Source organism: Leptodactylus fuscus, chromosome 3, assembly GCF_031893055.1.
Source record: "Leptodactylus fuscus isolate aLepFus1 chromosome 3, aLepFus1.hap2, whole genome shotgun sequence".
Lineage (NCBI taxonomy): Eukaryota > Metazoa > Chordata > Amphibia > Anura > Leptodactylidae > Leptodactylus > Leptodactylus fuscus.
Window position 1 is genome coordinate 84,742,410 of NC_134267.1, and position 113,129 is coordinate 84,855,538.

General features: G+C 41.6%; 1 protein-coding gene across 4 annotated transcripts; it reads left to right on the plus strand.

Annotated features, from left to right (window-relative positions):
* The first annotated feature begins 12,484 nt into the window (after positions 1–12,484).
* Positions 12,485–81,983, plus strand: PHACTR2 (phosphatase and actin regulator 2). 4 transcript variants are annotated; one of them, XM_075267873.1, is made up of 14 exons: positions 12,485–12,756; positions 43,629–43,796; positions 47,173–47,253; positions 48,513–48,662; positions 50,489–50,698; positions 50,870–51,052; positions 53,360–53,858; positions 57,745–57,935; positions 61,581–61,737; positions 62,728–62,783; positions 66,583–66,644; positions 68,452–68,589; positions 73,571–73,647; positions 73,745–81,983. In XM_075267873.1, the coding sequence occupies exons 1-14, from the start codon at positions 12,711–12,713 to the stop codon at positions 73,758–73,760; spliced, it is 2,034 nt and encodes a 677-aa protein (XP_075123974.1). In that variant the 5' UTR covers positions 12,485–12,710; the 3' UTR covers positions 73,761–81,983. The 4 variants fall into 4 exon arrangements, with proteins under 4 accessions (XP_075123974.1, XP_075123976.1, XP_075123977.1 ...); XM_075267875.1 differs by having other exon boundaries at positions 50,489–50,602; XM_075267876.1 differs by lacking the exon at positions 50,489–50,698 and having other exon boundaries at positions 48,513–48,676; positions 50,875–51,052.
* Positions 81,984–113,129: the final 31,146 nt, after the last annotated feature.

A 113,129-nucleotide genomic window follows, 5' to 3' on the forward strand; every position in this document is an offset into this window, starting at 1 on the left:
CATGAATCTGAGGGCAGAGATGGGTTCACATGAATCTGGGGGCAGATGAAGGGTGTATATGTAACTGGGGGAAAGATGGAGGGGGGACATATAGTTTACGGGTGACTGTAGGAGGATTATACAGTGTGGGGGCACATGAAAAATGAATGGGCGGAGTCAACATAAAAGTGGGTGGAGCCGCGGTGCGGCCCGCCGACTGGCTGGGATCTTGCTCTGCAGCCCACATGCTGAGTTGAGTTTGAGACCCCTGCTGTAGATAATAGTGAAAGTACTCAGTCCCCCCAGAGAGCAGTGAAGCACCATGGAAACACTGTGTAAACAATGGGAGAAATAACCTAACATAGCAGGCAAACAAAACAGCATTGCAAAAGCTATGTATTTAGGAAAACTCTTGAATGTACATTAGCTAGCAGTATAAATAGGACCTTTAAGATGAGAATACTCCTTTACATGGTGTTTTGCACCAGAGCTACATAGTCACTGACCTTTGATGTTTTATACAGCAGGGACCTGGCAGCAGTGTCAATGATTGGAGACAGCTCCAGTCATGGACAATTATCCCTTTATATGCTGTGGTCAAATGCGATGAATGTTAATTTCACTTTTATCTGCCAATGCTATATTACTTGTCAGACCTGGCTGTGGCAGGGCTCAGTAACAGAAGCATTTTACTATAGACTGCTATACTATTGTGAGATTCATCTTGTGAGGTCGCTTGGTGGTTTCATTCAGACTGAACAAATCTGAACCAAAACTGCTATTATTATGCTCTGGGGTCTCTTCAGACCCCAGAATATAATAATAGGAGGCTCTCTCCCCTGGGCCTCTGGGCTCTCTTTCCTCCCCTGGGTCTGAAGAAACCCCAGAGTACAATAATAGTTTATGAGTGGTGAACCCACTGTGGGAAATTATATTGCAATGATACATTATACTGTATGGAGGGGATACTTGGGGGCGTTATACTGTGTGAAGGAGCCACTATGTGACATCATTCTGTGTGGAGGGATCGTTATGGAACATTATACTGTGTGGATGGACCACTATGGGACATTATGCTATGTAGAAGCCACTATAGGACATCTTACTCTGTGAAGGGGCTGCCATGGCATTATACCTTGTGAAAGCACCACTATGAGACACTATCCTGTGTGGAGGGGCGTCTATAGGACATTATACCTTGTGAAGGGGCCACTATGGGACATTATACTGTGTAGAGAGGCTGCTATGGGACATTATACCTTGTGAAGGGGCCACTATGAGACACTATCCTGTGTGGAGGGGGCTATATAGAATATTATACCATGTGAAGGGGCACTATGAGACATTATACTGTGTAGAGAGGCTGCTATGGGACATTATACTATGTGGAATGATATATGGAACATTATTCTTTGTGGAGGGACCACTATGGAACATTATAATGTGTGGAAGGACCACTATGGGACATTATACAATATAGAAGTCATTATGGAAAATCTTATTCTGTGAAGTGGCTGCTATGGGGCATTTTACCATGTGAAGGAGCCACTATGAGACATTATCCTGTGTGGAGGGGCCGCTATAAGACATTACACTGTGTGAAGGGGCTACTATGGAACATTATATTGTGTAGAGGGGCCGCTATGGGGCTTTATACTGTGTGGAGGAGCCACTGTGGGACATTATACTGTGTGGATACCACTAGGAGACATTATAATGTATAAAAAAAACAAAAAACTTGAGAGTCTTCAGTAGTTGATACCTTTTTTTAATGGCTCACTAATAATGATGACAGATTACAAACTTTCAGGATAACTTTGATCCCTTCCTCAGAGTTATCCCGAAAGCTTCTAATCTGTCATCATTATTAGTTAGCCATTAAAAAAGGTATCAACTACTGAAGACTCTCACATTTTTGGCTTTTTATATTTCATACCCACTGACTAACACAGTACAAAAACATACTTTTTCCTTATGCATTATAATGTATGAAGGAGCCACACTGGAACATTATACTGTGTGGAGAAGACACTGTGGGATATTGTACTGTGTGGAGGGGCTACTGTGGGATATTGTACTGTACGGATACCACTATGAGACATTATAATGTGGAGGGGCTGCTATGGGACATTATACTGTGTGGAGGGGCTGCTATGGGACATTATACTGCGTAGAGGGGCCACTATGGGACATGACGTGTTTTTTTTCCAAAAACTTGGAGTTCTCAAAGATAATTGGGCATTCACACTGTTCTTCGAAACCAGTGACCTTTAAGGGCTTGGCTGTGACGTGAGCCATCGCACCACAGCCGCTCGACCAATTACAGAGAACATGGAACGCTACCTCACTTAATCAAAGAGAGAGCAGTATTACACCCATAGTTAAACCCCTCCAGAGCATCAGCCAATCATCTCTAACTTCAGGTGCAGTCTCTGGCACTGTCTTTTTGGCACCCATTGTACATATATAGTAGAGCCAGTGCATGCACAAACAAACAAAAACAACAAGATTTAGTAAAGAAAATTTCATCTAGATTTATCACGAAAGGAAACCTCTTGGAAGTATCTTCGTTTGTATGAGGCCTAACAATCAGCGCCTACAAGAGATCTGATGGCTAGGATAATTAAATTCGTAAACCAAAGTACTGTTCGGAAAAAAATCAATGATAAGAGGCAAATATATCTATGTGTACACACACATACCAAGAGAATACTGTATATTGCTATTATATATATAAGCATACAGGGCCACTGCATCATCATGGAGTTTAAAGGGGCTGAAGAGCAAAGCATATAAATAATGATATAGCACAAAAATATCTAGTAATCAACTGAAGTAATTGGCAGAGGAAAGAGATGATAGAATCAGTCCCACAGACAAAGGATAAGGAGGCCCAAAAGGAAAAGTCCTCATTGACGCCATGGGGACTGAAGCTACTAATTCTCTCTATCCACCTCACTCTGTGGCAGCTTTTTATTGAGATTATTTTTCCTGGGTTTAATGTGGCAGATACCCCAGAATTTTAAATTACCGTGGTGAACAATACAGACCTACCTAGATAAGGGGGATCAATATTGTTGTTTGCAGTACTTATATGTTGAGAGATATGTCTACACAGCTGTTGAATTGTCTTTCCCATGTAAATTTTTTGACAAGTACACTGTGGTGCATAAATATCACCTGATGTCCGGCATGTGAGGAATTACCAGATAGCATATCCCATCCCATCTAGAGGGTTAGTAAAGGATTGCAACCGAGATCCTATAGGTGACTGATTTGAAGACAGATAATGTCATGGTCCATTTTTTGAATGTTAAAAAAAAAAAAAAAAAAAAAAAAAAAAAGCAAAACGAATGATACTTGGCCATCAAAAACTCAGAATGGAACCGAACAGATACAAAACAGCCATCAAAAACGGATAATCATTCCCTTTTTTTTTTTTTTACAGACATTAGATACGTCAAACACAGCATTGTATGAATAAGGGGGGTAGATCATGAAGATAACAAAAGTATAGAGAACGGGTGCTAACTTCTACAGCATCTGCATTGAGTTTTATATGTGCTCTCCAGGTTTGCGTGGGTTTCCGCTATATACTCAGGTTTCTTTCTTTCTGCAACAAAAAAAGCTGCATTTCCTCAATGTGGGGCTTTAGCCTAAACCTGAACATGCAAACACACCCTGCAGTTATGACTGTAAGGCAGGGTTTTGCTCAGTACTTTGTATCGTTATTTGTTAACCAATACCAGAAGTGGGTCTATATAAATAAATAAATAAAAATACAACTAATATAAATACTGATGCAAGAGAGTCACCAATACTGCCATGTGAACATACAGTACCCCAACAAGGTTGTGACTGTGGGTCAAGAATTGGGAGCGGATGTTAGCTGTAACTGACTGCTAACACTTTGCTCTACTCAGCTCGCCTCCGATTGGGTGTTTTAACCCCATGGATGTCGCAGTCAAACATGCTTATTTCTGAGGTATTGCAGTCTACTTGTCATAGACCAGCCTCAATTCCTATGACAAGCCTGGGAACCTTTATAAGGCTCGTGGCTGTCAAAGGAACAAGAACAGCTCCTGGTCTGCAATGAGAAAGGACAGTTGTGCTAAGGAAGGGGGTCACACTCAACAATGCCAGCGATCAGAGTGGACATTACAGTGGAGACCCAGAACAGTAGTTATGGCAGTGGGGACGGCCAGGGCAGTTTTAATACTTAGGGGGGGCGAGGGGTCACACTCAGCAATGCCCGCAATCAGAGTGGACTCTGATTGTGGGCATTAGCGCCGAGTCTCTGCTGTGCAATACAGCATAAATCTGGTATAATAGCTATGGTGGCTGCTCTACAGCAGAGTGGCCACCTTCTTTTAGGTACCTTAAGGACCTTTAAGGACCATCTTTAAAAACCCAACTGTAGCTAGGGCTTATTTTTGAGTAGGGCTTATATTTTAAGGCTTTTAAAAAAAAAAATAAAATTCTAGCTAACATGGTAATATATAGGCCTTTATAATCCCCTTCAGAACTGAAGTGGTCCCTAAAAAATTAGTTTGGGAAATTTTCTTGTAAATTTGGAAAATCCCTGTAAGCCCAAAATAAATTATATAATAATAATAATACTACATTTTATTTATACAGCGCCAACATATTCCGCAGCTCTGTACAATTTGTAGGCTTCAAATACAGACAGAAAGATGCATTACAAAGAAAGTCATTTCACACAATGGGACTGAGGACCCTGCTCGCAAGAGCTTACAATCTATGAGGTAGAGGGGGTGACACGAGGTAGCAGGGGCGGCATTGCTTATACAGTGGTCAGACAATTTTGAAGTAGAGGTTACTGTCATTACACAAACATAAAACTTTATGAGCCATCACCAGTCATGTCCTTTAACATGTGGATGGAGCTTGGACATATAGAGTTAGCCTGATATGGCATCATATTATGTGGGGTAATGTGGAAGCGGGGACAGAGGAGGGTTAAATTTTGGGGATTATAATTATAGTATGGAAGGGTTTACATTAGGAATTGTGATAGGCCTGTCTGAAATTGGGAGTTAATCTGCAACTCGGGAGAAGTCTTGTATATGAGCGTGGGAAGTTCTGATAATAGAGGATGTAAGTGTTAGGTCATTGAGTGAACGGAGAGTACGGGTTAAAGGGTAATTAAAAGATGATGCCAGTATAAAGCAAAACTATGATAGATGATATTTATTAATTAATTTGGATGGTATGACTGTCTGAAAAGCAGAGCATTTCACTTTCTGAAAATTGTGATTTCCCCCCCCCCCCCCAATTTCCATCAAGTTTTCTATTTATTTTATAAATAAATACAAAAATATTGAACAACGTTTACCACTAACATGAAGTACAATGTGTCATGAAAAAACGATGCGGTTGTTGCCGCAGCGCTTTAGCACTGTGTTTCCAGCCTTTGGGGCCTTAGCCTCAAAGTATTTTTGGACTGCGTTTCCAAAGGGTTAAATACCAGCATCTACCAAGACTAATACAAGACTAAGCTGCGTTCACACAGGTTTTTTTGGTCAGGAATTTGGTCAGGAAACTGGCTCAAATTCCTCCTCCTAAAAACGCCTCACCATATGACTGACCAAAAAACTCTGTGTGAACGCAGCCTAAAGCACTGTGTTCACACAGACTGTGTGTCCTAAAGGACTGTGAAGAAGCAAAGAGTAATTTTATGACAGTTGCTCTTTAAAAGCATTGCATAAAAAAGACATTAGGTAATCCCTTTTCTCTTGGGCACAAATAAGTCATTAGGTAGACACTGTAGTCATGTTCTGGGAGAAAGATTTAATTAAGGAAGGAACAGCATGTGGGCTTAAATGTACTGAAAATCGGCACCTGAGCCAAAGGACCATCTGTTTTAAAAGAAATGTAATGCAGTCTGTTCTAAGCAGAGTCCTTGTGTAGGTTCTCCACATTTAGGCTCCAGACTCCATGTACACGACCGTGTGATTTTTCATTGTGCTAGCCATGATTTTCACAGCTAGAACACTGACCCATTATTTTCTAAGGATCACTGAAAGAAATCAATGGGTCCATTGAGGCACGGGCAGTACACGGATATCATCCATGTGCCATCCCTTCCATTTTTCCAAGGGCACATTGCTGCACAAAATCATATATTTATTTTTCTTTGAAAAGATCCTTTTAATGTTTGCACACTGCATTAAGCCGCTAAATATACGCTCCTCAACATTGAAATTGCAACTCCAAAAAAGGTAAAGTCTTGTAATTATGGAAATCATGTGACTGATAGACATATTAACGATATGCAAATCATAAAAAAACTGAATCAAAATATTCAAAATATCTCTATTCAGTATTGAGTATAAGCATAGAAATACACACACACTTACATGTCTAGACATTAGAGATGAGCGAACAGCGTTCGATCGAGTACATGTTTGATCGGATATCAGGCTGTTCGAGATGTTTGATTCGAGTCGAACGCCAGGTGGCAAACTCGCTAAAAATTTGATTCCCCTCCCACCTTCCCTGGCACTTTTTTTGCACCAATAACTGCGCAGGGGAGGTGGGACAGGAACTACGACAACGGACACATCGAAAAAAAAAATCTGAAAAAGTAATTGGCTGGCTAATTTAGGTGATCTTCAATTTATGCGAACAGTGGATTTAACATCCAGTTCATATGAGACTGTGAACTATGTGACTATGAGACAGGGATAGATGTGCAAGCAGGGTTAGCTAGGGATTACCTTTATTTAGGTGGGAATGTCACTCACACAGCTCTTTGGGGCTCTATCTGGTCGGGTCCCTGTCAGCTTGCGATATGTACGAGCTGACTTTTTCCCATAGGAATGCATTGACCAGCGTTGATTGGCCAAATGCCATACAGAGTACAGTATTCAGCCAATCAACGCTGAACGCATGTACAATAACTTCATATGTAATATTAATTGAATTAATAAATCTATAATTTTTATAATCATGTTTTTCATACAGAGTACTTGACTTTATGTCCATTTATTCTTTTTTGTTAACAGTGTGGAAATAAATATTAATTTAATTATTATTTTTGGGATTTTCTTTTTATGACATTAATTTAGCTGCATAAATGAAAAATGTAATTTTTTGTTTCTGCAGTTTAGTACGAATACTGCAATACAACTTTATCGTTTACTAGTTTTTATTACTTTTACAAAATAACAAAATTATAAGCGAGCTTATATTTTGACATCAATAACTGTAAAGGGGCTCTATCAGCAAAATCATGCTGATAGAGCCCCACATATGCGTGAATAGCCTTTAAAAAGGCTATTCAGGCACCGTAAAAGTTATATTAAACTACCCCCCCCCCCCCCTGTTTTAAAATAAAACCCTAAAAAAGAATGTGATAAACTTACCGAATGTGCACGCTGGGTGGGCATTCAGGGTGCGCCGTCTTCTTCATCCACGCCTCCTCTTCCTCCGATGTCCTCGGGCCATACTTTGCTGATAGAGCCCCTTTAATTTTTGCTGATGAAACTCTGTATGGGCTTGATGTTAATGTTGTGAGCTGCATTTTTTGAGAGTTCAGATTGTTACACGGTAATTAGTTTATTTATATAGTGAAAGGAGGACTTTATTTTTTAACTTTAATTGTTTATTTTTAACTTTTGTTTTTAGTCCCATAATGGGACTGAAGCATGCTACCATGCTTCTGTATGGCAGTATACTGTACATTTTACTAGATACCTGGCCTGGTCTCTGGCTGGATGTATGAAACTGGGTTCAGGTGGGGATTTTTGGACCGGATTTTGGTGAAGAGGCCGCCTCAGAATCCGGTCCATAAAACGGCTACCTGCGGCTGAATGCCGATGCAGTACATGCAGTGCACCGGCATCCAGTCGCGGCATTCCGCTCCGGATTAGGCCCAAATGAATGGGCCTAGTCGGGAGGGAGTGTCGCGCCGTGGACATGAATCCACATGAAGAAAGGGCAGCTTTCTTCTACTGTTCACGGAAAAAGGTACCTATTCAATGAGAGGCGTTATTTTGAGCCGGATTTTGACGTGGATTCCGCGTCAAAATCTGGACCAAAAATCCCCGTGTGAACCCAGCTTTAGGCATATGTACATGGCAGCATTAAAGCTGTTAGCAGAGCTCTTGGTTAATATGGCCCCCTTTGACTCAAGGGGTGAGAGAAAAATCTCTAACTAACTAGATCACAGCATTTATCTGCCCAAATCAGAGTTGTAGTACAGCTGGAACCTGGCAGTGATGTAGCAGGTTTGTGCTTGTGGCATCTTGGTGCTCTATTTATGAGATGCTAATAGTACAGCATAGAGCATTTAAGAGTTACACCACTTAAAGCTGCTGAGTTTTTAAGATTTCTCTCATTGGTACTGTAATTTTCCATGCATATACCAACATTTATTTATTTTTGTGGAGTGTTAGTGTAGTGTCAGAGTTGTGCACTGTGGCATGACAGATGGTAAGTAATGTATGTGTTTAGAGCACCAGTGTTTTCAAACTGATTTGTATAGGATGTGAGAAAGGTAGTTTAGTAGCAGCAATGGTGCAGACCCAACCAGTCAGAGACAGGGACACAAAATCTGGTGCAAACGGGTTTGTTTAAAAAAAACAAAAAAAAACTCTACAAAATAAATAACCCTTCACTTCAGGCAAAAATAAATAAATAAATAAACAAAATAAAATACAGCCTTAACTTCAGGCAAAAAAATGAGCAACAAAACCCTGCTCATCTGAGCACTAATTAAACAATAAGTACTAACTGTATGGGTGGCTTACTACCAGCCACACGAATCAACAAAAAGAGTGCAATACAGTCTTAGGGTGGGTTCACTTCTGCGCCCCGAGTTGTGAGCGCCTGTGAGTGTTTTGTGGTCTCCTGCATGTCCGACTTTGTGTCCAGTTAAAAAAAAAACCGTTTTGCCTCGGAGACCATAAAACGCTCACAGGCGCACATTTTACAAACCCATTCAAATGAATGGGTTTGAAAAATGACTGCCGGTTTCGGTCTCCTGGCCTGTTTCTTGGGCAGAAGACGGAAACTGAAAGCGGAGACCCAGGGCGCAGATGTGAGCCCGCCCTTACCAGACTCACAGTGTCAGGACAGACTCCTCTCACTCCCAGGATCTGCCCTGAAGTGCAGGCTCTGCAGCCTTTTATGGCCCAGTAACGAGCCTGAGACCCACACCACACATGTCAGAAATCTGGGGGAGATATGCCCTGATTCCAGTACTCTGCCTGTCACCTTCTCACAAGGGGCATATTATGTTTTTCAGTTTTTCAACTAAATTGTGCAAATAGTATAAATGTATTATACACAAGGTAAAACATCAGAAATTATCAAGATTAAGTGTATTGTTGGCACTATTGCTACACCCTAGAGGGATCCATGCTGGAAAGTGATTTTACAATATGTCAGTCTTTGCCTACTCTATTCTTGCTGAGAAATCTCTAAAGAAACCTGAAGCATGAATATTTTATACAGCAAGTAAACCCAATGCACTTGCTGCTCTTGGACATTAAAATCAACTTAATATACAGAAGCTCCTCTGACTATTAGTCTAACCACTTCTATATACAATATGCTGAAACAATTATTCAACATTTGGCTTACTGGAATATCTAGTTATTACTGCAGTGTTAGTGCTATTACTAGATTCACATTCTGGCTAACATTAGTGTTGTGTGGAGTTCCAAGATCCTTCTGCCATTTCAGGTGGAAACTGGGCAGAAACCCTGTTGACCTCATTATAGCCTACAAGCAGACCCAAAGAATGGAAACCCGAACGCATATGTGAACCTAGCGTCACATGTAAAACTAAATGGAGGCAGCCCCACTATGGAGAGCTGAGTTTAGCTGCTAGGGGAATGTAATAATGCATTGCACTCACTGAAATGAGCATACAATTAGAATAGTAAAATACTTACTAAAAACACACATTCCCTCATTGTCTCATAATACAAATATGCAACATATTCTACATATATATTAAAATGCCTCAGTCAATTTTTATCTAAGTAGCTTTTTACTTATAGTTCACAATAATGGATATATATCTTACATAATTGGCTGCTGCAAACAAGTGCACCCTTTCCCATTCCAAAACACATACATATTCATGACTGCAATGAAAGCAGTTGTCATCTAAAATGTAGCTGTCATTGGATTCAGTTTTACAGCCTTGGCATTGAGGTGAGGAACTACAAACTGCAGGATCTCATCTAGTTTGATCTTGCCCTTTGTTTTAAACCCTGTGATCTGGATAAATGTATTATTCAAGACAAAGCATGTAAATTGCATACAAAGCATGGTACACATATTTCCCAATCTACTTTGCTCAAGCTTTCCCAAAACATAATCAGGAGTGGCATATTCATATGCTGCTGCTGCTCCCAATCCTGGCTGTGTTTTCAGTGGTGACATCTCTGGTTAATACAGGTAGGACTTCGAGATGAGAATCTTGACTTTCGTATGACACCAAAAACACAGGTCCAAGTTCTAATATTTGAAATATAACTGTATGAAGCGACCCTCCGCCTTCACCCTCAAGCTCAGCTTTACTGTATTATACAAATAATAGCTCGTCCATCCACACTCCACTGAGAAGTGGTGTCCAGATTTTGTTGCTAGAAAATCAGAAGTAGTATGAAACTTTAGTTAAACATCCAAATATTTTCATGTATCTAATACAATAACAGAAATTCTTAACTATTTCCTTGTCACTAAAAATAAAAACTAGTCAAAACAGTCATGTCATGTGTTCATGCATTTCCGTGTGCTCATAACACAAAGGTTTTCAAGTGTCAAAAATATTAGCATATCAACAAGCTCATCTTGGCAGGCAGACTGTTGTGTTCTTGCATCTAACACTTACACTGCTCACAGAAGCCTCTTTGTTTTGAGCTGTTGGTAAGAGAACAGGGGAATGTGGAAAAGGAAAGTGCTTGCTAAGTACTAGGGATAAAGTGATCCATATCAGGGTGTGCATGACCACATGACTGTTCTTGTTATGACCATGGCCAAAACGTGTTTAGACTGTGACGAAGTGTAAAAATGTTTTCTTTGTTAGAAATTATGTGCAATATTATTATCTTTTAGATAACAGCAGACATAGGCCCGGTTCACATGTGTGTTCGGGCCACTCCGTTCTTCTCTCCGCATGAAAAATGCGGAGAGAAAAGTTTTCTCGCCACATTTTTCGTGCATTAACCGAGCGGAAACCACATGGACCCCATTATAGTCTTATAGGGTCTGCGGATTTCCTGAGGTAAATGCTTTTTTATGTGCATTAGGTTTGCGTTTTGGGGGTTCCCCGCAGTATCAGGGACGATTTCAGTGCAGAAAACACAACAATGTAAAGAAACTCTGTGTTGTCCAGGATCTGAATATTTTTCATACTAATCATCATTTATAAGATAGGTTGGGGTCCGACACCCGAACTGAAGGAAGCAATATACTAGTATACAGTATGAGCAGAAGTAGTCCTGCTCCTAGCTAGGTGAATAAAAGTGGGGCTGCAGTTCCAGGTGCTACACTGTACAGAGTACAGAGCTCCATGCACTGTAGCGCTTGCGCCTGGAATAACAGCCCCGCTCCCATTCACTTGGAAAGAACAGAACTGCTTCCAGCCATACACTACTATAAGGCTTTAAGCAGCTGTATCAGTTGATCAGTTCAGGATCTGGGTGTTGGTCCAAGGCCGATCTGATACGGTCATGAATATAAAAATGTTTATGTCCTCGACAAGCCCTTTTAGCTGGGCCATACACATCAGTCTTTTGTCAGTGCTTGATACAATTGGTCAGAGGCAACCCATTACTAGCCAATTTCTGCAGACTTGCTGCACTTTTTTGGAACAGAACTGTGATCAATCCCATCATCTATTGGCCACTAGCAGGACGGATGGGTATGACCAGCTATAGGGTCCCCGGCCTTCACTGCAGGCAGGATTTTGACAAATGTAAAGTAGATCTCTGTGTTCCTTAGGGGAAGAGGGAGGCACTTGCACATTTTACTTCAAGTTGTGAAAAACTAGAAGCACCATAAGTGTAACTAAGGAGAAAGCCCATTAGTATCCTGAAACATTACATACTGACACATTATATACGGACACATTATATACGGACACATTACATACTGACACATTATATACGGACACATTATATACGGACACATTACATACTGACACATTATATACGGACACATTATATACTGTCCTGACACAGACACATTACGTACTGACACATTATGAGCCCCTGACGTGTGTGGAGAGAAGAAGCTTGTGAGATGTGAAGGAGGATAACATGAGGGGAGGTGGAGGCGGCAGCAGCAGCACAAGAGTGGAGGGAGGATGGAACAAGTAGTGTAACACTAAATAGAGAACCCGAGAGAAGCGGAAAGAGAGGGGAAGAGACCATGGTGCTGATAGGACACACGGCTGAGGTAACCAGAACTAGAGAAGGGGCAGTGGGCGGGAGAGCAGAGGAGGAGGAGGAGGGAGGGGGAGCGTGTCTGTGTGTGACCTGTGACCCGCAGTAATCTGCTGCAGGAATGACAGGCATTCACACTGGAGTCCGCGCTGCATCAGGCTGTGGTGGACACGGAGCAGGGCACAGCTAACTACAGCCGAGGGGAGGACATGACACCCTGGGATTACTTCTGCTGGATATGCACGGCCAACGGAGCCTGAGAGCTGCCTGAGTGCTGGACAAAGGGCCCCTCCTGGGAGTGCAGCGATGGGCCAGACCTCCGTATCCACTCTGTCTGAGCAGACGAGCAGCGGTGAGTGGGCGCCTCTCCCCGTGTGTGTGTGCTCGGTGGTACTTGTACATAGATCAATGAGTAGCGCCCGGCTGGGCATCTCTATGTGCCGTATGATGACAAATCTCTGCCACTCTTTATGCCCAGTGTACGGTGCCAGGGGGGCAAACAGACTAAAGTGTGGTAAATGTCAGGTATCAGACTTGGGCATAGCACGTCTCATGTCTGAGAGACCCTACAAGAAGAGCTGGACTCTTGTGGCACTGTTCTTACCTGCCACATGATACCAGTGCCCGCATCTCTGTCATTGGAAGGTGCCATAGCTAGATGATGGCATGTGATCCGGCAACTATTTTACAATAATGTGCCAATTAATAAAAGCAGAAGCCGGAGTGGGGACCGATTTTGGGTGGGGTTGGGAAAAAAGTTACTGACCTTGATTTCAGAATGAAATGATTAATATTGTGTAATTAGTTAGATGTATATTTCATTGCATATACACGTTCATATGAATTCAGTCACTGGCTTTATAGTGTCTTAGAGGAGCTTTACTTCTGTCTGACCATGGCTGTCCATCATTTAGCAAGGAGTCAGAGTTGGTGTTTTGGCCTACTCAGCGCTCTTGGTTTATAGGACAGTTCCTATCATTTCTTAGACTAGGTTCACATATCTGTATTTAAGGTCTGTCCGTCATAGGATGAGGGCAACGGACTAAAATGGGGACAGAATGACAGGCAGACAAACCGTCCATCTGCGTTCAGACTAATATAAAAAACATCAGGCTGTGTTTGTTTACTTTGTGAGCAAAATATAAAGTCCTGTATAATAGGGCTGGGCGATTATGTCCCAAATCAAAATCTTGATTATTGAACAATTATTTTAAGTCACTCCACTTCTTACATGCCACACCCCTTGTTTATATGCCATGCCACTGCACTTAGGTTTTGGTAATTCACATATTAGCCATCTTGGTTGGATAGTACAGTATATTGGATAGTGTACAGTTAGGCCTCCTTCACAATTGCAGATCAAAGTACAGGCACAGGTATTTCTAGGGGCTCATACACACAGCCACATCCGTATTTTCTGCGTAGTAAAGAGCCGCAAAATATGGAGCAGGTTTTATCCCTGTCTGTATTTGTGGCTCTTTGCATTCACTTCAATGTAGGGGTCAGTGACATGCATGAATGACATACGACTACCAATCCATGTGTCATCTATGCTGTTTTCACTGACCCATACACTGAACACGGTCATGTGAAGGAGGCCTTAGTGACATATTCTTTAACTAGTGACAGTGTAAGTCAGGATGGCCTTGATGCAACTAACCGAAATAATTGATGTCAGCAAGGTCACAATGATTAATTGATCTGTCTTTCAATTTCAGTTATTTTTTCGATTAGTTGCCCAGCCCTTCTCTATAGCATAATTTGGATGCTGAAATACATAAGACAGTAAGTTCCCTTGTCTCCTAATGAGAAAAAAAACTAGAACAAATCACGTTAGGGCCCTGCCCCCTTTTTCTTGTAGTGTTGGCTTTATGAGGCTACATACATGGAACCATTGTCATGTACTGATAGATGAAAAATGGATGCAAAGTGTCTATGTTTCCCATGGATGGATGAGCATCGACCACAAAATTGCCAGGAATAGGACTTCTGCTGGGTTTTGTGGTCCAAGTCCATGGTTCCCCACGTGGATTTGTGAAAATCCTGATTATATGCATGGGGCCATAGTAATGACTGGGTAAGCACAGTAATGAAAAATATGGTTGGGTGCATGGGGCCTAAGAGAGACTTAGGAACTCCATGACGGGGCCTAAGAGAGACTTAGAAACTCCATGAGGGGGTCTAAGAGAGACTTAGAAACTCCATGAGGGGGCCTAAGAGAGACTTAGAAACTCCATGAGGGGGCCTAGAGAGACTTAGAAACTCCATGAGGGGGCCTAGAGAGACTTAGAAACTCCATGAGGGGGCCTAAGAGAGACTTAGAAACTCCATGAGGGGGCCTAAGAGAGAATTAGAAACTCCATGAGGGGGCCTAAGAGAGAATTAGAAACTCCATGAGGGGGCCTAAGAAAGACTTAGAAACTCCATGAGGGGGCCTAAGAAATACTTAGAAACTCCATGAGGGGGCCTAAGAGAGACTTAGAAACTCCATGAGGGGGCCTAAGAGAGACTTAGAAACTCCATGAGGGGGCCTAAGAGAGACTTAGAAACTCCATGAGGGGGCCTAAGAAATACTTAGAAACTCCATGAGGGGGCCTAAGAGAGACTTAGAAACTCCATGAGGAGGGCCTAAGAGAGACTTAGAAACTCCATGACGGAGTCCTCATGAATAATCACAATTCTAAGTTTTATTAAGGGGTCTGCGGGGAGTATTACTTTACTGATCTGGTCCTGGGGATGCTGATGATGGATCTGAGGTTTTCAGCGATGTCACGACCCCCAGGTTATGTGATCCAAGGCAGCATTTAGGATGGCATTGATTAGGGTGCCAAGCCACTGTAGGAACCCAGATTTCCATGTCAAAAATGCACGTTGGATTTTTCTGTCTTTTCTGTGTTTCCCTTGGGTTGAGAAAATGCTGCATTTTTTTGTGACAATTTTTCGTGTCGTTTTCTTGTCCTGAAGTTAAAAGAGGGTTCAAAAGCAATGGGAATTATAAAGAAAGGCCTTGTACTTTTTCTCCTGGTTCCACTCCGGCATAAAAAAAAAGAACTGCATCAAAAACATCAGTGTGGGCAACCACCCTATGGTAGCACTTCCTGTAATATTTTATGCTCTTCCTTACCATAATGTATCATTGTAGGTTTACTACAGTGTCAGCACGTTATGGGGTAAGTAAAATTATAAATGGGGTGGAGAACCTGCAAATAGCCAATTGTATTTTATATTGTATTTTGGCCTAGACATCCATTATGCAGAGTGCTTATCTGTCCTATGCTGTGGTTTGAGAATGGCAATGGTTGAAGGATAAATCTGGGCATTAGATAAGTGCATTCCATCCCACCAAAGCATAGACATTATTTTCTCTGTTCAGTTCTTTTGGGTTATTGCTTGTGTTATTGCAGTAAATATTGTCCTCAGTGAAAACAATAGACTGGACTATAAAACTGCACTTCCCAGTCATTTAGATAAATGGTGATAAGGTGTCATTAATAAAGCTGCCATACACAGGCTCTTCTGTACATCTACTAGGTTTACTTTGCATAGCCATTGTAAATCATATCATCGATATGAAGTAGATGTATTTCTGTGACCACTCTGGGCATTCTTATAGTCTCAGGACACAACATTTTGTTTTGGGGATTTTTTTTTTGTACATTAAAGGAAGGAAGTGGCGTTTTGGCACCGAGATGAATAGCAACAGCTGCTTTGTTTCCCTTTCTTGTGCTAGAAGAACTTTAAGGCTCTTTCTTAAAGTCACCAATCTTATTTTCTGTTCATCTTAGTCAAAGCTTTTGTCAAACCAAATAAAAAGGTAAAAAAAAAGCTTAATAATCATCAATATATGTAAAGCTGTATAATAACATGGCTATGCAGATTTTAATCTTATGCAGGATTTATTTGTTTTAGGCTCGGTTCACATCCGTGCATGAGTTTCCGTTCGGGGAGTCCGCTTGACCCCTCCGAACAGAAACCTAATCTGCATAAAAAAGCGGTTTCCTCAGCAAACCTGCAGACCCCGTAGACTATAATGGGGTCCATGTGGTTTTCTCACGAAAAATGCGGAGAAAAATGTGCTGCTTATGTGAACCGGGCCTTACAGTCATAATATATTTTGTACTAGATTGAAAGTGAATACAGAAATATGTTTAGAAAAGGCTTCCTTGCTTTCTCTTGTTGGGATTGGATCTAATTTTCCTTATGACTGTAACGCATGGAAATTCGCAGTGTATGATAATTGGTCACCCTATAAGACTAAGGCTCTGTTCACATTATAATTATGTCCTACATTTGATGGACAGATTGTCAGAAAGGTCACAGTACCAGAATTTGGAATCCAGCCTGCACAATAGATGGTGTTTCATGAAGTTAGTGACTAAGGACTTATTTACTTATCTACTACCTGCCTAGAGCTGTCACTGGCTGTACATGCAGGCACATGTTCCTGACTCCTAGTCCTAATGTTTCTTATGACACGCTGCTTGTGCCACTTGGGACATTCTCTACCCTACTGTCAAACACTCCTACTGCTTCCAGTGCTTGACACAACATTGTTAGCAGTGAGGAAAGGAAGGAAGAGCGTTCCTCTCTCCTCCTGAAATACACAGGTAAAGAAGATTGTTAAAAAAAAACAAAACACCGTTCTCCTAGATGACAAATATAAACCAAAAACAAATCCCAAATATTGAACTTGGGCCCAAATATGCCCGAGCTATAAAACTATTTATCCTATATGGGAAACACCATTGCAGTTAAAATACAATCAAAATGGCCAAATAGCAGGTTTTTTTTCACTATTTCGCTACCCCCCCCCCCCCAATAAAAAATAAAAATAAATAAATAAATAAAAATGAGTAAAACGTGATCTTACTGGACATTCCTCAGAATGGTATAAATAAAAACTAAATTTTGGGCTGCAAGAAAGGAAGCTAAAAAGTTACGGGTGTCAGAATATGGCAAAATAATTGTTTCCATTTTTAAAAGTTTCAGATTTTAGCAAATGTATCAAAACATAACAGAAACTATATTGTTTTTTGCTGAGATCATGCTGACCTTAAGAAAATAAGGAATATGTCATTTTTATCACTCAGTGAGTGTTGCAGAAACAAAACTCGTAAGAAGATGGCACAGATTCAGCTTTTCTTTAATTTTGCCCCATTTTGATTTTTTTTCCCAGTTTCCTAGTAGATTATATGGAATATTAAAGGGGCTCTATCAGCAAAATCATGCTGATAGAGCCCCACATATGCGTGAATAGCCTTTAAAAAGGCCATTCAGAGGGGCAACATGGTGGCTCAGTGGTTAGCACTGCAGCCTTGCAGCGCTGGAGTCCTGGGTTTGAATCCTGCCAGGAACAACATCTGCAAGGAGTTTGTATGTTCTCCCCGTGTTTGCATGGATTTCCTCCCATTCTACAAAGACATACTGATAGGAAAAATGGGGCTATATGGGGCTCACAATCTACATTTAAAAAAAATGAAAAAAATAAATAAATAAAAAAATGGCCATTCAGGCACCGTAAATGTTATATTAAACTACCCCCCCCCCCCCCGTTTTAAAATAAAACCCTAAAAAAGAATATGATCTACTTACGCATCATGTACTGTGGGCGGGCATTCAGGGTGTGTCTTCTTCTTCATCCACGCCTCTTCTTCCTCCGATGTCCTCCGGTCCCGTCCTCCTCCGGCGCTCGCGAACTGACCCTGATAAAAAAAAAAAATGGCCTGGGCGCCTGTGCAGTAGCCGCAGTAGAAGCCGCATGCTACTGCGCATGCGCCCGGGCCATTTTTTTATATCAGTGTCCGTTCGCGAGCGCCGGAGGAGGACGGGACCGGAGGACATTGGATGAAGAAGACGGCGCACCCTGAATGCCCGCCCAGCGTGTACGATGCGTAAGTAGATCATATTCTTTTTTTAGCGTTTTATTTTAAAACGGGGGGGGGGGGGGGGGGGGGTAGTTTAATATAACATTTACGGTGCCTGAATAGCCTTCAGCAGAATCAGCATAATTTTGCTGATAGAGCCCCTTTAAATAGCAGCAGTACGAAGTTCAATTTACCCTGCAAAACATTGTGACTTTTTGTGATTTTCAGTGCCCAAGTCAGAATCCAGGAAAGAGGATTTAGACCAGTTCTGTGAAGGATACATGATTGTACCCCAATTCACTTATATTCGTGCACTACTGATGTAAGCCATACATTACACTACTGATGTAAGCCAGCAGCATTACTGATGCATCGGGAGATTTATTAATATTAGTTCAATATGAAGTCAGCTTCTATTGTTTTCAATGGGAGGCAGAATGAGGGAGGAATCTGCTACTGATTTATAAGCGAAATCTGTTCCAAAATCGATGCCAGATTCCACCGTGTGAACAGGGCCTGATATTGTTAAAAGTGCAATGAAAGCTTTCATTTGTATACTTGTATTAATGAAAATGCTGATTTTTTGAATGAGTTGTGAAGACCTTCATCATGGAAGTCAGATTTGCATATTCTTCCCATGTTCCTTTGCACAGTGCAGAGCTCATGGCTTAATAAGACTCCACACACCTAAATGGTGGTTCTCTCCCTATGGAGTGACGATATCCCCTCAACTCTGTCTTTTTTAGTGAATATTAGTTGCAAGTATCAAAAAAAAAATGAGCAGGGTCTTTATAAATATACTGTAACTTGTTGCTAAAGAAAACCACTTACAAACATACACATGCACATACGTGTCCTATTTATTTCTTTTGGTTATCTGATGTGCAGTTTATCATCTAAAACCCAGTGAACTACTTGAATCTTCGATGTTGGGCCTTTCATGCTGAAAACTGATATATTTGACTATAAGTTGATGCTTGTGCTGAGTTCAGACTTCATTTTCACTCTGTCTTTTCTACATTTATGACTTCCTGAGCCTCTGGGTCCTGTCTAGGGCTTGCGTTCACTCTGTACAGCAGAGACATGTCATTTATGTACACTGCGTTGTGTTTCATGTCTACCCGTAGCGGTCAGCTAAGGTGAGAGTATACTACCATGTGGAGAAAGTGTAGTAAGTGTACACTGCCTATAATTGTTCATTGATACTTGGAATACAGAAGTGCTAATGTTTCTCTATTTACATAAAAATTCATTATTTTGTCATAAGTACCTAGAGGTAAGTTAGAGATCTTCTAAGCTGACCATTTCGAAGAGTTCAAATGTTTAATATAAAATGTGCAGAGCTTCTTAAGGCTAGGGTCACATCTGCATTCTCCATAGGAGACTCCTCTGTAGATTTCGTCTAAAATCTGAGGAGAGAAAAGTCCTGCAAGGAGGAAACCAGTATAACCTGATGGATACTTGGTGGACCCCATTATAGTCTGCTTTTTTGGCAGACAGGCTGTCCATCCTTCGGGTCCCAAATGACAGAGATCCGAATACTAGTGTGAACCTAGCATAACATTGCTTATGCATATATTGTAAACTGGATTACAGTATTAGCAGAGAGAAATAGGAAATAATCTTGTCTCCATTGTTTAGGCTGGCCACGCACATTAAATATCTGTTGGCCAAACCCTTATTCAGCTGATAGCCCAACTCTCCCATACACTCACTCATCCGAGCAGTACATGTGTATTGTGTATTGGATAGAAAGAGGGGACAAAGCTGTTCTTTCCAAAAATTAAAAGATCAAGAGTTGAAATCCAACTGCCTGATCCTTATCTTCTCTGACACCTCGGTGGAGGATCAAAAGAGGCCCTCATACACATTAAAAGGTTGGCAGAACCTGCTGAAATCTGGTTTATCACCACACATATAATGTGTATGGCTGTCTTCAGTCTGCAGCATTTATTATATATTACAGAAACTCTTTGTAGACATCTTGAAGAAGAAACTGGGATTAATTTCCTATTGATCTGTTTCCGGTTGCAGCTGGCTGGAGGGGACAGAACTTTAACCATTTTTGGGCCTGTTGCAGATAAGGCAGATAGGGGGAGGCAGCTGTTACAGCCAGTTGTCTTGCAGCCAGACACAGGATAGTTGAAGAGGAATAAGGGAACATTGCTGAGCTCCTGGACACACAGAGTAGGTTTCATTAAACATTTCAAGCTTTTAAGGGGTTGTTCACATGGTGGAAAATGAAGAGGAATTCCTCTTCTTTTTCCGGCTGTGGGCTCTCCATGGTGGAATGGCGATGCAGGGCATTTAGCATCCCTCCCTGCTTTTTTTTTTTTTTACAGCTGATTAGCCCTAGATGAATGGGCCTAAACATGGGGAGTTTTGAGCAGTGGGTCTGTGGCTAAATCAGAAACCACCGTCAAATTCCTACATGTGAATACCCCCTTACTGTAATATCAAGGAAAATAGGATCAAGGAAAAAGAGGAGATGGAGGGAGGATGAATTTTTTTTTTTTTTATAAATATTCTGTGTTTAGTGCTTCTTTAATGTAACAGCTTTTTATATACCGGTTGCCGTTAGAAGCTGTACGTGGAACATTTCCTGCAATAGTTTCATTTATGGAAGTGAACAAAATAGTCAGTCGCTGGAAAACAGCACAGTGTGATTTAGCCCCAGTCTTTTCACTGCTCTTTACCACACCACAATGAAATGAAAAGCTTTGCCTTCCAGAACTTCTGTCCAGCTGTTCTTATCCCACTTTGAAATGGGTGCTTTCAGTCTGAACATTGACTGTATTCTACTTGTTCACCAATGCCTTAACTTAGCACTGTTCATATACACTACATATCACGTATGACAGGAGTTGTATGCATAGAAAGTAATATTCCTTTATAAAAAGAACCCAGTAATATGATATTTGTATTTTACTGGGTACAATGGCAGTGTAGTTGGTCAGGGCCTGTTTTGGGTAGAACCGAAGTCTGTAAAAGGTTGCCAATTCCGACTGCAGCATCAAAATAATATGATTTAAAATTATTAATCATTTTATTCAATTGTCAATATTGCATATCTACTTTTCTATCTAGACCATCACTAGCTTTTTCTTGAACTAGAGCAAATTTAATGAGTCTGTCTTCCCATGGCTCCATTTTTGAAGGAGTTGTAAAATGAGTTGGAGCTGTAGAGGAATAGAGGGGTCATGGTTTGGCCTACCAACTGTCCAGTCCTGTGGTTTCTATCCTTAGTAAGCATTATATATTTTCCCGTACCCATCCAAGTAATCTGCACACTTAACATTAATTACATTGATTGGTGTTGGAAATCCCAACAGGGACACTGCTGTTTGACTTTGTATGAAAATGGAGACATATGGATGTACAGTAGAGGCCACATGCACCTCCATGAAATCCACGTCACAGCTCTGTACCAAACAAAGCCCCAATATTGTGATGTGTAGCAGCTTTACGGTGATCCTCCTCAGCCAATGAGAGGGACGTAGAGGCCTTAACTGGAGTGGCGCAGAAACAGTAAGATGAGGATTGCTTCTTTTATTTACATTATTGAACTCTGCTTTTTCTCCCAAATAAAGAAACGGAAAGCCAACAGAAGGAACCTTCCATCTTTTTGATGACTGATCCATCTTGATGACTGATACAAATGAAAAGTGTTCTTTTTGTAGCCTTCGTTCTTGCAGTTTTGCTGATCTTTGTTCTGAAACTCTGACTAGTAAGACTATTAAAACAACAGAAAGTATGACCAGCATACAAACCTATTTTAATGGGTGCATGCAGACATGTGTAGAACAGGTGTAAGCATACCATTACAGCGTATGGTCCTAAAATGGACTACAGGTTACCAGAGACTTTGGGGGAAAAAAAAAAGTAAAAAAATGATCAACCACAGATAGTACAAGACCTGAATATGAGCAGGATCTCATGATGTGTAAGGCAGATCTGTGAGTACGTCCTTCTTATGATTGCCTGTAAATATTAACATTTGATAAAAAGTTATGCTTTTTTTGTCATTGCCAGACATATAAGTTTGACTATTTGTGCATAATACTTTATGTGTTGTGAACTGATTCACCTAGGTTTTCTGTTTGTAAGCATGGCAGATGCAAAGTACATACAAGACCTAGCAGTCTAGAGTTTGTTAGGCTTAGCCAAAGGCAGGGTGTAGTAGTATTCTCTCGATGGGAGACTCAGAGATTGTCAAGCCTCCAAGTGCAATCTCGTAACACTCCAGACTGGTGGCAATGACAGCTCAACTGGTTACACCTTTTCAATGCTGTTGTCAGTAGCTATTGACAGATAAGATAATCCTTTAATAGTCCCACAATGGGGAACTTTCATTGATACAGTATCATGGATGGTACAGTAGTATATAGCAAGAAAGAAACACATACAAGCTGATAGAGAAATGCTAAGAATCATAGCAACTAAAAAGAAAGAAACAAAGACACACTGCAGGATCATTTAGTTCTCTGTGCGAAGTGATGTTGATAATACAGCCGACTGCGGTTGGAGAACACGAGGAGGGGGTCACAGCGTGTAGACATAACAGGCAGAAACAGTTTTTTCCAGGGGTGGGGGACATATGCAGCTATGACGGTAATATGTGGTAGTTCCTTTGGTAGGTAGTGAGATCTCATGCTCAGCTGATTTGAAAATCTTGTATCAGCACTATTGTTCCTTAACCACAAAAAATGTCCCAAAAGAGTATCCTTCATCGCAAGCCCTCCTCCTTTCTTCTTACCATTGTGTTCTACCGGCCAAAGAAGTCTGAAGCCATCCAGGGAGACAGGGTGCTGCTCTCTTGCCAAGCTTCCATAACTTCGTGGGGGGTGATGGTAGGTTCCCAGGCTGTAACAGAGTCCCACGCGTCCACAGTAAAAGAAAGGATATTGGTGCGCAGGATTGTGGACTATTTCCATAGGCACAGTTTAACGCAGGGGTAGGGAACCTACGGCTCTCTAGCTGTTGAAAAACTACAACTCCCAGCATGCATACTTCCTCTGCTGTTCTTGGAACTCCCATGGAAGTGAATGGAGCATGTTGGGGGTTGTAGTTTCACAGCAGCTGGAGAGCCGAAGGTTCCCTACCCCTGATCTAAGGGTAAGTTCACACGGGGTTTTTTTGTTCAGGAACCTGAGCCCGGGACCACCTCAGGTTCCGGACCAAAATACGGGTAGCTACGATTGAATGCCGATGCAGCACACTCCGCTCCGGATTAGGCGCAAATGAATTGGCCTAGTCAGAAGGGAGTGTCTTCAGGCTGAATCGCGAGGCGAATCCGCTTCAAAGAATGAGCATCTCGCTTCTTTTTCCGGGAGCTGGAACAAACGGCTCCCGGAAAAAATAACTGATCGGCTCCCATTGATTTCAATGGGAGCTGTCTTTTTGGTCAGGATTTTGACGCGGATACGGCCTCAAAATTCTGACCAAAAAAACCCGTGTGAACTTACCCTTACACCTGCTCTGACACGGACTCCTTCATAAATGTCTGACAGCCATTGTCACACAGAAACGGTAACATTACTCTTATTCAGGAAAAAAATTGTGATTGAATACTTAAGAAATGAAACATGCAACAAGATATATTGGTAATTAATTATACAATATCAATAACTATATAGTATCATTTTAAAAAAATATTCATTTTATTTTGTAACAGATTTGGTAACTTTTTTTTTTCAGACTCTAACTCCACTAAAATGAACCCTGACTCCACAGCTTGTGATGAGGATGCAAAAAGGCAGTGCAATGATGAGGAGCAGTTAGGCAAACTTGGTTTACTGAATAGGGAAATTCCTGAGCCATGCAGGGAGCAATGCCACAGGCAGTATGGCTAAATGTAGGACGTTCCAAGTAGTAGAGCTTTTTATCTAAGCTTTAGTCACGTTTCATTTTTCCTGGTAGCTATAAATAATAGCATGTGAAGAGAGTGTGGAATAGTGTGATGAATGAGAAAACAAAACTAGAAATAATTACTTACAGTCTAGGTCTTGGATACTCGATGACACGGCTGTGAGACCTGTTTTGGAGCATAGTTCTATGAGCTTTTCTTACTTTAGTGACAGATCGCATGTATTTCAATGGGGCTGAGTTTAGACTGGTGTTTGTATGTCATTCTTAACACTTGAGAGACCTACTCCTCAGTTCATCTCGGGTGGTTTGTGCTTCAGATTTAGGAGCTGGTGAAAATATCAGCCATTATTTCTCCTAGTTTTCTGGCACAAATAATGGTAAATTTTCTGTGCCACAAAGTGCCTTCCCTTCCAAAGTGGTGACTACATTGTAAACTGGCTTAAAAGTCACAAACTGTTGCAGAAATGGGGCTCAAAAAGAGACTTTTCTACTCTAGAAAGCTGACACTTCTACATTAATATGTCCCCTCCAATATTTCTATAGACTAACATCTATTAAGCTGCAACACAATGAAATTATTAATCGAAAGGAAAATATGATTATCCTAGCAAACACATCTGAACGCTTGTCATGCTGCACATGTACATTTTTATTCTTATTTAAAGTAGGTTTTTGCTGCCGTAATAAATCCAGAAATCACATTTGCATGGGACTGCTTTTATGTCATTTTCAAAGCTTCATTTGCAGATTAATTTGCATGTAAAGTACAGCAAGAATATTAATGACTATAATAAAATGTCCCTTAAAGCACTGGCAGCTGCTTAGTGGAGTCTTGCAAAAGCTGGGCAACTTCCCATCAAAGGAGGGTGACCAGAAAACAGGGATATTAGTAAAACTGACAGAAAGTCAATACAGTGTTAAAATTGCCATAATTGTACTGACCCTCAGATGAATGTCGACATAGCATTTTTACTACACAGTGAACACTGTAAAATGAAAACCCAAGAAACAATAGTGATATTGAGATTTTTTTCCATTCAGCTACAAAAATAAGTCTTTGTTTTTATCGCTAGGTTCACACTAGCGTTCGGGCGAATCCAACCGAAATTCCACTTGAATTGGCGGAGAGAAAAGTCCTGCAAGCATAAAATCACCAAAAAACTGCCTGTTCCCATTATAGTCTATGGGGTCTATGGGTTTCCACTGGTAACAACTTTTTTACTAACACAGGTGTTAGGGAATTGCTTAGATGACAATTCCCCAGTAGCTGCTGAAGAACCCTGGAGGAAGGGGCACAAGAGACAGTGAGCTCTAAGCTGAAGCCCCCCACTGTCCCTTCCTATTGCCAGGCCCTATCCTATGTAATAGGCGGCAACTTGGAGACGATCCCTTCCTATATATGTGACACACAAAACGCAGACAAGACAAACAACAACAAAGAGAGGTCAGCTAGCCAGGGTTCGGTAACAGTCGAGCAATGCAGTGCCAAATCGAAGTCCAAAAGAATAGTCAATAGGGAAAGCCAGAGGTCAAGGATTAGAATACAAGAAAATTAACAGCAAGAAAAACACCAGCAAGCATGAGGCAATAACAGGCATCAGTGTGAATGTGAGCCAAGACTAAATAGGGGAGGATGAACCCGCCCTGGACCTGACAGGAAGGCAGGCTGTCAATCACAGGGCAAGACCAAATTTAACTACTTCATGGACAGAGGCAGACAAGGGCAGAAGACGGGTGTGGTGAAAATTCAATTATAGAACTAGAGCCGTGTTCACACAGTGCAACCAAAAACTCTAAGCAAGGAATTAAACTGCACACGCCTGCTGCACCGCTGCATGCGAGCCGAGGGTGGCGCAGTGACCCGAACAGACAGAGATGTTACAACAGGGTTTCCATCCTACGGGATGGAACTGAGTGCTAGTGTGAAGTAACCTATAAACTATACGGAAAAATAGTGTAGTACCGTGTTAGCCAGAAAACAAATCATGCAAGATTTGATAGTTTTGTGCTGAAAAAGCAAAAATATTGTAGGTATGATATCTTTATTGGCTGACCAGAGAAATGACATTTGCAAGCTTTCAAAGCACAGAGACACCTTCTTCAGGCATATTCAAATGAATGACTACAAATGTAATTTTTTTTATTAGTCAATAAAGGTATCACATCTACAAAACACTTGCATTTTGGACATAACCCTATCAAATATTGCATAATTTGTAGATGTAACCCCAAATAATGGCATTAAAAATAGAACTCATCCTCCAAAAACAGGCCTGACACGGCTATTGTAAAAAATACATATATAGAGAGAGACGGCAATCTGATAAACCATCATATGCCAAAAATACATTATGTTGAGGTTAATTTTTGGACAGTTTCTAAATCTGGGCCCATGTGTGTCAATCTGCTTATAGTTCAAACAATGTATAACCATATCATATTTTCTTGCATTTTTTTATGGATCAGGTTGTAATTGTACAATTGTCACTTCTATTGGTCTACCCATAGTTGTATCTATGGTAATGACATTTTTGGAGTTACCTGTGCAAATATTGTTATGGTAATGATCATTTTGCAGGTTCTTAAAGAGGTCCTTTCACGTCCTCATAGATGTGCAGCATTACATACTGCTAGAAAGCGCTGTCAGCTTTCCTGGTATGCACCCCGTGCCCTGGTGCTGGATATATTCCCCACTGTCCTTACAGCCTAGCATCGTCACTGGGCTGTTAGGAGCAACCCCCCCCCCCCCCCCCATTACTCTTCCATAGGCTTGTACTGACAGGGGAGGCGTTCTTCACAGCCCAGCAATAACACTGAGCAGTAAGGCCCATCCTTCTGACAGTAGGGAGATATCCAGAACCAGGGCACATACAGGGAAAGCCAACAATCCACTGTATTTATTTGGTATATAATACTGCATATCTATGAGGGCATGAAAGGTCCTCTTTAAATCTTATTAATGCTCTTCTATTGGTATCTGAGCTACAAACTTGTATCTTTTATCTACCATATTTACTAGATTCCCCATATTCCTTGTCATTCTATACTAAACCGATAAAAGTTTGCTTGACACGTTCTGAACGTTTCTTCACCAGTGAGCTTAATATTGAGGGGATATTGCATCATTTGGGTGTGGGAAACAGTTTAGTGTGCTTGACACAACGCTGCACTTTGGTAAGTGGGAACTTTTGCTTCTAATGGCATTATAAGGAGCTGCAATGTGATTTGGGTGTAAATGTGCACGATATAGAAAATGTTTGTATTGTATTGCTGGTGATCTTATTTTCTGGACTGAAGCACTAGGTATTATTTGCAGTCATTTTCCTTTTTGCTTCTATTGTTTCTTCGTCCTTTTTGGAACATGATGTTGGCTGCGTGTGCCCGGGGCTGGGCAGTGACTAGTACTTGGAGCTTCCTGTCTCACACACTGTGCTTTTTCCCAGTGGTCCATCTGGGAGGGGTAAAGGAAGTCCTCTTGGATTGACATTGATAAGCTCAGAAGCTTTGTTTCATGACCTGCGTCCTGCCAGAATTTCTAAACATTTTCATTGAGGAGAGATTCTTGGTGTTTTAAGATGGACTTAGATTTGTGAGTCTTTCAAAGATCACTTAAATGTCTATGCAATAACCAAAAGCTGGTTACTTAATAGTAATCTTTCTGAAATGTGTAATGATGCATCTCCTTCAGCTCAGTATCACATTATCCCCAAGTTTGTGTGCAATCTGTATGCCCTGTTATATGCTGTTATTGATTTGCTTCTTGCCAGATCCATATTGTACGGATATTGATTGATATTGTTGCCTTTATTACCATTATCTGGTTATTCTGTTGGCTGCAACGATTCATAGACTATTTGTTGACCTGTTCCATAGTGTAGGAATTTTTAGGCTATTGGTTTGTGTCATAACATGAACTTTCACATAAGCTGCTGTCTCATCCTGGTGTATGAAAGGTTCTTATGAAACTAAGAGTAATATATTACAGAGAATATCCAAGACATATGTGCATGGGGCTCACATCAAATATCTCCCCAATAATTTTACAACTATTGGGGAGATATTTGATGTGACTTTTCTTAACATAAATAGTCATTTCATATAGCCCTGTGCGTATACCATAAAGTCCTGTATTGTGTGTATCATTTTAAAGTTGCTATATGTAATAGTGCTAATTATTTATAAATACATTTATATATTTTTATAGATATCGGCAGTACCGTATATGTTTTTTCGTGGGCCACAGTTTTTTCATTGTATTGCCTTGTGTATTGAATTATTGCTGTGGCCTAGCTTATTTAAAGGAGGTTATGTTTTGGTAATATATTACACCAACATGTATATGTATTGGACACTAATATGCCAAGAACAATGTGGCATACATCTATTGTCACCTGATATCGTGAAACATAGAACTGTACATTACAACTAATAAGTGTCGGAGGATTGCTCTTAACATGTGGGATTAATGTCCTTAGGAATTTGCTGAATGTGCTATAGCAGCTCGTATATAGGGCTGTGCATGTGAGAAATCACATGAATGTACTTGGTAAAAAACACTTGTCCAGTTCCTTTTTAGAAATGACTTGTGATGACTTTACTACCCCAGAAGTATTTCATGACTTGTAAGCAAATGAAGATTCACCAACTGGCCTAATTTAAAGGGGATCTGATACGTCATAGATATATGTGAGACAGGCACATTAAAGGGTTATTTCTAGAAACATGAAAGTAGGCTACAGGGCGATAACCCACAGAGCAACAGTATAATATTACATCCTAAACATTTATACTTTGTCACATTTTTCTTCCTAAATGTTCTGTTTCGGCTCAACATTGGGCTTGGCTTCAGCAGCATCTCATGTGTGTAGCAAACTACAGGAACCATCTTGTATTACTGACGTCTATTCCAAGATGTTCTCTTCCTTCTGTATTTCCCTGAATGCTGAAGAGAAAGTCTACACTAGTAAGGTCTGGCATTAGTTCCCAGCTTCAGCCCCTCCCATCATCTACTGTTAACTCCTGCTGTAGCTCCTAGTGTTGGATATGAGCATGCTTGACCGGCAAGCTAAAGTTAACCTACCAGTTTTATTGAAGATTTTTAATTTGTACCACTTTTTTTTTTTTTATTAACCAATTAGTGACTGGTTTTTACTTTGCAAAACTAGTAAAACTTAAACTATACAAATCTGGTATCAATTTAATCTTACAGTCCTAGTGAATAAATTTATCAGGCTATTTAAGCTACATAGTGAATAGCAAATACTATAAGAAGGCAATGGGGTTTTTTTTCTATTTGCTCCCAGAAAAAGTTAATAAATGTTAGTCATTGAGGTATATTGGCCCCAGACTAGTGCCACTAAAAAAACTTGTCCCTTAAAAAAACATCCCCTCATGCAGTTACATTGAAAGAAAAAAAAAAAGCCTCAAGACTTGGTATGTGAGACTGGTTAAAAACATGCAAAATGGTTTGGTCTTCAAGGCCTAAAATAGGCTAAAGGATTAATTTCAGAACAATCTTTCTCCACTGTCAGGAGGACATTCCTGACAGTCTAGCGTCATCTCTGGGCTGTGAGGAATGGCCCCCACTGACAGTACTCTAAAATAGCCTTGTACTGTCAGAGGGGGGATTCCATTTTGCCTGCGATGACACTGAACTCTGAGGAACACCCCTCCCAGTACAAGTCTATGGGCTAGTACTGCCAGGATGGGGGCATTCCTCACAGCCCAGCGATGACGAAACTGAAGGCACTCATATCTTCAACACTGGGGCACATATCGGGGAAGCCGACAGTGTGCTGAATTCAGTGCACTTTCGGCTTTCTAGTGGTATATAAAACCACATATGCATGAGGACATGAAAGGTCCTCTTTTAAGCTTTGCAATCGTGTAAACAAATAAGGCATGAAACCAGCAACCCCAATAACCATACCAGGGAAAGAAGGTGACATTATACAACAAAGGTGCAGGACAGAACCCTAGTAAGACACCAACAAAGTGTCAGTCAGCAAACAGGAAAAAGAAGAGTAAGAAAAGTAGGTAAAAAATAGGACACAGAGACCAGAGCGAGGGGAAGGGGGGGGGGAAGGGTTAGTATGAGGTAGGGCCTGCAGGTATCCCCAACCAAAAAAGGGAAATGGAGAAAGAAAAAAAGGGGGGATCAGGAAACAAGAGGAGGAGGTGCTGGTGATATACAGTGCTGTAAAAAAAGCTTTGCCCCCCCCCCCCCTACAGATTTCTTTTATTTTTGCATATATGCCAAACTTAAATGTTTCAGATTATCAAGTAAATCTGAATATCAAAGTTTTTAAATTATTTATTAAGGGAAAAAGCTATCCCAAGCAACCTGGCCTTATGTGAAAAAAAAAAAATTGCGCCCCCGCCCAATTAAGTGTGATTAACCACATTTTTTGGAAAGTTGAGTTCAGTTTCACTGGACACACAGGACTTAGTATTGCCATACCTGTAGAACCTGACTGACAACATAAAGTGGGTTAAAAGATCTCAAAAAAACAACACATTATGTTCTGATCTGAAGAAGTTCAAGAACAGATGAGAATTCATTGACTGCTATTAGTTTGGAATAGTTTATAAAGCCATTTCTAAGGCTTTGGGACTCTAGCAAACCACTTTGTAATGGAAAAAACATGGAAAAATGATGAACCTTCCCTGGAGTAGCTGGCCGAAACGAATCCAATTGTGCATTAACAACTCTTCTAGGTGGTCACAAAAGAACCCACAACAACATCTAAAGTACTGCAGGACTCACTTGCCTCGGTTAAGGTGAGTGTTCATTATTCAACAATAAGAAGGAAATCTAAGGTGAAAACCACTTATGACTCAGAAGAACATACAGGCCCATTTCACATTTGCTAATCTCCAAGACTTTTGGGAAAACATTCTGTGGAATGATGAGACAAAGGTGGAACTTTTTGGAAGGTGTGCGTCCTAAAACTAACACAGGATTTTAGGAAAAAACACCATAATGTAGTCAGATGTGGTGTTGGCAATATGGTGGTCTGGGGCTGCTTTGCTGCTTCAGGACCTGGATGACTTGCTGTGATTGATGGAACCACAAATTCTGCTGTCTACTAGAAAGTCCTGCTGGAGAATGTCCAGCCATCAGTTTGTGGCCTTAAGCTCAAGCGTACTTGGATTCTGCAGCTTGACAAAAAAAAAAAAAGCAAAAATAGAAGAAATCAATATGTGGGCAAATACTTTTATGCAGCACTGTCATTGTCTTCTATTTTGCTTCCCTCACTCCATTACACAGAGCAAGCCTTCAAACACCTGGGATAAAGGAGAATCCCAATAAGTAGATTGTAGCAAATATAGAGCAGGCAAACTGTGCAAACTGCTTGCCTGCAGCTCCATTTTTGGTTACAGAATGAATACAAGCATGGGAATGACATGACAGGAAGCTTGAGATAGGCAGAGCTTGTCGCTTAGGGGTCAGGACTTAGCTTGTATTGGCTTTAATGCTGTAATAGAGTGCCATTCACTGTAATGGAAACAGTGCAGCACCTGGGAATGAGTTCCACCATAGAGAGGTGAGGATGATATGTGCTATCTCCAGTGCTCCCATACAAAGTGAATGGAGAGGCATCAGGACAGGAGAATCGGAGCCCCGTTCTATAGGGGATACATTTCTAACTTGGTACAATCCCTATAAGATGTTTTATACACCCACACCATTTTTTTTTTTTTTTTTGCACCATAAATGGTTGGGTGCAGGAGTTAATGTATTTTCTTCTCCTTTTGCACACCAGGATGGGAGGTAGCTCCATGTGCAGCCAGTTGTCTTACAGACACAAAGCTCGTGAGAAGTAGTTGGGGTGTTGTCTGTTTTATTGTTGTAAGTATTCTTCCATATAACCATCAGTACTAAAAGCGCAGTATGTAGACAGTGAAGTGTGGGGAGCTGCAGGCTGTTCTTCAGGTGTCCAAGCATTCAGATCCCTGCCAATCTAAAATTGATGTCCTGGCAGTCCTCCTTGCCGTTACAGACTACCGACTGACAGTAAGCAAAGCATAGTGCAAAATAAAATCATAGTGATTGATCTATATGAAGACAAAGGTAAATGAAAATAGTAATAAGCTGAATATTTTCTTTTAAATATTATATACGTGGGACTGAACATGTTTTTCCTATCTTTGGGATGGGAAGACCTATCTCAGACTTTTTTCTAGAAAGCTTTCCAGCATGGACATAATAGGATCCAGTCCTATTTTTTGGTACTATATATGCACCATCCACACTGAGCCATAATATGATGCATTTTAAGGCATGCACAGACATGGCTCTGTTATCTTTTCCAATCCTAGGAGAAACCCTTGGAGCTAAAAAGGAAATTGCAGTTGTAGGTGAATTAAAGGACTTTAGTCATCCAAACAAGCATCTTTTTTGCTCTTTTTTTCCGATTTTGTCAGATTTTACAGTTCACTAGTGACATCTAATAAGCAATATTACAGAGTTTATATAATGCGCTAGGCTATATTACATAAAGGAGGTTTAGCATGTTAAATGAAAATGGACAATGTTATGTGGTGTGATGTTAAGACAGTAGTTCTAAATAGTGTGCAAAGTATTATTTCTAGAGTTATTCATATTCAGCAGCCACATACAGACTGACTTTCAGTCACTGTTCCACATAGGGCTTACAATCTAAATTCCCTATCCAGTGTACCCAGAAGAAACCCATGCAAACATGAGGACTTTGTGCTGATGTACATACAGAGTGCAAGCATTGAGGAGTTCTTATTTTATAAAGGAGGCTGATGGGCATTTCATTTTTATTTTTGACTTGTTTGTGCAGAAATTCTTCAGTCATGGCGTCATACTTGATCTGCCTTCTTACCTTTCAACACCTATTGTATACAATTGCCTGGTATTCCTATACACACTAGATAATTTTCTCCTCTAGTGAATGTAGTAAAATCTATGCAGTTTTCTGCATTTATTACAAAATGTGTTTTGGATATAGTAGGATTACAGCTGATAAAACAGATCTGTTGCTTCTTCATGTTTCTGTAAATATGTGCGTATTCAGTTCTCAGTATGTATAAATTGTCCAGTTGCTGAATTTGCTAATCTTGTAAAAACCTGCTAATGGCCTTTGATCATATTACCCCTGGCTATGGTTGTAGGACTGTCTATCAGAGGATTCATACATCTAAAGGGCTTTTAGCAGCATGAGTTCCTGAAGGCAGAGTTGTCATCAAAGGGAAACCGATCAAGCTGTGTTATAATCCTGAGCTTTCATCCCGAAAAGTGCCCTAAACACATTGTACTGCTACTTAACGTGTTGTACATGTAACGTACTACTCGCCATTCACACTTCTTCATGATGTACTAAAATAATAGACCTTGTGCCGTATTAAATTATAAGTATCCACCTAGTTGATAGGCTGCAAGCATCACTTATAGCATTTACGCAACCTTCTGTAGCACTGCTTTTATGATTTTAAAGGGGTTCTCTAAGTTTTATAATTGATGATCTATCCTTAGGATAGGTTATCAACTAAACGTCAGTGGGTGTCCGAAACCCAGGCCCACAGGCTGTTTGAAGAGTCTGCAATCTCCTATGTAACTTTGCAACCTATCCAGTACTTACTGAGCACCATGCTGTACATTTGTTCAGTGGCTGTGCTTGGTATCACCCATGGCTCAACCCATTCACTTGAATGGGACTGAGGTGTGATCGGGCCATATGATCGATTAACGTGATGTTGCATGGCCTATAAAGCAGAAGCAGCACACATGGACCACTACTGCCACTTCAACCAACTGATTCACAGTGTACTTGGCGTTTGACCCAGTTTAAAAGTCCCAGACAACCCCTTTTAATAGCATTGTGCTGGTTGGATATCTACCCTACCTTGTGACCAGTCTTCATGTGTCTACAATATTGTATACTTTTCCTTCCTATTGCATTGTGTGTCTCTGACGTATACTACTCTTCTACAATGGAATTGTTATATTGTATGATGTGTGATGCTTCAAGTTGCTTTTTGAGTCAAAATCTTATGTGTAATAAAAATTGTACCAAAAATAAATAAATTGAGATTTCTACCAAGCTGAAGAGAAGGACCTCCAAGGTTGTATGCGGTTGTAATTGGATTGAAAGTTAGAGGATTGTATTCAGAGAGTTGTAGTCAATCAGTGCTTCTCACCCCTCGTTCACATCTACGTTTGGTATTCCGATCGGGGGGTGTCCGCATGCGGATCCCCCCAAACGGAATACCAAACGCATTTGCAAGTGGTGTGCAGTGAAAGCACATGGATCCCTAAAGACTATAATGGGGTCTGCGTGCATGCCGCGAGATCTCCGCAGGGAACATGCGGAGAGGAAAGGACTTCACAATCTACTTTCCTCTCCGCATGACTCGCGTGGAGATCTCGCGGCATGCACACGGACCCCAGAGGAGCCCTCTGACAAATTGGCCCTGCTGCTCTTTACGAGGTTATGGCGTGTCCATGACCTGACAAGGTGCGAACCTCTCCTTTTGCGCACATTATTTACCTCCATTATTTACACTGTTGGCCACTCGGCATTGTTGTTTGTTTTCTTTGAGCTAAATTATATCAGGCACCAAAACTAACAGCATTGACTGCTTCACAACTAGAGAGAAAATTCCCAACCTTGCTGGGATCATTGGAGCAACAGATATTAACTGATATATAGTGCTTGTTGGAGGGGGTGAAAGGTCTTCTTTAATGGTAGATATTTTTCTTTACATAGTGTTACGCTGTACAATATGTGACATTTACACCAAAATAAAAACAATGAGTTGTGTGGTTCGTAATATAAAAAAAATAAATAAACAGTCTTCATCCTAGCCTGTGCACTTAAGAATTTGTGGAATGCAGCTATACATTTTCCCGTGATGGATAGAACTTTAGGAGCCGCTATTCAGCAGCAAACCAACCTGTTGAAGGTATTTGCTTAGACATTCCAGCATTCTTGGAGCTGGCTCAGGGGATTTGATATGGTCAGAGATGTGCACTTTAACATTTGCACTGTGGAATTCTAGACAGCCCAGCATATAGACATCATGTACATATCTAACCAGATCAGAAAACCTGAAATTTCAGTTCAAGCTGTACCTGCTAAAGTAGTTCAGTTTATGACATTGTAAAATAAATACATAGGAATGTTCTGACAGAGAATACTGTGAACCATGTTCAATCTTCTGCTTCTTATAACGTGTGCTGGGAAAGCTCTTTGGTTTCTTTACCTTTGTTATATAGTGTCATTAGATTCTGCAGCATTTTATAATGATTTTGTAAACTCTATCCAAGTAGGGCGCACAGTCTAAATTCCCTATATGTATGTCTCTGGAGTGTGGGAGGAAACAGGAGTGCAGGAGGAGAAAACCCACGAAAACTTGGGTAGAACATAAAAACTCCATGCAAATGTTATCCTTAGCTGGATTTGAACCTAGGACTCCAGGTGTTGGGAGCAGTGATTATGTGAGAGAGTGCATACAGTGTGAAAAGGCTCCAGATGGCAGAGACAGACCAGCAGTAAAGACGATTGTTTGATCTGCCGACAAGTATGAAAAGCTCCCACAATTTCCTAAACCCAACATCTGCTGTGACGATCTGGGGAGCCATTGCATAAGTCACCTCTATTAGTGATAAAAAGAGACATTAACAGTCAGTGATATGCGCAGGACATCCTGTGGTCACGTGTTACTTTTCATGGTAGGACTTTCAATTGGCATTTTTCAGCAGATACTGCTCACCCATTCACTATAAGGGTTTCTCAGGAATGTCTCTGCAAGATTGCAAAACTTCCTTGGCCTGCTTGGTACTGCAACATCTATGGGCAAAAGTGCCACGGCATATCATGTGGAACCTTTTTGCCTCTACATATCGGCTATAGTCTCCGTACTGTAAGTCTCTGTACTGCCTGTGTAGGCACACATTCTCCTTGATGTGTACGATTATCCCCTGACCCTGGTCTATAGTCTCTCACTCTGCCAAATCAGTATCCCTGCGCTATGTTGAGGAGGCCCAATAGGCCGAAACAGTGCTGTCCATAGCTGGGAATCTGTTCCTTTTGGAATAGAAATACAAATTTGGCAATTAAATCTGCATCATGACAGTAGACTTTTTGCATGATGTTAAGGATACTGCCCTCTAGAGGGCGGCATACAGAGTGCACTGTTCTCCTAATTACATCCTGGAGAATAGATTTGCATATTTTTTACCCAGAATCTTGTAAGTCTCCGTACTGTCTATGTAGGCACACACTCTCCCTGATATGTACGATTATCCCCTGACCCTGGTGTTTTACAGGCAGGGCAAAGTGGATGCAATTCTAGTGAATCCCATGTCCACTTGGCAGTAAAAAAAAAACACGGTACCGACACGCTGTGATTTCCAAAGTTTGGCTTTGGAAATCGCAGCATGTCAATTATACCTATGGAAATGCCGGTGGTTTCCCCATAGGTTTAATTGAAACAGAAATTCTGCAAAGGAAAGGTCTGTGAACTTTCTATCTAAAGCGCTGCATTTTTCCTGCAGCCCTTTTTTGCTGGGCCGGAAACGCCGCACTAAAGCGCTGCGGGAACAATCACAGCGTGAACGCATTGCGGTTCTTCCCACAACGCTTTGAACAGAAAGTTCAGAGTTTTCCTCCACGGACTTTCTGTTACAATTATATCTATGGGAAAAGCCGCCGCAACGGTTATGGAAATCGCAGCGTGTCTATTCTGTGATTTTTTTATTTTTTTTTTCTGTAAAGTGGGCATGGGATTCGTATCAATCACATCCACTTTGCAAGTACTGTAAAACGCTACGATTTTCTCCGTGGCGTTTCCAGCCCGTGGGGCCCCGGCCTCAGTCAGTATTTACATAATAACAAATACCTTACCCGTATGTAAAATGGTTCAGTAGTACAGTATTTATGTGACATCTTCATATGTGTGTGTGTGCGTGTATGTGCGTGTGTACAGGAAGCGGACAGCTGGCATTCAGTGCATTGATAACAAGAGTATTTAGGAACAGGTGTAAAGCTTATGGCTGTCATACTTTCCAAGAAAGAAAAAAAAAACTTGTCTGGATAAAGTAACGAAAGGCCGTCAGCTTTCCAAGAAGTCTAAAGACTACTAGCATCTTTAAATCTATAGCTCGGGTGAAAATTACTTTGTAATAGATCTACTTTGTTTAAGAAAAGTACCTGTTTCTTTACTTATTTGACTGCTACAACAGTGTTCACATACAAAACCCGATGGCCTTTTAAACAGAAACCACTGGACGAAAAAATTGTACTTTTTTTTTTACACACACTGTGACGGAGACTCCAATACAGATGTGAACCTACCATAAGGTGTGCTGTATTATATACTGCTCGAAAGCTGACAGTGTGCTGAATTTAAAGGGATTCTACCATTAAAACCTCTTTTTTGTGGATAAGATGTTGGAATAGCCTTTAGAAAGGATATTCGTCTCTTACCTTTAGATTTGATCTCCGCCGCGCCGTTCCTTAGAAATACGGGTTTTTACCGGTATGCAAATTAGTTCTCTCACAGCGATGGTGGTGGGCCCCAGCATGGAAAATGCGATGGGGGCGTTCCCACTGCTGCTCGAGAACATGATCCTGCGATGCCTCTGTCTTCGGCTGGATCCTCCCCTTCTCTGTCGTCTTCCTCCTGCGTCACCTCCGACGCCTGCACAGTTGGTTCTGCCAGTGAGACACTAGCAGAGTCGAGTGCGAATGCCAGCTGGCGGCCATTTTTGGGAAGCTGCTCCTGCATTGAACTACAAGAGCAAGAGCGGCCTCCCAAAAATGGCCGCCGGCCAGCATGCGCAGTCGGCTCTACTAGTGTCTCACTTTCTAAAGGCTATTCCGACGTCTTATCCACAAAAAAAGAGGTTTTAATGGTAGAATCCCTTTAATGGTAGAATCCATTTAACGTTTTGTTTTGCAGGTATAGGTGCAGATGCCAAAGATATCACTATCCATATCTCTGCACTGTCAGAGGGGTATTAGGAAAAAAAACTGCTACTGACTACTTTTGAAATGAATGGGAGGCGGTTTTTGAGGCGGATACTGCCTCAATATCAACCTGCAAAAAACTCCATGTGAACATACCTTAAAGCCGCTTGTTGGTATCTACTGTATGTACTGGTGGGGATTTTATGATGCCCACCAATACATTCTTGGTGATTCGCAGCTCACATGTATAAAGTAAACGCTTGTTCTTATTTTTGCTTTAAAGAAATAGCGAACATTTCATGGTATACAAGAAAGTATTAAACTACCTGTGAACTGTGTAATAACTTAGTAAGTATCCACACTGATTCTCTGCTTACACCTGATGTGTACACAGAACTTCAGCATAAACAGAAGCAGTCCAGTGAAAAAGAAAAAGCACAGGAAGCCAGCTGCAGTTAGAGAAACATTTACGTCACTTTACAGTAACTCATTGATGGAAAAAAAGTAACATACTGCACAGGATATTCGTTACACAGTTCAGAAATCATATTGGCAGACACAATGGAAAATATTGGTTTTCTATTGCACTCATGCTGAAGCCACACAGACATTTTACATGCGATTGCATTGAAGTTCTGATGATTTAGTAGAAAAGCGCTTGCACAGAGATGAGGGAGTCCCTGCTAGGAATAATGTGTATGTATTTGCAGCCTTAAAGGGGTATTCCCATTTATATAATTATTTTTAAATTTGCAGATAATTAAAAGTTAAACATTTTTGAAAAAATAAGTAATTCAAAATTCTGCAAAGTTTTAAAGTTTTTCTCTAACTTTCTTAGTGGTGACAGTCTGTTATCTTGATCGGTTGCCATGGATACGACCACTAATGCAGAAACTTTCTAAGGTCAGAAAATCAGCCATGATTTCCTTATTGTGGCCGGGATATCTTCTCATTCATGTAGTATCCCCACCTGATAACCCGGCTACAATAAGAAAGTCATAGCTGGATTCCTGACAAGTCCCAGACCATAGAAAGTTTCTGTATTGGTGGTCGTATCCATTGGCAACCAATCAAGATAACAGATGTCACCACTAAGAAAGTTAGAGAAAATCTTTAAAACTTTGCAGAATGTTTAATTACTTATATTTGCAAAAATGTTTAACTTTTAATTATCTACAAATATAGATCTGATTGTGTATATGGGGATACCCCTTTAACATTGGTTACGGAGGATCTGTCACTTCCTGTATTCTACCTTGTGACGTACCTCTGTTATTCCCCCTAAACATTTATGTATACATAGACAGCTGGGTGTTACCAAACATTCTCTAGTCTGTTCTGTATGGTCCAATTCAATCATGCATTTCCACAAGGAATAACTGAGGAAAAAGCTTCCCATAGAGTTCTAAGAAAAGATGCTCCAGAATTCTTACAAACTTAAAGGGGTTTTCCAGGCAAAAAATATTTTGTTTTTGTTTTTTAAAAAAGTTTGTTAGTGCTATTAAAGGGTGTAGCAGTGTTTTGAGTGATTTCTGGGTGTCTCTGGGAACTCCTGGTATTTTCTGCATTTGTTTACTTGGTTCAGCTCCCCCTCATCTTACTCCCCTGCTTCCTCTCTCCCTCCCTCCCTAACTCTGCCTCCTGTCTCTCTAGCTATCCCATCCACTAGTTGCCATTCCCTACCTACTCGAACCAACCCCGACCCCATTAAATACTTACCTCTCTTCCTTCCAGTCTTCCTCGTGCGGGATGGCCCATCCTTCTTTTCTGATTCTACCGGCACGCGCTGTTGTCCCAGCACTGCTCTGTGCTCTGCAGCAGACAGTCCACCTCTACTGTGCAGGTGCGGCAATTGTCTAAGCCTTACTCTGTTACGAGGCATGACTGGACTTTCATGTGTTATGCCAAAGAGGTCTGAGTGGTTCTTTGGCTATAACTCCTAAGTTGAAAATCACTTCTCAGTGTAGTATCTGTTCTTCTCATTAGTTAGTAGTTACCTCCACCAGGAGTGGCGACCCATTATAAGGAGGTAACAAAATGCCAGTGATGAAAGGCAGAGAACCACATGGTGGTATGAGAGGGGCCACCAATCTACGCAATTTGTTTTGTGAGCTTGAAACTTACTGGCACAGGGATCCCACTGTGTGAAACACATAGCGTGGCACTTCTACTTTCACAGTTTTTGAATACTCGCCCCTTTTTGCTTGGTATCCTGCCTTGCAAAGGGTAACATTTATAGATTTGGCGGGATGACTGGGCCATATTACACGGCACTCTCCCACTTATTTATTTTGTGGTTTTCACTGTTCTTCTCTGATTTTGTGGAGGTGGATGCACCTTGTTGAAGGCTTCTGACAGTACACTGGAGTCCATGTGGAAGCCAGGAGCAAGTTGGGTCTCCCTTGCTCTGATGTAGGGAAACCATAGTCTCTGACACTTCTAAAGCCTTTTGGCTTGGTTGGAGACGTTCAGAGCGCCCTTCTCTTTTCAGAGAGGGTTTGCGATGGACTGTACTCCTGTACATTTTTTTTTAAAAAAAAATTTTTATGTGGCATCTCCCTACTTTTTTGGCGCATGAAAGACTGTACAATCTCAGGATTTTAAAAAGAATTGCTTTAGAAGACGTCTAGCCACATCATAATGCACCTTAGCAAATGGTCAAGAGAGTAAACATTGGTATTTATTTTAATACAGCTGTTTTCCCAGTGTTTTTCTTTTGTTTTAAATGCAGTTATGTTTGGTGAGATAAAATGGATGCTTCCAAAGTGAAACTATTGATAAAGTATTTCTGTATTCTTGTATTGTGTAACCACTTCTGCTTTTGTTTTCACTCATTGCTTGTCTTTATCATTATTGCCCCCCAACCCCGGGGGAATAGTTACCATGGAACCTTTCATTTAGATTTCTGTTTTGGTCTGAAAATGGTCTTGAGCTTTTGAGAAATGTTTATGCAGCTGCATATTGTCCCATGTGACTGACATGAACACATGCTCATTTCAGCTTTTTTCTTCTTTTTTCATTTTTTCCAGAGAGACATTTTTACTCTATTTCAGGAATGCCTTACATAGAAGACCAGTATATTCTGTTTGCCTGAAAATTTCATTGTAGATCATTGAATGTTAGTATTTTCTGTAGTCTAGAGATGGTTTATAGGTGGCTGTATTTTTATCTTGCTTTCTTAGTCTGCAGCAGATACTCTTTCTTCTCATTCCGCGTTCTGATCCTCATTGGAAGGAATGTCATGACGAACATAGCTTAGCAAAAAATCTCATTGCTTGGTATAAATTCACAATGTTAAAAATGGAAAAGTGCACTGAAGTGTAGTATAGTCACATATGAAGCACTTTTATGTACTTGCAATACATACATATATATCAGTACAGACCAAAAGTTTGTATGGGCCAAATCAGAGGATTTTGTGATTTTTGACATGGGGTGTAGCCTACAATTTTAATTAGGGGGGCTTTATCACAGAACAGACGTTGTACAGGAGTGGAGAGCAGCTTGTTATTAACCTATGTTTTATATATACAGTACAGACCTAAAGTTTGGACACACCTTCTCATTCAAAGAGTTTTCTGTATTTTCATGACTATGAAAATTGTAGATTCACACTGAAGGCATCAAAACTATGAATTAACACATGTGGAATAATATACTTAACAAATAAGTGTGAAACAGCTGAAAATATGTCTTATATTCTAGGTTCTTCAAAGTAGCCACCTTTTGCTTTGATCCCTGCTTTCACACTCTTGGCATTCTCTTGATGAGCTTCAAGAGGTAGTCACCTGAAATGGTTTATACTTCACAGGTGTGCCCTGTCAGGTTTAATAAGTGGGATTTCTTGCCTTATAAATGGGGTTGGGACCATCAGTTGTGTTGTGCAGAAGTCAGGTGGATACACAGCTGATAGTCCTACTGAATAGACTGTTAGAATTTGTATTATGGCAAGAAAAAAACAGCTAAGTAAAGAAAAACGAGTGGCCATCATTACTTTAAGAAATGAAGCTCAGTCAGTCCTAAAATTGGGAAAACTTTGAAAGTGTCCCCAAGTGCAGTTGCAAAAACCATCAAGCGCTACCAAGAAACTGGCTCACATGAGGACCGCCCCAGGAAAGGAAGACCAAGAGTCACCTCTGCTGCGGAGGATAAGTTCATCCGAGTCACCAGCCTCAGAAATCGTAGGTTAACAGCAGCTCAGATTAGAGACCAGGTCAATGCCACACAGAGTTCTAGTAGCAGACACATCTCTACAACAACTGTTAAGCGGAGACTTTGTGCAGCAGGCCTTCAGGGTAAAATAGCTGCTAGAAAACCACTGCTAAGGACAGGCAACAAGCAGAAGAGACTTGTTTGGGATAAAGAATACAAGGAATGGACATTAGACCAGTGGAAATCTGTGCTTTGGTCTGATGAGTCCAAATTTGAGATCTTTGGTTCCAACCACTGTATCTTTGTGTGACACAGAAAAGGTGAATGGATGGACTCTACATGCCTGGTTCCCACCGTGGAGGAGGAGGTGTGATGGTGCTTTGCTGGTGACACTGTTGGGGATTTATTCAAAATTGAAGGCATACTGACCCAGCATGGCAACCACAGCATCTTGCAGCGGCATGCTATTCCATCCGGTTTGCATTTAGTTGGACCATCATTTATTTTTCAACAGGACAGTGACCCCAAGCACACCTCCAGGGTGTGTAAGGGCTATTTGACGAAGAAGGAGAGTGATGGGGTGATACGCCAGATGACCTGGCCTCCACAGTCACCAGACATGAACCCAATCGAGATGGTTTGGGGTCAGCTGGACCGCAGAGTGAAGGGCCAATAAGTGCTAAGCATCTCTGGGAACTCCTTCAAGACTGTAAGAAGACCATTTCCGGTGACTACCTATTGAAGCTCATCAACAAAATGCCAAGAGTGTGCAAAGCAGGAATCAAAGCAAAAGGTGGCTACTTTGAAGAACCTAGAATAGAAGACATATTTTCAGTTTTTTCACACTTTTATATAATTCCACATGTTACTTCATAGCTTTGATGCCTCCAGTGTGAATCTACAATTTTCATAGTCATGAAAATATAGAAAACTCTTTGAATGAGAAGGTGTGTCCAAACTTTAGGTCTGTACTGTATATATAAAAGATAGGTTAATAACAAGCCTCTCTCTGCTCCTGTACAATGTCTGTTCTGTGATAAAGCCCCCCCTAATTAAAATTGTAGGCTACACCCCATGTCAAAAATCACAAAATCCTCTGATTTGGCCCATACATATTATAATACCCCATTTACAGGCCCTAAAGAATATTATCCCCTTCACTGAAACTGAACGGAAACTCCAACGCTAGTGTGAACCTAGCATAAAAGAGAAGTTGCAGTAGGACTGTTTACAATGTTTACAATGTCACAGCCAAGCACTATAGTGTACATTTCAAATGACCTTCAGGTGAATGTTACTACTGATATATATCTTTCTTCCTAAAGCCATATTTATATATTGTTATATTGTCTGAATAAAATTCGTTACAAATTTTATTTTTTATTTTTTTTTTACAGTTGATGGATTGGACAAAGCTTCCATTGCTAACTGTGATGCTCCAAACACAGGCAACCAGTCACCTCCTCTGAAGAGGAAAGGAAGGCTTTCATCCATAGGCAAAATTTTTAAGCCTTGGAAATGGAGAAAGAAGAAGGCTAGTGAAAAATTCCGTGAGACCTCAGCAGGTAGGCATTATGGATGTTGTTTGTCTGTCTGCTATCCTTCTTTAGGGTCTATAGTACTGTTCAATAACCAAAATTAATGAACAATATGGTATCCACTGTGAAATCTGGTTTAAAACCTACAACCCCCAGGAGACATGGCAGCAATTTTCTAAGGCTACATAGCTCTACTTCTGTATTACCTTTAGGTAATTGATACATGAAATAAATTACATTTGTATACTGTCACCAGACAACTACATTACAGTACCATAATTCAGTATGTGTTGCATATTAGTCAAGGGTAAAGCTTGTGTATATTCCATTTCCTAATAGAACTTATAAGATATAAATTTTCATTCTGTTAATTTGGACCCACACCATACATCAATAACAGGAAATGTTATGGGATCACTACAACAGAGACAGTTTTTGGCCTGTAACTTCAGGAACTGACAGTTTGGGAGAAGTTTAGGGCATGTACATTGCTCAATAGAGGTAAGCAGCAATGGGGGATGGAATCCCTGAATGATCACCCAATACAGATGTGACCATGGCCTTAGAAAGGCTTCCCAAATCATACCACATGATTTGTAATGTACAATGTCAACTATTTTTGCACTTCACTACTCAGGTAGTCCATTTTTATAAGGTAAAAGTAGAATTACCTGGCTTTACTTTGGGTCTATTTTTTCCTGTTTGTGTGTGGTTAAAAAAAGGCTGTGTGCTACTGATATTATGCCAACATATTTAGTACAAAATGAAAAAAGAAATATTGTAAAAGATTGTATGCCGCCTGTTTTCCTCACTAGGACTGCAGTAGTGCCTCAGTCTGCTGGAAAGGTTCCGCAACACATTGTTGGCTGAGACACATCTTAGGTCTGCTGCGAGATTTAAAGGGGTTGCCCGGGATAACTGGATAACCTCAATTATCAAAATTTAGTAGTTACCCATATCCCCAGGGATATTTGTGAACACAAGGTACAAATTGCGTAGCGTGTGACCTCCTCACACTGAGACAGCATGTAATAGGTCCACTGAACGGGAAGGAAGTAGAAAATACCAGGAACTACCCATAATACATAGAGCTAGAAAAGAGGATACAGTAAATGGCCAGTGGATGGTGCTGTTACCTCACAATATAAACAAATTCGCCTAGGAAGGCAGAACAGAGCTTGTAAACAAAAGCAGAGATACCAGCATCCCCCAGAGACACCCAGAAATCACGCTAAAAAGCATATGGGTGCATTTATTAACCCATTAGTAGCACTAACAGATACATTTTAAAAAACATGTTTTGCCTGGAAAACCCCTTTAAGTAGCTCAGGCAGCAGCCATGTACTTGGCCACAGGAATCTTTCATCCAAGTTGGCATGACTAGTATGAAACGCTTTAAATTTCTGAGAATGTTGAAATGTAATAAAAGTACAGTCCATTCAAGACGCGTAAAGAGTTCTTATTGTCCTGGTATAAAATCAATATTGCTGGGTTCTTATAGATACCTGGGCTAAAACTGGTGCATGTCATTGAGACTAAGAATGAGGATCTACAAGCTTCTATTGGCTCATACGGGTCATCTGATGTTTTGGAAGCCATTGCTGTTATTTTTGCTTTTCTAAATGTCAACAACAATAGGTCCTAATGAGCTGAAAGGTCTTTGGAAGTACCAAATTTGTCACAGATTCATCCAATTCATTTGGTTGTGCATATAGAATAGACATCAGAAATTAATTATCTAATAAGATAATGGTATATCGGCCAAATCTGACAAGCAAACTGTGAATTTCTACTTTATCCATTATAAATAAATTGGCACGTCTAGCCAGTTTGTAAAGAATAATGATGCCCTGAGAGGAGGCATTGATCAATGTACAAGGGAGATATATTTAGCTCAGTTCAATAAAAACTGCAGATGAGCAACAATAAAATCATCAGACATCAGCCCCCTTGTCTACATAGGGTGAGTAAATGATATAACAAAAGGAAAAGAGCCACGTTCTTCAACACCATTTAGTGATTCCAGTATAGTTCATGTACCGCACACCAAATGGCATTTAAGGGGGTATTCCCATCTCAAGGATGCTATCCATACTAGTAGCTTATAGAAATTGAAGACATTTCCTAAATATATTGCTTTTGCAATGCTGCTTTGTTTTCTTGCTATGTGAAATTATTCCTCCCATTGTTTACACAGCGTTAGCATAACACTGGACCTGTGTGATAGGACAAGTGATGTCACGCACTGCTCTCACTGTTATATACAGCTCTGCCAGCAGGACAATCAGTTCAGTTTGCTGATAAAGCCCGGTCTGTTATCTCTCTATGTAAACACACAAAGATAACACTGAGCCCGCTCTCTAGAAGCATGTACATATTATTTTAACTGCATTTATATTAGATTTCTAGTAATCATAAGTATTGTGATACTCCATAGTGTCCTGTTCAGCAAGCTGCATTCAGCAAGCTGGGTGTGGGGTGGGGGGAGTGAAAAATACAAGAAGTGAGAAGAAGAGACAGCAGGTAAAGCTGCTGAAACAAGAAGATGGGAAAACCACTTTAGTAATCAGAGTTGGTTAGCTAAAATATGATACACCACCCTAAGGCTGCATTCACACAGAGTAACGCCAGGTGTCATTTGTGTGTAATTTGTGTGTCTTTTACGGCCGTCATAAAATGTTTACATAGAGTTCTATAGGAAAAGACGGCCGTAATTAACTGCCGTCATTTACGGCAGTCATTACAATGACGGCCGTAAATGACGGCCGTCTTTTCCTATAGAACTCTATGTAAACGTTTTATGACGGCCGTAAAAGACACACAAATTACACACAAATGACGCGTGGCGTTACTCTGTGTGAATGCAGCCTTATGGTGAAAAAAAGGGCAGTATCTCTTTAGTGTGTCAAAAGGGATGAATTATACTACATTAGCTTCACCTGGTGCAGATTATTAATGTCTAGGTTTATCAGAGGAAGAGACTCAATTCCTAGGACAAGTACCACTTCTGTGACTCACACAATCCAGATTTATTGTGCTAGATCTCAGCAGCACATCCTTCACAATAAGAGATGCTTTGAAGACCTTTGTGGTCCAGACAGTACAGGGTATCTTGATTGGTAGACCCCTCCATTACCTGAGTTGGGCATTTTACAAGGGGTCATCTGAACCAGCCAGGTCCTTTTAACTACTTTGAAATCATTAAGGGCGGGTTCACACCTGCGCCCGGTCTCCGCTTTGTGGGTTTCCATCTTCTGCTCAAGAAACCGGACAGGAGACGGAAACCCGGCATTCAGTGTCCGCCCATGAGATTGGGCGCAAGTGTGAACCTGCCCTAACAGGAACTGACACTTTGGATTCCTTTTTTCCATACACCTTCCATAACTTTGACTTTCTTTCACAGTATTAGAACGCAAGATATCTATGAGACAGAGCCGAGAAGAACTTATAAGAAGAGGAGTTCTCAAAGAAATACCAGAGAATGGTGAGATTTGTGACTATTTTATCTGACACTTACCATATGATACATACAGAATTTGTGAACCTCCACTTCAGTTTTCTTTTCTACATGTTAGACAGGTATGTGAGCAGTCGCTCAATAGTGCAGTAGCCTCTGTCTAAAATAAGCAAAGTGGTATCGCTATCAGTTTTATTCCTGTGTAATACATCCATAGGATAACTAAATAGGACTAAACATGGTGTCACTCATTGTGTCATTTTAACCACTATCATTGCATCTAACAGGTAAATGGTAGTTTATTAAGGATTAGCAATATCTCCGGATCATGTATGTGTAGAAGCAGTTCTCACGTTTTTCTGAATCTCCTTTTATGTCTTTGTATGGTGTTGTAATATTACTAACATATAAAGGGATACTATTCTTATCAAAATCAGTATACCCTTTAGCTGCATTGCTTTCTTTACAAAATAGAAGGAACTGGGTGCATGCAACAGTGTCAGGAAATTCAGCTTCCTGTTGCCTTTGGCAGAGCATAGGCATCATCTATGGTGCTTGTATCCTATGAGTGCAGAGCTGAGGGCTTATACCAATGCCTATCAGCACTATGTAACAGCCCTTCTTCAGTCCCGGGCCATTGCAAGTGGTGTGTGTATGCTTCTGGAGAGAAGCCACTGCTATTCAGTCCCCTGCTGCTGTTTGGTTACTCAGGTCATTCCTTTAAGGTAAAGGAGCTAAAATTCTTCACCCTCTGTAGTTCTATTTCCCCTATAAATTGCATTATTTGATGAATCCGGGAGTCACAGAGTACTCTTACAAGAAATTTAGTCTGCAGTAGGAAATACATTGGAAATGGTATATTGTAATCTAGTTTACCCAATGTAGCCCTATCTCCAAAAGTCTAACAGAAACCTACTTGCTTTCATGCCTTGAAAACAATGTTAACCCATGGCTTGGAAATTAATCGCAAAATAACAAACCGTAAATCAGTTCAGTTAATAGACGTGACATTGATTTTTTTTTTAAAATTATTTTACATCCATGCCATCCTGTCTCACAAGATGCTAACTGTGCGCTATCCAATCAGGATTGCTGATATCTGAAAAAACTAAATTCAGCAGCAAGGCGTAACCAGGGGCAGGGCATGTAAAAAGGAGAGTGTTCTAAAATCATAGATTATTCATAATCGAGGTAAAATGTTCAATTAATCGCCAGCCCTATATTAACCTGTATATTAAAGTATAGCAGGTCTTGTTTAACTCCTCCATATGTTTTGGTGTTTATAGACTGTGATGCTCCATTAAATATGGGCACTTCAAATGGTCATACCGTGCCAATCAGTGAGGACACCCCAAATGGGCAGAAACCCACAACTGGAAATGGAGCTATAGCATCAAAAGCGCCTGTGACAGAGGAGCAGAAAGACGATAAGAAAGGTAAATCAATGAATGTATGTAATGGTTAGGATAAGTAGTCACTGCAGAAATGCCATTGTTGCTGTGATATACCTGAGAAGCAGGTACCTAGCTGAATAGACCGAGTTCTAACATTGGCAATGGAGAAGAGCTAGTTGGAAACCCCACCACTTTCCACAATGAGAACTAAACACTGTGGGTGGCCCGGAACCATTCAGACCCTATGCCACATCCCAGCATTATTTTGTCATCTAACCCTTCCTATCTTCAGCACCTGTCCTCCCAGCTTGAGTAAAAGGCCACAGTTTGTTGCTTAGATCTAGTATGCTGTGTGAATAAATGCTGGTGTTGACAGTAATTTTATAATGTATGGACATTGGCAGATAAAAGTCAGACAGCTGGTAAAGAGGTGGCCAATAATACCTGCTGAATGTCAGGCTTCAACAAAATATTGCTGCTGTAAGAGTTGTCTCACAGTTAGCATTCACTAGACATTGATCCATAGAATGGGGCTGTTAGATCCCCGTCCTGGTCCTATGGCCATTTCTGTATCTCTCATAAATTTCCATCTCTACAACAAAAAATGAAGGAGCAGACCTCCCTTTTCTTTTGGATTAGTGTTTGCAGCCTCACCAATAAGTCATTCATAACATGTAAAATTGATATGCCATAAATGCTGTAAAACCACTTTAAAAAATGTGAAGCTGTATAAGACCATGTTCACTTCTGCACATTTGGCGGTTGGCACACAAGGTATACGATGTGGTTATAGCCACATCCAGTCCTCGGTCTGCTAGTGCTATATGTTTTCGGTAAGTGAAATACCCTATAGTTTTAGTTCTTTGTAATGAATGGTTTTGCTGTTACTGTGCAAACAGTAAATACAGCTGAGTGAGAGGTGCCGGCAGACCAGGGACTGAATGAAGCTATAGCAAATCTGGTGCATTGTGTGGCCGCAGCCGAAAAAGACAGGCTCCTCTGTTCTTCCTCCAATAAGCTTAGCCGTTGCTGAGGAGAGGCAGAATAGGAATGAGGTGTTTGTTTTTTAGTCTTTATAGCCTATGGGCAACTATTGAAGCAAAGAGTCTATTTCTGCAGAAGTGCCTGACCATAAATAAGTACTCTTTATTCAGGATAGAATACATAGAGATGCTGTATTATAACAAATAAATATCCTTTAACTAGTGTCTGATCCAATCTGCTCTTAAATTAGAAGCATGCTTTCACTGAACATGGAAATCTGGTGTGCTAACCACCTAATAAAGACCTTTTATCTACATTAATGAGCTTCATGGGTTTCCATTATTGCAAGTGCAGCGGACATATGAGGACCTGTTTCCTCTTCTTTAGCAACTGTTGCACTTTGGAAGGAAGTGTGTTCTGATTTCACACTCCACCTCTATATGACGAGAACTTTTGATGTTGATAGAAGCTCTAGAAAATAAATGCCACGGTAATAATTGAATTATTTTATTTGGCCTGAATACATCCTCTCTTAACTATATAGCTAAAAGTAATGTCTTTTGTATGACCCTTTGCTTTGGGCATGTCCACATGCTCCACAAATGTGTGCAACAAAATTCCCAACCATAGTGACAACACTTGAGGCATTACCGCAAACTTGTGCAGTCATTGGTCACTACAGGTGATCTGGGATTTCTCTGCATGTGGTTGTTGGAGCACGTGCCTTTACCCTTTCAATGAAAAAAATAAAAGGAGATTTGATTCATATGTAGATGGTAAATTATAAACTCTGTATATTTAATGGCTCCCTCTGATCACTTGTACACCTATTTAATGTCTGAAATTCTTCATAGAAGGACTTTGTCAACTTTTCTTCTTTGTAGAAAGGGGTCGTATGTGTCCAGAGTTGCCACCACCTCCTGCTCCACCTCCTCCCAAACCAAAAAAAAATAATGTCCCTCACAAAAATGTAGGCCCTGCTGGCAACCATAAGAAAGGTGAGGCAACTACAAAACAGACTGCAGGTGGTACTAGTAAGCAGCCACCTGCCACCCTTCCAAAGCTGACAAACCGAGCAGCCTCCCGCAGCACTGGTAAGTGTGAGTAGGGGTGCTGGACACCTTGCATGACCGTGCTGTGCATTCCTGGATCCCTAGGCATGAGTTCCCACAATCCTTATTACCTTTTTTCCATCTTGTAATGTTATGTGTAACTGCTTTGGTTTTTAAGATGTTTCTTTCACTGAACAATTTCTACTCTTCTAGAGAAGACAACGGGACCACCTGAGACCAAACCAAAAAGAACAGCCCCACCTTCAAAAAGTTCTGCTGCTTCGGCAAGCCATAAGAAAGATGAGGCTACCAACAAGAAAACAGCCAAAAGTATTTCTAAACAGCTGTCTGCTCCTACACTTAAAATTACAAGTAGAGTTGCGACACAGGAGAGTGGTGAGTTATAAGACCTTGATATTGACTACTGAAGGTGTTAAAGGGGTTGGCCACTTTGGGCTCGTTCACAGGGGGCCGAATCCACCTTAAAATCCGCTCCCTCACAATTGAGGTCTATGTAGACTGAAAGCGTTCTTTTTTTGCGCTAGCGATGTGTTCCCGCTCGCGCAAAAAAGAAGCGAGCTGCCCTTTCTTCAGGCACAGCGTCCGCCTCGTGACAACACCCTCCGGACTAGGCCCATTCACGCCCAAAATCCAGATCAAAATACATGGTCACTAGCCCCCTGTGAACTAGCCCTTTCAGACAATATTGAGAGACAAATAAAAAGTTTTTTGTATAATAAAAAGTTATACAATTTCTGTATCAATTCCTCACAGTTTTCTAGATTTCGGCTTGCTGTCATTCATTCTGTTACTTCTAGTGGCTAAAACTCTGACCATGGTCATGTGATTTACAGTCCATGGTCATGTGATGAGTACACAGGTGAACAGCTCGTTAGTCACAGCACAGTAATCAGACAGCTACCTGATAATCATCTGTTCACCTGTGTGTACATCACATGACCATAGACTGTATATCACATGACCATGGTCAGACTTCTGTGCATTAGAAGTAACAGAATGAATGACAGCAAGCAGAGATCTAGAAAACTGAGAAATTGATACAGAAAGTATATTTGAAAATTGTATATCTTTTTATTGTACAAACCAAAACATTTGTCTTGAATGTGTCTACAGGTGGGTGCATATGAAAAAAATCCCTCTTAAGTGGATACCATTTGACTATGCATAAATGGTTTGGTTACCATAGCAAATTTACTGCCATTGGCCATTACAGGTGGAGCATTTGTTCACAGCATTAGGGTAAGGACGTGTTCGGGTTTTCTTGGTGCTATTTTTGGAGCCAAATCCAAGTTTGAATCATATAGGGTGATAACATGAATAAATGAAAGTACTTCTCCATTGTTTTTATTTGTTTCTAATGCAAAAATCAAGAGTGTATTGTAAAAAAGCAAAATACCGTCTGTCATTTAGATGTTGTCTTTGACTTCTGTTTTTGGTTTCAAAAAGCACTTGAAAAACCTGAATGCGGAAACACGCCCTTACCTCTATCTCCAAATTAGCATCTTTAGTTCCTCATACATGGTGCAAACCAGCTGTGGTAATTGCATGTGTTTGCTTGATATGCTGCATCTGGTTGTGCTACTGTTTTTCATAGTAAGGGGGCATTCATACAGAGGAAGTTGGTGCTGATTCTGGCACAATAAGTCGCGGAAGAATCAGCGCTGAAAAAAAGACTCCCATTCACTTCAATGGGTTCTGTTTACCGCGCGGAAAACGGGACCCATTGAAGTCAATGGGAGTCTTTTTTTTTTTTTACAGCGCTGCTTCTGCTGCGAGTTATCGTTCCAGAATCGGCGCCAACTTCCTGCGTGTGAATTCCCCATGAGTGTGGTGCATGTCTGGTAACTAGTGGGTACTGTATGTGACTAGGCTGCATTGCATTTGAGCATTTTAGGACAACATGATAGTTTGCTAATTCAAATTATGGAGTGCATTCAGATGATCCAGTTAAAACCACATCAAAATCTGCATTGAATTTTTTTTTTAAAAAAAACCACAATTGCATAAAAATGTTTTTTATTTTTTATGTGACTTTTAACCTTACTGTCTGGATTCACCCTGTCTTTAAGTTGTGTTTTGCATGTTCAGGTTTCTAAATGCAAGTGTGTAGGATCTACAAGTTCAGCTGCAATATTTTTGGGCAGATGTTTTGTGGCCTCCAGGCACATAATAATGCTCCCTAGTGGCCCCCAGGTAAGAAGTCATGGTCCCCAGTGCAACTTGCCCATCTGTGCTTCTCTGCATCTCTCTCCTACTCTGTTCCCTCTGTCTGGAGCTGGATGCAGCAGGTCTGCACTGAGCCGCACACATCAATAGCAAATACCTAAATGGTGGAGCAGGAAGCTGAAGGCTTTCTGCTCAGCATTATGTTTACCTATATTGATGTCCTAAGGACACTGACCTAGTTGAATATTGACATGCAGTTTGCTTCTCAGTGGTGTGTCTGGGCCTCCATGGCAGGTTTCCATAGTATCCTGGCTAGGAATGTCTACTTGAGGCCCTTATGAAAGTGAAAGTAGAAAGGTCTCTGGTTGCCATGAGGAACTTCTCAGTAACTAGTATGGTTCTCTCACTAGGCAGGTAACATGGTGATGATGTTCTTGATGGGCATATTGCATTTAGTTTTATCAGTTTTTATAAAATATTTGTGAACAGGTATTTATTAAATTCTCTTATTTTCAGCTGCTTCTTCCAACAAGAAACCTGTTGTATCTAAAACAACTTCTTCCACGCTAACATCTTCATCTCGGTCTAAAACTTCAAAGGAACCCATACCTAGTAAAACGGGCACGTCCAGCACTCCACGTGCCAAAAAATTTCCCAGCAAGTCTGGATCTGTGGATTCCACACATCAGCCAGTGTTATTGCATTCGACAAGTTATTCAGGCCAAAAGAAAGTGGATAGGACAGAACACGCAAAACCCCATATGGACTCTGAGAATTCAAAGATGAGCCAAGATCATTCTTTTGCTGAATTGAAGCCCGGCCCACAATCCACCTCGCCTGCTTTAAAACATCAATTGAAACCAGCATGTAACACAACAGTGTCAACCCAGGAGGTGAATCAGTTTGATCACATTACTGGCGAATGTGAGGATACACAAACCCAAGAAGATGACCACACTGCAACAATCTCAGAAGATGCAAGGGCAGCATGTGTTGATGAAGATAATCCACCAAGGTAAAACGTTCAAAACTAATTTTATGTGTGTTACATGGCTGTGCAGATGTAACAAGTATTTTCTATCTGCAGTCAAAAACACAAGAATGCTTATAAATCCCAGGCACCTTACTTAGATACGGTAGGAGTGTGGCTTATTTTGTTTCAGTAAGTACATTCCAACATAATAGATTAAAAGTCTGTTCTATACAACATTACAATGGGGTTCCTTAAGTATGCACATGAAAATTTGCAATTCCATGGATAGTTACAGGGCTATCGATGACAAATAGGTCACATGTAAGGGGGTTGACACATAGGGGACTGGCATAGATTTGTGGTATAAGTCATTCCAGTTTTCTGATGTTAGTTATAGTAAATCTGTGTGACACACTGAGTAATTCCAGGCTATTACTCATTACTGAGGAGGTGACACACTATGTATCTGGATGTAGTTATACCTGCAGTCAGTTCTGGGGTCACAGGAGGGGTCACTAATAAGTAAGTGACACACTGAGTAATTCCAGGCTATTACTCACTAGCTTTTACTCGCGACTTTGTCTGCGGTGATTTGAGAATTGGGCGGACACAGACGTGTGAAACTGTAAAAGTGCTTTAAAAAGTTTGGTGGGCTAGCAGATGTGATGTGTTATATTGTGTATGTAGTGATACAGACAATGTGATGTGTTGTATTGTGTATATCGTGATACAGACAATGTGATGTGTTGTATTGTGTATGTCGTGATACAGACAATGTGATGTGTTGTATTGTGTATGTCGTGATACAGACAATGTGATGTGTTGTATTGTGTATATCGTGATACAGACAATGTGATGTGTTGTATTGTGTATGTCGTGATACAGACAATGTGATGTGTTGTATTGTGTATGTCGTGATACAGACAATGTGATGTGTTGTATTGTGTATGGCGTGATACAGACAATGTGATGTGTTGTATTGTGTATGTCGTGATACAGACAATGTGATGTGTTGTATTGTGTATGTCGTGATACAGACATTGTGATGTGTTGTATTGTGTATGTCGTGATACAGACAATGTGATGTGTTGTATTGTGTCAGACAATGTGATGTGTTGTATTGTGTCACAATGTGATGTGTTGTATTGTGTATGTCGTGATACAGACAATGTGATGTGTTGTATTGTGTCAGTCAATGTGATGTGTTGTATTGTGTCAGACAATGTGATGTGTTGTATTGTGTATGTCGTGATACAGACAATGTGATGTGTTGTATTGTGTCAGACAATGTGATGTGTTGTATTGTGTATGTCGTGATACAGACAATGTGATGTGTTGTATTGTGTCAGTCAATGTGATGTGTTGTATTGTGTATGTCGTGATACAGACAATGTGATGTGTTTATATAGTGGAAAGCTATATGTAAATGTGAGTGAGTAGAGTGAGGGCTACTCCTGAGGTGACAGTAAGGAGTGTGCAGGCAGGTTGAGGCAGGAAATGCCAGGCAGTGTGTGTGAGTGTGTATGTAGTGATACAGACAATGTGATGTGTTGTGTATGTAGTGATACAGACAATGTGATGTGTTATGTGAGTGAGTAGAGTGAGGGCTACTCCTGAGGTGACAGTAAGGAGTGTGCAGGCAGGTTGAGGCAGGAAATGCCAGGCAGTGTGTGTGAGTCTATAGCTGGGGCTAGGAGTCCTGCTTTTGTGAGTCTCCTGCTAGGAAGCCATGTTGTTTAGTGGCACCAAAAGTAGCCTGTGACTCAATCCTAAGGGTAAACTATGTTTGTGGAAAATTGCACGCAAATCCGTCCAGGCGTTTTAGCGTGATTGAGGAACAAACATCCAAACACACAAACTTTCACACTTATAATATTAGTAGGATTACTGAGGAGGTGACGCACTACGTACCTGGATGTAGTTATACCTGTAGTCAGTTCTGGGGTCACAGGTACTGTCACTAATAAGTAAGTAACACACTGATTAATTCCAGGATATTTCTCATTACAGAGGGGATGACACACTATGTACCTGGATGTAGTTATACCTGCAGTCAGTTCTGAGGTCACAGATACTGTCACTAATAAGTAAGTGACACACTGAGTAATTCCAGGATATTTCTCATTACTGAGGAGGTGACGCACTACGTACCTGGATGTAGTTATACCTGCAGTCAGTTCTGGAGTCACAGGAGGGGTCACTAATAAGTAAGTGACACACTGAGTAATTCCAGGCTATTACTCATTACTGGGGGGGTGACACACTATGTACCTGGATGAAGTTATACCTGCAGTCAGTTCTGGGGTCACAGGTACTATCACTAATAAGTAAGTGACACACTGATTAATTACAGGCTATTACTCATTACTGAGGGGATGACACACTATGTACCTGGATGTAGTTATACCTGCAGTCAGTTCTGGGGTTACTGGTACTATCACTCATAAGTTAGTGACACACTGATTAATTCCAGGCTATTTCTCATCATTGTCAGATCTATGGAGTTAGTAGGCCAAACATCAATTATTTTTTCACCAACCAACTTTGACTCAAATGTCTGACAGTCATGGTCACCCAAGAAGCAGTAAAGCTCTATGAATTACTATGAAAGTAAATTTAAACAAATCATGCCTCTAATTAATTATACTATACCAATAATTGTATAAAATAATTAAAAATATTAATTTTATTTTGAAGCTGGAGTTATCTCTGACTCCAGCCAAAATAGATTCTTACTTTAACCCGACAGCCCTGATTATTGGCCTTGTTAACAGCAAAATTTCACAGACAGGCTGCGTTTACACAGCGCTTTTTTTGCTGAAGGACTGTGTGCATTTTTAAATTGCAGTAGTGAGTGTGGTGTTAATGTGCATTTCACCTGTGTAATAACATCCACTACACTGAAAACCTCTGATTGCTAACCTATAGGTAAGATGCAGAGTAACAGGTGCTGTTCATTACTGCAGTTCTTAAAGGGATCCTAGCAGTCAGACACAATTTTTCTAGGTACCACGTCAGAATAGCCTTAAGAAAGGCTATTCTTCTCCTACCTTTCGTCATCTTCTCCAGGCCGCCATTTGCCTACAATCCCGGTTCTTGTCGGTATGCAAATTTGCTCTCTCACAGTACTGGGGGCGGGCCCCAGCACTCAAACAGCACTGGGGGCGTCCCCAATGCTGCAAGAGAGCTCTCTCCAGCGTCGCCTCAATCTTCGTCAGCAGCATCCTCTTCAGCCTCTTCTTCTGGCGGTGGCTTGTAACTTCTAGGCCTCGGGCCTTGGGCAGAGCAGACTGCGCATGCCCACAGGCTACGAGAAAATGACCGCCTACAATACTGTGCAAGTGGCCATTTTTCTCGTGGCCTGTGGGCATGCGCAGTCTGCTATGCCCAAGACCTAGAAGTTACAAGCCACCACCAGAAGAAGAGGCTGAAGAGGACGCTGCTGACGAAGATGGAGGCGGCGCTGGAGAGAGCTCTCTTGCAGCATTGGGGACACTCCCAGTGCTGTTTGAGCGCTGGGGCCCACCCCCAGTACTGCAAGAGAGCTAATTTGAAAGGTAGGAGAAGAATAGCCTTTCTTAAGGCTATTCCGACGTGGTACCTAGAAAAAATTGTGTCTGGCTTTTAGGATCCCTTTAAGTAAAAGTGTGCAATGTAAACCTAGCCTAATCTGAAATGGCGAGGAATCAGTGTGTTACTAAGGGATGGCAACTCTGACCCCAGACCTGACTACAGATATAATTGTGTTCAGTACATTGTGTGTCGCCACCCTTATGGTTTTGCCTAGGAAGAGTTAATGAAATGCCTGAGACTAATATTACATATTACTGATACTAAGTAAATACTGCTATGGAAACAGGTAAATGTGCCGTTCAGGAATGTTAATAGAACTCTTCATGATTTTTTTTTTTTTTTTTTTTTTTATTAGTGAAATGACCATGGAAAGCCAAGAAGACAACTCAAGTCTGAGAAGTCATGAAGTGACAGATGAACCTTCTGATATTTCAGTCAATCCTGATGGAGAAAGTGAAGGAAAAGGAAGCCAGACTAGTGACTCTGACTCAGATGGACCTATCCTTTACACAGATGATGATGACGATGATGATGACAGTACAGAAAGTGAGAAATTGACAAACATTTTTACAATGAGTTACTTTGTACATTTTCAAGAAATGGATATTCTTAACTTTATTTACATGGATAGAAAGCAGTGGCGTAACTAGGAATGGCGGGGCCCCGTTGCAAACTTTTGACATGGGGCCCCCCTCCCCAAACCGATGCCGAAGACCTCGACTGACCCCCTCCTCCGCACTCTATTATGTCCCTTAGTAAGCCCTGCACACAGTATTATCCCCAATAGTGTCCCCTGCACACACAGTATTAACCCCTATAGTGTCCAATGCACACAGTATTAACCCCTATAGTGTCCAATGCACACAGTATTATCCCCCATAGTGTCCCCTGCACACAGTATTTACCCCTAGTGTCCCCTGCACACACAGTATTATTAACCCCTATAGTGTCCAATGCACACACAGTATTAACCCCTATAGTGTCCCCTGCACACACAGTATTATTAACCCCTATAGTGTCCAATGCACACACAGTATTAACCCCTATAGTGTCCAATGCACACACAGTATTAACCCCTATAGTGTCCAATGCACACAGTATTATTAACCCCTATAGTGTCCAATGCACACAGTATTATTAACCCCTATAGTGTCCAATGTACACACAGTATTAACCCCTATAGTGCCTCTGCACACACAGTATTATCCCCCATAGTGTCCCCATATGTCCCACTGTGGACACCTATAAACATTTATTATACTCTGGGGTCTGAAAAGACCCCAGAGTATAATAATCGGAGACCCGGGGGATTAAAACCATTAAAAGAACAGAGACAGTTGCTTACCTGTTCCTGTCGGCTGTCCTGTCCGCTCTTGTCCAGCTTTAATGACGTCAGACGTCACATGACCCGGGAAGCTGGCCTGGGTCATGTGACGTCAGACACGAATGACGGAGGCCTGGCAGGATCGCGGAGAGGTAAGTAACACTGTTTTTTATGTTACCTTACCCCTCCCGGTGTGCCGATCATTATACTCGGGGGTCTGCAAAGACCCCCGAGTATAATGATAGCCTCTGTGGGCCCCGCAGTGTCACTTGCCGATCCCGGCCCAGCCAGGATCGGCAAGTGAATGGGGCCCGTAACGGACTTTTAAAAAAAAAAAAAAAACCGCAGCGGTAGCGGCTGTCACCGGGCCCCCTAATGGCCCGGGCCCTGTGGCAGCTGCTACTGCTGCTACCACGGTAGTTACGCCCCTGATAGAAAGGAATATGCTACATAACATTACATAAAAAGTCCCAAGAAAACAGTTAATATTTTATCCTGTAAATTCTTTAAGACTTACTATAACCCACTATAGCCATTCCTTAGAGATAGCTTGCAATAAGGAGTCATTCAAGCCACTTTTTTTCTTCACTTTTTGACTTTAGTAAGAAAGATTTACATTCTTTAGTCAGATTCCAGATAAAGAGTTATTCTATTTCTATGGTAGCAGGTAGCACTTACATACATGTTAAAAGAGCCTGCTGATTGATGTTTGGGTTCTGGTTCCTCTGCCAGTGAACTAAGCAAGTAAGGCTCTTTGCTTCTATTTAGTTACCAGTTCTCCTGACCTGCACTTTATTGATCCAGATTTACCATTCTCGTTACAACTAGACACTGGTATTTCTTTGGTGCAATGTGGCGCACCTAGTTTGGGATAAAAATTTGACTTGCTATACATGTGGGTATGGATTCTCAGAAAAAGGGGCATGCCTTAGATGTGCCATGATGCTTCAAAAATTTGCCAAAATTGTATCTCAAAATTCTAACTCAAATTAAGCCAACAAAAAAATGGTGATGTAAAATTGACTAGATAATTTAGAGATTTATCTTCCAGCATCATCCACACTGCCTAAGTTTGCACTGGCTATTAGTAAATCTGGGCCACAGTGTTTTTGCAGGGAGTCTATGTTCCAGGATCCTTACACTTTTTTTTTTCGTGCTGACGTGTACAGATTAGCAAAGTTTACATTGACATAAAGCATCAAGCCTCACCACAGAAGGTAACAAAAGCCATTGAAAAAGTCGAGCTAAAGTTATGTGCCACAGTGTATTTACTTAAAAGCATTTTGTATTCTGTATTAATGCCGGAAGTGTCAAGCTAAAATTTGCCACATCTGTTCGAATATGCTATTGTGGAAATGCCCATGTAATGCAGAATCTATCATTTGAGTGGAAACTTGGGAAGAATATGCAAATCTGTCTTCCATGATGTAATTAGGAAGACAGAACCTCAGCCATGAACCCCTATAGGGGGCGCTCCCTTTAACATCATGCCTGACCTTCCAAGGCCTTGTGTTTACTCTCCCGGTGTAGAGAGTACTGACCTGGTAGAGGTGAGAGGCTATAGACAGGCTCAGGGGAAGAATATGCAAATCTGTCTTCCATGATGCAATCAGCTAGCATCCTCTATTGGTGTGCACATACTGAGGCAATGTCTTCCTAATTACATTATGGAAGACAGATTTGCATATTCTTCCCATGATCCCTTGCACAGTGGAGAGCTAAAGGCTTAATAAGACTCCACACACCTATATGGTGGGGTCTCTCCCTATGGAGTGACGATATCCCCCCGAGCTTGAGTGGAAACTGTGTAGCTTTTCTTGTTTCCCCAAGAATAATATCTTACTCTTTTAGGCTAAGGCCCAATGCAGCTAATCACTGTAAAAAAAAATGCTCTTGAAAAGACTGCAATGAAAGCATATTGCGTTTTGTCCGCAACGCTTTTCACAGAAAGTCTGCAGAGTTTTCCCTCTGTGAACTTTCTGCCTTTATATCTATACGGGAAGCACCATTGTTTCCAAAAGTACAGTATAATTGACTTGCTGTGATTTACAAAAGCGCAAGTGTTTTTGAAATCACACCATTTCCACTGTGGATTTTTTTTTTCAGCAATGTGTGGATGGGATTATCCAGGATCCCATCCACTTTGCAGTAATGCAAAAGAGTTTTTTGCTGCTGCATTTCGCCGCGGCCAACACGCTTCGTTTTTGCAACATCTTGAAAAACAACTGTAAAATGTGATCAACAGTAAAAAAAAAAAAAAAAATCCAATATCTCTGTGAAATAACTAGTTGTGGTGTATTTTACACTGACCATTAATAATATCTATTAATATAGCAGTAATATAATATCCATTAATAGAGCTGCAAAATGTACAGGAACGTAAGCCCTTTATATTAACTTGTGTAAACATAACGGCATACATAAGCACATACAAATGATACAAACACACAGGTAGAATGGTATTCTTTGTGTCTGACAGTATGTCAGTGAGCACACCATCACAGTCATAGTATAAGTATACTGACAAAGTGACAAACTGTCAGGCACTGTTCAATATAGTAATGAGGACACACTGTGCTAGTACTGCAACGTGTACTGCAATTGAAGGCCTGGAGGATGCTATACAATACAGACATTCAGCTTTCCCATACATTAATTTAAAAAGTCCCATATCTCTTATCTGAGGTGTCACCCAAGATATATAAATTTTTTTTCACGTAGCTTATTCCAAACCTAACAAAATTTATATGGCTGCTTGGAATGTACTTTTATGCACTTGTATAATTTTCCTGTCTTGTTTTTATATAGTAATTCAGCAGAAGTATTTTTATAACTTTGTCCATAAATAATAAAAATTATCTTGTCAGGTACGTTAGCAAGTAAAATCCGTAGAAGAGATACACTCGCTATAAAACTAGGCAACAGGCCATCTAAAAAAGATTTAGAAGACAAGAACATTCTACCACGTAATTCTGAAGAAGAACGTCAAGAACTGTGGCAGCAGATTGGGACAAAATTAGTAAGGTATTTGTTTCACCCGCCTCCGCTATCATTAGATAGAACTTTCAAAATCCCATCCACATGTAACAGATCTTTCTGCAGTGGATTTCAACGCATATTGCGTATTTCGCCATGCATGTAACACACTTCATTTGAATTTATCCTTCCAGTATTATCATAAATTGCTCTATGAAATCTTTATAATGTGAGTATTAAAATTCCCAGATTTTGGACATGCTGATACTCTTGTACAGAATGGGCAAATCTTAAAATACAAAGGCACTGCTAAAAATGTCTGCTGTTAACTCATCCCATTTAAATTAACAGGAGCGGACATGTTGAAATCCAACATGTTTGACCCTTCTTTCCCCTGACATCAGCCATTAGGAGGAGAGTCAACACATTAAATAGATGGTTACTTGTGCCAAAATTGGTGGGTTTTGCTTAAATTTATGTAATGTGTATGGCCACTTCACGTATAGATGGATATAATACTCTAGATGGTTGACTTCCTTGTGGCAATATGAATGTGTCTGTCTCTCATTTGGTGTTATGGCTGCACTTGTGTTTTAAGTGCTTTCAAAGGTTCACATCTGCACTTGGGTTTCCATTCTTCGGGTCCGTTTCTGGACCGAATAATGGAAACCCAATCCGCTTTAAAAGTGGTTTCCCGCGAAAACCCATAGACCCCATAGACTGTAATGGGGTCTGCCAGGCTTTTGCCCAAACAATGCAAGCATGACTTTTCTCTCCACATTTTTTAAAGCTGAATGGAGAATACGGTAGAATCCCTGAGTGCTCACGGAGCGCAGATGTGAACTTACCCTGAGTGGACTGAACCTGGGAGCCTTAGAGGTCACCAGAAAAGACCACAGCCACAAGTGCATTTATGTGTAATGTAATAGGTCATTTCTATATAATATTCTCCTTCTCTTCAGAATAGTTTAATATGTGTTACTAACTGGCAGTAACCTGAAGTAATCTGTGTATGTTTCATTCTCATTTATTTTTTAGGAGATTAAGTCAGAGACCAACTAGTGAAGAACTGGAACAAAGGAATATCTTAAAACGTTAGTAAATTTGTTTCACTACATCCACCATTTCCAATTCTTAGCATCTGATAATAGGGGCTGCTCCACTGATTCCAGCACAGTTGGAAGTTTCTCTCTAGCCCCCACCCTTTATGAGTAACAAGCCCAGTTAGATTTGGTGCCTGATGTGCTATTTAACCTCTTCCGGATTGCTCATACACTATATACCACCTCTATCTCTGTAATAACATAAATATACATCCTTGGTTAGCCTGCTGTACAAGATCATGCAGCTATTTGATACTGCAGCCGGACATACCATGGAAAAGGCAAGGACTTTTTATTACTGTCCCTGCTTTCCTGATCGCTGTGCGCACAGCTATGGGAGCCCCCATCATGCAACTCCCCTCTGACCCACACCTGACCCTCTGAGTACAAGTCTGTGGATGAATACTGTCAGGGGGACTTTTCACACAGCCCAGCAATGATTCTGAGCGGTAAGGCTCACCCTTCTGACAGTGGAGAGATATCGGTGACGAAATTAACGACACCATATGGGGGCACATACCATGAAAGCTGACAGTGCATTGAATTCAGCACACTGTCGGCTTTCTAGCAGTATATAATACTGAAGATTTATGAGGACTTAAAAGGTCATCTTTAAACTAACTAAATGCTTTTTTTCTGTCACTTTTGTATTATAGTTAATGGAATTGGGTGATTATGTCCAATCGATCATGATATCATAATCGAGGTAAAATGACCTAAATCAAATTCACGTTTATTTGAACATAATTACCCAATTCTAATAATTATAATATCAACAATTAATTTTGGTCACTCCCCTTTTACATGCCACACCCCCATTCATATACCACTGAATTTTGGTTTCAGTTAATCACATATCAGTAGTTCTGATTGGATATTGTACAGTAAGTGACATATCCTTTAGTCAATGGCAGTGTGAGACAGGATGGCATGGGTGTAAACTAACTGAAATAATTGATGTCAGCAAGATCACATTCATTAAATGAGCTGACTTTCAGTTATTTTGCCCAGCTGTGAGTATTACAAGACTTAGTACATTAGTTTTCTAGATTCAGAGACTTATTAGAATGGTGGGTTTTTTTCCCTAAGGTTACCTTTTACTCCATATCCAATACATATGGGTAGATCATTTAAATGTTTTGATACTGTAATTGTTTGTTTGTTTGTTTTAGTGAACTGTGTAAAGCAAATTTTAGCTGTGTTTACCACGGATATTAACTTCTTGTTGTGGAAATATTAAAGCCTTGTTATAAATAAGCCAATAATCGCCATGTTTGGGATTCTGTACATTATATAATGATATCCTATTGTTAGGATCAATATTAGATCGATTGGGTCTAACATATGGAACCCCCACTGTTCAGCTGATTGTAGAAGCAAATGCTGTAGCCTCTTCAACGTATGCTAAGCGTTAGTGCTCTACATAGCATAGTGGCTGTACCTGGTATAGCAGTTCACTTAGATGGGATTGAGCTGCATATTAACCATGTGACTGATGACGGTGACCATCTGTCACTAAGAAAACACTGAACTGCTTAGTTCCTACAGTCATCTGATTGGTCACTGTGAAGGATCTCGCCTCGCCAAAACTGCTTTGGCCCCGCTGCTGGCACACCTGGCCTTGCCACGGGCAAAACTGCAATCATCCTCTTACCTTTACTGTCTGCTCTCAACCTGAGAGGGACCAAGTCTTATAGGATAATTCGAGACGAGCTTGCATAGGTATGTTAAGGCATTTGCCAGGAGATCACAATAAGCTTTGATCTAAGCAACTTCCAACAGTTAATTAGACTTGTCCATTTGTCCAAAAAATAGGGAAAAGGAAAAGGGAAAACACAGCCCACTTACTTGACCTTCAAATAACTTGAGAAGTCTATCCACGGTGATGCCGTTTCAGTATTAGAAATTGGAGGAAGCCCGGATACGCCCCATCGGCTTGGGACACAAATGCAAAAAATCGGTGAACAAGATCCAGCTCCACTCCAAGGTCTTTTTCAAATAAAACTTAGCATTTATTGATGCACTGAATAAAATCCAATCAAAATTGAAGAAACATAAGCACCATTATGGTGTTTCCATTGTTACAGAAGACGCAACTGACGCGTTTCGAGGATTATTCCTCTTAGTCGTAGCCTAGTTCTCTACCTCCTTATTAGGAGGTAGAGAACTAGGCTACGACTAAGAGGAATAATCCTCGAAACGCGTCAGTTGCGTCTTCTGTAACAATGGAAACACCATAATGGTGCTTATGTTTCTTCAATTTTGATTGGATTTTATTCAGTGCATCAATAAATGCTAAGTTTTATTTGAAAAAGACCTTGGAGTGGAGCTGGATCTTGTTCACCGATTTTTTGTCCATTTGTCATCAGCCTTCACACCCTGCTAAGGTAACAAGATCAATTATATACCATATAGGCCCCCAAGATATGTAATTGTGGGTCCGTTCATCACACTGATACACTACATAGATATTTACAGACTTGGCTGAAAATCATAATTGAGGGCCAGTTCATCACCGTGATCATCCAATACTCAAAAAACCCACCAATCTAACTTTTAGAACCTTTATGACCTATCCCTAAGGTTGGCCATCAATGTGTAAGTTCCAGACTACTCCTTTAATGTGTTAGTAAATATTGCGGTACAACATTTGAACATTTGGCCTCCTCTAGCTGTCAATGGCAGGAAATGTCTTCCAGAAAAATACTTTACAAACAGCTGTAAAAACAACTAAAGGAACAATATCACAATGGTTCACTCTTGGACCTGTTACTCCATAGAGAACTGGCTGCTTTCACTTGCCAACTGTTGACAAATCAAAATTATGTTCATATTTATACACCGAAAGTTGTCACGGTGTTAGCCGATGAGACCTTTTGCTTCTAAATCAGTCTGCATTCGTTTTGGAATCCACTAAGTACTGGAAACGTTCCTCTGAGATTCCATATTAACTTAATGGTGTATCATGTAGTTGGTGCTAATTTTTTTTATTGTAAATTTATGCTATAAATCTTCCATTCTCTAATATGTTTTAATGGATCGACTACTAGTGATTGATTTGGGATTTGGCTTAAACCTAAAATTTTGCAAAAAAGCTCCTTTTGGAATAGTACAAAAATCGATCCCTGTGCTCTTCAGTTTTTCAGAACAGGCCTCTACCCAGTTCCTTGGTAGGCAAAATACTCAATCTTATTCCCAATAGTCACATCATGTTTCCGTTATCTTAGTCACAGATTTTAAAGTTATTGTAACACGAATACACATGTACAGATGTAGCGAAGTTTAATATGACAGAGTTGCTAATTGCTTTAACACCACTTTTTTCCTGCTTCTGCTAATATATTTTTGCTAAAATATTGTCATGAGAACAAAAGAATACTTTAGACCCCCTTTAAGAAAGCTTTTGGGCATGCTTGTTTATGCAATTATGTCAGTTAGTTTAAAATGGAACACATACACTGATGAGAGTTAACACATCTTCACACATGGTAGAAGACATAAATAGGCATGGAGGAGACTGAAATCAAGTGTAAAAAAAATCCATAGTCTGATTAGGTCAAAACTGAACTACTATGTCATAAAAATTACATTTTATGACAAAAACAGCTGAATTGATCCTTTATAGATTAAATAATGTAATTTCTTCAAAAGTTACTGACCTAAAGCAAATTCAGTAATTTTCTTGGTGTGCAGTTAAGAAATGAAGTTATCCCTTCTATAAAATGCATGGTATAATTAACATCGTTTTACTTAGATTTTACTTTTATATTGTTATATAATTTTATTGTAGAAAAGAATGAAGAAGAAGAACAGGAGGCAAGAAGAGAGCTCAAGCGAAGGTTGACACGGAAGGTATGTGTTTTAGATTATCTAGAACAGGTGGTGCTATATCTGTTTTATCTGTTAGTGCCATTGACCATTGTGACCAATTGTTTACCATCAGATTAAGACAAGAAATTAAGTTGGTTTATAAGCCAGGCATTCTTGACTATGGAAATCTTCTGATGAGTAGTTTAGGAATAGAGATGAGTGAGTAGTATTCGATCGAATACCTCCCCTGCATAGTTATTGATGTAAAAAAGCGCCAGGGAAGGTGGGAGGCGTCATTGAATTTTTAGTGCATTTACCGCATGGTATTTGACCGATTACATCAATATCTATGCAGGGGGAGGTATTCGATCGAATACTACTCGCTCATCTCTATTTAGGAAGCCTTGATGAGATCAATGTACAAAACAGTACCACCCTTTCTGAGAAGGACCCTTTTTTTCTGTCTCTATTGGAAATGAAAATGATGCATACCTAAACTTTCAAATGACATTTGTAAAGATACTTCCGTTTTTGGCTATATGTTAATGAGCTTTCTGGAGCATCAAGAACCTTGACCATAAATAGCAATGCCCTTGTTTCTTGAAAGAGCTCATTTGCAGATTGATAAAAATCGGGATATCATCAACCGAGGCATCAATGCACACAGGATAAACACTGTTTGATTCGTGTAATCCTAACCTGTGTATATTCGCCATGAGTAAGGGACGGATGTCCCGAAACGCGTAGGCTAGTTCTTATGTCATATACACATATGCCGTAAGTTCCTTTGATTTTGTTTTTCACTTACCTGTTTTTCTGGTGCTATAATGAGGAAAGTTTTTTATATTTTTTTTTTTTTTTTTTCAAATAAAAATTCTAAAATTTAAAAAAAATGAAGACATTTTTGCTCTGTTGTGCTGAATAACTCTTTAATGTGATTTGTGCCTTTTGGATCCCCACCGGAGGATGTTTTTTCGGGCACACAGAGCGGTTACTGGATGCAATAGATTGGGATAAGCAGAGCTGTGGACCTTTTCTTTATTGTGTTGTGTATATTCTGGGTTCTGATGACGGACTTCTTAACACCTTTAGGCTAAGGCCCCACGTTGTGGGGCTGTGGGTTTTTTTAGCCAAAGTCAGGAGTGGATTGGAAAGGAATGGGAAATATAAAGAAAGTTGTTATTCTTACCCCTTCTGTTTAATCCATTCCTGACTTTAGCTCAAAAAACCGTAGCAAAATCTGCAATAAAAAAAAAGCGGTGTTTCTGCAACATGGGGCCTTAGGCTATGGCCTGACGTTACGGAAATGTAGCATTAGATATCTGTACTGTCTGTATTCACTTAGCACTGTGCTAAGCTTCGTTCTTGTCTGCATTGTACACATTGCAAGCCTTTACTATGTAGCTGACAGCAATATGAGCCTGTGAAAAGATGAAGCCAGGGCCTAGCAGAACCCTCCTCTATTAACTTTTAATAAGTCCTATATTAAAGTGTATAAGAAACTGGATTTTCTAAACTGAACAACCCATATGGTAAACCATTGTCTGAGCGTGCTTACATTCACTGTAAATGTCTCACCATTTATTCCTTTTTCCTCTAAATAGTGTCTCACCCTGACACTAAAGCGTTACTATACAGTAGGTAGGACAGTGATGTGAGAAAATATGAGCTGTATATTTGGGTCATGTTTAAATAGGTCATTGGGAAGGAATCTCTTATTTTTAGACCCTTCACAGTGCCCTTGTGATAAGAATAGAGTCCTCATTCGCTTAATATAAGGTATAGTTAACATTTGGTACTGTAGGTTGTAGCTGTATTCTCTTCTTCATTCTCTGTTTCTCATTTACAGCTCAGCCTGAGGCCTTCAGTGGCTGAACTACAGGCCAGACGTATCTTGCGCTTCAACGAATATGTGGAGGTTACTGATTCCCTGGACTATGACCGCCGTGCCGATAAACCCTGGGCTAGGTTAACTCCTGCTGACAAGGCAAGGACAAACAACAGTTTGCGTATAGACACATAGTATGGTCTTTATTGTATTTAGATAATTTAATTGCCACTTTGTGTAGATTTTCTACAATAGACCACCCAACAATCATAGTTGCATGTGTTTTCCTCTTAACCACAAACCAGAGAAATCCTACAGAACTGGATGTTGGTTAAAAATCATACATTTATTCATTCACTCAATTTAAAACAGACATAAAGAGAATAACAACTAAGTCCCTACAGAGGGGAGAAGAATGTAGTGGGGAAACATCAATTTATGAAAAGCAATACACAGCATGTAGAGGGGGATGTATCATCTAACCAAAAAGGATAGAGGCAGCAAGCTATAAAACGGTCATGCAGAAGGAATGGCCCTAGAAAGTAGATTGCTCCAAATACATGCAGCATATGAAAGAAGTATAGAAATGGCAAACTAAACCCGCTTTGGGACACCTAATACTACAGTGTGCTGTGTTTTTTTTATCCTCCAAATGCGTGTTTTAATTTGTTCATTAAGAAATGAATTTCTTCTGATACTGTGTTTGATCGGTGGTTTGCATTTAGAGTTTAGAAATTTTCTATCTATGGGAGTATTAATTGGCAATGCTCTACATGTCTTATGCTTATTGCCTTTAACAATAGATGTTTGTTAAAAATGTACAGGTCTACAGATGGTTAAAATAACCCTTGGGATTGCTGTGAAAGCAGCCATAAGAAAATGGCCACTTACACCAGTTTACTGTGTAAGCAGCCACAGGAAAATTACCACTGGCATCCGTAGTTGGCTCTGCCCAAGGCCTGACGGCAGAGCCGCCTGCGCATGCCTAGAAGTTTGAAGCCAGCGCCAGAAGAAGACTCAGGGAGAGGCCGTTCCAGGCGAAGATAGAGGCGGCGCTGGAGAGTTCTCTCGCAGCATTGGGGGCGCCCCCAGTGCTGTTTGAGCGCTGGGGACCACCCACAGTGCTGTGAGAGAACTCATTTGCATACAGAAGAAAACCGGGATTTCTACCGAACGGTGGTGTGGAGAAGACCTCTAAAGGTAGGAGAAGAATAGCCTTACTTAAGGATATTCCTACGTGTTAGGGACAAAAAATAGCATTTTAGTGAGAGAATCCCTTTAAGGAATTGGACAAATCACAGAGGAGGAGGGATAGGTGAAACATAAAAAATCATACTTCCCTGTCCTCAGTGCTCCGGTGTCTGCAGTCTCTGTCTGTTCAGACATGTGCCATGCCTTCCCCGCCGTAAGTCATTTTTCCTGCCACCTCTGCAATTTTTTCTAATCTTAAGGGGGTTATCTAAGGTATATTAAAGCTTATCCACAATTTATTAATTTATTTTTTTTTAGCAGCTGGGAATGAGGTTAGCTGAAAGGAGTTTGTCATTTAACCTCAATTGGTGGAGATTAAATTTAGTTACTGAATACACTGGACTTGTGAGCTCTTTCAGTCCCTTGATGGACTCCTAAAACACACACTCTTTAATATCAGAAATGAGAAGTTTTAAAATGGATTATAGATCTATTCCGATGTGGATTTTATAAATACATACACCAGTCTCATCTGCTTAATAATGTATGCAGTTTGTATTGCGCAATCTGGTGAAAGATCTCTTTAATAACTTTAATTCGCCTTTTCACAGTTTAATACGGTTTAAAAAAAAGTTGAGTACGTTTAGATTTCTCTTGTTAACATTTTTTGGATAAATATCCTTAGCTGATTTTACAATTGTGTTGGTCTCTATTGGAGACAGACAGCGGTTTAGTCCTACACAACTGTTCAGTGTGTGGCTTACTAGTAGTCACTTGAGCTGCCATATTGCAAAAGTATTTTAGTAGCTGAAAGCCTACAGAAGATTAAATCAAATTTAATCATTATTGCATAGGAACACATGATATAACACGGATATCAGCACAAGCTACACATCATATTAAAGGGGTTGACCACTTTCAGACCAATATTGAGAAACAAATGTTATTGTTTGTACAATAAAAGGATATACACTGCTCAAAAATATAAAGGGAACACACAAATAACACACCCTAGATCTGAATGAATGAAATATTCTCATTGAATACTTTGTTCTGTACAAAGTTGATTGTGATGACAACAAAATCACACAGAAATCATCAATGGAAATCAAATTTATTAACCAATGGAGGCCTGGATTTGGAGTCCCCCCAAAATTAAAGTGGAAAAACACACTACAGGCTGATCCAACTTTGATGTAATGTCCTCAAAATGAGTGTTCCCTTTATTTTTTTGAGCAGTGTATATTGTTGATATCTTGACTTTTTCCCAAATGTCTGTCTACATAAATGGCCTTCGAGGAAGCAGGAATAACTGGGTCAGCAGATGGCATGCCTTTCATGCACAGGATATAACAACACTGGATATGAACAGATTAAAGGTTCATGAGCTGGGTTTTGTTCTGTCAATCCCAAAATCATAGATTATAATTTGTGTTAGTTTTAGAAAAGCCAAAGTCATCCTTCTGCATGTAACATGCTGTCATCCCCGAGGCCAGAGAAATGGAGGAATTCAGTGCTGCTAATTAGAAGTCGTCCCTTTCTTCTCATCTGTGCTCTTAGAGGATCACCAAATGTCTCTGCTATGTTTGTTTTTCAGTCTAATTGATGGAGCTGTCCTCTAAAATCACCCATCTGTTTGCAAATCAAGACTATCAAAAATGGTTTTCTAACAGTTTCTGCAACATGTCTGATACTCGCATACAAAAATTCTTACAGCCTATCCACTGCAGATTTAAAGGCTTTAGGGGTGATTTATGAAGACCAGTGTATTGAATAGCAGTCCTGATATCTTTGGGAGAATGTGGTTCATTTCTTCATATATTAGGTACATTCTGCAGCAGGGCTGTGCACCTGGACTGAAATCTACGCCAACTCGTGGTTGGTGTAGACTTCAAGTATCATTGAAATTATGTCGCCTTAAAAAAAAATGGCTTAGAAAAAATGATTAGATTTCTCCATAGGCATCTTTTCCCTAAACTGAATAATAATAATATAATAATAAATTTTATTTATATAGCTCCAACATATTCTGCAGCACTGTACAATTAGAATAACCACAAGTTTGTTAATCTGTCTATGTTCTCCAATGCACCCATTCTCCTAAAAATCTTGGTCACCTTTCTCTTCACTCTCTCTAGTTCAGTTTGTGTCTTTCTTATACACAGGCCTAAAATTGTGTGGCCGTACCAGTGATTTGTATAGAGGCATAACTATGTCCTTGTCATGAGAATCTAGACCTCTTTTGATGCATCCCATAATTTTATTTGCCTTGGCAGCAGCTGCCTGGCACTGGTCATTAAAGGTAAGCTTGCTGTCCACCAAAATCCCCAAGTCTTTTTCATTGGCAGTCTTACCCAGTAATTTACTATTAAGTACATAGTCATACATTTTGTTTCCTCAATCAAAATGCCTAACCTTTATATTTGTCATCATTAAACTTCATTTGTCAAGTCTCCGCCCAAGTCATCCTCAGTTTTGATTACTTTACAGAGTTTAGTATCATCTGCAAATATAGACACCTTGCTCTGTACCTCTACCAGGCCATTAATAAAGATATTAAAAAGGAGAGGACTCAATATTGAACCCTGTGGCACCTCACCGGTTTTCTATCACTGAGCATGTTGTGAACACAAATGCATATATTTTCACTGATTCCCAACATCTAAACACTCTTTTACACATAAATCCATTATGGTTTAGACATTGCCCAATGTAAATGAAGAGAATTATACAATTATCAGCAAGGATTACTGTCAGGAAACTGATGAGAACCTGCTGCATGTGGCTTTGATGAATTAGGGCCCTTGTTCATATGTTGAGCATTTAGACTTTCATTCCATGCCTAAATCACCATCAGATCTTATATTTCTTTTCCAGTGCAAGTGAATGTAGGAAGTCATCCACAAGAAGAATGAGCACATGCTATCATTCTTCTGGTGGATCCCACATGGAAAAACCATGAATCAGTCCCTTTGAATTGATTTAGTCCATCCGCTGCACTGGAAGAGATCTAAGTGTCATGAGAACAGGGGTGCCAGCAATTAGCCAATAAATGTCATTAGTAGTCAAACCCTTTAAAGGGATTCTTTTCTTACTGTGAGGTGGATCTCCCTGGCGAGGAGCAGCTCACTGGCTGGTGACGACAAGTACCTGCCACTGTCAGTAAAGCATAAACTACACTCATAAGGCCAGCCCTGCATTATCAGTGCCGTCTCTATCGCCAGAAAGGCCAATGATAACATAATCTCCAAGAGTCCACAAGTCGTTCACCTAGGAGCAGTTCCCGTGAGTCTGGAGGCTGAGGCTTTGTAGAGTCATCTCCTCCCTCGGTTGTGGGCAGGCCGCTCACAGTTTGGGAGTTGTGGAATTGGAAAAAGATTTGCTGCAAGTTGGAAAGGTTTTATTTAGGGAGAGGTGGAAAGAAGGAGACACTACCTCGGGGGAAGGTAGGGAGGCAGTGCTACTTCCAGCCATACCATACTGTGGTGCCTGGGGCTTTTGCTAAGGTGTGTTGTGCTGCTCTGTGGTGTTTGGTTCTTCTGGGAGGTATTTCTGTAGGACTTTGGTGAGGGTCTACAGAAAATACCAGTGCCATTGTTTTGAACTCCGTGGTGGGCTCCAGCATCACAACAAATTGTCTAGTAAGGCCAGATTTAAAAAAAAAAAAAAAAAAAAAAAAAAGGTTTGAGAAGCCCTGCTTTATACGATTGAGGTCCCAAAGCAGACTTAGGTTCCAGGTCGGGATCAGGATAACTTATTGTTTTGTGCACTTGTGTGGGCACTATGCGGGTTGTATTTATGAGAAATCATGAGATCATTCCTTTGCTGTAATATTTTGGTCCTTTGATTTGCTTTGAAGTGACTTTTATACCAGTCTATAGGTAGATATTTTTGCCGTTTGCATTTGTTTGTTTTTTCTACATAAAGTTTTGTTTTTTTCTCCCTTCAGGCTGCCATACGGAAAGAGTTAAATGAATTTAAGAGTACAGAAATGGAGGTGCATGAAGAAAGTCGCCAGTTTACAAGGTGAGTTGTTTTCTCATTCTTGTATATGTTCCTTCTAATATAGTGTTCTTAGCATATACTCTATATAATTATGTAACAATGCATTCTCCTATTTCAGATTTCACCGTCCATAGTAAAATGAAGAATATTTCAGAATTCAAATGACACTGGAGAAATATATTTTCTACAAGAGTTCTCTGGCTTTCTTCAGTACATGCTCATTTCTTGAAGTCTTAAAATCCTAGAAAAGAAGCAGCTACGCTGAACATGCCTCAGTCTTTACTTTTATGCTTTCATTTGCCCAGTTTCTTTTCCTCTTTGGCTTCCGATATGTGGCCAAACAATCAAGTATTATAAATTATTATGAGATAAAAGGACCTTGCCTTAAACTCCCGCAGCAACGTATATCTATTGACCGCTGTGATTCTAATCGCCATGTTGGCTTACGCTCATAAGAGAATCGCATATTTCCTACAAACTTCTCAGTGCCGAAACTACAACCACACTAACCTATGATAGTTACTTAACATGTATGTGAAGTAATAAGCCACTGATAGCAACTACTAGCTACAAGTCCATTCAAGCTCTGTGAATCTACCTGGGCTAGCTGTATCAGTCAGTTTGTTGATGAACAAGGTGGAAGTCTGGCCAAAATGAAAAGGGTTTTGTCTATTATTTCTACAAGTGGAATAGGAGGTTACAGGAGCCTACTACCCACATTCCTTTGGGATTGCACTGAAGAAATAGGGTTGTATGTATAGCTGTCATTGGATATAATGTTATGATTAAATGTGATATGAGAGAATATGGGGACAATCCAGCTGCAGACGACAACACTAATCGATGGGCAGACCTCCATGTCCTGGATACATGGCAACTAGGGCATAAGACTGCTGTTTGCAGGGGTCCCCAGGTTTTGAAGGCATTTATTCATCCCTGCATTGGCATTCCCATCAAGGCTGTAAAGAGGAGTATAGCTGAAATGTGACGTAAGGATTGGCAGTGTAACTAGTTGTCATGTATGTTTGTGTGTATTTCATATTTTTCTGCAGTCAGGCACCTACTATGTTTACATTAATAGCTAGCACTTATAATGGAGAATCAAATATATGCATGACTTATTGCACTGCATACCATAACTATATGGAATGGTTACTGGCCATCTAGTCAGCTCCTTTCTCTTCTTAGTAATCATTCCCCATCCACACTCCCCCATACATCCCCCTTCCCCCAGCATTGCATAACTGGAGCTCCTGTTGTGCTCAACTCTGCCTCAGTTAATGTTCTCTTTTTTAAGGATCAACACCCCTGAGAAATTCTAAGTATGAGATGACTGACCAGCAAAGCAGCACATCTCAGCAATTTTACAATTCTACGTTGTATCCAGTTAGAGATGTCCAAAGTGTCAGTCTTGTAATGGATTATCAACTATCTAAGTGCACTTTATGTCAATGGGAGGAGAGGATTTTTATTGAATGAACATTTGCTGGAAATGTGAAGAAACGTAAAGTAAACTTTCTTTTTCTTATTTAATCACTCCCAGGATTTTTTGTGGTTAGTCGTTGCTGCAGCTTGAATCAATTTCACCCCATCTGAGGAATATTTTTCTGCTGTTATCATAACTTTTACTTTTATATTTTATCCTGGTATTGCTTCTTAATGCATTTACCTTTCATATTAGATATTTACTCTTCTCTCTGCTGGGGTCAGTGTTTCTACCGAGTTATGTGCATACAGAAATGCTCTGTTACATATATAACAAAGGCTATGTTCACACACTGCCATTATTAATGTCCATTGCTGTATTCCGTCTTAAGATGACAGCAACAGACATTACACGGTAGTGTAACCTACCCTTAAAGAGATTGTCCAAGAATTACAGGTTTTGGATAAGGAGGCCGGGGAAAGTGTAAAAAAAAACATACTTGCCTGTCGCCGGTGCACCCCAGCCTTGCCCTGTGCTTGTTCTTGCAGAAATCCTCACCACATGTGACTTGGGTCATCACTGATATACATCACCTGTGACATCCTGGTTCCTTTTCTTAGGCCGCTGATTGGCCTCAGTGGTCACACGTGGTGAGGACTTCTGCCAGAACAAGCCTGGGGCGCCACCACACTGGACTGTGGTGGGACACAGCGGAGCATCAGGGACAGGTGAGGTTTTTTTCACCTTCCTCAGCCTATTTATCGAAACCTGTAATTCCTGAACAACTCTTTGACTTTCTTTTTATAAGTTATTGTGTACAATTTTAATATTATATCTGTAGTGAAGAGCACAATACAGTTTAAGCTCTTCAGCATGGAATACAGACATCTTTTCCCACAATTTAGAGATTATCCTCTATTCTAGTATTGATGACTAGAGATGAGCGAACACTGTTCGGCAATGTCAGCATCACAGGTGCTTCCATTCATTTCTATGGGAGCGTGCTGTTCGGATCGGCTGATCCAAACAGTGTTCGCTCATCTCTATTGATGACGTATCCTTAGAATTGGCCATCCATTGTTAGGCCTACAGCAGCCCAGCTCCTGGTATGTAACCGTTATTGGGAGTTGTACTGCCACCAAAATAGCTAATCTGAAGAGGTCCAGAACCCTGCAGGTCTAAACATGATGGTCTATCCTATGTATAGGACATCAACATTAGAAAAAGGTGGATAAATTTAACATGCCCTTTCACATTGCATCAAGACTGGCCCAACCTGACAATTTTAGTGCAATTGACAGAAGTTCTCATGTGTTGGGGGCCTTCCAGTGGTTGACACATGTTCAGGTTACGAATTATTAAGCATATGGGATTTCGAAATGCCCCTTGGACACAAGGATTTGGCTGCATCTTATTTCCCATTACAATAAACAGTGATGCTTGACTAAATGTGCATATTTATAAGAGAGATTACCAGATTTAGCTATTAGCCAAATGTGTTTGTATGACAGCTTTTCTTAAGTGTATAGTGAGCTTTAGAGTGATCTTACATAATCATTTCACAAACTTTTTTTCTGTAAGATACTGGTCTTTCCTCTCAAAATCCCCATACACCTTCAGGCTGTTGGCCAAATGCTCATTTGATGAATAGCGATTCCATCTGACTTTCCCAAACACCTGTATGCTCAGCTGATCCTGCATGAGTTTTCATGAAGAGATGAGAAGTTGCTACCAGACACCAGAGAGTAAAAAATTCAACGTAACCATTCCTTCCCTGACATCATATGTCTAGGAAGAGTCGTAAGTCCCCCACGCACATAAAAAAGTCAACTTGTCAGTGGACTTGAATTTTTCGCTTATGTGTAAGGGTGCCTAAACTTACCATCATCTGCCGTAGTTTTAAAGTGGTGAAGTGCAACAACTTTGAGGCTAAGGGCTTATGTAGCAGCCTGCAGCAAAAAAGCACTGTGGAAAAAAACGCATTATGGTTTTTACTGCAGCGCTTTTCACAGAAATTCTTTCTGCTTCCATTATACCTAGAGGAAAACCGCCAGCGTTTCTGTAGGTATAATTGACATGCTGCGATTTGCAAAATTGTGATTCGTATTTTCCCGCAGTGTGTGAATGGGATTCGCTAGAATCCCATCCACTATGCAGAGACTATAAAACGCTGCGGTTTGGGACCCTGGCCTAATGTTAGAGTTTCTTTTTGTTGTTTCTTTAATCACCTTGTTTTGCCTGTTTGGAAGGATTAGCTACAAACCAGGTAGTAATTGGGTCATTTTTTGGTAAACCGAATCCTTTTGCCCGTTGTATATCACCACATAATCTTTTTGATTTTCTTTCCTGTATATTATACTATTCTAATCTCTTACAGGCTAGGATTCACTAAGCCATCAAACCATACAAGCTGGATAAAAAGCTTCATAAAATGCAGCAAGTGGATAGAGAAAAAACATTGCCTTTGTCTTGCGAATTATGTAATAAGGGGTGCACAATCTTAAGCAGAGACTGGAGTGAATGTTTTGCAGACTGAGTACTTAGTAGAACTCATTTTTGTTCTAGATATTTTAAGTGCCGAGGTATATTGTAATGTTGTCATTGTAAATATGGGCCAAATTATTTTATCTGCTGAGTGACTAAAGACAGCTTTTAGACTGACCAGAATACATATGTGGAGTTTTTGTCTTCAGTGTGGTTGCCTTCATTTATTAGTGTTAGTGGACCATCTAGCCACATACTTGTATTTATCAATGTCGTACGCATCAGTGTTGAACTTTTCTCTTTTGTATGTTACGGGAACAATGTATTTACATAAGATGCCTATATAAGCAAAAATGTCATGATTGACATGATGAATACTGCCTGTATAATAAATTGTGCATTGTTAAAGACTTGGAATGTTGTAAAAATCATGCAAAGATTTTTTTTTTTTATGTAAATGGCAGTCAAACCTGTGCAGGTTTTTGGTTACTGCACCAATGGATGTATTTATATTTAATTTACTGATACAGACCAATGAATGACAATGAAATGTTTGTTTGTAGCTGTGTAGGATCTAAGAAAGAAACCCTGCTTATATTTATAATATTCACATAAAAACTTCTTACAAGGATGCTGAAGTAATCTATCAGTTGTAACCATTAACGCTTGAGGGTTGTTGCCGTCATATATTGAAAACCATAAATGCCCATGTAATGTTTTATTTCGGCTGCACAAGACTGGGTTCACACAGTGTTTTTGTTTTTTACAATATGATTATGGTTAATTCCATCCACACATTGCAGAAAAAAATGTGCAGCAGTTTTTGTAAATCGCAGCATGTCAATTATACTTACACAAATACTGGCGTTTTCCGTATAGGTATAATAGGGTTAGAAAGTTCGCAGAAGACAACTGTGCAGACATTCTGTGAAAAACACAGCAGGAAAAAAAAGATGAGATCCCGCTGCAGTCTTTTCCACAGCATTTTTCTCCCAATTTATCAATAGGATATCCCAAATGAGAAACTCTTCTTTTTAACTTAGTGCTCCCATAACAGTATAATACAGGGGTGGAGCCATTCTCCAGAAAAGTTGCGCTGCTCAGTCTTTGCTTGATTATCAACTCCCAGGCTTGGTACTTCGCAACAAGCCACCTCCAGTGGCATCCAGGGATTGTTTATTGTGCTGTTGAAGTCAGAACACGTAGACTGTACAATGCTGTACATGCTTCAACTCTGCCTTGTAATGGTGTACACAGCCTGTGGGATGTGATTCAAGTCAGAAGGGGAGCCAGTCAGTTCAATTTCTCTAGAGAAGCTACTGGGCACTTGTTATTGTCCTGGATAACAGGTTGGTGACCATTTGGGGGTCCTAATTTCTAGTATATTGTCAAAATGTGACACTTTTACTTTTCGGACCATGTAATTATGCTACTTATCAAAAACATTTATCCATGATGTACACAAATGAAACTAATGTCTGAACCAACTGGTTTGTGTCTTCCATGTTCTGGCCTGCCTTGGAGAAATGAGAGTAAATGCATTGGTCGATGTAGGCAGTTCCTGCATTGCTTTTGTTTCTTGGACTATGATGAAGGTATTCAACAACTCCTATGTTGTTGCCAAAGTATTTATATTTGTGTGCACAAAATGGAAGTAATGTATTTTCTAATTCCTATACACAAGCAAGAACACCATGGTTTTCATCACCATAACATAACCTTATTCTATTATTCTAATTTCTCTATTGAATCTGTGCCTTATTTCAGCTCACCAGGCCACTTTTAAATTAGTTTATTCTTCCATGTAGGAATATACGTTTCTAAGTTTTTTACAGGAAAACTCAAACTCCTGTTGCTATTGAGGATGTATCACACATATCGTTCAAAAAAATGTGATGGATCTATATGGATGCTATTAAAAGTACCTTGATATGTCCAGTGGAAAATGTGCAGGTTCGCAATAAATAGTTGCCTCTCTTATGGTGGCCATAAATATTATCCAATTGTTGACTAAAACAGGGACCAGCCAGCCAAATAGTATTTCTTTCTCCCACAGCAGAGGTTGGAGAAAGTAAGATCGGGGAGTTGGATTTTAACATGTTTCATGCTTTTGTTCTTAAAGTGGTTGTCTTATCTCAAAGATCCTATCTATACTGGTAGCTTATGTAAATTGAAGACTTTTCCTAAATATATTGCTTTAGAAATACTGCTTTGTTTGCCTGCTATGTGAAATTATTCCTCCCATAGTTTAAACAGCGTTACCATAACCACGGACCTGTGTGATAGGACAAGTGACTCACTGCTCTCACTGTTATATACAGCTCTGCTGGCAGGACAATCAATTCAGCTAATTGCAGCTTGCTGATAAAGCCCTGTCTGTTATTTCAATATGTAAACACACAGATAACACTGAGTCGTTTTCTACAAGCATGTGCATATTATCTGATTTGCATAAGTGTTGTGATTCTTCAGTGTCTTGTTCAGCAAGGGATGGAGGGGGGAGAAATACAGGAAGTGAGAAGAGGAGACAATAGGCAAACTGCTGAAACAGTGAGATGGAAAAACCCCTTTAAGGGATATAAGCTGCCACCAGAGAGCTGGTGGAGCAAAGTATGCACTAGTAGGAATAGGTTGGGCAAGATAGCTGAGGGAATGTTCTACTACCAGTACTGTAATGTGAATGATTAGCCTTCGTATTCTCTTGTACAACTCTTGGGTTTTATTTGGCTGTAGCGTTCTGTAAAGGGGTTGTCTAGTTTTATGTAAATTTAGGCTTATTTTTTCTAGAATGAAAAAAACTTTCTTTACATTTGGAGGTGAAAGTTTGATATTGCAAAATTACCTCCATCTGTTCCTTGCCTCTGGTTTGGGCTTGCAGAAATCCATATGCTGGCCAGCAGAGCAACCCCATTCAGAAGAATGGAACAGACTTTTACAGAAATGTCTGCAATAAATCTGCAATGTGGGAGTATTTCCTAAGCTTGCTACAACCTATTATAATAGGTCCAATGAAGACAATGATCTGTTAGCAAAACAGCCTGCGTTCCGGTGATGCATATTTCTGATACCTGGATAAATTGTAACAAACCCTGTAAAGCATATGGATGTAAACACTAAGACATCCGTGCTGTAGGTCTGCAAAAACGGTCAGTATTGCATCAGTGGGTCATCCATGTTTGTGGATCCCCATGTCAGGTTCTGCTATTGGCAGAAAAACTTCTATTTCAGGTAGCAGAAAAAAGAAGCATCTGTCTCTTATTAAAATTAATGGGAGGCATATTTTCACCATGTAAACTTACCCTAAGTTTTCTTTTATCTTACATTCACAGGACCGCGTTTCATGTGTGTGTGCTGGATGTATTAGAATGACTACAGGACAATACGTTGCTGGAAGGCAGTGACTCCTAGCAGCAAAGATAACTATTATGCTCGGAGTCCTTCTCCCAGCATGACATTCAGTCCAGAGCACCCACGGCAGTGTGAATGCGGGGTTAAACATACCCACACCATGGATTAACTCCTATACATGCCATGGCTACAAGTGACAAGTAATCGGCATGTGGTTACTGCAGCTCCACCACACCATTCTAGCACCTTGGTCCTTCATGTGCTGCATACCATTTCATAATACAGCCATTAACCTTACATAACACTAGACAAGTCACTTAATATTTCTGTGTCTGGTTCTATGACCTGTAAGTTATTCTGGCTGCTTTTTATAGTTTCTTTACAAGCATTATGGCGCCTCACGCAGGTGAAGGCAGAAAGCTACCGTACTGAGAAATTTCTGCTTTGGTGATTTTATGCATTGTATGTATCTACCAGTGAAAACTGCTTCATTATCTGGTCATGCTTAACATTGCTTTACAGAACTGTTTCTATCTTTACATAGCTGTCACTAAGGAGCGGTAAAGCATGCCCTAAATATATATATATAAGTATATATGTGTAACCGCTATTAAAATAAATAAAAAGCGTCAGATGTGTCCATCTGATGTGTTATAAATGACATTGCAATATTTGCCTTAATACATATATACAGGGGTATAAATTGTGGTTTATTTGTGGACGTGATGAAGATTTTATTTAGCGTGGCAGCTGTAATCCGTAGATGAAGATATATTTTGATTTGTAGTGAATAGTGACCCATTGCTGTATGTAGGATGCACAGAGTATTTTCTGTCAGTGTAAATAACTGGAAATGTACACTGGTTAAATAGCAAAAGAATATTCTTTGTTCTTTATCTGTACTGTAACACAACTTGCATATATGTATTATAATATATATTTTCCACTTGTGTAATCTGAAAGGCAACAAATGTATTATCTTTTTATATCATGTATTATTCTGTTTATTTTGTGTTATATACTTCATAACAATCAAAATTCAGTTCAGTATACAGTCTTACTATATTGTAGAGTTTAATGATGTGCACATTTTCAAGTGCCTTAGAACAATGTGTAGATCTTATTATATAATGAAATACAATTGTTACCTCAATAAAAAAAAACTTTGAAAAAAAAAACCTTTTTGCCTGTCTATGATCACAAATCAAGTTATTGTGATTTACTTGCCTTCCAATATCAATGATTTTATTTGGTTCATAATTTCAGACAATTGCACTCTTAGGGAGCCTTCACATGGAGTAAACGCGTGTGTATTTTGGCAAAATACACGTGTAAAAATAAGACTCCCATTGACTTCAATGACATTTTAGAGGCGTATTTTTACACGTGTATTTTGCAAAAATGCACACGCGTTTACTCCGTGTGAAGGCTCCCTAAGCTTCTTATGTTCAACTACTATGAAAACGATATTACAGAATAAGGTAGAATAATTGAGTGTACTTGGAATATCATACACTAAATAACAGCATAGAGTGTCTGTCAGATACTTCTAAGGCCAGCAAGATATTGTCAAGTATTGGACTCAAGGAACAGGGATATAACATTAGCACTGTACAAAGCATTAGAGCAGCCTCATGTAGAACAAACAGTCCAGGTTTGAGCACCAGCATCATCACATTGATGCTTATATAACCATGTGAAGTAGCTTAGAAAAAAAACTTTGCTTCTAAGGGTATGTTCACATGGAGTTTTTTGGAGTGGATTTTAATACAGAATCACCACAAAAAATGGCTCCCTTTGAAGTCAATAGCTAGTAGCGGAAAAAAGAAGCAAGCTGCCCTATCTTGCCGCAGATTTTGCGGCAAGATAGGGCTCCGTCCTGATTAGGACCATTCTTCGGGCCTAATCTGGAGCAGGAATGGCGTGACTGGATGCTGATTCACAGCACCAGCATCCCGTCGCGGCTAGCAGCGCAGAAGTGTTCACACATGGAATGCAAATTCCACCATGTCAGCATACTCTAATACCACCTATTGGAAAGCCACTATCTTAAAAAATCAATGTGGAAGTTTAATTAGGACTGGCGTATTGAACAGCAGTCTTAATAAAGGCTCCAAATAGAACAGGGAACAAGAGATTTATGAAGAGGTTGCGGCATCCCTGTGCCAGAATGGAAATCTACACCAGTTAAGAACTATTATATTAGAACTGACACCAGAAAACTGTTAAATGTAAATGTTGTCATAGCCCTGGAAATCTCATAATCCAAAACTGGATTCCAAAAAAAAAATTGAAAACCTCACTCCAGACACCCTCCCTCAATTTACTAATATCAGATTTATTCTCCCTAAGGGTATGTTCACACAGAATGACTGTCCTCCGATATATATACTGTCCCTATATATCGGGAGGACAGCATGTAGAGCTTCAGCATCAGCTAATGGGGGCCCGTGTGTGTTGAGGCAAATGCAGATGCATTGGTCAGGTGCTTGATTAGGGGCTCCGACCAATGATTCACCGGTTCCCGGCGGGCCAGTCCGACCCTGGGTGGAACCATGACAAAAAACGCAATGTGGTTTTTGCAAAAACTGCAAGGGTATTTTTAACCCTTTCCCAACATCCACCGTACTAATACGGCGCATGTCGGGTGTTTAACTATGTATTATTAAAAATTCAAATCACCCCCTAGAACACATATAAAAGTAGTTAAATACTGTGAAACACATACATGTTAGGTATCCCCATGTCCGAAATCGCGCGCTCTAAAAATCTATAAAAATATTTTTCCTGTACGGTAAACGCTGTAGTGGTAAAAATTGACAAAATTGCCAAACCGCCATTTTTTCACTGTTTTAATTCTGATAAAAATTTGAATAAAAAGTGATCAAAGCAATAGCATTTCCCAAAAATGGTAGAACTAAAAAGTACACCCGGCCCCGCAAAAAAAGACGCCCTATGCATCCCCGTACACTGACATATAAAAAAGTTATGGTTGTCAGAATATGGCGACTTTTAGAAAAAAAATTTATTAACAGTTTTGGATTATTTTAAGGGGTTACAATGTAAATAAAACCATATAAATTTGGTATCCCTGGATTCACACCAAAACACAGAATACAGGGGACGTGTCATTTTGGCTGCACAGTGAACGCCGTAAAACCGAAGCCTGTAAGTAAGTCGTGGAAATGCATTTTTCTTCAAATTCACCCCATTCTGAATTTTTTTCCAGCTTCCCAGTACATTATACAGAATAATTAATGGTGGAATCATGAAGAAAAATTTGTCCCGCAAAGATTAAGACCTCATATGGCTCTGGGAGTGGAGAAATAAAAAAAAGTTATGGGGTTTAGAAGGAGGGGAGTCAAAAACGAAAATCAAAAAATGACATCGGCGGGAAGGGGTTAAAGTGAAGTTACTAGTTCCATATATTTTGCTGGAGCAAGAAAACGAGTCAAAAACCGTAATGAAAAATGCAACAAAAAAAGTATCATGTAAAAAAACATGTCGAAATTTCCTAATTCCTGAAACTGAGTTTTTTGAAGGCTGAAAAAAAAATCTATATGAACTTATACTAAATAAGTCCCACTCTACAAAATACAGGATTTTAGAAGCTAAAAATAGCACTCAAAATCTAGTAAATGTAGAGACCCCCATCTGCATTATAAGGGATCCAATATACTGTACATATACTGTATATACGGTATATATTTTTTCATTCTAACTTTTTCAACCTGCTAGATGATATCACCCATAAAAGTTTTTTTTAAAAAAAAAATATTTAAACATCCACTTAGAATTTCATACAGGAGAATTAACAAAAAAAGGAGTAATTTAATCTATAGAAGATAAATTATTTGATTAGCTCTCTAATTCCAGACAAAAAGCCACAATAATTGCCTTTATCATTGACCAGTAGCAAACAAGATTTGTCCCAGTTTATCTCAGAAAGACAACCAAAATAATTATATATATATTGTCAGGGTCTGAGGTTGCTAGGTGGGGTGGCATAGACACACAAGTCCAGTTTCTTTAGCCCAAAACAAAAGTAGAGTTTTATTTTCACTCAAAAAACAAAAAAAGAGAGTGCAGCAACGAAAGGAAACAATACAAAAATAAATCCCTGCCCGGCTAGGCTCTAACTCAACATAGAATAGGTTACCTCACCTAGAATCACAGAAATCCAAAAGCCAGTAGAATCATTCAGCTCCAAAAATATGACCTCTCTGTTAGCTCTCCAGCCAAACTCTGTCCCAGTCTGCTGCTGGAGCTGGTTTCTTAAGCCTCCTTGACGAGGAGACTATCTGCAGCTGAGTCGCTGACGGAACATCCCCAAAGTGTAGACTGGAGGGGGGTGGAATGACAGGTCCCACTACCAATCCTACCTGTCATTCCTAAAAATCCAGCCCAGTAACCGGAACTTTCAAATAACCCTTAGCAGACAAAATTATCTGCTGAGAAACGTTCTTTCTGGAATTTTCTCATCTCACCCACCTTAGTAGCCTGGGTGAGATGTACACCCCCTCCATTACCTAACCAGTCATCGGCTTACATATCCCCCCCCCCCTTCTCCAGACCGGAGGGCTGGGCATTTGTGGCCATCATACAATGGACCCTTGACAGGGCATCAGCATTTCCCAATAATTTACCTGGTCTATGCTCCACACTGAAAGAAAAATGTTGCAAGGATAGGAACCATCTGGTAATCCTAGCATTTCTGTCCTTATTCATTTTCATCCATGTAAGGGGAGCATGGTCAGTTATTAACTTAAATTTTCTGCCCAGGAGGTAATACCTCAGGACATCCAGTGCCCACTTAATGGCCAAGCTATCCCTTTCCACAATGGCGTAGTTTTTCTCTGCAGGGAACAGCTTCCTGCTCAGGTACATTACTGGATGCTCCTCACCATTTACAACCTAGGACAGCACCACTCTTAAACCTGCATTTGAGGCATCTGTCTGCACCAGGAACTCTTTCCTAAAGTCAAGGGCTATCAGCACTGGCTGCTGGCATAGAGCTTGCTTGAACCTCTGGAACGCCACCTCTGGTGTCCAGTGGATCATCACTGACTTCCACCTTTCATCAGGTCAGTGAGAGAAGCTACAATAGAGGCAAAGTTTGGCACGAACCTCCGGTAGTAGCCAGCAATGCCAAGAAATGCCCTGACTTGTTTCTTGGTTAGTGGGCCTGGCCAGTTCTTTATTGCCTCCACTTTATTGATTTGGGGCTTTATTACCCCTTTGCCAATGACATAGCCAGGTACTTGGCTTCCTCCAGCCCTAAAGCACATTTCTCAGGGTTAATAGTAAGGCCTGCCTCACTTATGGAGTCCAGTACTGCCTGCACCTTACAGAGGTGACTTCCCCAGTCTGGGCTACGAATAACCACATCGTCCAGGTAAGCCGCTGCATAGTCACGATGTGGCCGCAAGATCTGGTCCATCAACCTCTGAAAGGTAGCAGGAGCTCTATGTAAACCAAATGGCATAACCCTGTACTGGAACAGCCCTTCTGGAACAATAAAGGCAGTTTTCTCCTTGGCTTCCTTAGACAAAGGTATTTGCCAGTAACCATTTGTAAGGTCCAGTGTGGTTATGTACCTGGCATTACCCAACTTCTCAATCAGCTCATCAACCCTGGGCATGGGATAAGCGTCAAACTTGGAAATCTCATTCAATTTTCTAAAATCATTGCAGAACCACCAAGTACCATTGGGCTTTGGTATCAATACAATTGGGTTAAACCACTCACTTTTGGATTCCTCAATTACACTTAACTCCAGCATACGTTTAACCTCAGCTGACACTACCTCCCTACATGCCTCTGGTATTCTGTAGGGTTTGAGGTTTACTTTCCTCCCAGGTTCTGTCACTACATGGTGCTCTATCAGGTGTGTACGCCCTGGTAGATCAGAGAACTTGCGTCTATTCTTCTGCAGGAACTCTTTTGCCTCCTGTTGCTGGGGCACTGAGAGGGTCTCATTCACACGGACTGGAGGGATTGGTGGCAACGAATCACCCACCTCTGTATTTGAGGCCACCAAGGATTCCCTCTGGTTCCAGGGCTTAATCAAGTTCACATGGTAGATTTGAAAAGGCTTCCTTTTCCCTGGTTGGTGAACCTTATAGTTGACTGGCCCTACTTTTTCCACAATTTCATATGGGCCTTGCCATTTCGCTAACAACTTGCTCTCCACAGTAGGCACCAAAATAAGGACTCTGTCCCCTGGGTTAAACTCTCAGACTCTGGCAGAACGATTGTAAATTCTGCTTTGGGCCTCTTGTGCTCTTTGCAGATGCTGTTTTACAATTGGCTTGACTGATGAGATGCGATCCTGCATTTGAGCTACATGCTTTATGACACTACAGTATGGGGAAGCCTCCGTTTCCCAGGTTTCTTTGGCTATATCAAGTAAGCCCCTGGGGTGTCTACTAAAGACTAATTCAAAAGTGGAATAACCTGTGGACGCTTGTAGAACGTCTCTAATAGAGAACATCAGGTATGGCAACAGGCAATCCCAGTCACGACCATCTTTTTCTACCACCTTTTTAAGCATATGCTTGAGAGTCTTATTAAAGTGCTCCACTAACCCATCTGTCTTGGGGTGATACACAGAGGTCCGGATGTGGGTAATTTTAAACAGCTTGCATAGTTCTTTCATCACCTTTGACATGAACGGTGTGCCTTGGTCGGTCAGTATCTCTTTGGCTATGCCTGTCCTTGAAACATATAGAATAACTCACAGGCAATACTCTTTGATGTCGTATTATGCAAGAGAACCACCTCAGGATAGTGAGTAGTGTAATCTAAGACAACCAGAATATATTGGTGACCTCTAGCTGACTTGACTATTGGACCGAACAAGTCCATACCAATCCTTTCAAAAGGCACTTCAATGATGGGCAGGGGAACCAAGGGGCTACGGAAATGTGGGGCTGGGGCATGTACCTGACATGTAGGACAGGACGCACAGTAGTCCTTCACTTCCCTGTACACGCCTGGCCAATAAAATATTTGGAGAATCCTCTCCTGTGTTTTCCCCCTACGCCCAACAGCAGCACAACTGGGGTATTCCTGCCCCTATGAGCTGTTAGGACAGGTGGAATTTTTAATTACCTAACAGCTTTTGACCTCTATAAGAGGCCGGAAGACCTGCTCCTCCCTTGTGTTTTTTTCTGTCCTGTGGGACAGGACAGGTGGTCAGGGGGGGAGCAGATGTTCTGACCTCCTATAGGGGTCCACTACTCTCCCCCACCGGTACCTGACAGCAGAAGATCTTTTTCTGGACATCCTCTTTTTTCAGCAGAGGTCCCCTTCTCCCGGCGGGGACCCTGCCGGCTCGTGCACGCTCCTGTCCTGGGGCGCCGGGTCGGGGCTTTCCCCTAGGAACGCTAGACCTAGGAACCTTTCTCAGGTTCCTCCGGTCCGCCGTCTAACAGGATCCACCGCACATGCGCAGTGCGCGGGTCTCGCGGCGGACGGGAAGAGAACAACCCCTAGACACGAGCATTGCACGGTAGTTCGGGAGGGGGGTCCCCCGGTCCTGGGGACCATACCTGGGTCAGATCCCCCTCCCCCTGTCTTCTCCCCTCCCCTTTTTTTTTCATGAGATTCTGGCTCCGTTGTAGCCCCTACCCCTTGGGCGGGGCTCTGGGCAAAACCCCGCCCCCTGGCCTATTTAAGTCCCCTTAGAGCTTCAGTTAGTGCTTGTCGCTCCGGTTGCAAGCACATCAGTTGGTGAAGCTCCCTGGTCAATTTCTGTGCTGGAGAACTGTCTTCATTGACTAAGGTTTGGTGGACATGGCCGGGGGGGGGAGGGTTGGAGAGTTGCATCTCTGAGTGCAGTAAGTAGTTAGTGTATCCCTTTTCTTCCTCCTCAGAATGTCTTCTTCTTCCTCCACTGTTCCGCCTAGAAGGAAGGCTACTTCCAAAAGGAAGCATCTGGCGTGCGCTTCTTGTAGAGTGCCGTTGCCTGATGACTCCCAATATCGCTTCTGTCAGGGGTGCAGGGCCCCCTCTGTTGAAACAACTCCCATGCGAGAGATGGTGTCCTGGGTGAAGGGGTACGTCCAGGACTCCATGAAAAGAATGGAAGCCGTCTCCCTGGCCAAGAGGCCACGGCTGGATTGCGAATGGTCCCTGCCGCCTCTGGAAAAGCTGCGCCTCAGGGATGTGGAGTCGTCTTCTAGTACGGAGGAGGAGAAGGAGATTTTTCCCCTGGACAAAATGTCCAGAGTATTCAAGACCCTAAGAATCAGAGACCGGGAAGGTGGGGAAGGCTCTAGCCGTAGGTCTCGTACCTTCAGGCCCTCTTCGGAGATGCTCCGCCTGATGGAGGGCGAATGGAGGCACCCGGAGAGATCCTTTGCGCCATCCACACGCTTCAAGGCACTTTTTCCCGTCTCTGAGAGTCAACTAAAGGCGTGGGGTCCCCCGCCAAAGGTGGACGTCGCCGTGGCCAAGTTATCAAGGCGCTCCATCCTTCCATCAGAGGACGGCTCGGGCCTCAGGAACCCCATGGATCGCCGAGTCGAAGGATCTTTGAGGCGTGTATATTCATCCGCCTCTGCCCAGGCCTCTTTGGGCATGGTCGCGAATGAGGTAGCAACTGGCTTACGCGCAGAACTGTCATCCCTGGCCAAGGACATCGATTCCGGCGTGGATCGTGATGATCTCCTCGCGGCAGTGTCCGACATCACGCTGTTGGTGGATCACCTGACAGAAGCTACCCATTTTCAGACCCGTCTGGCGGCTAGATCCATGGCACTGGCTACTGTGGCTCGCCGACCCCTATGGCTGAAGCCCTGGAAGGCTGACCTTACTTCCAAAAATAGCCTCTGTGGTCTCCCCTTTGAGCCCGGACGGCTGTTCGGAAGGGAGCTCGACCACATCATGGAAGGCTGGGCCGACTCTAAGAGCAAGAACCTGCCACAGCCCCTTGAAGGTCGGAGTACCTCCTTTCGAGGAAGAGGCACTCGAAGAGGCACCAGAGGCCAGCGGCGATCCGGGAAAGGAAGAGGTCGGGGCTCATCTCGTGGCCGTAAGAATGCCCCCTTCTAATTCCCTCTCAGTACACACCCCCCTTCCTACTCCCCCCCCCTCTCCTGGGGTGGGCGGTCGTCTTTCCCACTATGTGGAGGCCTGGCGGCAGAATATTCGGGACCCCTGGGTCATCCAGATGATCCAGGAAGGTTATAAAATTAATTTTGTTTCCCAGCCGCCAGAGAAGATGGTAAGAACCCGCCCTCTTCAGGGCCCCAAACAACTTCATCTGGAGAGATTGATTCAGGAGTACGTGGACAAGGCCGCGCTAGAGATGGTTCCTCGCGCAGAACAAGGCACAGGCGTCTACTCTCCAGTCTTCTTGGTCCCCAAGCCATCAGGCGAGTGGCGTATGATCATCGATCTCAGGTATCTGAATCACTTCATCCGCAGGCTGCGGTTTCGCATGGAAACCATAAGGTCAGTACTACCTTTCATGCACCCTGGAGATCACTTTGTCACTCTGGACCTGAAGGACGCCTACCTCCACGTACCCATCTTTCTGGCACACCGAAAGTTCCTAAGGATTGCCGTAGACATACAGGGGAAAGAGGCGCACTTCCAGTTCGCAGCCCTCCCGTTCGGCATATCCTCCGCCCCCCACACCTTCACAAAGGTCATAGCTCCGGTCGCTGCCGCCCTGCGCCTTCAAGGCATATTCATAGTCCCGTACCTGGACGACTGGCTTCTGAAGGCTCATTCAAAGGAGGTTCTTACCACGCAGGTGCAGACCGTCGTAGCTCTACTAGACAAGCTGGGGTGGCTGGTAAACTGGCAGAAGTCAGTGATGGTGCCATCAACACGAGTTCAGTTCCTGGGACTTATTCTAGACTCTCTCAACATGACGGTCTCTCTACCCTCTCCTCGCAAAAGGAAAATTGCTCGGGCGGCACATCATTTGTCTTCCACACGGAAGGTCACCATCAGGACGGCGATGAAGGTCCTCGGATTGATGTCCGCTGCCCTAGATGCAGTTCCTTGGGCCCTATGGCATATGCGCCCTCTACAGAACGAGATCTTGAGAGTCTGGAATCACAGTCCTTCAGGTTTACAGAAGCCAATCCAGTTAACCATCAGCACCCGGCAAACCTTGCCCTGGTGGACCCATCTGCGAGATGGGAAGTCCTCGGTCCAGCCCGCCTGGACCCTGTTGACTACAGATGCCTCCCTCACAGGCTGGGGAGCTCATCTGGGGGAGACCCCGGTTCAAGGTACATGGAATCAGCGGGAGAGGACGCACTCATCCAACTAGCGCGAGCTTACCGCAGTTCATCGAGCCCTTCTGTCATTTGCACCACTTCTACGAGGGAAAGCGATCAAAGTAAGATCAGACAATCTGACGACAGTCCACTATATCAACAAGCAGGGAGGAACCAGGTCCCCCTCGCTCATGCAAGTCACCAACCTGATCTTCTCCTGGGCAGAACGAAACCTCTCCCAGCTGGCCGCGGTACATATCCAGGGCCGCCTGAACATCCTAGCGGATCAACTCAGCAGAGGCCGGCCGACCGCAGGCGAATGGTCCCTGAACCAGGACATCTTCCACTACCTGACCAGGAGGTGGGGTCTCCCCGAGGTGGATCTGATGGCCACCCAACACAATGCCAAAGTAGAAAGGTTTTGCTCCCTGTACCGGGAAGACAACCCTTTGGCTGTGGATGCCCTGTCAATACCATGGAGGTTCGAACTGGCATACGTGTTCCCTCCCATCCCGATGATACCGAAGGTATTGGCGAAACTCAGGCAGGACCAGACTTCGGCAATAGTGATCATGCCGTTCTGGCCAAAAAGGGCATGGTTCACTGACCTTATCCTTATGAGTCGGGGGAACTACTGGAGGCTTCCACAAGTCAGGAACCTGGTGTCACTGAACAGTCGGCCGTGCCTGGGCCTAGACAAATTCAACCTCACTGCCTGGAGGCTAACCGCGCCATACGCGCAGACAGAGGATTGTCCCAGGGAGTGCTAAGTACCTTAGCCCATTCAAGAGCAGAGGCAACCAATCAGAGCTACCAAAGGATCGCCCGGATATTCCGAGATTGGTGTACAGGCAGCCACCGCGATCCAGACAGATATGCAGTCCTAGAGTTCTTACAGAACGGCTTGGAGAGAGGACTAGCACCTGCCACCCTCAAGGTTCAAGTGTCAGCTCTATCTGCTCTCCTGGAGACACGGTTATCACAAGATCCTCTTGTCAAACAGTTCCTTAGGGGGGCTGCCAGGCTCCGCCCCCAGGTACGGCCCCCTGTCCCCAGGTGGGACCTGGCCGCGGTTCTACAAGGGCTATGTGCGCCCCCTTTCTAACCATTATCTGAAGTGGACTGGAAGTACCTGTCATTTAAAGTGACCTTTCTGTTGGCAATAACCTCCGCCAAGAGGGTTGGCGAATTGCAGGCTCTAGCAGCCTCCGAACCTTTCATAACTTTCTTTCCTGACAGAGTACAGCTAAGGTTCGTCCCAGGATTCTTGCCGAAGGTACCCACACTTCAGAACACCAATCAAGTGATCACCCTACCGTGTTTCTTTCCCTCCCCTGCCACTGAGCAGGAGGAGAAGCTACACACACTGGATCTGGTAAGAGCACTACGTATCTACCTGGATCGTACAGCACCGTTCCGAAGATCAGAGAATCTTCTGGTTAATGTGTTTGGCCACAATAGAGGCGCTAAAGCATCAAAGGTAACCCTGTCTAGATGGATCAGAGAAGCTATCAGCTGTTCCCTACGGGCTCAGAATCTTCCTGTTCCAGATTTCCTACGAGCCCATGCCACCCGATCAGTGGCGACATCATGGGCAGAGACACGGTTCCTCTCTCTAGAGCAGATATGTGCTGCAGCCTCTTGGAGCTCACAGCTGACTTTTGCCAAACACTACAGATTGGACTGGCGTATGGCCGATGCTACAGCATTTGGGCACTCCGTCTTGGCATCAGCCTGCCAGGAGGTCCCGCCCTAGGGGAGATAATACTTGCTAAATCCCCAGTTGTGCTGCTGTTGGGCATAGGGGGAAAGAAAGATTATGAATGATAATCTGTTTTCCCTTAGCCCAAACAGCAGCACAAGGCTCCCTCCCTAAGAGGTGCTATTGTACAGATTTTGTGTATGTGTGTGTAGCTCTTGGCATAAATTGCTCTGTATATCATACTTGTTACTAACACAAGGGAGGAGCAGGTCTTCCGGCCTCTTATAGAGGTCAAAAGCTGTTAGGTAATTAAAAATTCCACCTGTCCTAACAGCTCATAGGGGCAGGAATACCCCAGTTGTGCTGCTGTTTGGCTAAGGGAAAACAGATTATCATTCATAATCTTTCTTTCTCTGCCCCAAGAACATGATTATGGGACATATCAAGTACCATACGGTGGTATAGCTTTGGCTCCACAATTTCCCCATTACTTTTTGCAACCTGATACAAGAGGTCATTATTCATAGCAAAATGTGGGAATCGGTGGTCAGCATCAGGTTCCTGAGGCACATCGATAACAACTATCACATTATCATGAGCATTAGCAAGAGTGGGATCTCTCAACTGTGCAGTACAAAAATTATCTGGTGAGATTTCTAATTCAGGTATGTTGAGCTCAGGAGCTGGAGAAGAGGCATCATCTTCCTCTCCAGCTAGGGCCTGTAACGGATATATATATATATATATATATATATATATATATATATATATATATATATACACACACACACACTGATGACCCGCTCCACTAAAGCAGAATTGCCCAGATATAAAAAAGACACAACATTCCCTTTAATGGTTTCCTGGCTTCTTGGTGGTCTAGTGTAGTAGAGTGGAGAAGAGCTGGTGCCGAGGCTTCAGGAATAGTTTCACTTCCTACCTTACAAAATTTGTATGACTTCACAATTGTTTTATATCCACTTACGAATGCATTCTTCTAAAAATGGTTTATCAGCTATTGGAAACATCCAAATAATCTAAGCAGGGTCAGACAACTGTCATAAAAAGGACCATCAGCAGCAGAACATGTTTAAAGGAATGTCATAGGACTGGATAAAGTCAATAGTTACTTGCACAAATTTATTACATTCCCTAGATGAGTCCAAGTAATAAAAAATAGTTTGAAAAGTTCACTTTTAGGTTAACCACATGGGCCATAACCTGCTATTAAAATGCTAATAGCAATGTAAATAGAAAGATACTGAGCAAAAGCTTTGATACCCATTCCATGAAATATGTATATGCATATGTACAGAGTGTTGCAACTAAGAACTAACTGTTAAGAGTATGGAATGATTGGTCGTCTTTACATTGTAGGGTACCCTGGTTATTCCAGACACTACTAGGACTCTGTACAAAATTTGAGTAAACGCCTCTTTACATGGATTGATAATCAGACAAAATCACATTCATTCATGGTTATTGCCTTGTCTGAAAATGCCATCCATTACTGAACAAAACAAGCAAATGCTTGCATATATAGGCAAAAAATTCCTTGAAGATGCCAGAACATCTCCCTTTGTAAACAAGATATGCTGTGAATAAATGCAAAGTATATAAGATAAGATAAGATAATCCTTTAATAGTCCCACATTGGGGAAATTTCAGCGTGTTACAGCAGCATAGTAATACAGATACAGGATAATACAGAGTAATATATTACAGACGTAGACACAGATAAGCTGAGAAGAGAAGATATACTAGGAGTCCATGGCAGCTAAGGAAAAACAGAAGAGAAAGAGGAAGACCTCATGGTCATCCTCATAATCATTAGTTCTCTGTGCGGAGTGCTCTTCGTTTGGTCTGATGTAGATTATACAGCCTGGTCGCGGTTGGAAGGAAGGACCTGCGATAGCGCTCCTTCTCATACTTGGGGTGAAGCAGATGGTCACTTACAGTGCTGCCAAGTCCCATCAGGATCCCATACATGGGGTGGGATTTGTTCTCCCGCATGGAGGTCACCACAGACAGTATCCTTCTGTCACCCACCACCTGTACTGGGAGTAATGATGGTATCAAAATGCTTAGATCATGAGACAGATTTACTAATTCCATCTCATTTGACGGTGAAAACTTACAAGTCTGAAAATCTACCACATTTATCAATGCCTCTCCCATTCGGCCACAGGAAAATGGCCGACCTACAGGAGCCACGAGAGAAGAAGGTGGAGGCCGTTGCTGGAGACTTTTCATACAGTATAGGGGACGCCCCCAGTGATGTTTGAGTGCTGGGAAATGCCCCCAGTGCTGCAAGAAAACTCATTTGCATAAGGAAGAAAGAAGAAATTCCTCAGGAACGGCGGTGCAGATCAGAATAATAAAGGTAAAAGAGGAATAGCCTTTCTTAAGGCTATCCCTATGTGTATTTATTGTAAGAAGGGGTTTCTAATAAAAGGATTCCTTTAAAAAATTTAACTCAAACTAGAACCAACAAATTGTGCCAAGGCATTCCACATTCTGGCTCATTTTATGCCAGAATCTACTAGAACGACCAGAGGAAATTGGCCCCAATGAGCACTGACTAACATGAAATATCGCTGACTGGTGCTTTCTTAAGTTTTCTCACTATCATACAGGAAAAACATTCTCATGGTGTGTTACACAGGGTCCAGCAAACTTCACGGACATTAAGTATCAGAAGGCCTAAAAAACCTAATTATAGATGTTCCCTTATCTTGTGAAAACCTCCAATTCTTCTACTACCACCTCCACACCATAGGTTCACACTAGCACTCTGGTCTGCATGGGGACCCAAAAGACAGACATCTGCCTGCTTAAAAAGTGGATACCTGCGGACCCCATAGCCTATAATAATAGTGATAGTAATAATAGTTTTTATACTGAAACCGGTGGTTATATTTTAGAACCCCCGCCCCTAAATGTCCCAATTTTCAAAACTGAACCCCTCAAATAATTCAAAACAGCATTTGGGAAGTTTGTTAACCCTTTAAACATTTCAGAGTTATTAAAACAATATGGAGGTAAAATTTAGACATTTAATTTTTTCCCAATAATACATTCATTTAGCCCTATAATTAACACATTCACAAAGGGTTAAAGGAGAAAATGCATCTCACAGTTTCTTATGCAATTTCTTACGAGAACAGAAATACCCCACAAATAGGTGCAAACTGATGTTTGATCACACGGCTTGGAAGGGAAGGCACAACACTGGACGTTAGAAAAGCAGATTTTGCTGGAATAGTTTTCAGGTGCCGTGTGGTTTTCCACATTTGAGGGATTACGGTGCGCACATCAGTAATGGGGTGCAGTTGTAAAGTTTGGACCTCTGTGCTCTGCCTGTGAGTGATAATTTACTTATTACTGTTGTGTGTCCAGTACCTGGTAGAACGACACTTTGTATAGACAGGAACATCTATGGTAGTTAGAGCTAATAGGAGCAGATTTTTGTTTATTGCTGAAGAGGGCTATTCTTTAAGTTTTGGACTTTAAAAACCTTGCACCCTGTTTGCACCCTACAAGCAGTGTCACAGTCTCTATCTGTTGTGAACCCGCTTTGCTTACCACTACTGACGCTAATCCTTGACACTGTCCAAGACTCCGGAAGGCAGGGTATCTAGCAGTGAAGGGGATGGGTGACTTTTAGTTGAACCCATAATTTAGACTGTTTATGAAGGTGCCAGTGGAGAATTCTGGAGGCCATGGACAACATGTAGTATAATGGACTATTTGGAGCTACTAGTCGTCCGTGTGATTTAGCCAGGGTAAGAATGTTTTTGACTATTCTTGAGGTTATAGCGTGCCAAATGAATCTAGCGATCAATGTATGAATGGAAGAGAACTGGTTTTATGTAGAGATGGGAATCATTTGGAATAACTATAGTAGCTTGGGGAGGATGTTCATTTTTGGGATATTAAAAGGACCCAGCCAGGAGAAGTCTTTGGATTCACATTTGTTTAAATCCCATCAAACATATCCTGTTGTGTTCCCATGGTTTTTATAAGTGTGTTAGCATTCAGGAAAACTCGTTTAAATTTCTCACCAGGTGGTATAGAACCCCAATGTTCCTCCATAGAATTAACTCCTGTATCTCTGATTGATGTTGGCGCCGCGGTTTCTCCAAGGGATCTCTCTCCCACATCTGAGTCACGTGCCTCAAAATTAGTGTCTTCTGGGAGAAGATCTAGAGAGAGTCCATTTGCCATGTTGAATTGAAGCTATAGCCCCAAACCATCCTGCTTTGGGCATCCTCTCCTGACTTTTCTCCCAGACGGTCGTGCCTTATCACCAAAGCTACTGATCCCTCTTCGGTGGCGTGACCCCCCCCCCCCCCCTTTCACCCAGTGCAAGGAAAAGGTTGATCAACTTTACAGGTTTGAGGAGCTCTGCAGTTGGGGACTCCTGGTTCCTGTCTACCTGGGCCTCTTGGTACCGATAGACTTGTAGAGATATCTGATATCCCCCCCAGTTAATATTTGGTTTCCATAGGCCTATCCCCTCCACTCTCACCCCCTTTGATACACCACGTATACTTGCTTGATCTAGTCTATATAGACTTATCTGTGTTTACTCAAGACTACCAATCTCCCTCCCCCATTCCCTTTTCCATTGTCTGTTGATCGTGTTTATTTAACTGGTTGATGTGATATTTAGTTTCAGTACAGTGCCCATATGTATCTCTCCCATGCCACTTTGTCACTTTTGTATGTTCTTTTATTAAAAAATGAATAAATAAATAAAGATTGAAAAAAATAAATAATTTCTGGAGTAGTGGTGTGTATTATAGTGCGTAAATATCACAGAGGGAGACATAGTCTTGGATACCCAGGTACATAATAGAGCATGGGGACCAGGAGTACGGGAAGGATGAGTGCGATCACTGAACCAGGCTGTGGTCTAAGGTAATTTAGGGTGGTGGTTTTAGTTATGTTAATCTTATATTTGCTGAAGTAGCGTTTTCAGATTAAAGGGAGGGAAGTGGCTGGCTGTGTATTGTAGAATCTTTTTAATCATGTGAATGAGATAAGATAACCCTTTAATAGTCTCACCATGGGGAAATTCAGTGTGTTACAGCAGCATGAGGTTTAACATCCTTACATGATGGGCAAGAAATCCTTGTGTATCCACTGTACCCATAACCCAACATATTTTTAGGCAAATATGTATTTTATCTTGTTGGCTGTGGGAACTGCTGACATTTCTTGTCATGCTAACCGCATAGGGGCACAGTGACCTCTTACCCAGTAGTTTAACAATAGTTTGATCAGTGGCATCCTCTGCTGGTGACTACGTGTAAATGTATACAAGCTGGAGAATCCTACTAATAAATGACATTTGTTTGCACTGCTATAGCGGCTGATCATCCATCTTCATGGATATTTGGGAAATGATGAAAGCTAGATAAACATAAATTCTATCATCTGGGTCATGATAAAGAAGTACCCTAAACAAGGGCAAATGGATCTACATGCATTGGTAACGTGCACTCCTTGAACCCTGAACTTTTGCTTTAAACAGACATTTTGTGGGTAAACTTTGTAAATAGACTTGATTATAACTATCTGAATGTTTTATGTAACACTCACTATGCAGACATACATATCTCCATGGTAACAGACTACGAACGCCATATGTTGTGAATTGCAAGTTAGGGAATATTAACTAAAAGGAGCCTGTCAGGTCTATTTCAGACACTAAACCGGTGAACCTGGAGATGTACACCCCAGCCTCACTGCAGAAGTGCTTGAGGTACGGGGCATGCGCACTGAAGCTGTACTGTACTCTCCTGGCTTCACTGAAGAACTGCGCCGGAGCTAGGAGTACAGAGGCAGGGTAAGTATAAAGCTGTTTTATTTGTAATGCGGCATTGGATTGCATTATAATGGGGCAATATGGGACACTAAACCCCAGGTCCATAATGGCCTGTGGGTCATTTAGTGTCCAAAATCGACCTGATAGATTCCCTTTAAATGCACTGGAAACAAAAAAAATGATGGAAACAAAATATGGATTGTGAATGAGACCTAAGGCTATGTGCACACGTACAAGCGCATAAGCTGGGTCAATGGTGAAATGTTATGGACATCATATGGATGGTATCCGCATATCTCTCAACTGTCCCGGATTCCAGGTCCTGTCCCAGTTGGCAGGAGGTATGTCCTAGTTTCAACTCATCTGCATCCTCACAAATGAGTTGCATACAATGGTAAAGCTGGGAGCTGTCTGCTCCCTGTTGTACCATTCAGCCAGGTGCCAGCTAATATACAGTGGACAGAGCTTTCTGCTTCCGGCCCAGTATTGTGCACAGGACAGGCGCCAAAAGTTGCTCCATGCAGCTTATAGGTCAAAAGGGCCAGGTGTCAGCCCCTTACAGATCAGGTATTTATGGTCTATCCTGAGGATAAACCATAAAAAAACATCTGTCTGGACAACACCTTTCGGCTGAGGGCTCCAAGTTGTGGAAATGCAGCTTTTTTTGTTGCAGATTTTGTTGTGTTTTTTTATAACCAAAGCCAGGAGTGGATTGTGCAGAGGAGAGAAGTATAAGAACTTCCTTAGTAAGATGCAAACAGGAAAGTAGGTCCGCAGTCCTTTTCGGATATGTTTAAAATTTAACTTTTAATCCATAGTTAAAAAGTACAGATTTCCAGATAGAAGTCAAAAAATAAAGTTCCAAAGTGAAGAAAAAGTTAGGAAAATACACACATAGTGATTAAAAAGTATGGAACGCCGACGCGTTTCGAGGTAGAACTACCTCTTACTCATGGCAGGTCTAAACTGACTCTAACGGTTTCTGTTCATATATCCGCTTTAATTAAATAGCTTATGCGTTGCACCTGTGTTTGTATACGGTTTCAATGGTATCCACCCTTTTTACCAAACTGAAGCCTCAAGTTAAGGACAGAATAAACATACATATATACATCAATAATAAAAATATGTATATAATAAATATATGTAAAACCATTGGTTTCTGCGTAAAAATACAATTATAATTCCATGTCCACAATAAGAACTCCTGTGTTCATCTTGAACTACGATTCCCTTAGTTCTCCTGGGTTAGGTCACCTGATTTATGATACTCGAATGTACTCTAATTCGTACATGGTATTCCCTACTTGGTTTTAACTAAATTAATAGCGCCAGAGACCACGTAAACTATCATAATTACCGTTGAATGATATTAATTTCATATTCCATATAACTACAGGATTATAATTACCTGTCCCCCTTCTCTTCCGCCACCGTTATGTTCCTATGCACTACAATTCCCATAATCCTTGGAGTTTACCCACGTGACCAATACTAACCAATCCTGGTTCTTAAGAGGTTGTATTGATAGCAGTGATGTGTTCTCAAACACTACAATTCCCATGAACCTTAGAGTTGAATCACGTGACCAATATTGGCCAATCCTGGTTCCTAAAGGGCCATAATAACGGCAATGATATATTCAATCCTAGGGTAAAAAAGGTTTAACATTATGATCTCAATAAATGTAAGTAAGATCCGTTTTTATATTAAGTCCAAATGGTGTTCTACAATTAAATTTTAATATATAAAAGGCTTCCCTTTTTAGCAACATATCCCTATGATTACCTCCCCGTTCAGATTTTTTCACATTCTCTATGCCAAAGAATTTCATTGTTTGGACATTACCTTGATGTTTATTTGAGAAGTGTCTCGAGGCTCCCGACATACCCTGTGTCTCAGATTTCCCACTGTCCCTGATATGTTCCATAATTCTGGTGCCCAATTTGCGATTGGTGCATCCAATATAATCCAATTCACATTCTGTACAGCGAATGCAGTAAATTACTGATGTTGTAGTGCAGTCTATGTGGTCTTTTATAACCATATTAAATTCTGGGGCACTGCTTCTAACTTCTTTTGTACTATACATCTTATCACATGTTTTACATCTCAATTTCTTACATTTGTGGGATCCTATTTCTCCTTCTCTACTCATGGTGGCTTCTCTCTCACCTTTCAGATAACTTGGAGAAAGTATATTCCCCAAGGTTCTGCTTTTTCTGGCCACGAATTGTACCCCGTTATCTAGGATCTCATTAGTAACACTGTCCAATTGCAGGATGGGTACATTTTTAAGCACCATTTTTCTTATTTGATTAAATTGGGGGCTATAGGCAGTGCTAAAAGTGATTTTATCCTCTTTCTTTCCTTCTTTATTCCTTCCCTCTAAAAGGCTTTTTCTATCCCTCTTCTCAACCTTTTTTGCGGCTCTTTGTAATACCCAATTGGGATACTTACGTTCCCTAAACCTCTTGAGTGTTTCTCTGCTTTTTTCTGTAAATTCTTTCTCGTCACTGCAGGCTCGCTTAGTTCTTATCAATTCACCCACTGGTACTCCTTTAATTGTGTGACGTGGGTGGCAACTGTCGGCTCTGAGGATGGTATTCCCTGCACTGGGCTTCCTATACAGGGAAGTTGTCACTTTACCATCCTCGAATGAACCTCTGAGACTGACGTCTAAAAAGTCAATTGTGACTTTATTTTGTGCAAAGGTGAATTTAAGGCTATATTCGTTACTATTTAAATACTCTATGAACTCTGGTATGGGCGCTACATCTCCGACCCACACAATTAGTAGGTCGTCGATGTAGCGCCCATACCAGAGAAGGGACGACAGGAAAGGATTCCTGTCTGTAAATATATATCTCTCCTCCCAATGGGATAGGAACAGATTTGCCAGAGAGGGTGAAAACGGGGCGCCCATGGGCGCCCCGCATAACTGCAGATAGAAACTATTGCAAAAAAGGAAAAAATTGTGCCTAAGTAAGTAATTTGTAACGGCAATAATGTACTCACAAACTGGGGCTGTGAAAGTACTGTATTTGTATAGGTGCATAGCTAGTGCTTCCAACGCACCTGTATGAGGGATGCTTGGGTATAAAGCACATATATCGCTTGTCACCCAACAGTAATTTTCTTGCCACTGAAATTCTTCAAAGCATTTTAATATCTCACGACTATCCTTAATATGTCCTGCCGTTCTAGCTACCAGGGGTTGAAGGATACCGTCCAACCATCCCCCAATCCTTTCATTAAGTGAGTTGTTACTTGAGATGATTGGACGTAGTGGTGGTGGTAGTACATTCTTATGAAGCTTGGGTAGCCCGTAGAAAATTGGAGTTGTTGGTGTACTATTAAACAGATAATCTCCCTCTATTTTACTGAAAACTCCTAGTGCTATCCCTTCTTCTATTAATGTTTTGAGAATAGGACTGTATTCAGACGTTGGATCATACGTCAATTTCTTATATGTTTTGATATCTTCTAAGATTGAATTACAGCTGTTCTCATAGTCTTTTCTATTTAGAACTACTGTTTTCCCACCTTTGTCCGATTTTTTGATAACCAAGTTATTGTTGTTCTTTAACTCCTTAAGGGCCACTGATTCCTGATGGCTTAAATTAAATGTTTTTTTTGTAGTTTTTAATTCCTCATTTAGTTTTTTCAACTCCTCCTCCATTTTATTTTGAAAACATATAAAATTATCAGCTCTAGACTTAATAGGGTAGTATTTAGGATTCATTCTTTTTACCGGAATGGAATCTTTAGTTTTTATATAATCCGTCTCTTCATATAAGAACTTCCTATATATTTCCCATTCCTTCTGTAGCCATTCTTGGCTTTGGCTCAAAAAACCACAAAATCTGCAACAAAATAAATTGTGTTTCTGTAACGTTCTCTTAAATGTTTTCTTTTGCTGGAAGTCCTCACTAACTCAGGTAGTCATGTTCAGAGGGTATAAAACAACAGAGCTGCAGGACCAAACCGCGCTGGAAGACAATGGGGACAGGAGAGTAACTTTCCGTTATTTTTTTTTTCACCTGCCCCAGCCTAATTTTAAAAAAAAACAAAGAAATTGTTATCCTGGATAACCCCTTTAATGTACCCCAGGAGATTAGCCCCCATCACTGACCCCCTCCCCTTTCAATATAATGGTCCCATCAATGCTCCCAATACAGTATAGGGGAACAGTGGAGGGGCCACTGTATGGGGGGGTGGGGTGGCTAGAATCCTATCTAATTTGCCTGTACAGTTTTGGAAATTACAGCGGATCTGCTGCACATATTTTAATGCAAAATTGGGATGTGATGGGGGCTCCATGTGGAGAAAACCAATGGAAAAAAATGGCATTCTTGAAAATACCATCCACACGCGGTGGAAAAATACATCCAGCAGACTCACTGCGATTTCTAAACCCATTGCGGTTTTGAAAATTGCAGCATGTCAATAATATGGAAACCATCAGTGTTTCCTTAGGTATAAGTGTATTGAAAACAGAAATTCCCAGGGGAAACCTCTTTGGACTATTTGTGAAAAGCGCTGCAGGAATAACCACAATGTTACAGCCACTGTTTATCCTGCAGAGTTTTTTTTTTGCTGCAACCCGCTACGTGGGGTCTTACTCTTAATAAAGGCCAAGTGCCACTTTAATTAAATTAATTGACTCTCTGACATAAATACTGTGCCCCTAATGACCCGTTATATAAAAGACTACCCCCTTATGTTCATAATGCCTCCTAATATAAATGATGCCCCCAATAGCCCCTTATAACTTCCCCCCTTATATTCATAATACCCCGTAATAACCCTTATATAATTTATCCCCTTTATGTTCATAATGTCCCTTATATTAATGACCCCCCCATAATGCCCCCTAATGATTCTTCCCTTATAGTTATAATTCCCCCCTTATTCTAGTAATATACCCACAACTGCACTAAAAAAACAAACAAAAAAATCGTTATAATTAACCTACCTGCGATCCTGATAACTGAAGCGGCCGCCTCCTCCCTGTTCATGCACAGGACGTTTGTGTCACAGGACAGGAGGGTGCGATGTTGTGATTTCATCGCTCCGCCCGTGCTGAGAAGCAGACATCTGTCTGTGGTCTTGGGGTCTTGTAAACCGCAGGCCTGTGTTGACTAGCTGTTTACAATACTGTTAAGTTGCAGGATACGTTTAAACTAGTTTGGGGTCTGCATACACCGATCTAGTTAGAAATACAGGATAACATTTGATAACATTTAGTCACTTACAGGTGACGTCTCTGACTAATTTTTCACATTGCTCTTCTCTTTCATCTGGACCGCCATGACTTCTTCCAGTCTCTCTAAAGTTTGCAGCACACACATTTTAGGCTCCTCACTTATCCAGCCATTTGACCCACATTGTCCTCACCTGCACACCCATCCTAATGCTACCCCCAATTATAAACTATGTAATCTAACCCCCCATAATGAATAATACCCCCAAGTGCATTCTTTAAATTAATAACTTCCCTGTGTACCCCTTGTTAATAGTGCCTCTTATTAATAATGCCCCAGGTTTTTCCTAATCAAAAGGTAAACAAAAGGTAAAAAAAAATTAGTGAGGTTCCAATACCCGAGACCCCCACTGATAGTCCAGTGCTGCCTCCATCCTCTTCAGGAACCAGCCTCTACGCATCATCTTCCGGCCTGGCTTTCAATCTTCTACGCATGCGCAGTCGGCTCTGCCAGCTGGCCTTGGCGATTTTTTTTGTGGCCGCTTACTACAAGAGCTCGTGTATGCGGCCACAAAAAAATGGCCGCACGCAGATGCAGTCTGCTCTGCCCGATCCCCGCTGGCAAAGCCGACTGCGCATGTGTAGAAGATTGAAAGCCAGGCTGGAAGACACCGCATAGAGGCCAATTCCTAAAGAAGATGGAGGCGGCGCTGGAGAGTTCTCTTGCAGCATTGGGGACGCCCCCAGTGCTGTTTGAGCGCTGGGGCCCGCCCCCAGTGCTGCAATAGAACTAATTTGCATAAAGACGGAAAACAGAATATCTAGCGAACGGTGAATAAAGATGGCACATAGGAGCATTATTATATTAAAAAGGCACACACGGGCAGGGCCGGCTCCAGGTTTTTATGGGCCCTTTGGCGACAGAGCCTCAGTGGCCCCCCTTGTAAAGGAGGTGGGGGAGTCGAGACACTGTGCGTTGCAGATGAAGGGAGTGACGTCACGCAGGAGTGTGGCGTCACCAACGCCATACCTCCCAACTTTGAAAGAGTAGAAAGAGGGTCAAGTTTAGCTCCACCCACTTTTATGTTGACTCTGCCCATTCTCATTCATTTATCATGTGCTCCCACACAGTATAATCCTCCTACAGTCACCCGTAAATTATATGCCCCCCCTCCATCTCTCCCCCAGTTATAAACCCTTCCTCTGCCCCCAGTTTCATGTCCCCACCCTCCATCTCTGTTCCCAGTTTCATGCCGTTCTCCCGCTTCATCTGCCCACAGTTTTATGTCCCCTGTCTCTGCCCCAGTGTCATGCTGTTCCACCCCCCATCTGCCCCAGTGTCATGCCGTTCCCCCCTCCCCTTCATTTGCCCCCCAGTTTCATTGGACCCCCTCCATCTCTGTCCCCAGTTTCATGCCGTTCCCCCCCCCTTCATCTGCCCACAGTTTCATGTCCCCCCGTCTCTGCCCCAGTGTCATGCCGTTTCCCCCACTTTCATCTTCCCCAGTGTCATGCCGTTCCCCCCTCCCCTTCATTTGCCCCCCAGTTTCATGGGCCCCCTTCATTATGTTCCACCTTAATGTTTAATACAAAACAAACACACTCACCTTCCATCGCTCCCCTGCCGCTCCTCTCTCCGCTCTCTCACTCCATTCACATAGTTGTAGGCGCGATGACGTCATCACATCGCGCCTACACATGCAAGCCAGGCCGCAGCATTAAAGTAGGAGCTGAGCTCACAGCTCCTGCTTTAAAGGGGCTCTATCAGCAAAATCATGCTGATAGAGGCCCACATATGCGTGAACAGCCTTTAAAAAGGCTATTCAGGCACGCTGTTATATTAAACTACCCCCCCCCCCCCCCGTTTTAAAATAAAACCCTAAAAAAGAATGTTATCTACTTACGCATCGTGCACGCTGGGAGGGCATTCAGGGTGTGTCTTCATCTTCATCCACACCTCTTGTTCCTCCAATGTCCTCAGGTCCCGTCCTCCTCCGGCGCTCGCGAGCGGACACTGATATAAAAAAATGGCCTGGGCGCCTGCGCAGTAGCATGCGGCTTCTACTACGGCTACTGCGCAGGCGCCCAGGCCATTTTTTTTTTAATCAGTGTCAGTTCGCGAGCGCCGGAGGAAGACAGGACCGGAGGACATCGGAGGAAGAAGAGGCGTGGATGAAGAAGACGGTGCACCCTGAATGCCCGCCTACAGTGCACGATCCGTAAGTAGATCACATTCTTTTTTAGGGTTTTATTTTAAAAGGGGGGGGGGGGGTAGTTTACTATAACTTTTACGGTGACTGAATAGCCTTTTTAAAGGCTATTCACGCATATGTGGGGCTCTATCAGCATGATTTTGCTGATAGAGCCCCTTTAATCGCCTATGTATTCAGCTCATCAGTGTCCGTCGGACGCCGATGAGCTGAAATCGGGACAGGCAAGTTCTGGGGCGGGCAAGGGGGCCCCCAGAGGATCTGTGGGCCCCGGCACTTGCCCGACTATGCCGTGCACTGACGCCGGCCCTGCACACGGGTATTATTCATTTCCAGGGGATTTCATATCATATATTTTCTAATTGGGGGCAGCAGGATGGAGATTTTATGTAGTTGAGGACAATATGGTTGGGTGCCTGGAAAAGTGAGGAGCCAAAAATGTCTGTCTTACAGACTTTACAGAGACTGGAAGAAGTGATCATGGTGGTCCAGATGGAAGAGATGATAAATGCAAACAGTCAGAGACGTCAACTGTAAGTTACAACACTACTCCTGTACTGTATTTACCTAACTGGCCTTCACAGCCCTGTTTAGAGCCACTATCTACCAGGATACGCTCACCGTATAGTGATAGTGTTGGTATACCTGAGTTGGGGACTCACTTGGATGTGTTCAACCCCCTCCCCACCTGCGCTGAACCCCTAGCTACTCCTCTGCTATACATATATAATGGGATCTATAGGGATGTGCCAAATAATAGATCCATCTCCCGCTTACTTTCTATTTTTTTGTTTCTAGAACACAGGTGTGAACGCAGCCTAAATGATAAATGACATAACCATTTATCTGATGTGTGTTATTGGTTTCCTGGTTACTGTGGACCTATCTGTACTAAAAGAAGACAGTCAGCATGCAGGATTTACAAAATATATCAGGAAATGAGAAAGAAATTTATGAACAAACTGCAAATAAGTTTTAGAATAGTTCTCCCAGGACTGTCTGCCACTGTTGGGAGAGGGAGATACTGTCACATTGTAGCAAAAATGTTGGTAATGACATGGTTACATCGCCCCCTATAGGACATCTGTGCTGACAGTTTATAACACTCCATTACAAAACCTGAACATTTACTTGGTAACTGGCTCACAAAGCTGTCATACTACACAGCGGCCACTAGATGGAGCCGCTGCCTAACTTTACTCTCTCCATACCTGGAATAGCAGCTCTGCATCCTCCTGGCTGGATTCTCCTATTCGCGCCAAGTAGTATTTATATAGGCATTGTATGAACCAGTGCAGTGTGAAGGTGAAAGGGAAAAGGACAGCATACTTCCAACAGGCCCGAGGGGTCAGACAAGGCTGTAGCCTGAGCCCAACGCTCTTCAACATCTACATCAATGAACTGGCTACAGCCCTGGAGGCCTCACCAACCCCAGGCCTCATTCTGAACAACTGTAAGGTGAAGTTCCTGCTATACGCCGACGACCTCCTACTCCTGGCCCCCACCGAGAAAGACCTCCAAGAAAGCCTGTCAGTGCTTGAAAAATTCAGCACCACATGGGCCCTACCCATCAACCAGAAGAAGACCAAAGTCATGGTATTTCAGAAGAAGGGCCACAATAAAGCCCCCACCCCACAACTCACACTGAACGGCTCCACACTGGAGAAAACCAACAGCTACACCTACCTGGGGCTGGAGCTCAGCCAATCAGGAAGCTTCAAAGCAGCAATAGAAACCCTGAAAGCAAAAGCCTGCAGAACCTTCTATGCCATCAGAAGACAACTGTACCACCTCAAACCACCGGTGAGGGTCTGGCTGAAGATATTTAACACAGTCATCGCTCTGATCCTTCTCTATGGCAGTGAGGTTTGGGGCCCAGCCAACTACCCAGACCAGACAAAATGGGACTCTAGCCCAACAGAGACCTTCCACCTGGAGTTCTGCAAATACCTGCTCCATGTCCGTCGCAACACCTCCAACATGGCCGGCAGGGCAGAGCTAGGCAGACTCCCCCTATGGCTCACCATACAGAAGAGGGCGCTAGCTTTCCAGGCGCACATCCAGGGGAGCAACCCCGACTCCTACCACCACCAAGCATGGCTAAGCCACAGAGACCTGAGCAAACCCAACACCCCCCAACCAATCAACACTCAACCACCAAACCAAAAACACCAATAGATGATAACCAAGGCCGAAATAAAGGCGACCACAGAGAGCGGTACATAGAGGAATGGAGAAACGAAATAAATAACTCCAAGAAACTCACCGTGTACCAATCCCTACAAAGGGACTACACCATGGCCACCTACCTGGAGAGAATACGCCACCCTAAACACAGACAAGCGCTGAGCTGCTACAGACTGAGCGCCCACAACCTAGAGATAGAGACGGGGCGATACAGGCAGACGTACAAGCCACGGGAGAACAGACTGTGCCAGCACTGTGACCAGGGGGCCCTAGAAGAAGAGACCGACTTCCTGCTACACTGCACCAAATACTCAGCTGTGAGGGCCGTCTACTACCAAAGACTCTCTCCCCACATCCCAGACTTCACATCTGCAGATGAGAAAAGGAAACTCTACATGCTACTGGGAGAAGAAAAGGCCACTGTGGAGATCGCTGCCCAATACGTGTCCAGCTGTCACCAAACAAGAGGAAGATGAGACGCATGGACTATCAAACCATCCATTCCCCATGGACTATTAAACCCCCCTAAGCCCCCATCACCTGTTTACCCCATACCCTGCTTTGGCAACACCAAAAGTTCTATTCTTTGGTAATGCTAATAAAGCTCATTTGTATCTTATATCTTGATATGAGCCAGTAGACGTGTCTACTGTGCGCAGTGTCATCAAGAAGTTTAAAGCCCATGGCACTGTGGCTAACCTCCCTAGATGTGGACGGAAAAGAAAAATTGACGAGAGATTTCAACGCAAGATTGTGCGGATGGTGGATAAAGAACCTCGACTAACATCCAAACAAGTTCAAGCTGCCCTGCAGTCCGAGGGTACAACAGTGTCAACCCGTACTATCCGTCGGCGTCTGATTGAAAAGGGACTGTATGGTAGGATACCCAGGAAGACCCCACTTCTTACCCAGAGACATAAAAAAGCCAGGCTGGAGTCTGCCAAAACTTACCTGAGAAAGCCAAAAACGTTTTGGAAGAATGTTCTCTGGTCAGATGAGACAAAAGTAGAGCTTTTTGGGAAAAGGCATCAACATAGAGTTTACAGGGGGAAAAAAAAAAAAGAGGCCTTCAAAGAAAAGAACACGGTCCCTGCAGTCAAACATGGCGGAGGTTCCCTGATGTTTTGGGGTTGCTTTGCTGCCTCTGGCACTGGACTGCTTGACTGTGTGCATGGCATTATGAAGTCTGAAGACTACCAACACATTTTGCAGCATAATGTAGGGTCCAGTGTGAGAAAGCTGGGTCTCCCTCAGAGGTCATGGGTCTTCCAGCAGGACAATGACCCAAAACACACTTCAAAAAACACTAGAAAATGGTTTGAGAGAAAGCACTGGAGACTTGTAAAGTGGCAGCAATGAGTCCAGACCTGAATCCCATAGAACACCTGTGGAGAGAGCTCAAAATGGCAGTTTGGAGAAGGCCCCCTTCACATCTCAGGGACCTGGAGCAGTTTGCCAAAGAAGAATGGTCTAAAATTCCAGCAGAGCATTGTAAGAAACTCATTGATGGTTACCGGAAGCGGTTGTGTGCAGTTATTTTGTCTAAAGGTTGTGCTACCAAGTATTAGGCTGAGGGTGCCAATACTTTTGTCCGGACCATTTTTGGAGTTTTGTGTAAAATGATCAATAATTTGACTTTTTTTTCATTCTCTTTTGTGTTTTTTCATTGCAAGCAAAATAAATGAAGATATTAATACCAAAGAGTTTGTGCTTGCAATCATTTTCTGGAAGAAACTGAGTATTATCTGACAGAATTGAGGGGTGCCAATACGTTTGGCCAACACTGTACCTGTAGTAACTGCAGAATACACCAAGACCATGAACCTACCTGCATCAACTCCATTTTAGTCAATTCTGTAGTGTGTGGGGAAGGTAGCTTGGTAGAAGCAATGATGTGGACCCAAACAGTCAAGACAGGGACACAAACTATGCAGTAAACATGTTTATTTAGAAAAAAAAAACAAAAAACAGGAAAAAAAATAAACCATCACTTCAGGCACAAATGAGCAAAACAAAATACTCCTTTTGGATTCATTTTTTTTTGGATGTTGCTGTTTTTTCAATCAGGAGTTATTAAAGGCTTAGCCCTGGTTCACATCTGCATTAAGTATTCCATTCGGGGATTCAGCATGAACGGAATACCGAACGCATTGAAAGCGGTGAGTTTATGAAAGCACACGGACCCCATACACTATAATGGGGTCCGTGTGTTTTCCACACGAGTCATGCGGAGAGGAAAGTAGTTCATAAAGTACTTTTCTCTTTGCATGTTTCGTGCGGACAGCGCTTGGAAAACACACAGACCCCATTAAAGTCTATGGGGTCTGTGTACTTTCATAAGCTCACCGCTTTCAATGCGTTCGGTATTCCATTCGGGAGGGTTTCCATGCAGACTCCCAAACGGAATACCAAACGCAGATGTGAACCAGGCCTAAGTTTTATTTTTTTAGTCTTCGCAGTGCTGAATTTTGTTTTTCTTCTTAATATACCTGCTGTTGCTATTGCCTTCGGGCTGAGAGGTGTTTTTCCTGTGCCCTGGAAGATGTTTTTTTTTATCCATATTTTTCAATTCCTAGATATTTAAGGGCTTTTCAAAACAAAATACAGCCTTAACTTAATAACCCCAAATATACATGTGGCTTACTACCAGCCACATGAAAAAACAAGCACAATTTGGTCTCACCGGACTCAGGGTTACAGGACAGACCCAGACACTTCCTCTCCTCCCAGGATCTGCCCTGAAGTGCAGGCTCTGCAGACTTTTATGACCCAATAACAAGCCTATGACCCACACCTGGGTCTGAAACCTATTCCAGACCCGCACTGGACCACACATAAGCGCAAATGCACACAGAGTTTTTTGGTGAGGATTTTGACGCTGAATCCACCTTCAAAAAACGCCTCACCATAGAGTTCTATGTATTCCACTAGCTTTTTTTTTTTTTTTTTTTTTTTCCTAGTGGATTTTTTCCACTAGTGGAAAAAAAAGTGACATGACCTTTCTTCAGGCAGATTCTGCCTGAAAAAAACCAACAGGAGTCAATGGAGGTGGAAAAAAGTGCTAGCGGTTTTTGCAAGGTCCATACAGTGTGCTGGAGGAAAAAAACAAAAAAAAAAAAACGTCAAAAAATATGCTCCAAAAACCGCTTCAAAAAAACATTTCCTAATTCCTGAAGTGGATTTTTTCCTTCCCAAAAACTACGTGTGCATTGACCCTAAGTCAGGAATTTGGGGCTGATATAGCAGCACTCCAGCACTTTGTCTTTCACCTTCTTACAAGTGAGAAAGCTAGAATGGAGTTACTGTAAGGACCTACCTATAGTGACTACAGAATACACCGAGACCATGAAACTACCTGCAGTATCTCCATTCTAGGCAGGTCTGTAGTGAGACAGCTAGAATGGAGTTGCTGTATGGAGAAAACCTGAAACTATATGTAAATATAAATACATATGGCACTCATAAATAAAATGTGCATATATAAATTATACATATAATTTGTGAGTGATCTAGATATATAATCTGTGATATATATCTCCCTATCTTATAAAAATGAATTTCTGTCTGTCTGTCTGTCTGTCCGTCTGTCTGTACTCTAATGCGAACCAAACGACTGGACCGATCTTCACCAAATTTGGTACAGAGATACTTCAGGTATCCGGTAAGGTTTAAGACGAGACTCCAACTCGCTCGGACGTACCGTTGCAGAGATACAGCATTGCAAACACAGTGCCCCCCCCCCCCCTTAGCCAATACAAACCTGCAAGTCTTTCACTCATATTTCAACTGCAATACACACGGTCACTCCACATGCACAATACAACACTGATATCCAAACTGAGATACACGCATCAGAGGATTAGATACACAGATCAGCACACAGTATCACATGCCAGAGGATTAGATACACGGGTCTGCACACAGTCCCACACACCAGAGGATTAAATACGCATTTCTGCACACAGTTCCACACACTGAAGGATTTGATACGTGCATCTGCACACGGTTTCACATGCCGAAGGATTAGATACAGGCGTCTACACACAGTTCCACACTCCAGAGGATTAGATACGTGCGTCTGCACACATTTGTACACGCCATAAGATTAGATACATGCGTCTGCACACAGTTCCACATTCCAGAGAATTAGATATGCGCGTCTGCACACAGTTCCACATTCCAGAGGATTAGATACGCACATCTGCACACAGTTGTACATGCCATAGGATTAGATACACGCGTCTGCACACAGTACCACATGCAGTAGGATTAGATACGCGCGTCTACACATAGTTCCACACGCCAAAGGATTAGATATCCACGTCTGCACACAGTACCACACGGGGGAGGATTAGATACGCGCGTCTACACACAGTACCACATGCCATAGGATTAGATACGCGCATCTGCACACAGTACCACATGCCGGGGGATTGGATACACGCGTTTACACACAGTTCCACACGCCGTAGGATTAGATAGGCGCCTCTTCACACAATACCACACAGGGGAGGATTAGATACACGTGTCTTCACACAGTTGTACACGCCATAGGATTAGATACACGTGTCTGCACACAGTACCACATGCCATAGGATTAGATACGCGCATCTACACACAGTACCACATGCCGTAGAATTAGATACACGCGTCTACACACAGTTCCACACTCCAGAAGATTAGATGCGTGCGTCTGCACACAGTTGTACACGCCATAGGATTAGATACATGCGTCTGCACACAGTACCACATGCAGTAGGATTAGATACGTGCGTCTACACAAAGTTCCTCACGCCGAAGGATTAGATACACGCCTCTTCACACAATACCACACAGGGGAGGATTAGATATGTGTGTGTGCACACAGTA

Bases quoted from the DNA above. Each gene is read 5' to 3' on its own strand.
- PHACTR2 (XM_075267873.1), top strand. From the start codon at position 12,711: ATGGGCCAGACCTCCGTATCCACTCTGTCTGAGCAGACGAGCAGCG. The intron at 12,757-43,628 runs GTGAGTGGGCGC...TTTTTTTTACAG, and splicing joins GTCTGAGCAGACGAGCAGCG to TTGATGGATTGGACAAAGCT. The intron at 62,784-66,582 runs GTTAGTAAATTT...ATTTTATTGTAG, and splicing joins ACAAAGGAATATCTTAAAAC to AAAAGAATGAAGAAGAAGAA.